At 41.2% G+C, this 144179-nt stretch overlaps 1 protein-coding gene across 1 annotated transcript; it reads right to left on the reverse strand.

Annotated features, from left to right (window-relative positions):
* Positions 1–24656: 24656 nt before the first annotated feature.
* On the reverse strand, positions 24657–107776 carry FSHR (follicle stimulating hormone receptor). The gene is given in 11 exon segments (XM_054630022.2): positions 24657–28686; positions 34423–34608; positions 39415–39489; positions 39599–39667; positions 43073–43150; positions 45297–45368; positions 53335–53409; positions 53800–53874; positions 77802–77873; positions 107509–107692; positions 107695–107776. Coding segments are annotated over 11 exon segments (2196 nt in total). The 3' UTR covers positions 24657–27458.
* Positions 107777–144179: the final 36403 nt, after the last annotated feature.

Genomic DNA, 144179 nt, shown 5'->3' on the forward strand with positions numbered 1-144179 from the left:
AAATGCCAGCCTGGGGGTCCTCAGCCCTGGAGAGACAAGAGGGGCAGGGGTGAGGGCTGCAGAAGTGCTGGTGGGGCGCAGATCTGCACTCCAGCACTGCTTGGGCTTTGGAAGTTTGCTGTGGCAGAAGTGGGAGCAGAGGAGCCAACAGAGCTTACTGCAAACTGTCTGAGGTTCATCAGCTGCTGTGGGAATTGGGGGCCAATTTGTTTTTCCTCTGCTTGCAGGCCAGCACTGGGCTTTCAGAGGAAAGGTGTTGGTTCAGGGAATTTGGAAATAGCTGGTTAACCTGGTTTGCTGATTGCTTTTCAATTGCAGCTGACATTTCTAACGTGATATTGCAGGTTTAGTTTCAACATTTCCTCTTCTATAAGGGATCAGATAAGAACAGACAGAATTACTCATTGCATTAGGGAAGGATTTACATATATGACTGTAAATTCCTGACTGGTAAATATCAGCCACTTTTGCATGGTGATAATTTCTACAAGCTTGGAGTGATATACTGCTGATGTATGAAAAAAACTCTTAAAAATAGTCAGCCTAATATCCAACACAGATTTCTGAAGTAAACATAAAAGCATAGTAACTTTCCTGAGATTGATGAAATTGTATTGGAGTTAAACATTTCCTCACCATCACCATATTTTCCCTATAAAGGAGTGTACAGGGAAGCACAACCCTTACAGTTTAAAAGAAGCAACTTTTCTGTGACAAGATGAGGGTAATTTTGCAAGTTATAGTTTTAAATAGGAAGAATTCATTCATTCATCTTAAAGCCTAGCTTTAGCCTTCTATAAAACATAAATATTAATTGATTTGAATAAAAGACAAATCAGAAGATTTTATCCTTAAAACCCAGTTAGGTTTATGTATGTATTCAGTAACATGCATCTAAAATAACAATTCTTACATAAAATACCCATAATGATTAAAATAACAATTCCAAACCTTGCTGCCTTAGTCTAAAAACTGGTAGTTTTTAGTGATACAGAAAAACAGAAGCGCTGATGATCCATACCTTATTAAGGATACTCAAATTTTAACATATGCATTCAAAATTTACAACTTTATATCAACTGGAACTCTGCTGTATACCTGCATCAAGTAAAAAAAAAATCTCTGCAGAAAACAATATCAAGTCCAAATGAGAAAGGTGAGCACTTCCCACCTAATCACAGAAACAGGAGAAAATGCACCTCTCACAGCAGGACTGGTAAAAGGATGTAATCAGCTAAGCAGGGCAGGAGTCACATGTACAGGTTTTAAAAAACCCCATTTCTGGTCAAAGTGATGAGCCATTGAGTGGCCAGACCTCTCCTTGGGGCATTGCAGCATTCTGAGCCTGCAAAGCAGGTATATGGCTCTGGGTGCACGTCTGTGTGAGAGGCAGAAATTGAACTGGAGGTGTGAAGAGGTGGGAAAATTCATAGCATGCCTGGATGCTCTCACTCAGGGGTTTTAAGTGGCTGTAGATCTCTGTGCTTTATGCCTCAGAGAATTAAATTATAGTGAATTAAAGACTCTGCTGCACAAACTCCAGTGATTCATGGGGGAAAGATTTAAGTGATTATCAGGCTGTTCCCTCCTCTGGCTGGAGACTTCTTCCAGCAGGGTCATAACTTGGCCTGCCTTCATCCTCTCTGCAGTGAGTGCTGCAGTTATCACTCTGTCTTATTAATTGCTTACACAATCAATTGCAGTTTGGATTAACTCTCGAGGCAGTGAACTGTGGCACCAGGAATTAGAACTTCCCCATCACCTGCACTTGTGCTTCAGTGCTGGGGATAAACAGAGAGGACAGGCGGGTGGAAAAGGCCGTGTCCTCTGTCATGCCAGCTAAATCTTAGCAGAGCCAGTGTCTTAGGACCCTGAAGCACCTCAGCATCTTCCTGCAGACTGAATGTGCTTTGAATTATGTGCATTGTCTCCTGCCTGCAGTAGGTTTGCTTTGACCTTCCTGAGTGTGTGTGTGTGTGTGTGTAAACAGGATCCTAAAAGGGAGGCTCTGCCCTACCAGGCAAACAGGAGAGGGAGGACAGCCGAGTGTCCCTGCCACCTGTCACCCCAGGAATAGTCAGGTGGGAATGAATAGGCAGTTTTGCTATTTCCCTTTTCATGTTGTCTGGTTTTCTTACAGAAGCTGTGAGCCCAAGCCTGTTGCCACAGGCAGGGATGCAGAGTGACAAAAGATCTGTATTACCCACTTCAAGGAAAAATATGCCAGTGTGTGGTAGGTGTAGAAGGAGCTGAGCCCCATGGGGTGTACGTTTGGGAGTGTTAGAGCACCTTGTATTGAAGGAAAGGAAATAAAAAGGAGTGAGGGCATGAAAAGACTCATACCTGACCTGGAGGAGCTCCCCTGCAGTGGCAGGAGAAGGGGATGCTGTGGCTGTGGTCTCTTTTTGTGCCTGCTGAGGTTTCCCATGGAGGGATCTGCCCTGGCTGTGGCAGGAGACAGGACAGCTCTCTGCCTCTTCTGCAGGTCAGGAACAGAAATTCCACACACTGGAGAGCCCAAAGCAACCATCAAGGCCACAAGACTGGCCTGAGTTAATTTTTACTTGAATTTTAAGTGAATCCAAACCAACCCCTTCCCATTTTATGCAATATTTTGCTGTGGTGGAGAATCGAATTTACCCTTGGGAAATTGATCTGGTGATTAAATACAAATATTGTTTAAAAATGGCACAATGGATTTTTAGCACCATTTTTTTGTAGCCTCGGGTTCTGGCCATTTGGTATTTGATGCATTTGACTGCTAGATAGGAAGTTTTAGAACCTACCCAATAACCCCTCAGGCCTGATGGGATAAATAGCTGGAGCTCCTGGAGTTGGTTCTTTGTAAGTATACTTTCAAATCCCCCAATAATTGTCAGGAAATTTCTCGGAATCTCTTCCAACTTTTCAGAGTCTTTTTGAGTGACAGATGCTGCATTTTCATCACAGATGGGTAAGTCTCATATGCAGAGAAAATCTAAGCTCACTGCTTCCATCAGTACTCTTTAATCAGGCACCTAATGACTGCATTTGTCCAGGGCCACTGTGTTGTACTAAGAATTCACAGTGAACTGATTATCTGCAAGTCTGTCCTGCTGAAGATAATGTTTGCTTGCTGTAGAGAGCCAGGGGAATGTTTATCCCGCTGCTGCCTTAAAACACCAACACTTTTTCTAGGTGGCTTTGCTAAAACTTGCAAGATGCCTCAGTCAGTGAGCCAGGCTCTCTAGCCCAGCCAATATTCTGCACTGACTTGTCCATGTTTCACCATGTGAATGTGAGGAGGCCTTTGCAAGGGTGCTGTGTGCCACACTTGGTCTGTGGACACGGGAGAGAATTTAAATAGGTTCAAAAGCACCGAGGGAGCAGAGGGAGGCACAACACAGCAAGCAGCCCCACTCTCACTCCATTTCCCATAATGGCTTTGTTATCAGGACTACATGGACTTGTCAAATTTCCTCTCCCCTGCAGAAAAAGAGAGAGAAAAGCTGACAACAGTACATCCCTGAGGGCTGCACACCCGGAGCTAATCTCTGCAGCTCATCCCAAGGCTGTGAAGAGCCGCCTGAGGAACACCAGTTTGTGAAGGCAGCATAGCCAGCATGCAGTTTATTTATAACAGCAGGGAGACCAGGAGGAACAGTGCTTGGGGGAGGGTAGAGCTCTCCATGTGGGTTTCATATAATGCAGAATGAATATTTAGTCCTTCAGGCCCCTCTTGATGCTGTGAGTTTGCATCATTATAAGGTGGCTTGCCCATAACCTGCAGATATTAGAGGAGAAGCAGGTTGTATCCTGGTGGTCATAATGCCTACCATCCCAGGGAAATGATGTGATTAATGAGGCTGGAGGCACTTCTCATGTGCTACTGCAGTGAATTGCACAAATAGTCGTCAGCAGAAGCCACACTGTTAATAATTTCAGTGTAATAGGTCCATGTCACTGTGCTATATGGGCATCCAGAAGATTTCTGCAGTGAATGCACTTGGGAGGAGGAGGGGACAGCTGGGCTTAAGCATCATGAAATGAATATTAGAAACACGAAGATACAGGAGGAAGTATATTTAAGAAGGGGTTTGGGCATGATTGTCTACACCATTGTGTTTAAGTGCCTTCTAAGTGAGGCAGGGAGAGTTTCATCCCTGGGTGTGTTGGCACTGCCACCAGAGGGGTGGCAGGGGAGTGGCAGGGAGATGTGTGCCTTGGTCTGAGACAGCTGTCCATCTTCTGGGGAGCTGCCTGACCAAAGTGACCCCAAAGATTTTTCTGTCTACCCAAATGAGAGAGAATTAAGGACCACTAACACAGCACGTTTGCTTCCACTGTGTTACTTAAGGTTACAGCAATGTGGAGAACCAGAGCACTGAGGCATTTAAAGAAAAGCAGATCTGTAGCAGCCTTCCTACCAACACAAGAAGCTTGGGCAATAAATAAGAGGAATTACACATTGAAAGAAATTGGATGCCCTCAGGGGTACTGAGAGCTGGTTGGAAGCCCAAAATACCTGGAGTGCCCAAATACTGGGCATGACCTCTGTAGAAACATTAAATTGTGCAGAGAGGTGTGTGTGTTTTGGGTGCTTGTGATAGGCTGGAAGCAGCTCTCTCTATCAAAAGGGCCATTTGTACCCCAGAGTGACCCATTTCTGAAAGGCTAAGAGTTCTTGCATGCAGGATAGGTACAGAGTGGCTGGGAGGTCACCAAGAGGACACCATCCCCTTATAACCCAATGGACTTCAGCAGAGGGAATAAGCAAAGGAGGCCAAAATTTGAAGCACATGTACATTCTTCCTTTCACACCATAACCTTAGAGTTCCTAAATATGATAGGTAGTTTTCTAAGCACAAAAAACCCCAAATGTATTTTAAATATCATTAAGAAAACCCCAGTGGCATTTGCTGATCCTGACTGGAAGGCAGACATATCCAGCAATTTCCTCTCTGCTTTAAAAAGAGATAATTCTCAAAAGACAAAATCATAATGAGAAAAATTGAAACACCAGAGTACACACAGTAATAGAAAACTCTTCAGGAAATGTTTATTAAATTTCAAGCCCCTGCAATTCAGCAGTGGGGGAAAACCAGGCCACAACCTCCTGCTGATGAGAAGGAGGGGCAGTGATTGTAAGTGAAACCAAATAGGTGTATGCACATCCATACACATTCCCAGTAGGAAATTGGAATGTGGAGCTCTTAAATTTAACATTAAATTCAGAATATTGATGAAAGAGGCTAAAGACAGTGCTGAACAGCCTGAGGAACAGATGAAACCTTAGCATTGGTACATGGAGAGTCATAGAGAAGGATGATAAAATTATCTTGATACTAAAAAACTGAAATCTTTGTTATGAGGGTGCTGTTGGAACCACGGGTAGCTTAAAGATGGAGGAGGTAAAGCAGATTTTTCAGGCAGTGATAAAATCTTTTATTATACCTGCTATCAGCATGGTCAAAACTACTTGATAGTCCAACAAAGATATTGCTTCTCCTCAAAGCTTTGCCTCAGGACTGTTCAATAATTGTTTGTTCTTTGCCCAGAGAGAAGGGAAACGATGGTTTCATGTAAAGAACATGTGTGGTAACACTTTCTCTTCTGTTCTTAATTAAGGAGGATGTTAAACAGCACCTACTGAAGTGAAACATTTGAAAATCTCAGGATTTACAGTGCTTGTATCCAGAAGCATTGGAAGTGTTGCCTGAGGAGATTTATGAACTGCTTGTGCTGATTTCTGGCAAGTCTTGGAGCAAGAGGGCTGAGGGATGCCAGAGCTAATATTATGTCACAATTTAAAAGGGTAAATCGAATGACCCAGCAAATTACAGACTAATTAATCTAGCAACTCTCTGAAGGAGACTTCATGTGAAAATAGAAGAGGATCCATAAGTAATGAAAGAAAAATAATAGCTGAAGTATTGCTTTAGGTTTATGAAATATCAATTTACTCATCTTAATGATGTCAACACAGTACATTTTGATTTCTGGAAAGCAGCAGGAACTTGCCATATTGATGGAAACAGTAGTCTGGAGATATCTTGGTAGGCCTTTTTTTAAAAAAGAGAGGTAAAAGTTGTTTTTATTACTAGGGTATGTCTCATTTAACCAAGGCTAAGAGGCAAGCTGTTTACTGCATAAATCCTACCCTAGGTAGAGGAGAAGCTGCTGGTAAAAGGCAGCTCTGTAATGCAGCAGAAGAAAAGAAGAAGGACAGGGGTGGGAGCAGTATTACCCAGGATGGACAGAAATATGTTAAAGCAGGCTTTTCTTTCTTTTCTCATCCATCTTATGCTGGGGTCACTCATGCTTCTACTCATGCTTAGTTACCTTGCCAGGGGAGTCAGCCCAAGCTGTAAGTTTGCTGCAGGTGGGGCTGGGTGAGGTTGTCTGTGCCAAGCAGGTACCACTGTCAGCAGTGCCTTCCTGGCCTTCAGAAATGAGGAATATCTCACTGGTTTAAAGGAGCAGGGGTATCAGTCTGAGGAGGTGAGTAAGCTCAGCTGGCAAAAAGCTGGGAATCTGCTGTCAGGCTTGGGTTTAAGGGCAGTTAATTGCTGTGGAGGGTTGGGTTTTTGGGCAAAGCATTCATTGGTAGTGCTGCTTACACTGACAGAATCACACCATATTTTTTCTCCTGCAGAATTTGAATGATTCTGTACAGATGTAACTTTGCCATTATGGGAAGCTGGTTCTTTGTTTTGAACACAAGTGCTCAGCTCTGAGATCTCCAGCCACCTTTACAATCTTCATCCCTGCAATAAAAGTCTCTGGATGGCAAAAACTTCAGAATACCCATCTGACTTTTATGAAATCAAACTCTTAGGCAAAACTCATCAAAAAAACCAACCAACCAAAAAAAAAAACCAGTTGGAAAAGAATGATTTTATTTTGAAGTACTTTGCATTTTGCTATGTATTAAAGTATATTTTGCTCTAATCTATTCCTATATTTGTGAGCAGGATCTAAAAAGAGATAATCTCATGCAAAGAGCACAGTGACCTGATACATTTACCATTACCATATACTTGTAGAAGCCAAGTGAAACAAGAGTGTTTTCAGTTCCATGTAAATAAATATGTGTTTTAATAACAGCCAATGTTGGTTCATAAAGGGAAGCACACTAGGAGAGTTCTTTAGGAGAAGATTACACCCTCGATGCAAAATCCTTTCCTAGAAAGTGATTGAAAAGAAATATGAACTTACAAAATATCATCTCCAACACAGAGCAGTCTTGGCTCCATTTGTTTTCTGACTCCCTTAGGAAAGTGGAAAGGCATTATTAAGGCATATCAATCAATTTTGGTAGCACCTTTACTGCCTAATATTATCATTGTGTACATACTGATAATTTCTCCACATAGTGTTTCCATAGCACATTTTACCCATCCCTACTTCCTCCTTGCAACAGTTACCACAAAAAAGTGCATACTTTGAATAATGCACTGCACAAAGCACTCCCTGGTACTTTGGCAATATCCACCACTGGCAAAATCCATGAGAAATGTAAAGAAGAGATGGTCCCTTCCCTCTACTACCACAACCCTTTAGCATCAGACATGGTCTGTGCTCCTCACTGCCTTCTCCTTCGGATTGTACCTTCCAGGAGAAATGTGTCACACAGTGGTGCTCCCAGAATAAATTATTGGTGTAGATAGGAATTTAAAAACCTGCACTGGGTCACAGACCTGCTCTCAGAGCCCGTGTTTGGCCAGAGTTCAGCCCTGTTTTGGATCTCCACTCACTGCAGACACAAGGTCGTGGTCAAAACTCTCAGTAGTGGTCTCAGCATCCCTTTGGCTCTTACACTTATTGCTTGCTTAGCCTGCAACAAAATAAACTGAAGAAATGTGGTGAAAGACCAAAACCTCCAGATGCAGTGTGTCACAGGACACCTGGGGCCATTTCCAGAGTCCCAGGATTTCCAAGGGTGAAGTTTTAGCTGGAGAAAAATCCCAGACTGCCCTGAAAAGGGGCCCATACCAAGCAACAGAAAAAGATGGAAAGCAAAGAAACTGAAAACAGTCAGCCAGGAAACAATGATTGTTGCAAAGTGATGTGTAGAAAAACAAGTTTGATTCCAAACCAGATTATGAGTTTAACCCTGAACTAATGGGGGAAAAATGGTAGATGGCCACCTGAAGGAGTTTAATATCACTGAGCACACACTGCACTGCCTCCTGTGGACAAGCTCTTGTGCTCCAGAAGAAGGTGGAAAAAGACCAGCCCTTCAGAATCCACGTTGTGTGTCTTGTATAAAGAGAAAGCAAAAGAAGGAAGAAAAAAGCAAAAGAAAAAGGAAGAAAAAAAAGAAAAGGAAGAAAAAGGAAGAAAAAAGCAAAAGAAATTCCCACACCCCTGTGCTGCTACTCTGAGAGATTTGAGGCATGTGTAAGTGCAGAATAAATAGGGTGTGAAGCACTATTAACAAGTGAGATCTGATCCACTCCCTACTCTGCAGATATTGAGAATTTGGAAGTTTTAGGATTGATACAGCAATCCTGTGTCTTAGTCCCTTCTTTATAATCCCATTAATATATCATTCTCATTTTAAAACAGTGGGAGGTCCCAGTTCCCACTATCTTCTATGTAAGCTATTTCAGTTTCATTTTTTTATTAATCAGAACCATTTTTTTGATTTCCAGTCTGAACTTGCCCTTGATTCACTCATGGCTATTTGATTTTGTATCAGTTTTTATTATTATTTTATTGCTATGTGCTTTCAAACCCATTTAAGATAATTATGATGATGGTGATATTACCAAGAAAACTGTGTTTGAAAAACAGAACTGGGACAGGCTACCTCTTCTGGCAGTGAGCAGTAACTGTTGACTGACTGAGACTGTGACTACTCCTGAAACTTACATGTTTTGGCTAGTACCATTGAAACACTCAAACCATTTCACAATAGACCTCTTGCAAGTTAGAAGTGAGAAAATTATATAAGTGAGTCCAGAATTAGCATTTCAGAGAGACCTGGGCTCTCTTAGGACACACAACGCAGTATCTGCATTAGCATCTTCAAGCAGAATTGAAGTGTGTTTTGAAATTAATTTCCTGTCCATTTCTCCCCACTCTACTTTTGGTTCCCACTGGGGAGTGGTTTTGGACCACGTGGCCTTTTCAGAGCATGCACCTGCTGCACTCTGCTTGTGAATGTGGGTCCAGCTTTATGGGCCCAGAGTAGAAATAAACACTCAGCAAGGACTGTCCATGTGGGTGCTTTGAACCCAGCACAAATATCCTGGACCTCCTCAGATTTTTCTCCCCACAGCTCCACTCCTCCTGGGCTGTGCTGCTTGATCAATTTTAGATGTCCTGCCTGACCACAGCAAGGTGATTTCAGGATCTGTGCCTCATGTTTGCCATCTGTAAGGCAGGACTAACTTGTGGCTTTTCTTGAGACCATTACAATTATTGATGACTTGTGCTGGGTGCTTACAACAGGGATCACAGCAATTTTTATGACCTTTCCTCTTTGTGGTACCAGGAATTTCTCATTGCTGTTAATTAGCAACCAACTGAAAAAAGGGAAAAAAGAGAAAAATCATGGACAATTGATTTACTGAAAAAACCCACGGTTTTTGAAGAATTGCTTTTAATTTATTATTTATTTTTGAAACAAAAGATTTTTTTCAATGCTTTACATTACTTTTTAAAATTTCCACAAAACATGGTGTTTTCCATTTAAACTTAACACAAATTTTGCTTAACCTATAAGGCCTGATTATATAACAGAAAACTATATCCAACAGAAAGCTATATCCAAAACATTTGAGTTTTAGGTCAAATATGAATTTTTACCTCTTCCAGAATGTATGTGTTTCCTAGAGTGTTCCTGTGGCATTTTTCAGGTAAATGTGAATATTTTGATCTGACCTGAAACAAATTTCTTATAAATTTTCAGATAAAACACAAAACTGAGAAAAAAAAATACAAACTCACAATTTCCTAAGTTACCCGACAAAACCCTGAAACCCAGCAAAATAAACTGAGAGTGAGATTATTTCTGAAAGAAAAATCCTCGTGTAACCTCAATACTCAGCACAAGCCTCCTGTGGTTAAACTACATCACTGGAGTGCAGCTTTGAATCCTAGAACAGTTTTTGGTGCACTAATACATCATTAATGTGTCTGCCTTTGCCTCTGAGCTGGCAGAGCATCTCTGCAGAACGTCTCTGCTGGAGATGAGGAGATGTGCTCCCTCTGGGAAGAGGGGTTTGCAGCTTCGTGCAGCTCAGGCTGCAGGGAGTGTCTGTCTTCAGGGGGCAGCCACCATAAACAACTGGGGCTCCTATGCAGATGTGCTGAATATATTCACACATTTAAAGCATTCTCTTTACACTGAGTCAGGCTCTGCTAACAGTAACAAACCCTTTTAGCACAATTTGACAACAGCTCGGATAGTTTTCTTCCTTTTTTTTCCCCTTTCTTTTTCTCTCTCTCCCTCTCTCCCTGTGTCATGAAGCAAAGACAAATATGTCTGAATTTCTTTCTTCTTATGGTTGCAGCTTGAAATATTTAAACTCAGTAACTCTCTTCTACCCAGCAGTGAGAGAGATTTTCCATCATACCCAAAAGTCATGTGATACTCAACTGGTTTCTGGTTCTAGCTCCAGCAGGGCTTTCTTGGAGATCTCTTAGTGACTGCAAATCTTCAGCAAAAATTGCAAGTGGAATAATTTAGCTGCCTCCAGAGCAGCACAAATTTCTTGTGTCAGAATCTCCATTGATTTGTTTCATGATCATTAATAAAATCCACATGGCAAGTGTTCTGGGCCTTCATTCTTCAGAGCTCACATACAGGAGCTGATAGAATAGACTCCATGCCAGTCCCTGTTAGATATTTGTTATATGTGATATTTGTACCAGACCATTTCTTTCCTTGTGTTTTTCATACCCCCAATGAGCTGAATGTGGAAGGCTGCCCAGGTCTGTAAACCACAATTCTCCAACCTGCCTATAGGAATGGACACACTGATTAATTGCAGGGAGACAATTAATTAATACAAGATTTCGATGCCGTAGAGCATCTGTTCCAATAAAGACAGGCCAGTCACTTCAAGTTCTAGAAGAAAAACAATAATGCTATATGTAGCAATATTTCTAAAAAAATCTATTTCTGCCTATGACCCTCCAATCAAGTAGATAAAAAAGAAGAAAGAATTTTTTTAAAAAAATCAGTCTGGTTTTGTTTAGCCAGGGGGAACAGTGCTGGGTGGATCTGGAGGGCTCTCGCTGCGATTCTGCTTTGTGTCTGCATTTGTTATTTCTGTCCTCATCCTTGAGGCAGCAAAACAGCCAAGGAGCCTTGAGCTAGCCCTAAGAAGAATATAGTCTTCCAGCTATCTGAAAAGCACTCTGTGCATTCCTGATGAGAACTGGATGGTTCAGCCTGGGTTTACACCTTGATTTACACCAGGCAACGAGTTGCTCAGTTTTGTCCCTTCCTGGGTTTAAGGTTAACCCTGCACTCTGATGGTGTTGTTAGGGTGGCACTCTGTATGTTCATAGGGTAAATCATATTTATGTGATGTGAGGCAGAATGTCCTTTGTCTTCAAGCTTTCAGTACCCTCACAAGATCAGTGACAGGAAGCAAATATTGAGGAACCCCAGAATATGCTGAGTTGGAATGGACCCATCAGGATCATCCAGTCCAGCTCCTGGCCCTGCACAGGACACCCCAAGAGTCACTCCAAGTATCTGAGACCATTGTCCAAATGCTTCTTGAGCTCTGTCAGGCTTGGTGCTGTGACCACTGCCCTGGGGAGCCGTTCCAGTGCCCAGCCACCCTCTGGGATATAAAACCACATATGTTCTGAGCATATGAATAAAGCACACTTTTTGTTGCAGATATTCCTTTACTGATTACTTTAATAGTTACTAATTAATACAATTCAGGCAATCCCATTGGAACGAGTCTGGAGTCTGCACGCAGTGAGAAAGGCAGCAAACCAGGAATTCTATTTCATGTTCTGATTTTCCTGCTACACAAAACCCCAAGTACATTCCTCAGCAGACATGGATGCTCACTAACACTGCTTCTAAGAAGAAATAAATATTTTCCAGGGCAGAGCCTCTGTCCATGGTGCTGGAGACCAGATGTACAACTTCAATGGGAGCAACCATCCCACAGAGAGCCCTTGTTCCTCAGACACTGACTTCTTCCTTCTGTGGTCAGTTTTGCTGTTGTTGGCAACCTGGCATTATGTTTTCCTTGGAGCCTAGTGGTTGATTGTTGTGGGTCTGGTGTGTTGGGTGGTAAAACAACATTCCCTGGGCACCTTTCCCTTTTGGGTGTCAAAAAGCATTGAAGGGTTGTTCAGTTTGCTTGCAGTTTTTTTTCTTTCAGATCGTATTATTACATTGAATCGAGCAGTGTTGTGGGTGTTTGGGGTTCATGATGAGCAGAATGCTTGCATACATTCCCTCCCCAGGATTTCACACAAACATGACAACCTTTCCAGCAATAGCTCCAGGAACATGGTGGTGTTTTAAGATTCATTTTGTGGGAGTTTTGCTGCTGCTGTTTTAATTTTCAGGCTTTTATCAATTTTTTCAAATAAATCGTCTCTTGCATCGTTATAATTAATAAATAGTGTGAACATGTTAGGCCAATATAAGACACTTATATTCTTGCTATTTTATCAATAGATTATGGTAGTACAGGTAGCAATGCAGAAAAATCAAAATAAGTTTTCTTATTAAAGAAGATTTAACACCAGTTTCTAAGTGTAAGCACCAAAGAGTATCTGATATCATTAAGCAAACTAAGGGAGATCACCAGCCCTGCAGCCCATTTAAGCTGCCTATATTCAAAATTTATAACCTGGGCATCAACTCTAGTCCAAGGACATGTGGAAAATACTTATTTCCACATTGTTCACAAGGAAACTCAGAGGTTCTTCTTCCTCCTGAGCATGTGGAGTGTTTTGTAGGAGTTACTGGGACCTCAGAGAGCTGACCTCTATACAGGAGTTGTAATCTCAGTATAGCAGAACTGACTCACAGAGCACCTTGTCTTTTTATTGATACAATTAATCTTTTGTCCCATAAGTGGAAAAACCCAAAAATGCATAAAAAAGGTCCTTGAAAGCACAGTGTAAGTCTTTGCCAGTGCAGAGAGAGAAATCCTGAAGTGAATCTGCATCTCTTACAGGGCTGGAAATAATCTGTTTCTCTGGATTTTCTTCTGGGTGCAATATTTATTTGAGACAGAGGAGAGACAGCAACAAAATGACATATTTTCAGCAGTACATGACCAAAGATGCATCAGGATGAAATCTGCCTTTTTGCTGTGAGCGAATCTCTTGTGTCAGGCTCCTGTAAGGAGCTTGCTTCACACGTGCAGCACTGTCTGCAGCTCCTCCCCTGGTATTAAATGCATCCTGTCAGCTTCAACAGTAGGGGCAGTGGAATTAAAATTTGGGGGCCTTCTACACAGCACAGGAGAAACTACAGCCATGGTGCCAATGGTCTGACTCAGCCCTGTTACAGCTCTTTATTTTTCCTGTGCATATTCCAGTTGACATGCAGAAGGCAGCAAAGGGCTGAGCACTTGCAGAATGGTTGCAGAGGGGTTAAATTCTCATCACCTGCCTGTGCTGAATTCCCTCCAGGGATGGGTTTGCAGGGTTGGCCATGGGTCAAACCCAGCCATGTGAGCATCCCCTGAAGTTTCCTCTACCCTCCCATGCCAAAACTGAATGTGCACTTCAGGGACCCTCACAGTCCTTTGCTTTCCTCAGACCCCCAGGAGATGCTGGGTGCCTCCCTGCTTTTCCATAGATGGGACCACAAAAATTTCCTTGCACATCCCATCCTAACTCCAAACAGTTGTCTCCCACAGGTGGGAAGCAGAGGAATAATGAGGGCAAGGTCACAAGCCAGGATGGAAGAATCCAGCCTCTCCCTTCCCTACCTGTGAGCATCCTTGCACTTTAATCATACATTTTAATCATGCATTTTGAGGTAAACTTTGTGCTGTTGTCCTTAAGGGAGGACTGTTTCTCGGTATAGGCATGATGTAATGCTCCTTTTTTCACTTCAGAAAGAAAACAGCCATTGCAGTCTGTGCCTCAGTGCTGTCTGTGCAGTGAAATAGCTCCCTGTGCAGCTGTGTGTGGGAGCACACCACAGTGTCAGCCTCAGACAAACTCATTTCCCAGGCACAGCAGCACCGAGCAGGAACCCCCCTGGCACAGGGCTGACCTGGATGGGGGGAGCAGGAGGAGACAGTGGCATGCCAGAGGCTGCTCTGCCTGCAGTTTGCCATCTGGGCAATGGTGGGTCCAGGCAAATCTTCCCTGCCAGGCATCCTGTGAATGAGGCAGAGTGAGCACTGTGGGATTGGCTGCCTGAGATGGACCTGTCCCACGTGGCTCGTTCACCTCACCTCTGGCTCCACAGCTCTCTCCTGAGCCAGAAGCTGCAGCAGGAGGCAGCTGCTGTGCCCTCCAGTCTGTGCCCTCTGTGGGAGAGTTCAGACATTTCCCAGGGATGAAAGCCTGTCCTTTCCACCACCTTGCAAGCCTGAGGTCCATGAGGCATGGAATGAAAACGTCACTGTCTCTGTGGGCAATGGGAAACATTCCCCTCGATGTTCAGCAGCTTGGAACACTCCCCAGAGGCCAGGACAAGGGTAAGCTACCCCAGCAGGTTGGATGTGCCCTTTGGAGTGCTGCTCACCCATCTCTTTGGGATGAAGTGCCTGCTCTGTTTGTGCCTGGATTGCCCCAGGAGCCCGATGTTGCCACGGGCCATGCCCATCATTTCTATGCCAGCTTTCCTGGCTGCAAGCTCTTCTGTATTCCCATAGGCAAAACGTCTGATTTTTGTGCTGTTCAAAAGTTTGCAGTTACTCAGAAACTTCTGTCAGCTCCTGCTGCTCAGCCTTGGTTTTCATGTCCTTCTCTGAGCCTGAGCCTTGGGCATAAAAGCCTATTGTATTGCCACAAAGCAAGCCCAGAATTTATTAATATTTTTACAGTTCCACTAGCACAAAGTGACTGCTGTGAAAGTCCATCATGATAAACTCCTCTGGGATGTGATGGCCTGAAACTGATCAAAGACATGCAGGAAGCAGAGCAGTGAGTGAGCATTTCCAGCTTCTGCACGTGTGCCAGGAATGCTGGAGTCCCTGAGGACTGAAACAGAGGAGAAAAAGAGGTGCTCAGCATGTCCTGATGGCAGCCAGCACATGGGCATTACTACGAAAAAGGTGGTGGAATGTTTTGTTTAAATGCCTCACCTAAAAGCCTTGCAAGGTCAGAAGTTCTCTGGTATAATGAGCACATTTTCCTGGGGTATGAAAGCATAGGATTTGCTAATCCACAACTTTTTTACTGATTGAACTGGTTAGTAAACAAAAAAGCCCTCTCTGCAACTCTGTGGAACCTTACTTTCTAAGATGGAAAAATAAATCAGAGGTGAAAATCCATCTTTGACCCAAGCAGCTGTACAAGTCACTACATTTTACTTTGCAACAATCTCAAAAGTGTCAGGACCTTAAGTCTCTGCAGAAAAGTTTATGCCATTTGTCCAAACTGGCTCAGAGGTCAATGGAAGCTTGACTGAATATAGGGTGTGTGTTGCTATGTGAAGACTGTTGGTCTCTAACCTCAAAGCAAGAAGCCAGACCTGCTTTTTCTTTTGGTACCATGTGCACATTCTCATTAAGCTACACTAAAATGTCACATCCTTCTTCCAGATAAAATAGAAAAAGCTCTGGGAGGCACAATTTTGGTCTAAGAGAAGTTTGGAGGAAGAGAGCAGCAGCTGCTTCTGCTTCAGTCATGGGAAGAGAAAGGGTTAAATGAGCAGTCCTGAAAAATTTGGTGAGGCTGAGGCATGAAAAAGGAGAAGGAGATACTCCCTGCTCCTGGAAAGCCTGAGGTCCATTCCTGGGGATGCACAGGTGGAGTCTGGATGGACAAACAGCTACTGAGCAGCAGGGTAGCTAATGCCATCCCATTCATATGGATACTGGAGAAATCCAGGGCAGATGCTTTCTACTTGAAGAGGAAAAGGAAGTTTCTGAATTATGAATATGGATGGCTGAGACCGGGCATTCTATGCAACTGTGAGTTAATCCCATTAAGGGAATGGATAAGCAACCATGGCAAAACTTTCCAGGTACAGAAATAGCAGGTGGTCACAAAGCCCCAGGGTGCTCTCAGAGAGATGAGGAGCACTGCACAAGCTTGGCCTGTCCTCTGGCCCCACCTCACCCTTTGCCAGGTGCCCATCTGTGGATGCTGTTCCCTTGCTCTCTGCCCACAGGGCTTAGCAGGCAGAAAGCAAATGTGCTAAGAGATAGGAATGTGAAGAGGGGAACATTTTGTGTTCACAGCAATTTCCCAGCAACTGGCATTTCTGCTTTCTGGAGCAGCTTCTCAATCCTAGGAGCTTGGCTGGGCCACCTGTGGAGTGTGGGGTTTATACATCCACTCAGCCTGATTTTGTGGCTGGAGGCTGCTTAGCAGTGCTTTTTTTATCAGGCTGTGCTTTTAAAGCACAGCAGCTTTCTTTACTATTCCTCTTATTAGCTGGAAAATGCCAGCCAATGTCCTGTAAATAATGTGACAGTGTTTTCATAACTGCTAGCATCTCTGCCTCCCCATCATAATGTACATAAACCAAGTCCTTCTGAAGGGTTCAGTCTTTGGTTTCAAAAGTCTAACCCAAATCAGGACAGAGCCTTTGGGCTAGGCCAAGGTTTCTTCTTCTTCTTCTTCTGCTCCTCCTCCTTCTTCTTCTTCTTCTTCTTCTTCTTCTTCTTCTTCTTCTTCTTCTTCTTCTTCTTCTTCTTCTTCTTCTTCTTCTCCTTCTTCTCCTTCTTCTTCTCCTTCTTCTCCTTCTTCTTCTTCTTCTCCTTCTTCTTCTTCTTCTTCTTCTTCTTCTTCTTCTTCTTCTTCTTCTTCTTCTTCTTCTTCTCCTCCTCCTCCTCCTCCTCCTCCTCCTCCTCCTCCTCCTCCTCCTCCTCCTCCTTCTCCTTCTCCTTCTCAGCCCCTCAGAAGAAATTGTCCCAGCCATCAGTCTCCTGATCAAGCCCAGGCTTTCTGCCTTGAGCCTCTCCAGTCTCCCCTCTCCTGTATGCTTGGGGAGCACAGAATATTCCTGCCAGAAGTGAAACATCCAGGCTGGTTCAAAGAAATGTAACAGGCAGGGAAAGGGCAGAAACAGAAAGCACTTGAGCAAAAAAGAGGGAAAGAGGACATGTATGCCTTGGGAGGTGGTGGAGGAGAGCACAGAAGGGAATTACAGAAATGGGCTGCAACTTGGTGAGCAGTGAAGGAGACAAGAAGAGCAGAAATGATAGCAGAGCTGCAAGTGCCTCCTGCTCCTTGTGGCCAGACTGACTGTGTGCTTTCTCCTGCTCTGCACAAGTGCATGCTTTAGCTTTCAAAATGCTGTGCACAAAGGATATGTACACCTGGGGGGAAACTCTCCCCCCACCCAAAGCCAGGGCCCTTGAGTAGCTGTGGAGCTCAGCTTGCTCTCATGGACCCTGCACATCGTGCCCTTGAGTAGTTAATGGTGTTCAAGCACTGCCTTATTTTGGTGTCCTGGTTCTTAGCAAGGAACAAGGAGCAGGAAAAGTGCCCTAGCAAAGCACAACATGCTCATTTCCTCATTTCCTGAGCTCCACTCCTGCTCTCTTGCTCATCATACACACCTGTATAAAAAAATTCTCCCTAGGACAAGGGACCTGTGTGAAGCAGAGGGGAGGGCAGGGACTCTCCAGCCTGCTGCCTGCTCTCCTCCACGCAGCCCCCACTGTCTGTTTGACTTTAATGCCCACACAGCAGGTGAGGGCATTAAATATGTGCTCACTTATTTCACATGCCTTTCTCTGCCAGTTGCTCTGCTGCAGAGCATGAACAAAAGCAATTCTGCAAAAGCACCGAGGTCTCGCTCTCATTTTGCAGCACCTACCGCTCTGTCTGGGGAGAGCACGCCTTGCATATCCATTGCTGGGTTTGCCAGGCTGCACAGAGCTCTGGTGACCTCTGAGGGGTGAACTAGAGGCTTGAATCAGTCTCCAGACCCTGCTGTGATTGCTGATATTTGATGTCATTGGCCAGGGAGCAGAGAGGGATGGGGTCCTGGACTGCCTGTCCTGTGCAGGAATGAGGCAGGGAGAGAGTTTACTCTGCCACTAGTGGAGACATCCCTGCCCTGAGCAGACATGGGAGGGCTGCAGGAGTGGCTTAGTGCAGACAGGCTTTCTGGCACTGGGAAGGGCTTGATTAGGAAAAGATTTCTTTCGAGAAAACTGTAAGGAAATATAGAGATAAAACCTAGAGTGATGAGGCAGTGAGATGATTGCATGTAGTGATGGTGAAAGTGGTGCTTGGTGATGAAACATGAAGGTATTTTTTGTGTAAGCATGTAAATTTGGCTGTAATTCAACAGAGGAGTTCATTTGGCTTGTTTCTAAGTAAGAGCAGATACAAATCCATGTCAGAAGCAATGACAAGCCCACAAGATAGATTTGCTGGGGGTTTCATGATCTTCCAGCCCTTCAACCACCCTCTTGCAGAGGGAAAGGTGTTGGCTTGAGAAGGGTGACAGCTGAGACACTCAAATCAAACATTCCTTCCCTTTGCTTTCTTCCCTGTGTTTTTTTAAATTTTTAAATTTTTTTTAAATTTTTTTAAAAATTTTATTTATACAGCTTGAACAGATAGGAGCTCAGGTGTCCCTGTAGCCTGTCTACCACCTTTCTGTGATTTTCAGCTCAAAAAAGGCTGCCCTGATCCCAGGCAATAGGCAGGAGTCACCTGTCTTTTGGGGAAGGATTTTACCACGCATTTTACTTTAAAAGATTGTGTTTTAAATAGCTCTGGTGCTATTGTGTGATGCAGAGCCCTGGAGCCCGAGGTGCACATAAACAAATGTGTGTTAGGAGGGGCTGGGGGTGACAGGGCAGCCAAGGGACATTTGTCATGGGTGAAAGACAAGCCTTCCCTCCTCAACATGCAATTTGCTGCAGTGCAGAGGGCCAGCACAAAACTTACACATCATGTCAGCCCCACTTTAAAAGGTCATTTTTTGTGGAAATAGTCCTCGTGCTGGTTCTCTGAACAGGGATGGATATTGGTCTCTGTGCAGAGCACTGCTTGCTCTAGGAGGCCCAGCTTAAAAAATTAAACATTGCTTTTTTTTTTTTTATGAGCCACCTCAGTGCAAATCTTTTCACTCCCCTAGTAAGAATTATTTTTATAGGTTTATTTTAAGTAAGAGAAATTTCATTCTCCTTGTCATCCTCTTCCCTCCTTCCCCAACACTTTTCCCTCAGAGTTTGCCAACATTAAAAAGAAGTATAAAACCTTTGACAGCCTCACTAAGAGTCTCTCCTCAGACAGCCACGTTCATGGAAGATTTTCCTTCAATACCACCTGGTTTCTGGTTACAGCCTTAAGAAAATCATTCTACTGCTGAAATGTGGCAAAAGCTCCTGTTAAGTGCACCTTGTATTCCTAGACTCCATCCATCCATCCATCCATCCATCCATCCATCCATCCATCCATCCATCCATCCATCCATCCATCCATCCACCCACCCACCTATCCATCCACCCATCCATCCATCCATCCATCCATCCATCCATCCATCCATCCATCCATCCATCCATCCATCCATCCTTTTCCCTCCTTCCCTCTCTCCCTCCTTCCCTCCCTCCTTTATTTGCTGTGCTCCTCACCCTAGTAGCAGTGAGTGCTTCTCCAGACTTGCCTTTCAAAAGCATTTTCATCCTTTTGGTCTTTTGGGAGGGGAACAAAACCACGAGGGTAAGAAGGGCACTGCTGGAGACCTGCCTTTGTGTCAGCAAGTATTAATTAAAACAGTGCAGATCATCATCTTGTCTAGTGTAAAACCCTTCCTTTAAACATTTTCCCAAGACTAAAGGGATGCTAAAAACCCCAAGCCTTCAAAGTTCAGAGTTCTCCCCATGAATGTCCATGAATCCTGGACAACTGAGGTCCCTCAGGAGCTCTCAGCCTACCTTGTCTACATGGAAGTGTTAAGTGGAGCTTTGCAGAGCTGAGGGAAGTGTGGAGATTGCATTATGCAAACAGCCTCAGCTCCTCGCTCGCAGCCTCGGGCACTGCCATCTGTGCCTGCTTGGCAAGGGGAAGCCAGACACAGCTCTGGTGGTGCTTCTCACCTTTTGAACAAAGTGACAAAGGGTCTTTAATTATGAAAGAAGGGACCAGAAGCCACTTGGGCTGCAACTCACAGGGGGACTCTTCACAGAAAGGAAATGTATTTGCTGATTAATTATTCTGAGAGAGGAAGCGAACCAAAGGATTCCTGGATGGTTATTTTCCAGAAATTAGGTCAGACCTAATTAGGTGCATAATTAATTGTCTGATTGCCTAACTAGTTAACTCTTAGAGACCTTTATTGACTCCTGGTGACAAATGCATGCATGCATGTTTTACAGGAGAGGTCCCACTGTGCTTTACACACTGCAGCTCCAGCACGGTGAGTTCTGGGACACAACACTGGTGCTGCTGTGTGATACATGGAGGTTTATCTACAGCAACAAGGGGGGAGGCAAAATTGTAATTACATATGTTTACATGTGAAATTTGGCTGCCCTTCTAGTGTCCTTTGAGGTGTTTGAGCAAGGGTGAGGCTGTTCTGAGCACAGGTCACCAATTTCCTCCTCAGCTTCTCATGACTACACAGCTCGCCCTCCTCAGGGACGAAGGCAGGTCTCTTGTGGTGAACATCAAAGCAGGACTAGCACCTACAGCTTGGACATTCAAAGTGGGAGGTCTCTTGTGAGGATCTGAGAATGATGACACTTGTCTGGTTTACACAAGTGCAGAAAGGATGGTGAAACTGAGACCAAAAGCACCACTGAGATCATGTCTGCATAATGGTGTTCTGTAGGACAGACACTGAAGCTGAGTGCTAGTTATGATGGTATTAGGTGTGTGGAAAAAATATTCTGAGTGTTCCCATGAAGGAAAAAACCACCTTGATGGGAGAAAATAGAGAACTGATGCCTTGAAGGCTTTTTCAGTCACTAATGAGTGTTTTGGTGGACTCCAGTGCAATCACACGTAAAGATGCCACCATCCACAGAATGAAGGAAAACTGGTACTAAAAGTGGTGGTTGTGGGCAGCAGTGGTGAAGGAAGGAAGGAAGGAAGGAAGGAAGGAAGGAAGGAAGGAAGGAAGGAAGGAAGGAAGGAAGGAAGGAAGGAAGGAAGGAAGGAAGGAAGGAAGGAAGGAAGGAAGGAAGGGACAAACATTCCAAAAGAAATGTAATGTTGGGTAGCAGGAGAAGTTGCTGGGGAAAAAAAACACCCCAAACCTTGATTAGATTGATGTGGTTGAAAACAGTACCATGGATATGCCACCTCTAGAAAAAAGCCTAGTTCAATCCAACTTTTTTGCCCATTCCAGGCTATTAACTCTGCAGAGAAACAGTCTTTCAGGACAGGTACAGCACTGAGCAAAATCACTGTTTCTGGTGCCATTGCTGAACTTGGTATTTGGCACAGCCTCCTGACAGACAGATCCCATGGTTATACTCAGAGACCCCTTGGATCAGTGAATCCTCTCTGACTGCAGGCCTTGGTGGTAGGAATGAAAAAATAGAACGGCTTTGGGCTTTTCTTTGATGTGGGTTTTGGTAGTTCTTGGAGCATTTGGGGGTCATTTAAAAACTGCTCTAATGTGGGTGTGCTTTTCTAGCTTTTGGTGTCCCCATTTTATCCAGACTATGTTTTCTCCCTCATCCTTCTGCAGCCTCCCCAGGGCACTTAGGATTGCCTCATGCCACCATGACATCTGTGAGACAAGACAAAAATGCAGCTGGCAATGTGGGAGAAGAAAATTGTGAATCATCTACGTAAAAATTAGGGTTTTTTCCCCCCCCAGCAAAGTCTAGGGAATATGTAGAGTCAGAGAGAGGGATCTGTTCATATCACCCTGATTTTTGGCAATTGTCTGGCTCAAACAACAACAATTTCAAAGCAGAATGTCTCAAGCTCGGCAAAGGGCCAGTTATCCTCATAACAGTCACTCAAATAACCAAAAAGGAGAGACAGAGAACCTGGAGGGCAGCATAAAATGATTTGTGCACCCAGAACAGAGAGCTACGAGCAGAGTTCTGGTCTTTCAGCTGCTGATTTCTGAAGAAATGTTTCTAAGGGATGTGGATTCTGTTCCTTACATGACTGCAGGTAAAAGCAGAGCACTTCCAAGCACAGACAGCACAAACCATCATTGTGGAAAGGGACAAGATGGGGTAAAGCTGAGGCAATGAAGAGGCAGGAGTATAGCTGTCCAAGGGGTATGTGCCTGTCCACACAGCACAGCCAAGAAAAGAACAAAATGTGAGCATTTAAAGCTAATCAGAGCTAATCAGGCATTTGTAGCTCACAATAAATACACAGAATTGCAGTGCAAAGGTGACTGGTGCAGTGTGGTGCCTGGATGGCCCCTAAAGGAGCTGCTATCTCTTTTTCCAGAGACAGCACATACTCTCTCATATCAATATTTCGCTTTTAAACCCCACTGACTTTAACTTTACCTTTAAATTTTATCTCTCCATAGGATTTTTCCATGCAAATTTCTATTGCTTTCTTCCTGGGAACTATACTTCAGCTAAACTGCCCCTTTAATGCAGAATTTTAGCACTGGATATTCAAATGACTCAACAGAAATGTCCATATTGCTCAATTCTGCCCTGCAATCTTCCACCCACTCACAAATACAGCACGTTCCCATCTGTGCACTGCTCTCATTGTGAACTTGTTGATTTTTCCTGTTCTTTTCTGGTGGAGATATGACTTGGTGCAGGTGTTCAGGCTGGGGTAACAAAGACCCAGGTAACACTTGGCAAACTCTGCATGAGGCAGAAAACAGAAAATACAACATTTTAATTACAGCAAGGTTAAACAAAGCATATATCTGATGAGTTGGGCCTGGAAACATATTTTTGTCTCACCAGCATAATTTCTCTCAGAAAATCAACGCTTTACAAAAGATTTTCAATGGACTTGGAGAAGTGGAGGGAAAAGGGCTCCTCTGCAGTTTCTTAATGTTTGAAATCCATTCCTGAGTACTTTTATCCCTAATTAAAGGTCACCTACTGGTTTGTGAACAACTGTTAATGAAGAGTTTAATTATCCAGATGACAGCTATAAAATCCTACTCCTGTACTTGAATATTTTAAAGCAACAACGCCCAGACTTTCAAATATGTGCTTGTAGCCAAGCACTCAGACAAAAGCTCTCAGGGAAGAAGAGTGTGTATGTGCAATTCCCATTTGCATACACCATGGGAGATTGCATATGCCCACATTAAAGATGCAAATCTGTGAGGAGGTTTGTATGTGCTTGCTTGACCATTTGAACCAGACCTACCTTTATTTTCTGTTCTTTCATTCAGGGAGGGGAGGGATGGTTAAATTATTCCTTGAGGATAAATCATTTCGCATTATTAACTCTTCTTAACAACAAGGCTGCATAAATTAAATGTAAGATTATCTGCTGTGTCCTCAGTGGAATGATTAGGAGGGAATCTACAGGAAAGAAATGTGGTCAAATGATTTGAAGACTTGCTAAATGGGATGCAAATCTCATCTTGAATTCTTAACAAGCTCAAACACAGACCTGCCTTCTAATGAGCAAACTCTGCTTGGCATATCTGTGTAACCCCCAGAGCAAAGCTGTAAAGAAAATGGATCATGGTTCATTTTCTCTACCAAGTCAGGATTTTGTTTTTATTGGCACTTTTGACCAGGTGCTCCTGATGCTCCTATTACCTTTACCCATGGTGGTAATTTTTGTGATGCTGCTTTTAGTCTGCCAAGCTGAAGTGGCCCCATTTCTCATTTCCCATCACAACACCTGATGAATGTTTATTGGGGAGGTCAGGTTTGGGTTCTCCACAAGGTACATGCCTGAAGGGATGATAGTTCTATCAAAAATATCAAGAAGTTGCTTTTTGTGTCCTCACTGCCAGCACAGTCTCTTTTTTGTCACTCTGGTGATGGCACCATAAGGGCAAACAGAATCATAACTCTTTAACTCAGCCTTTTTGGGGGCTTGGTGAAGACTAAAATGCAATGAATTGCCACAATGAATGTCAATTCTACCCATAATAGACAAATTATCAGTTTTTTCCTGTGAATCAGAGCTAGGCTTTGATTCAGTTTCCTCATTACCTTTGGTCTGTCTCTCCTACTCACATGAGCATATGTGAGCACACAGACACACTCTTATTTGTTTGAGCAAAATACTAAACAAAAGAGAATTACAAGCTCTGGCTCTAAAAATGAGGGGGAAAAATTAGAATGCATCACATAAGAAGAGCTGTTCATATGAATTAAAGAGAAAAAACACGCCTGTCTGAGTTCTGTCAATGGTTCATATCTTATTTCCTAAGAAATATGGGTTAATACAAGAGATTTGTTAAGACAAAGACAGGTCAGACCTCCTGTATTATTTGCTGAAGAGGTTTCAAGCACACCTTTCTGTGCTTTGTTAACTCTCCAGGAGGGTTTTCTCTGCAGAGTCTCTCATCTGTAGGTCACAGTGACCTGACTGTGGGGGCTGCACTGCACAAATGGAACTCTCCAGATAAGCAGCAACATTTATTGCATACTTTGTCAACATATCTCTGGCCACACACTTGTTCTCAAGGCACTCTGTTTTGATATTGGTTTTATTAAAATAGATTTCGGAAAGGGAAATGTAAAATAGCTTAGAGATTGCAACATAAACATGTTCAAGAGCTGAGGAAACCCACACCAAACACCAACAGGCTTTTTTTGTACATTACAAGCATGGACAAAATGTATCCTGAGGTATTTTTTTTTCTTCACATAAAAAAATGATACAAAAAGACCAATATCTCACACAGGGAAAGACACAGCGTCCTTCACAATCTGGAAGATTTTTAAAATTAAAATCAAAAGAATAGCTAAAGCCAAGGAGATCTACGGACTGCAAGAGGGAGAATTTTGTCTTGGTGACTGCACAGTCAATCTCTCAGCTTTGGAGCTGCCACCAGAGCTCCTGAGCAGCCTGTGTGGGCAGGATGACATGTTCTACATGGGGCATGGTGTCCAACTTTGCAGGCTTTACCTGCTCCTCAAGAATCAGCTCATGTGTCCTCTGGAGGAAAGCCCATGGGCTAGGTGGCTCAATCTCAGGCCACAGTCTGACTCTGGGTACAAGACACAACCCTGCAAGGTTTCTTTTCAGGGATGTTAATTAGAAAAAACATATTTAACTGTGTTCTGATTTTGCAAATGTCCAGGCAATGGGTTTGCATGAAGTAGATGGTCTGTATCAAGCTCATGTGCCTGATGTATCTGTGAGAGGATTTACTAGACTGGCTTCTAGACTACTGTGCCTGCATTTTCCTGAGCTGCCAGGTCTCATTCCTGGTAAATGGACAGAGCTCAGCCAAAAAAACGTGTGACACGGCATGCTGCAAGAATTTTGCATATTTATCATCAAAAGTGGGGTAGTATTTGCCAAAGAACATCCCTCATTTTTAGGAAAATAATAGATTCAGGACCCTTTAAAAATAGAACTACATTATTTGTCATTTTGGAACATCATCATTCAGTCACTTCCATCAGGATGGGTTTTAATGGCTGCACACCAGCACACAGTATATGTCATAAAGCATTTGTGAAAAAAAAAATGATTCCTCTGAGTAGTCAGATGATCTTCCCAGAGATGAAGTGTCTTTTCCACTTTTCTCTTTCATTCTTCCTTTTCCTGGATCTTGGAGGTAGTGTTACTTGTGTTGAGTAATGAAATTTCCCCTGCCAAAACACACTGTCTTTGATCTCCCCTGTTTTATGCACTAGGGAGCTGATAGTTCCTTCCCTGCCTAGGACTGAATGAATAATCACCTCCTGTTGTTATTCACATAAGATTCAGATGCTGAAATGTGAAACTGATGACAGGGGAAATTATGGATAGAAGCATCAAGATTTGCTACTGAAATTTTATGAGCTGTAGGTAGGAAACATTTAAAGCACATCACATTTAACCATGGAGACTCCAAGCTTTTATAATTTCATGGGGCAGAACTGTGAGTTGTTTGTGAGATGGGAATGAAGCCCAGACTGCTCTCCTGGTGTTTTCTTTATGCCCACATATCCACACACAGACACATAATCAGCATGAGAAAACCCTAGCCATCCATGAATTTTTGTTGTAATTTGGAATGATGAACCATGCAAAAATTAGATATTCAAATAATGTAAAAAGTCTGTACGTTCATTGAGGTGTTAGTAAAAACCCCTGTAAAATCAGAAAATCTTGATTAATTTTTTTTTCTTTCTTCTTTTTAACTTTCTTTCTTTGTGGGGTTGTTATTTCAACATATGCAGCTTGTGATTTATTTCAGGTCTTCCAATCTGGACCAGCATGTAATAATGTGTGCACGAAGGATTTCCTTTTAGAAGGGAAGGAGAAATCCGAAAAGGAGTATATAAAAAATTAGGATTTCACATGAACTTTTGTGCAGGGATTTAAAAGCCACATCTAGTGCCATTGTTCTCTGTGCAGCCTAGGCAGTATAATACACAAATGCTGTTGTATGGCAAACCTGACTCACATGTCTTGGTGGAGCAGCTCATCGGCCCATGCTGGCATATCCAAGGCTTCCAGACACACAAATGAATTCAACTTTGTGAAAACAACTTTAAAGAACACCCTTTTGATTATGAGGATTTTCTCTTGCCGTCATTCTTGCTCTTTCTTACCTTGAAAACAAACCCTAAACCAAACCTACTCTTTAATACAAGCTCAGACGAAACAGGTTTCTCTGAGCCTGCCAGTCTAAACCAACACAAACACCACTCAAAGTGACACTTCTGTGCAGGGTAAGACAGGTCCACACAGTGTGGAACTGCAAAGATCCAGCATAGCTGGAGATGCCTCCTGCCTCCCTGCTGTGCTCAACAGAAATGGAAACATCATGAGATATTCTCATTCCTAGCAAGCCTGTGCTGGAGGAGGGCTTAAATTGGCCTTCTGTCTCCTGTAACCCCAGGAGATGTGATTAATGAAAAAAGCTAATTATCTGTATTGCTATAACACAATTCACAGGAAAAGAAATTAGTTCTACTTTTTTTTTTTTTAAACTGTATATAACCACCACTTAATTCTCAATAAGCAACTAACACCTGCCTAGAATGAAGGGAATCTCTGCCTGCATGCTGGGAGATACCAGTTTATGATCTCATTTATTTCTTAAGACATTTCTACATGAACACTTCGGCACTTTGTTCTTCAAGAACTGATGAAGATGATATCTCTGATGGTTGTTCATTGAACAAAAAAATAGGGAATTGGAAAGAATTTTCTTTTCATAAAAAACAAGCTTGCATGTTATGCTGAAGTCATTATTCAAATTCACATACTTGCAAGTGATTAGCACACTGCCTCAGACACAAATTTATGCAAGCATTTCAGTTCAAGTGGTTCAGGGGAACCAAAGAATATATAGTGCCATCACCGTTTTTTGATGCAGGGGGGCAATGGCCATTTCTTGTGTGGAAAGTATGAGCAGACGAGGAGATCTCTGTTCTGTAAATCTGGGCTTGCATTTCACAGCAACCAAACTTGCTCAGGAGAATGAAGAAATCCCTGCGGAAAGTCTTGGTGAAAATGGCGTAGAGGAAGGGGTTTGCGCAGGAGTTGATGGGGTAAAACAAAACCAGCAGGATCTTGGAGTTGGTCACTGTGATGAGAGGAACCTTGAGCGAGGCGGATATGGCAAAGAAGGATATTGGTGCCATGCAGAGGAAGTCGGTGAAGATGAGTATGGCCATGCGCTTGGCGATCTTGGTGTCGCTGTTGGAGGAGACAACGTTGGGGTTGCGCACGGTGAAGTAGATGCAGGTGTAGCAGACGCAGATGACCACGAACGCCAGCACGTTCAGCACCAGGAGAAACATAACGTAAGCCTGGGCAAAGGGTGTCTCTATATCCATGGGCAGGCAGATGCTGACCTTCATGTAGCTGCTGACCCCAAATATGGGAAGGAGCGCTACTGTGAAGGCAAACACCCAGCCAAAAACCATGATGGTCACGGCGTGGCGCAGGCGCAGCTTGCGGTCCAGCTGCATGGCGTAGGTGATGGTGTGCCAGCGCTCCAGGGTGATCACCGTCAGCGTGTACACCGACAGCTCGCTGGCAAACACCGTGAAAAACCCTGCAGCGTTGCATCCTGCCCCGGTCTGCCAGTCTATGGCATAGTTGTAGTACTGGCTTTTGGTCTGGATGTCTACAGAGGCAATAAACAGCAGGTAGATCCCTATGCAGAGGTCTGCAAAGGCAAGGTTGCACATCAGAAAGCGAGGGACGGTGAGTTTGTATTGACTGCTTATTAAAATAATGAGGACAACAGTGTTCCCAGTAATGGCTAAAATGTTGATGAACCATATCAGGACTCTCAGAATGTTGTATCCCATGATATCTTCACATGGGTTGAAAGCATCAGGTTTAGGAGAGCAGGCTACATTAACTACTTCATTGCATAAACCGTAGTCAAATTCATTCTCTGCTGGGTCAAATCCTATGCCATAGTTGGAAAAATAATCTTCAGCTGCAGACCTTCTCTGTAGTTTTTTGCCAGGCTTCTCCTCAAAGTCTTGCTTCACCTGAGATATGCTACATATCGGATGTAATTCGGTCCTGAAATTGTAAAAAGAGTAGAGTTGGAAGATAAGAAACACAGTATGAGGTAAAAAACAAACACAAAATCCTCCAGTTTCCATTAACAGCACAGTTTTTCTGGTTAGCTGATTATATAGATTACCCTGGAGCCTGAAATTAATAGTGCGGCTGGTCCCTATTTATAAAATACTACAAGAACATGTAAATGACTTGGAAACATCATAAACTGCACGGGGAAGGAAAACCTAATGTTTGCCTAACGCTCAGGATGCAGTTATCCACCTGGATAACACACTCTGTAAGAAGCCTTCCTCATCTGAAATGAATTTCTCACCTAAGCTGTCACTGACAAGCATGGGGGGGCAATGCATGACAATGAACACCAGTGTGAGACTGAGCTTTGAGGAAGGACTCAAGTCAGCTGGGAATTCTCAAATTCCCTCTTTTATAAAGGTTTCGACCACCACCATCTTGTAACTCTGCCAGGGCACATAACTCCATTTTGTGCTGTTCCTTTTTAGTATCTCATATCGTATTAGTGATTAGCCAGTAACACAAGTAAATAGCAGAAATAAATTCATGCAGGATTCCAGATAATCTCTAGATGACAGATGCCAACAGAAACACAAAGCACAGGAGACCATTTATCTTAAAAACTGTTTTTTAAAATAAGTGGATTAGAAATCAAGTGAAGTGAAGCAAAATCAAACCAAATCAAACCAAACCAAACCAAACCAAAACAAACCAAACTGAACATTTTAATGGAAACAGTAGTTGCATTTGTTTCTGTCAGAAAGCATTTTTAAAACATTTTAAGATTTTAAAGTAGCACAAGTAAATACTAGCATTTTTGATAGTTTTGTGTTTGGCTTTATTTTGTAGAGTATTAGCTCTGTGCCCTTCTCCATGCATAGACCTACAGAAGAAACAAATATTTTGGCTGATGATAGAAAGATGATCAGCTCCAACAAGATCATAAATATCAAGAAATATCAAATATAAACATATAATGAATGGTGAGTTTTTACAACAGCTCTTTGGCTGCCTTAGAATTTGGTTGTCCCATGAACTTGCATCCACAGTTTTGGATGCAGACCTAATCTGAGTTATGGAATAAAATACTTGACATTTTGTTGTAAAAACAACCCAGTTCAGCTCTGCCTACATTCAGCTACAAGCCAGACTGCAGTTTAGGTGTGTAATTTCTAGGACAGGATCCCAGCTTATCTTCCACGCTGACTCTGAGTACAGTTGAGAGAAGAACTCTCTAGGCAAGTAAAGTTGAAATTTTTAACAACTGGTAGCAGCTTAAAAGGGAGAATTCTTCTTTGTAACCTAATTTTATCTTTTGACTTTCTGCACTCACTACATCTTCTGAAAATTGAGTTTAAAGGGTCTGCAAGAAAGGAAAACTAATGAAGGTCCAGCACCAGAAGGTGAGGGACATTTCCTATGAGATTCTGAACATCCTCTACTATTATCAATATTTTTTATCTTGCCTGTCAACTGAGTGAGAAAACTGATTTTCTGTGAGGTCAAATATTCACTAGGAAGGTCACAGTAGCAATAACAAGGCATTACATTTTGCTCTCCTGTGTTCTACTCGCATAAGGATGAGTGAAGGGTCCAGAGTATTGATCAATATATCAACAGTTCTCTGGCTGAAAGGGAATAAAGGCTTCCAAGGAGCAATAACAGAGAAAAAGTCCCTCATTTTTTAGTGCAACAGGCACTTGGGGGCACTGAAAGCTACAGCAGTTGGTGGTTTTTTGAAAATGAACCGAGGGAAATGTTTGTAGCCAATCATTTCTCAGCATGAGGCAAAAATAAACTTTTTCTAAAATTTTGGAGGTACTGCCTGGACTTAAATAAATACCCAGGCAAGAGGGATTTGTAAGGACAATTAAATATTTATGATGATTACAATTCATTAATTCTTGCCTTATTTTTACAGCCAGTAAAATAAAAGCAGGGTCCCAAGGAATAAGGTTTTTGCTCCAGGGAAGGGCAATGGGGAGTGTCCTGCTGGTTCTCTGTATTGGGGACAGGTAGGATGAAACTCCCAAGGGAAGGAAGAGCCATCCTCTGATACTGACTCTTTGTCATATCTTTGCTCTCTCTTTCTCACCCTTTGGGCTGTGCAGTGCACTCAGAGCAACAAGTTAAAACATTACTTTCCAAGGGATGTGTGGGTCCTTGCTTCTTATTGCAACCATGGGTGTCATCACACAGTTAATTCATTCCCTCTCTTTGTAAAATTTCCTTACTGTTCAATATTATTTTGCTCAAGTAAACTAGAAAAATAAACTGCAGAAAGGGCAACTTAGAGAACAAAACTGAAATTGGCAGAGTGCTCTGGCAAAAATAAACAAAAATTACTACCTTTGTACAAGTTGTTATTTAAGTTGTTATTTTATGCACCTTATCTGGATCTGCTGGCAGCAGGATGTTGTGTGCTGAGAAACATGCTCAGCAGAATAAATAGTCTTGACCTGTGTTCTGTAATAAGTCCTATCTCAAGCCAATCATCCTCACCAAAAAGTGCCATTAAGTGAGTTGTGAGCAACTGATAGTATGTTCTTGTGAGATGAGGCCCAAACACCATTCCTGATGCTGCCACATTTTTTGAAAAAGTAGGATTTCAAGTGACAGCTCCTCCAAAGAATAACGATCAAGTGTAAGGACAGAGTCATATCAATGCCATTCTTTTGGGCAGAAGGTGATCTTTATGTCAAAGAAAGCCAAAATCTTGCTGAAGTTCCTAATGGCCTATGTCAAGTTGAGGGTTTTAACATCCGGCCTCTGCCCTATCCATACTTCAAGGATATTATTTTCCAGTCACAGAAAAACGTGAGGGGAGTTCAACATATTGTACTAGACTTGTCTTAAGAATGCAGCTTACCTTTTCTCAGGCCAGCACCACATTATTCAAACTACAGGTCAATATTTAGCATGTAACCCTTATTAGAATGACAAAAAAAAAAAAAATCAAAACTGTCTTATATTTTAATTGTATTTCTTAGTCTGACAGAAATGTGCTTGATGTGACATCCTCCAAAACTTAGAAAGCACTCTTGCTGTAACAGGTTTAAACTTTCCATTATCACAACAGCACCTGTTTGTTGCTGCAGACAGTTTTTGGAGAGGTGATTGAGCATGATCCACTATGGTAACTTATTTTATCTAGGGATTTGAGTGCTGCAGAAGTCTCAAAAAGGGGAAATCAAACATGAACGGGCAGCCAGAAAGGGGCCGCACATCCCTGACTTAATTCCTTCCCAGAGTTCTCATGTGAACACCAGCTGCTGCTGTGATCCTTAGAAATGCACTTTTTGTACTCCCTGGACTGCCTGGAAGTATTTAGTGAGCCAAATGGCCACAAGGAATGACCCTCTCCTGTGAAGGTGCATGGCAAGCCAGGTATCACCAGGGCTCGCACCACCACATGCAATGCCTGCTGCTCTGAGCCAAGCACAGCTCTCACCAAAGGAATATTACACATTGTGTGATCAAGCACTATGCAAACTATTAATAACTTCTAAACAGCCTGAGCAGCCTTCAGTGCACACGCAGCTTGTGCCAGCTGTCATGAAAACTGCTTTGAAATGAAAGAGGGTGTAGCTACTGTATGTGTGACTAATCTCTGCTGAAGTGTATGGTAATACTTTCAGTCTTCAAACCAAACACATGCATCCACTTTCTCTCTTTAATCTGGAGAGAGGATCTCAGTTTCACACCAAGTTCAGTACAAGAGACATAGCTGTGTGAAAGAAATGAAAATTTTTAATTGTGTTAAAAAGAAGCACACAGGAAGAGTTCTTCTAAGTAATAGGCTCTCATAATTTTGCATTTATGCCTAATGTTTGGTAGAAAATACAAATGGTAACTGTTAAAGGCATGGATAAATATGCTCAATTTGGTTCTGCTGACACAGGAGGTGGAGTTGTGGCCAGACTTGCTCCAGAAGCAGCCCCACCATGGCATGGTGTTCCAGCCCAGCCTCGAACATCCACACTGGGGCTATGTGAGCTCTTCACAGGTTTCTTGGCATTTCTTTGCAGAATTACACTAACCCAGGCTGTGGAAAGGGCTGTGTTGTGCTCTCCTTGCCTTCTTGCTAGCCAGGGAAAGGCTTCCAAAAGCAGGGCTGTATTAAGGGGGAAGTGAGTGCTGTGGACTTCAGTTATAAGGCATTGAAGTTTTCCAAAGCCCAGATGAGAGGACTAGATACTGAGACCTTACCACAGGGTCAGGACTATTTCCTCCTGTAGCTTCCCTTCAATAGCAACTCTTTGTTTTTGAAAAGTCCAGTTGCCTAATTTAAGGGGTGGATTCTGGGATTTGGGTCCTGATTAGGCTCAAGCAGCCCAGAAGCCAAATACCTTTGAAAATATGAATCAGAGTGATATCAGTGTTCCTTTGCACATCCAGAACTAAACATGTTTTCATTGGATAATAACACTTTGCCACCAGTTCTGGAAGGACTGGACCCATTTCTGCTTAGAAACCACCAGCCACCGTGTCTGCATAAGACTGCACAAGTGTGTGAAAACGTCGCCTGCTGATCTAGTTCTGTTCTAGTGAAAACTTAGCATTTGGGATCAAAAATGGGTGATGGATTCTGTCAAATACTTCTGTCATCACTATAGTTTCCACCATCACACTTGTGCTCTTAACACAGTTTTATAAACACATGTAGATTATATTTATTAGCTATCAGCAAACTCCGTTGTCTTCCCTTGTTTGGAGACAATACAATGCTAAAAGTAAAAAAAGGGGCTATTAAAGTGTATTAAAATAGAAGCCACTAACAGTTTATGCTTTCTCTGCATGGTTTTACTTTTCTTTGAAGTTTTATGCCACTTCTGAAAATGATGTCTTGAATTGTAACCGTGGTTCATAATTTTCTTTCTCTCGTGGCAAAGTCCAAGCCTTTCAGGACATCTAGTGAAGGAAGAATTTCAAACAATACCAAGGGGTTTTGTAGGTACCAGTTCCTCATGTTTTCCAGTGGCACAGATTCAGGAGGTTCATTAACTACTAAACGTGAACATTTCAAGACTGCATGACTGAGAGGAAAATACTCAATGAGAATCCCTGTTACCTGAAGCTTCACAGAAACTTGGTAATAGAAAATTAAAAACAGCATGGAAAATTGCCTTTGGAGTCTAAAAAGGCACCTTAGCCTCCCACCATGCTCTGTTGATTTGTGTGAAATGGATCTGCTCAGAAAACACGTCCCAAATTGCTGTGAATGTGAACTCAACAGATAATGTATCTGTGATGCTTGGCTGGGCAGTGCTCCAACATCAATGAGGCTTTCAGAAAGAAGAGTTTGGGATCACTCAGTGGTCCTGTTGCCCTCCTGGACTGATGAACAAGTGTTGAACAGCTTCTCTACTAATACAGCCTTCCCTCCAGTTACCTTCTGAAAGAGTTGTCAAATGTTTCCTGGTTAATGTCTTCAGTGTGGCTCCAGGCTGGTTCCAGTGAAAGATGGATTTATGACAGGTGAGGGCAGAGTTGTGTCTGGGGAAAGTGCTGATGACGTAAAAATTTAATAATTTCCTGCAATGGAGAGGCAGTGCACTGTGTAGCATGCATAAACCTACATGTACTGTGTATTCATTTATTTCCATCCATTTACTTACCTGCACTGAAGAGACCTTTTCTATCCACATTTTGAGGAATTTTATTTAATTCACTATCAACTGCTGAAAAGCACCAGAAAGAAAAACAAATTAAATCACTTACTTTTGTCTTTTCCAGTTTGTAAATGCACAGCAATGGCTAGGATAGGTGAAGTTTGCCTCAATCAAAGATCTAAATTTGCTTAAGTCAGGAAGCTTTTTTAAATTGTATGTAGACCTTGCTCTTAGCTTCTTAATGAGTTCTAATCCATGACTTGGCAGGAAACTGATTTTCGTGCTGGAAATATCCCTTTAAGAAAACATATGAAAATCTTGGTAAAAAGCAAATTTACTTCTGCTAAACAATGGATATGTGTTTTAGACTGTCCTACTCATTCTGTGAGTAGTGACTGGAAACAGATCAGCTGGAAATCTACACTGAAAAGATGATCCAGTGCTAAATTAGGTGTTCCTCCAGCAAACTGAGGTAATATCCATTGCAAACAACAATCAAGTGGTGTTAGTCTGTGAGAACAAAAGAAAAAAAATACCATAATGTTCTGGATAAAAATTAGCAGGCACATAAACTATTACTGCAATATGATGCTGGGTTTAGTAAATACTGCAATATGATGCTGGGTTTAGTAAATACCCAGAAATTGCAGCAATCATCCCATAATACTGTTAAAGGACAAAAAACATGGCTGATGAAATCACAATAGAAGTTTGCTATATGAACATCACATCATGGGAAGGCTGCTGTGGAAAAGGCAATAAACACAAAGAGAGAAGCTCACATGTGAATACAGGTTGGGGATATCAGATTTTGTACTCATTAGGAAGAAAAACATTAAAGAGAGACAGGGGTGGCATTGTTCAGCCTGTTAGGAACAAAAAAATCCCAACAAAACCTTCTTGGAGGTTTAGAGACTGAAGCAAAGGAAGGGGCACGACTGCAGGAGGTTGGGAGAGGTGTTTATGTGAAGGCAATTACTGTGGGGCAGGCTATCAGAGGCAGTGATAGAATCAGCAGCCATGAATGAACTAAAGAGAGCATTAAAAGGGCTTTTAAAAGGAAACATGTTCTGCATACACTTAATCTTGACTTGTGCCATGCAAGTGAAGGAAGGGAAGAAGGACCAAGGGTGCTCCATCTCCAGGCTAAGAGAAAATCCATCCCCATGGCTCCAGACTGTAGCAGCTGGGGCAAAACATCTCTGCATTTCCCTTACTGGGACACAAACCATGTCCCTCAGATCATGAGAGCCTGAGATCAACTCCTTCCTCTGAAGAGCAAAGGTAAAAGTGAATTGCACAAAATCATTCTTCCTCCTTTAAGCCCTGTGCTCTCACAGCCTGAGACTGATCCAGGATGCAGTGTTTGCTGAGGCTGCTCTGCTCTTTATTCTCCAAGAAAAGAATTCTCCCTAATCAAGGAATTGGACTGACAATATTTCCAGTTTTCTCCATGTCCCCTCAAAGGTACAGTTTCCAGTTCATCTTTGACAGTGTGATGTCCGGACATTTTATTTGATCTCTCACCCAACATGCACAAATTGTTTTTATTATCACGTTAATACAGGAGAGTTGTGCCATTTGAGGGGGAGAGCAGGTTTTAGCAGCATGTAATAAAGTTTAGATGGTTGCTATGTACCACACACACATTTGCACCTCTGTTCTCTGGTCGAGAAAGAAAAATTAGTACCAGGAAAGAGCTCTGCTTGAGCACCAGCCAAGCCTAAGAATTTCATAGGCAGATGATGAAGCAGTTTATAAAATTGGTTAAGATGATCTTTGTGCCCATCTTGTGCCCACAGTTGAGCCTTCACATCCAGGCTCTGAAGGAATGTGTCACCTTCAATAGCTGGACAATGGGCTGTGGCAGAGAGGAGCAAACACAAACCCCACTCCACTGCCCCAGCTGGGGCCGTGGCTTCTACAGAAGACAGACTGGTGTATTCCAAAGTGCTGTGAACTTCTGCAGGGCAGGCTGAGAGAAGCCACACTTCTCACAGAAGAGGTCCTGAGGTCCTGGGCCTGTTTCTACAGGAGCTAAACCTGGCAGCCGATGAGAAATTTTGGGCCATCGATTTCTACCTTGGATGCTTGAAGAGGCAATTAGGCTGCAATGAGCAGCCTCAATCTTCACTCGTGCTGACTGCTGCCCTCAGTGCTCTGCCTAATGAAAACTGTCACCAGAGTGTGTGCTCATGAGTCAAAAACTAAACAGCAGGTTTCTGCTTAAATCCACAGACAGCATCTCTCATGGCATCATTAAGAGAATGTGTAACTTAGTTCTGAACAAGAGCACAGAAAAAAAAATGTTTCCTTTGGCTTATTAGCTAAAAAGCATTACTGCATCCAAATTGATTTTACACTGTGTGGAAATAAATATGAATAGGGACAGCACTTAAAAATACCTAAAAGTTTTCTGAATCTTTCATCATCTCTAAATAGTCTGAAAGATATTCAATAGTTTTCCCACAAAAACTTGTTACTTCTTATTTAAGAAACTTTTCTTTTTATGCTCATTATCACACATAAACAGATGTGAATTAGGGAAAGTGCTTTGCATACCCCTGTGGGGTTTTTTCAGTATGTCTGTGAGGGACAGCTATGGATACACCACTGAAAAGCCCCAAAAAGCAAACACAGACATTGTGCAGGTGGTTTAGTAAATTACTCCACTGAGTTGCCACACACACCTCAGCACAGAGGTTCTTTGGGATGCTGTTCTCTAGTTAGAGGCTTGATAAATTAAATAAGCCTGATGAACAAGATTATAAAGTGGCAGTAGGAAATCAAACCAGAAGGCATCAGCAATTGAATACGTGTTCTTGTGTTATTGTTGCTTGGCTGTGAGTCATCAGCCTTGACAGCAGCTGGTGCAGGAACAGCAAAATGAATCTACCTTCTCCTCCAATCACCTCCCTTTCCCTCTGGGAGTCTCTGTTGGATTAGCAGAAGTACTGACCAGCTAATGAGGTCTGAAAGACACCTACAGAAATGGTGAAAATAGCTCCTGGAGCAGAAATCAGAGCAGGATAGGCAGACTGGGGAGAACAATTTTCTTTGTGCTTGTATCTAAACTGATCTCTGCTGCACTTCAGGGGCTCAGCTGAGGAGCTGGGGATCTACTGGAGCTCTCCTGCAGCCTCCACATGTGGGATTACCAATGAAGAAAAATTGCAAGGGTGGGATGGGCCACAGCCATGCCTCACTCTGCACTGAGCCAGGACACAGCCAGAGAACTAAGGACACCAGCAAAGGCTGGTGCAAGCCACGACAGCTCTGAGAGGAGCTGCAGACAATTAAATGAAATAGTGCAGCTGAAAATTGAAGCTATGAAACTTCAAGTTGGAAACAGAGTGTATATCTGTATGGAAGGAATATGTATAGTTGTGGGGTTTATTAGCTATTTGATTTCCTGGCCTACTATCAATGCTGAAATCCTTTAACTCAAAATTTGATGTCTTTCCCAAAGAGAGATTCTAATTCAGCCAAGAGCTGTAAGTCTGAGAGAGGAATTAATTTGTGAAGCTCTGTAGCCTGCACAAGGCCTGTGATTGGTGCTGTCTATTTGTGTTTGTGTTTCTTTCACATTACTTTAATATGATGAATTATAAAATAGAAGTTGGCATTAATTGACTCCTTAACTCTGGTTCGGGAAGATCAAGAGTTAAACCACCTTGATATTCATTCTATTAGAACACTGCAGTCTGCAACATGGATTTGATTGCAGCAACAGCAAAAATATGATTTGTCCCAGAAAAGATATGATTATGGGTCAATCATTTCCACAAGTGAAAGCACATCCCTGGTGATGGATGAGTAAGAAGGCTCTTCTCTCATGATCTCAGCCAGGATAAAAAGGTAATTTCCCATCCATGGTATTGGTAATGGAACAGAAAACTTTTTACACAAATAACTCAGTGTTAGAAATTGAACTATCAAATGAATTTCAACTACAGGCAAATCAATTTGATAAACCTCCAGAATATGATTGTATCAAGTATAGCCTGCAAAGAAAATGCACTTACTTTTTGCTACAGGAAACAATGATTTCCCAAAGAAACACCTAAGATATTACTGATTCAAAGATGCTCCAGTGACAGCCTTTTCCAATAAAAGAAGATGCTTTGAAGAAACAATGGAAGTGGAGCAGAGTGCAGTAAGCCCAGCTCTTTATATCACAGGTGCACTGACCATCACACAGTGGAAAATGAGGCCTTCAGATGAGCTCTGGACTCGACTGAAGGTTAATCAGACATTTTTTGTCCATCCTTTTCAGATGTGCAACCACTCTAGCATCTGTGCAAAATCTTCCAACAGCTCCAATGACCCCTCTCACTTGTTCAGGGTGACTTTTAGCCCTTTCTGGACAACGAGGGTGGATGCAAAGAGAGAGAGGTTCCAATGAATCAGTGAGATGAAAAAAGAACCTCACATCTCTCTTGCAGCCCTTACGTGTGGTGGGTTGTGCTCAGAAACACAGGCAGCTGTGCAAGCTCATATATTTTTGGAGCCTATGGCAAACTGTGGCTTGAGGTAATGGTGGATGAGATCCATGAGCATCCTACTGCTGAATTTCTACTGCTGAGTTCTCAAATCCCAGCTCATCACCCACCAAGAACATCCTGCTGTAACTGTGTGGGATGTATCTCATACCTATCCCAATTCCCATCCCTGTGGGATGGGAATTTTGCTTCAGAATCAAGCTGCACAGATGCAGGGGAAGATCTTCAGTGGCAAGTAATTCAGATTTCAGCACTAAGAACCACTCACCTGGTCTTGATTTTGCTCAAACAGAAAACCAAAAGCCTTTTCTTTAGCAGAAAAAACAAAGCAGAATGACTCCTCTCTTGATCCAGTTTATGAACCTGGATCTAAATCTCTCACCTTCAATACTCTCAAAAACTTGAGAACAAAGTGAAAATAAAAGTTCTAGACTGATATTTCAGTTATGGCTTCCTTTTTTAAAAATTCAGAGCTAGACCTCTGGTCTTGGCCTCCAAGGTTTGCAAGATGTTGAAATCCAGACTGGCATTCATATGTTCTTCTCTGACCTTTTCTAAGGAGTCAGTAATGAGAAAAATGTTATCCAACTGCTACTTACAAAACAACAGGTCCATTGGCTCCCTGGAAGACCTCATTTGGTAATTTTTCTAGGTTGTGATTATCACTTAGATTTCTGAAAAACACAATATTTTATGCTGAAACAATCTGAGACTTAAAAAAAAAAAGTCTTGCAGAAGTTACTATCTTCATTTTTCAGAATTGCAAACAACAGAAATAGTTACAGCTCATCCAGATATGTTCCATTAAATGCATGATCCTCAATGTCCTGAATTCCATTTTTATTGAGCCATCTGCAACAGAGAAAAGGAAAAGAGAGTTGTGTTCTTATTTATGCTTCATGACTAAAATGTATGCAAATCAAAACAGGGAATCTCAAACAAAATCACTAAATGGACATTGAAATGGTGAAATTTTTACAAATCCTAGCCTGTTAGACTCCAGTAGTGGAGGCAGGCTTTGGAGGGGGCAGACATGAGTAGGGTGGATGTCTGCTACCATGAGAGATGGCAGCTGGAGTAAGTTCCAGAGTAGAGTCAGAGCTGGTGAAGATGCTGGTGCTGCTCATGGCTCCACTGGGAAGGCAGCAGAGGAGCCAGGGAGACCAGAATCTTTCCTGTCGGTGCTGTCAGTGCCACTCAGCTTGACTCTTAGCAAGATGCTTTTGAAATGCTGGGCCACAGCCTCACCTTTGCCAGTTATTAGGGAAAAAAGCCTGCTGTGTGCCATGGGCTGACATCCACAGCCAGGCAGGTGGAGGAGGGGGGCTGATGCTCACTGAGCCAGGCAGGAGGGCACAGGGGGCAGCCAAACTGCCCAGGAAGCAGGTGATTCCTCCTACACTGCTGCCTTGACAGATTACACTCCCTGTCTGCCCAGCCCTACCTCCCCAGGCTCCTTTCCCCAGGAGGAGGCCACAGGTAGTGAACCTGGCAATTGAAGCTCCTGGGGCTCTCTGCCAAGTTTTTACTCTGGTGCATTAGCTAATTAATGTTTAACGACCTTCCTTCTGTCCCTTCGCGGTGCTAAAAATTTACATTGAGGTCAGTTCTATTTATCATCTTTACGGTGCAATCTTTCAGCTCGCCTCAAACGTCACTCTGCAGCTCACGCCCTCTCCAACAGGCAGTGACAGGGCTGATTGATGGCAGAAATGGCCTGATTTAATTAAACTGTCAGCCAACCTGGACTCTTTTCTAATTCACTTTGAAAGCTGAGCATACAAGTGACCCACTTATCTGAGGTCTGAGGTGGTGAGCTAAGGTCAGCACGGAAATCAGTCATGGGTCTGGCTGAAAGGATTGCTCTTTTGACCATGACAGGCAGATGCACATAGCTCTGTGTCTATCATGTCTGTCAGGCTGGATCAGGAGAGCTGTCACCGTCCCCTTCACTTGCCAGCACCATTAGACATGAGTGAGCAGGCACGGAGGAGAGACAGGTCCCTGCTTAGAGCATTTGAAACATTTATTATATTACATTGATCTTATAAATTTGTAGCTGCCAGGCTGATAGATATGTTTTTAATCACACTATTAGCACTTGCTGCATTCTCTCACTGAACATGATGTTAATGCAGTGAGATACTAAGGTTGTAAAACAGTCACTGTAACCACACAGTGTGGACTATATACTCCTGTCACCTGGCTAATAGCATCTGAGTAGTAAAAAGAGCAAAAAAAATTACCCAAATCCTGAGACCTCATTATAGTACACATAGATGAATTCCTATTGAGGCATATTCTCCTCTCACTTCAACCAGCATCCTTACTGACTCCACTAACTCTTACATTAGCAAGGTGACAATGGAGACAGAGATCAGAGCCCGGACATGGGAACTTTTCCTTATCATTTCATGGCTAGAGCAGATTTTTAAAACTCCAAAATTCACCCAGTGCAAGAGGTCACTGTCCCTGAGGTACCATTTGCACCCTATTTCAGGACTGGAAAGATCTATCTTAGAGCCTAAGTTGCATGCAGACCTGGAAGCAAGGTGGATTTCTTCCACAAATTTCTAGCACTTCATTACCAAATGTCTCCTCAGCTTCCACCTGTGCTGATCCCATGCATAGCATAAGATTAAATCCAACTTACTGGTGGAAATATGCTTGGAGCCTTCCATAGCTAAGCCTATTAAAATGGTTTCTTCCTAGAATGTGGGGGTTCAGTGGGTCCTGGATGATTCAATCATCTTGATATGCCTGCTTGCACTAAATGATGTTGCTGTGACTGCTGAGTTGCTGGGACTTCAGTTTTGTATAGAAAAATGGCATATTTGTGCCTAAAATGAACTAAGTTCCCCACAGCACAAGGAAAGCCTAATCAGGGACTCTCAAAGGGTGCATGCAGGGCCTCTGTCTCAAATTGGTCTGGGGAGAACTAAAGTTAGGACATTGTCTGATCAGGGTGCTGGAGGCCAGGTCTGCTCACACAGCTCTTGCTACTCCTGCACACACTGGTGAGTGTGGGACAATCACAGAATCACAGAAAATTTGGGCTGGAAGGGACCTTAAAGATCACCCAGTTCCAAATCCCCTGCCATGGACAGCAACACCTTGCCTAGGTCAGCCTGCACAAAGCTCTGTCCAGCCTGGCCTTTTGCACTTCCAGCGATGGGGCATCCACATCTTCTCTGGGCAACCTGGTAAAGAATTTCTTCCTGATATAAGCAATGAAACATTTTGGGGACAAAGGGGAAACCAAAATTCAAGCTGCTCAAGTGGCACAGAGAGATCAAAACACAGCAAAACTCCGGGATATTTATCTTACCCTCCAGTGGTATCATGAAAACAAACATAGAATTTGTTGTGCAGTGCTTTGGAAATATATACTCGAAAAAAGTCTGTGTGTATATATGTGTGTGTGTGTGTGTTTAGAACTTCAGAAAAGTATAGAGAGCTTGTGCATAACTGATAGGGAAAAGGGAGAGATAAAGCCAAGTGACTTCTCTTGGTTATTGATGGTCTGACCTTGCTCCCCCAGAATCGACGCGAGCTCAGTCAATTCAAACCTCGCTTTTCTCTCTCAGTGGGCCAGGTAAACCACATGGTGGGAATTTTTCCCAGTCTGGCCACTGGCTAAGTGAAAGGAAGGCAGCTTGTTAGCAAGCAAACAGTATGTTTTGATATACAGAGAGAAAGGATCAAAGAAGCCAGCTAGTTCATTAAAATACATGACTGCTGAAATCAAATGTAGGGCCAGCAAACCACGCAGCTCCAAACTGCATTGAGAACACACTTGTACCAATGCATTAACATTGTGTACAAAGAAACCACATTTCCACAACATCTTCATACATTCTGCCCAAGTAATAAATGTCTTTGAATGATGTGTCTGACTGTAAATATTTATGAGTTGTGCTATCCTTTTGAACACAATTTGTATCGCAGGGAACTGTAGCTGTAGGTGTTTAACCTTGGCATTGGTAATTACTAAATTCACTCTCTGATGTGCTTCTAAAATAAAGAGCAGGAATAGAACACAACAAAAAAAAAAAAAACAAAACCAAACCCAAAAGCATTCATTTGTTTCATGGCAGGGAAACAGAATACAGAGATCTCAGGGGCAAGGAGAGATGTAAAATCTCAAATTGAATTTGGAAGTGTATGAAAAAGTGCCCAACTCCTGCTATCCTTGACCCTGTTCTGGAAAAGAAATGAGCTAACAAGGAGAATAATGAATTTGCTATGTCTACTCACAGAATCACACTTTCAGAACTCAGGCCCATGAATGAATTTCTTTCAATTGTACGTATATTGATATTGTCTTGAATATCTCTGAAAAATAAAATACAATAGAAACTACACCTTTTTCTACTTCTACAAGCCTTTCAATACAATATGCTGCTTCAAACACAGTATTTTCCCCTTATGTTCAATCTGAGGAAGTACTGCAGACAGAGGGTAATAACCAAACTTTCCAAGACATTTTTCTCCCGCAGAGCACAAACCTTCCTGATAAAAAAGGCTGGAGCAAAACATTTCCAACACCCCCATACTTTCCTCCCAAATAGGCTGAAGACATTAAAATGCATATAAGCTCAGGTCTATAACCCTGAGGTGGATGAAATAGCTCCTCCAGCAAACACACTCCCCAGAAAATGCAATTGGAGGGGCTGCAAGGCCACTCCTTCTCCCAGCCTCTCAACCAGCAGGAGGAAAGCCATTAGCCTTTCTGGCCTGATTCAGCAGGGCACCTACCAGCCCATGAATCATTCCCCAGCTGATGTCAACAGGGGTGCTTATAAGCTTTGTATGTGCTTAAGAACTTAAATGCAGGACCCCTGTCAGTACAATTTGTTGAATGGACAAATAAGAATTTCTGTCTTTCCTCAGTTGTGACTGATACAAAAAAAAAAAAAAGGAACCTTCTGTTGCTGGCTCAATATAGGCCTCAAAGAAGTTAAATAATGTTACTCATAATTTAGACTGGGGATATTGCTGTTTCCATGCTGTTTCTGTTGGAAAGCACGGAACAAAATTAATTATCTGCAAAGCTTGAAATTAAGTGCGGTTCCAAAATTATCTCATGCTGACAGCTCCATGCAGCCACAACTCTGCACAGAGTGACACTTACACAGAGGCTTCATTCAGCAAACTGAGGGCAGCAGGGGCAGGAATAGGGAGGGAACACAGCATCCATGCAAGTGAACTGTATCCCTCTACTAAAGCTCTGCCCTTTATAAATTTCAAGATCTGTCTTTGGGACTTAAATGTCGGCACAGCTGAAGCCAAAGGGAATTCTCTTATTGACCTCAAAGGGTCCAAGGTTTGAACTGAGGTCTAGTTTGGGACTCAATCAGTATCAAGGTCTATTTATTCTTACAGGGAAGTAAGGAGTTGCACCTAAAAAATTCAAAGCTCTCATTAAGACTGATGATAAACACAAAGATGAACAGGTGAAAGTCCCTGTTGTGCCATAGCTGTTGCATTTCCTTGATGGTTTCGAGGAGCAATGAACTGAAGTTCTCAGAATTAAGAACTTCAAATGTATTCCTGAAATGGATTTCTTATCTTATATGTCTGTACACAATAGTCAGTTATCCCCTCTATGTTTTACATGCATTTTGATTGATATTAATGGCTATTACTAAGATAGCCATTAATAATTGCAGGATTAATGTTTCTGAAATCTTCTCATCAAACATCTGAAGATGCAGAAATTTGTATGTGAATTAACAATAAATCTTGTCCAAAAGAATGTTTTCAGTTACACTAGGAACTTACTGAGAAATGTATGTCAAAATATTTTTCAGTGAAAAAGAAACCAAGTTTTTTTGATATGCATTTTTTCTGCAGAAGAAATGCTTTAGGAAATTAACAGCCTGTTTTCACACAAAATTTTGCACAATTTTTTTTTCCTCATTGGCATTGGAGTTTTCCATTGTAAAAAATTTTTATTTTCTGGACAGTTTTACTGATGGAGGAAAATGTAAAAGGGTATGGTAGATCCCCTGAGTTTGGGTTTTGGTGTGGTTTGCTGCTGCTGTTGTTATTTTTCTTTTCTTTGTGATGTGGCCACTTCTGATGGAACTCAGCTCTGACATCAGTGACTCTTCCCATGCAGGTCAGAAAATTTTCACCAGGTGACAACAAATTTCCACTGCCACCATCCTGGTTTGGATTTCAACTCTGAAAGAGGAGTCAAAGGCTGTTATCTGTCCCCTGGGCCACCCAGGCATGTGCTCACACGCAGTTAAAGGAAGAGTGGCCTGTAAAGTGCAAGTTCCAATGCTTTGTAGAAGGGAGACCTGGGGAGAACTGAGACCTTCTGATCATCAATGCCTGCAAAATCACAATCAACACTCCACTAGCAGAGCCAATAAATGAACACATGGCGAATCATGTCTTGAAAGGTTTTGCTGGAGCAGAAGAACACTCAAAGGCAGCTTTCAAAAGGTGAAAAGCAAACGTTCAAACTTACAGTAAAACTTTCTGGAAAGAGTGAACCTTGTGGACAGCAGGTAAAAACCGAAGGCCGGTGTTTGATATTAACCTAAGGGGAAGAGAAGATGAAGATTATTCAGTCTGCCCCTGGAAAGAAGGCAGCAATTAATGAAGAAGAAAGAATATTGGACTTAAAATGGTTGTCACAAAAGGCAGAGTTTAGCCACAAAAGTGGGGTTTCCCAGTAGGAAACTTGACATTGTAATTTCAAAAGGTTTTTGTCCAAAGTACAAGCTGAATTCTGCCGATAGAGGTAAAGGCAGAAACCCTACTTTGGATGATAACACAGTCCCTCCTGATGATCTCAGTAAATTGTCCATATTAATTTCCCAACATATTCTAAGAAATCAACTGCACTGACACGTTATAATTATTTTCATGGTAGATGTTTAAAGGCAAAAGTATCAACCCACCATAATTTTAACCTTCTACTATAATAGAGGACACATTAATTCCAGGGGAAATTAATTGATGAAATTAGGAGAGAATCAGGACATTTTACTCCCCAGCACCTTTGATAGTGAGGAACCAAAACCATGGGAACATTTCAGCAGTTTGTGCAGCTGTAAATGGACCCAAGCCTCTGTCCTTAGACACCTTCACCCTCCCTCTGCCCTGACCATCACTGGTCTCTGCACTGTGGCTCCTGTCCATGAAACACCACCCCAGAACTGCTGGTTCTGAAGGACAACCCTGTGCTCACAGCCAGTGAGGCCACAGGCATCCAGAGAGATGGACCACATCTAATTTAGTCAAAATTTGTTATCCAGAGCAGTGGCAAGGTCGGGCAGGAAAAATGTGATGTTGCCATGCAGCAGGAGATGACTGGTGGCTGCTGATGGCTGGGAGGAGGGCTCAGTGCTGGAGGGAGGAGTTGGACTGGACTGACCTCTGAACATCTGGGAGCTTTTCCCAGACACCAAAAAGTCTCATGATTACCCCGCCAAACAAAGAGAAAATATGGATTCTTGAAAGTTTGATTATATCTTAGTGTTTTCAATATATGAGATGGTAAAGAATGTAACCTTTCACTGAGAATATTGGTTTCTTAAAGAACACAGGATATGTAAGTTTTTTTTTTTTTTTTTATCCTGGCACTTAGAACAACATTCTTTTATTATTAGATTGGATTTTTTTCCTTTTATTTATTTTTTTTAAACAGAATCATTCCTGAGTAGCTGAATTGTGATCAAAGGACCGGTTGAGACTGGAAAAAGGTAACATTGTTCATATGATGTTTTTTTATTAAGCTATATCATTTCAGGAGAGTTGCAGTCTTTCAGGTTTCATAATTTGAACTGAAACTGAACACCTCCATGTGACAATCAAATCCTACATTTGGGAACTTTGGGTGACACATAAGTCCATAAAAAAGTCATTCACTGCTCTGAGCTCCCTGAGATGGTATCTGGGTATCCTCAGATGCTGAAAAGCCAACTTTGATCTGTCTCATCTTGTAACAGAAAGCAATAATAGTTCACATGCAGGGAAAAATTAAAGTAGTATTAGTGAATATTCAAGAAGTCAATTTGGGAAAGTTGCTGAAATGTCAAGACTGTTTCATCTCAGGATTCAGAGTGGTCTGACATTGCATTAACTTATAAATAACAGCTGTCATGTGTGACCAAGAAAGCTCCACAAAAATGCCTGTGAAAAACTATTACATATAGTTAAATAGAAAGCATGATTAATGAAACAGGTGGATTATACAAGGCCCTTGTTACTTAAAACATTTCTGCACTTACACTTCATAAAAGGACTTTGCCAAAAAAAAATTAGAAGCAATAGGAGAAGAACCTGTAACTCCCCCTTACAATATTTTAAAATACACTCTCTAAATTACTGGAGATATATAGGGTTTTGGTGGAAAGCTGCCTTTAATTTTAAATGAGTCATATGCTAAAAATTGGTGCAATCCTATTTTAAAAGCCCCTTTTAAACACAAATGATGGCATACATTTCCCTTAGCAGGAAAATGAAGGAGGAGACTGCTGCCAAGCAGTGTGTGGCTACTGCAGGGCAGAGAAGACATAAGAAGCTTTACTTTCTGCAGTCCTTTCCCAAGAAAATCCCAGTCCTCATGGTGCAGCAATGAAAGGTGACAGGGCTCCAGCATCTGCTATTCAAACCCTGCTCCCAAGGGCAACTTAATCCCAGCATATCAAAATTCCACATTGGCTATCAGGGCTTTCACCATACATGGAAGAAAAACCATCCCCAATGCCTTGGGTTAGTTCTGATCTTTCCAGTGATTCCAAAGTGTTCAGGGCTCAATTTTCACCGGTGTCAACTGAGCAGCATGAGATGAAGAGGAAAGCATCTTTGACAAATCATTACATATTGAAGTAAATCTACAGGTGGTACAAGGCACTGATCGCACAGAGGCACAGAATGGTGATGAGGAGCAGGAGAGGATGTTCTTTTAATTAAAAGCAGAAAAAAGAACTGAAAAAAATATTTAGCTAGACTTCAGCCTAGATCTTCCCTCTCTTTTTATTCCACCAGCAAATCTCCAGAGGCCTTAAAGTAGATAATCTTTTTAGAATGTAGATAATCCAATTTACTGAATATCTTTCCTGCAGGACAGCTTTGTCAATATATTTACCGTACAATGTATACATCCTTAGTAACCTCACTTTAAACAAGTGTCCTCTTTAATCTGTGTTATAACTGAGTCCCCCCTTGCCATGCATAAACAGCTTGCTGAGAATATTTTTATTTTTTTTACAGACTGCTGATGGCTGCTTTCCAAGGTATTAATTGTCTTTCTGAAAAGGCTTACTAGAGTCAGCACTTAAGAAAACAGAGCACCACAATCAGCAGAGAAAAAAAAAATATTTCAGAAACTAATTCCTGGAAGATTCTGGCTGCTTATCTCCAGATATAGCAATTTGTCTGTTTCTTTTTTTTTTTTTGTGCCAAATTGTAGGAGCTATTCTGACAAATCTGGGAACACAGTTCACCTCATCAATTTATTGTGGGTATTTGCTAAATTGCAATCTCAAGGTAGGTAGAGATAAACACAACTTCACTCAGGAAGCATTATCTTTGGGTCCCTTAGTCACACTGGTCCCTTGATGGTGCCTGTGAGCCTGGTTGCAGCAGGACATTCCTCTGATTCAGGTATCCCAGGCTTCTTAAATCTGCAGCCCTCACTCCTGGGGAAAGGTCTGTAACTGTGAGGCCAAAGGAAGGAGTGGAGCATCACTTCTTTTGATTGAAGAGTCAACTCCAAGAAAAGGGTCAGGAGTTCTGTGGGGTTTGCTGCACATGCAGCAAATGCAGATTTGACTCTAGGAAGCATCAGATGGGCACAAGTTGCTGAAAGACTTTGGAGCTGGGCTCTGCTCCTTCTGCAGGCAAAACCTACAATTTTGGGACCTACATTTTCCCTCCCCTCCAAGAATTCAGCTGTATGCCCTCAAAAATAACCTGAAAGGACTGTTGCATTCAAATCTTTGTATTGTAAGCTGAGATTGCTTCATACAGGACATGGACACCCCTCAAAAATTAACTAAAGGACATAGATCACAACTGAGAACTAATTTTGGAAAGAAAATGAGTTTGAAAAGCCATCAGTACATTATTAAGGAGACTATGCCACAGGTCTCCCTGATGAGAGCCAGATAAATAATCTTGTACCCATGAAAAGGTCAGTAAGTTACCATTTTGCAGCAGTCTGTCTCTCTGGCATATACCCAAGAAAACCAATTAGCAGTTCTCTTCACTGCTTCTAAAAGACTGGTGAGAAAGTTAAGGTTGCCTGTTTCTAGAAGGTTTAGGCTGTTCAGCTTTGTGTTTTTTCAGCATTTTCCTCTCCTTTGTGTTTTTGCCATACTGGTAATGATGATGCAGGAGACAAAGGGAGTGCCAAAGGGGCTGGGAGGAAATGTATTTGTCTCCAAGTTGACAGAGATAAAAGCATATTAATATTCAACAGCTGGTGGCCATAATGAGCCCATGAAACCGATGAGGGGACTGACAAGGCAAGCTAGAGCTTCTTGCCTGCCCATAAACATGACCCAGTGGCTTTGCAACTATTTTTGTAGAAACACAGAGAAAGCCTTGCAAACAATGTGTTGCAAAGGTCATTAAACTAATGGGCTGTACCTGGGCTCAGTTTTGGACATTGAGACTGATTTTTTTTTCTGTGTTTTCTGAACTAAAAGCACCAGTAAATATAATTTTTTTCTGAAAGTTTTTCTGCATTGTGTTTTAAGAGTTCTGCTACAGCCCCAGAACTGTGTAAGGAATCAGAGCATGTGTCTTGTACCCTGCCAGGCTGTCCCCATAGCTGGGAGCTTCAGAAGAACCACAATGATCCAAGGATGGGCAGGTACCCAAGTCCCTTGTGCTTTGAGATGCTTGTTGCAGCTTGGTCTCTCTGTACTTCCTTACACAGTCAGACAGAATCACCTAATCTGTTATGTGACAAGATATTGACAAAACCATGTGCTATTCCTTCCTAACTTACAGCAATTAATGTGAAAATTAGGCAGTGATGTACAGGTTTTACAAGTTTCCAGGTTTTACAAGTTTCCAGGTTTTACAAGTTTCCTTTCATGGCCTTAAAATTTTTATCATTTCTGCAATAGCTGCTCCACACAGATGCTTTACCCTTTTATGAATTATTTTAAACTATAGTCCCACATGTTTACAACCTTTTGCTTGTGTATTGTATAAAAACCCTGAACAACCACCAAAAAACAGAACAGAAAATCCATCAATCTATTAACTCCTCAACACCTTACCTTATATTTTCAGTACTGCCTCTTCCTTGCATGTCACAGGCAGGTGAATATGAGGACTGGGTTACCTTTATCAGATGGTGTTTTACAGCCTTCCATCAAGGTTTCTGCGTTCTCATTAAATTAACCATCCTACCCTTTCAAACAGCAAAGCTCTCTGCCTATTCAGTTTCCAAAAGGGCAAGCACCAGTCAGTGAAGCCAGGGGATGGAGAAAATGGCATCTTTCCTCCAGAAATGCAGGGGAGAACACAAAGAGAGGTGATCTGAGCATGTTGATTTGATCATGATGTTACTCAGCATCACACCCAGCTCGCTGGATGCAGAAAGTCCCCAGCAAGAACTTTGTGTCCTGCTCCCAGTCCCTGTGCTGGGAAATGCTGTAGCTCCACTGAAGCCAACAATATTGCACAGATTTATACCCCCAGCACATCTTCCTCAACCCTTGCTATTAGAACAAACCCCACATTCATCTCTTCAGAAGCTCCCAGCTGTGGAACCTGCCCCTTTTGTACTCTCTATAATCATGCAAGGCTGGGGGGTTTTACCTCCTAAAATGAAGGCACAGAGGGGATGCAGCATGAATCCATTAGTGAAGTAAGCACCAAAGATGGATTTTATGAACATAAATCACAGAAAAGCTTTGGCACAAGGATGAACATGAATTAAGGGGCTGTGAATAAACTAGAGGAAGTCTCCTAGTTACCAAATCATTAAGTTTCTAGAAATGCCTCTCCTGGAGAATGGGCGAAAGCAGGGAACAGTGAAGAGCATCAGGAATTTCAATAAAGCACCTAATTAATGGGATATATGAAGTAGATCTGGGAAGAAATAGGATAAAGCAGCTGGAGAGTCTCTTCTAGCCCTCCATGCTCACAGGAGAAAAAACCTTGAAAAAACTTCAAAATGCAGTTTCCTCTGCATTTAGCAAGTAAAACTAGCTGAAGAGGATAGGTGAAGGGTCAGGTAGACAAGATATCCTCTGTATTTTCAACCTGTTGCTTCTATAGGTCATAGGATTGGAATCTTTGAATGTTTGAGTAAACATGCATGAGAGCGTGGAATGACAAGTGTTTACAAGTGTTCAACATCCACTAGTGCCAACAGAAAAACTTTCACTATTTCAGATATTTAAAGTGTGAATTTACCTTCACCTATGATTTCTGTGTCCCATATTTAAATGCTCACTGTGTGTTCTTTAGTATGTTCACATTTCTGCTTTGATTTCATGTGAGATAAAGGTACTCTCATTCTTTCCACCCATCTGTACATCTGACAACTGGACTCCCCACAGCACCTTGCTCTGGGGATTTCACATGGGATAAACAAATGCTGTGGTTATGTTCTTAGGTGGCCAGAGCTACCCAAAGACAGCAGTCACTGCTGAATGACTCAGGCTTGAAATGGGACATGACATCTCCCCATGACAATGCAAACTTAGAGCTTTATTTCCCCACTGTCAAGAGAAAATCTGTGTTTCAGTTATGCAAACACAAAATTTAAAGTTTACCAAGGTGCCTGATGAATTTGATAAAGTGGGAATCAGTCAAAATATTGGGAAGAGCAAAAATCCTACTCCAAATCTAGACACATATTCCAGTTCAATGAGCATTTAAACTGTAATGGCTTCTGTAGTGCTAAATACACCTTATCTCCTAAAGTCCAAGTCTTAAATCTCAAATCTTAAAGTAAAAATTCAAAGCAATGCCCCTTGGCATTTTTGAGCCCAGAACCTGTCAGATACTAGTGATTTTCAGAGACTTTAAACACTCCTTGGCTTACTGGGAGCTATGCTTATCAAACCACTGACCTGATTTCACACTCTCTTTATAAAATCTCTAACCAAATCTCTAAATGTTTCCTTTTATGTACTGAAATGTGCAAACCATGACCAGGCTTCTTGCATGAGTAAGGAAAACAAGGCTTCTTGCATGAATAAGGTTTCTTGTGTCAGTCAGGAAAATCAGATGGGGTTTATGTGTTCAGGTTGGTGGACATACAAAAGTTAAGTTGGTATCCTGCTGGGTGAAGAAACTGGTATCCTGCTCACCAAAGGGCACCATTTGAGCTGTATAAGCTGCCACCATTAAAATCAACTAGTTTTAAATGGAGTTCACTGGACTTCATTGGGGTTCTAGAGCAGAGGAAAGATCATCTGTCACATTAAAACCATGTGCTAAAAGCAGTGAAAATATATTTGAGTAACCAGCTTCCTGTGATAGTGGAGCCCTGGAAAATGTTAAAAATAGTCTTTGAAAATATTAGGCTTTGTGTTTTCTCAGACACAGTATGATAAAAGATATAATTGTTAGATGTGCTGATTGTTTAGTAATTAAAGATAATTATTATATAACCATAAGAAGAATCATGAGAAACTATGTTGGAAATTTAAAGGGGGCTATGTTTAGCTGAAATCTGTATACAATAGAACAATATAAGTTTGATAATTAACACGAAAGTTATATAATGATAGAGTATAAAACACGTTCACCTTGAAAGTATGGTTGGAATCAGATTTGGGTGGAAACTACCCCGATTCCCAGAGCTCTTGAATAAAAAGCACCACATAAAATTGCTGATGTGATTATGTGGTTTTGAACGCTAACACCTGTAAGGATGCATTCAGTTACCACTGAATTTTGATGGCAACTCCACAGAAGCAGATGTGGCAACCACAGCAGTGCAAATCACATTCCCGATGAGGCTGGCTGAGGAAATAAAGCTGTACATACAGCTTTATTTTGTATACATTATTTTGTATCTGTATACAGCTATATGTTTGTATTTTGGGGATCTAATAATCTCACATCAGGCACTTATGAAGACCATGGCTGTAACACCACCTTTGCCAAAGAAAAAATAATCTGAATATTTAACATCATGTATGAGACATATAATGGAAGGCAGCACCATAGCAAAGACAGATGAGAGATTATATTTTTGTCTCTAAGCTCCCAGGAGGAATTTCAACCTAAATTTGTTTTTATTGATGTAAGAAAGCTCCAGCTCCTCTTCTCATCACTCATTTTCAACCTCTTGCTTAGAAAGGCTTGAGGAACTTGTGTGTGGGACTCCTCTGTGGAAGCTTTATCTTCAGCTTTTCTGAGGAATGTGCAGGCATGAAAATGTGTCTTGATAATGTGCAGCTGGTAGTGAGGAGAGGGAATCATCCTGTCTTATCACCCAAAGTGCTCAGCACCAGCTGGACAAACACACAGGTGCGTAATTCAAAGTGACTCTAGGAGTTGTAAAGAGCAAAAGATCTTACAAATATCTGAGGCTTGGAAGGTGTTGGAAGGCATCTTTATCGATGTACACGAGGTTGTTGGCTTTCTCAATTCTTCTGTAAAGAGGAAATGAAACATCAGAGAAAAATATATCAATAAATTGATCTTAAAATTGTGTTTGTCCCATGATGCAGTGGAACAATACGCTGAGGTTTTCTTTTTGGCAGCAGCAGATCTGGATGATTTCAGGGAGCAGCCTACCATGGACAGGCAGATCCCACCACTTTTTGATCCTGGCAGTGATCAGAGGATAAATTTTTGCCTGAGCAGGTAAAGAAAGGGGCAGCTAGATAAGAAGATGGAAAAGACAAAGGGAGATTTCAAATGCTCCTATAATGCTACAAATTCTTCAGTGCTTACCTGAACTAAACTGCAAAACCTTTGATACTTGCCTATAATGAATCTTTATAATTGTCTCCTTTGCATTTAGATTGCTCATTACTTACATTTCATGTAGTTTGGGAAGGTTGGAAAACACATTTGCTTCTATGACCTCCAAGGCATCATTCTGTGAGATCTCTCTGAAAAATAATTTAGAAGTCAAGATATTTCAAGTCATGGTGAAGCAGAAAATGGAGAAGTGAAAAATTCACAAGGAACTGCTTCTCAGATTACTGATGAGTTTTAAAAACAAGGTGGATATCAGATAAGAAAACAGAAATTCTGATGAGTACAAGGGGCAAGCAACAACAACAGTCAGGAACAGAGATCTGAGGCTGGAGTTTGTATCTGCAGCATCAGCCCTGCATGTCCTGCTGTCACCATTCCCTGTGCATTAGAAGTCAGGGTCTATCCATCATGGGCTACTGGCCTTCTGACATCACTAATTACAGAGAGAAATTTAATGAAACCTTTTAACTCAGTGAAGAAAAGAGGAGGTGAAGGTGACTGAGAACAAAGACAACTAAAAAGTTTCCAAGAAATATTACACAACTTCAGCAACAGGACACTGCTGTCTTGACTCAATGGGAAGAACAGAGATTAAAATTAAGCCACCAGCAGATGTGCCCTTGTTAGCAGCAGCTGGAGACCACAGAAGTGAAGAAGTCTTCCACACCTTGGAGCAAACCTCATTTGACATGGTCTGTACAGTTAATGCTCCCTTACAGCCAGAGAACTGCAGAATACAAATGGCCAGTTTTACTGCTATCACCACAACAGAATGCATTTCCTGCTAGTCCAGAACACATCTTTCTTTGCTTCCTTAATCTGTGGGCTCATGCTCTGCTGTAATTTAGAGCTCAGGATTTCCCCTGGTGAATCAAGTGGGCATTACTGCAGTGTCCCCAGTCCCAGTCACATCACTTATCCTGGCACTGACCAGGAAGGTCGAGGTAAAGACAGCCATGCCAAAAGATTCCTCACTGCCATTTTTTTGGAAATGGTGCCAAAATGTTATTTTCTCAGGCTGAGGTCAGCTTTAGGAAGTAAAATTTGTAATACAGTTGTAATTCAGTGATATTGTCATGGTCTATTGCATTTTAATCATAAGGTAACTGCACACATCTTTGCAATGAAACCTTGGATAAATAGATTGGAAACGGGATGACACTTGTTCCTGGGTATCTTGTTCTTCTGAAATTATGATGGTTGCAAATAGATTCAAATAGGCCTGAGGTAAAACAAGAGATTGTAATGTCAGGTGCACAGCCAAAAAATAATCAGAAAAATTAATCAGAGGAATATAAATGTATTCCACTCTCTTCTAAGTAACAGCTGAACCATACCTGACAGATTACCTGCCCATTTAAGAAACACAGAATTCTTGCAAAAGAAGACATGTTTTTCACCTGACCTCTTCAGTTTTAAAAAATGCCTTGGTGGTTTAATATTTTTTAGTTTAATAAGAAGTTCTCCCTTCTGTTTCCTCAAGTTGTTTGTTTTGTTTTTTTTTTTTTTTAATGGAAGAAATCCAACCCTGCTCTGCTCCAGGAGCTCTAAACTGGCTGGAGAATAAGAAAATAAAAGTACATGAGGATTGACAATAGGTGCTTGGCAGGGTGCATGGAGGACTGGGTTTGTTTAGCAGTGCTGAGCCACCAGCTCATATGTGAGTGTGTTCCTCTTTATTACTTCATTTTCAGCAGCAACAAAATGTTTCAAAATTACTTAATTTTCAGCAGCAACAAAATCCCTGGAAACAAGGATTCCTTCATGCCATGTGAGATACACAGCCATTGCAAGGGATACTTCAAAGAGTTTTTATCATCTTCCTGTTTGCTTTAAAAATAATTACAAGATATAAGTAGAAATATCCAGAAGAATAGAATAGAATAGAATAGAATAGAATAGAATAGAACAGAATAGAATAGAATAGAAGCAAACATTCCCTATGAGGTATTTATATGACAATATAAAATTCTCTTGCCTAACTACAGTCTCAAAGATTTAACAAGGTGGGAGGTGTCTCACACTTTTAAGGTTTGGTTTGGTTTTCATCATGCTCTTTTTGGGTGGTCAGGTGTATATTTGCCATTCCACGCAATCTAAAAATCACTTTTCTAGAAAAAAGAAAATCTTCAGAAAAAAACATCACGTTTAATATCAAAAAATACATTTAGCCAGCAGATACTTCATGCCACTAAGAAGTTCAGGGAAAAAAAGTTGCAGATGTGTTGGCCTTACACAGGGAAAAAAGGATTATTAAGATACCATAATACAGTTGTGACCTCACCCAGCAGATAGTGCTGCTGAGGGTAATAATTTTTTATGATCCAATCTGCTATCTAACTTTGGAACAACTTGGATGACACAGCTTTTTTAATGGATTGCTTGAAAACGAATGGTTCTGCATCAGAAGAGTGTTTTGGCTTCCTGTGAGTGTGGTAGGTTATTGGCTTTGTTTTGATTCAAGAAATGGAAGATACAGATCTGATTATGCTGGGGCACCAGCAGGCCATGGCACTCTGGAAGGCTTGGAGAATTCATGGTGGAGAAAGGAATGAAGAGAGGGAGGAAGATAGGAATCTCTAAACTGTTTTTGCAAGATGAGGTTTTTAAAATAGTAGGTTTTTTAGAGATTGTGTTTTAAACAGAATTAAATAACACCTGTGTGAGGGGGCTGTCAGAGATGTGGGAAATGACTTGGCCTTCATTTTAACATTCCCATTCACAGGTACACAGGCAACAGCCTTGGTTTTTTTAAACAGGTAATGAAAACATGGACATATATAAATATGTCCATTTACAATGAAATTTTTTTTTCTTCCAGCTGCAGCAAACCTCTTTTTCAGCTAATGAGGTTATGAGCATCTCAGGACCAGTAAAAGGAACAGAAGGGAAACCTGACAGTGGCAGAAGGCAGTGACCCTCCTGGTGCTGGGCTGCCTCCTCTGTGTTCAGGGGATTGCAGTGGTGAGGGAAAAGACCCTCTGTCCCTTGCAATGAACTGTACCCTCTGCTATACTCTCTCCAGAAAATCCTGGTGGTGATGACCTTGATCTTCATTGTTCTTTGAAGATGAATCTCAGTTTTGGGCTGCACGGAAATTTGATAGGGCTGGCGTTCAGATAAGAAGGATAAATAAAGTAAAACCATTCTGTTGAGGAGATCAGGCACACACTGTGGACAATAGGCAGCACTAATCTGGGGTTTGGTTGCATAATTTGTGTGATCTATTTATTCATACCTAGCAAAAAGTGCACACCTGCCCCTGGAAATCCCAAACAACACTGTCTAGGATACAGGCATCCATGACATTAAAAGTGCAAACCACTGCTGCTCACATCAAACAACCACCTCAGCAGACTCAGATCCTCTGCAGAGGAGAGCAAATAACACCTGAGGCAGCAGCTACAAAGAGAAAAAAAGGGATTGCTGGCAAGTGTTTGTGCAAGTGTTTTGTCTTGCAGTATAAATACACACAAACAGATGATTGCTCATAATGCAAATCTGATTATATGTCATCAAGAGAGAAGATAGGGCTGTTATTACGTTGTTTGTTTGGAATGAATGACACTATTAGTGCTACTGGTAGCTCTGGCAGGAAACCCAGCCAGCAATCCCAGCATCACTTCTGAAACAGACAAGCCTTGGAATAGATGGTGTGCAAAAAAATCAGGGGCAATTTCTTAAAAAAAACCCCAAATATCCAAACCACCCACTGGTTGCAAAGTGCTTAGGCATCTGCCTGAGCTTAGTTTTCACTGCATGCAGAGTTGAAATCACCAGTGATCCTTGAAAGCATAAATTGTTCACTCAAATACAGTCTAAAAGATGAAAAAGCATTCAATAAATGCATTTTCCAAAGGCACAAAGGACAACAGTTTTTATTTTTCTGCAAAGAGAATGTAAGACTCTTGGACTCTTTGAATGTAAGACTCTTAAGATGTGACATCACAGGATTAAGGGACCTCCTCTAATTTGCCACTAAAGCAGCAAACTGGAATCACTATTAGCCATTCCCCAGCAACTGAGTGCAGTGTATAGTTTCCACATGTGACAGTCAGAGCTGTGTTAGAGGAGAGAGAGATGGAAAATCATTTAATCTGCCTGCAAAGCTGCCCTTAGGCAAGGCCGGGGGTACAACTTTGTGACATCTGTGGCAGAGCCCAGTGTGATCCAGAGGAAGGATTTCTCTTCAAACCAGCTGCACCCAGAGTGCAACCTGTAAAAATCAAGATACATCAAAATGGCCTTTTAAACAATTCTGTTAGCAAAGGATTTAGGGTTCATGGCAGTTTCTCTGTAGTCCACTGAAGGAAAAGTATCTTAGGCTAACCAAAGTCTTACAGAAAAAACAAGACTGTATTAAACTCACAAACTTGGGGCCAAGTGGTCTAATGTTTCAAAATAACAAAAGAATAATAGACTGGAAGTTTAAGTCTTTTATCATAGGAATTCCTTTTAGGATCAGAGTGGAGCATGCAGGCATAGGGTAGAAGGTAATTTCTTCTCCTGCTTGGAAATATGACTGTTTTAAAAAATTGTGTGCTTATATATATGCCTGTGTACAGATAACAGAGATCAGTGAGTGGTAAGTCATGTCAAAAGAAGAGCAGATCACACAAGAGGCAGAAGGGCAGCTTGGACCAGCATTAGCCCCTCACACAACACTCAGGCATGTGATTTTGAGCATGAAGACCTTGTAGCTCCTGTAGCAGGAATGGCAGAGAGAAACTGCTGCCCACCTGGTGAGTTTGGCTGTCTGATGGCCACAGTAAATGTGGGATTTATGGATTTCTGCATTTCTTCTCCTTGTGGTGGAATAGCAGGGGGGACTGCCCTGTCTGTCAAGGCTTTTCTGGTCCTTGCTTGGTGTGTGCACCTTGCACACAGATATGGCACATGGTGTGAAGAAGGGATTTCACCCCTCTGCAGGCACACAGGACCTGGTGGTGACTCCATCCCTGTAAACTCCTACAGCCTTCCTTAAATTCCCTTCCAGAGCAGGTAGGTACACAGGCTGTACACTTGATCTGTTCACCTTGTATTTCCTGTGATACATTATAATTGGGTATTTATTGGCTATTCTCCTTCACCTTTGATGCAGTTTTTCTGTGGCATAGCTGTCCTGTGGATTCCCAGGAATGCTTTTCTTTCACTTTGAAATCAGCAGTGATACTGGAGGTTCAAGGTACTGATTCCCAGAGCAGGAGGCCTCACTGTGCTCTCTGTACTGCTACAAATCAACAGCATTGTGTTCATTTAAGGGAAAGGAGAAGGGAAAAAAGGCCAGCAATGCTTATTTCCTCCCCTTTCTATAAATATAAATGCTCTTTAGAGCAATTTTCCAGGTCAGTTTTACTCAGTGCTTTGACTGATGCCACAATTTATGTCAAGCTTCACAAGTAAATGTGGTGCTGCCCAGGCAATCCTGCCCAGCATTCACTGGGTGAGCCCCCATGGGACCTGCCTGAGACGTGTCTGAACTGAAAAATTAAACACCTGGCTACCTCTGTCTCCTCTGTCTCTCTGTCATGGATGGAGTGACTCTTATTTCTTCAGACTGATCAGAAACAAGCCAGTCTAAAATCTACTTTTGAAAACTTGCCTCTGAAGTGACAGCAAAATGCTACTACATTGATTTAAACAGGTTACAAAAGAAAAGCCATTTTTCTTAAAAATATTAGAGACTTTTGACCTTTAAAAAATAGATAGTTGACACTTTCTCCTGTCACTTTTCCTTGTGAACATGAAAAACTTGTCTCCCTGCCATGATTTATTGAACACCAGGGAGTTACAGGGTAATATCTCTTAGCAGATATTGATGTTTCAGAAATGAAATCAAGGACTGACTCTTCTCATCATCTCTTTACTTTGCTGAAGATACACACATGTTGTATTGGCCTTACTAAATAAGTGGAAAACCCATTTAACCAACTGGACACTAATGGCAACTCCACATTTGGAGTCAGATAGTGCATCAGTCTTTGAGGGAGATTACCAGGAGGTGCCAATGCTGTGCCTTCCTGTCTTCTCCAAAGGGCAGGAAACCATGTTCTCAAAGAAATCCCTGCAGACTTGGGAAAAAAAAAATAAAAATGCAAATTTCTGCACGGCAGACAGAAGCAAATGGGATTTTATTTCTATCTGTGCTTTAGCACCATGCCAGCAATCCAGATGAAAGTCTGTGGAGAGTTTGGTTGCATCAAATTAATTGTCCATGTAAAGGTTTTAAATTGGTCTCTCTAATCTGGAAAAGCACACGATTAGTCTGCAGAATTGGGACTGATAACAACCAGATCCAACAGACGAAGCTACATCATTACAAGAATTGATTTTATAATCAGTACAGTTTGGGGGGACAGATATCTCCTCATACTCCAGCACTAAGGGAGTGTATTACACTCCTTTCAGTTTATTGCCAGCAATGCTGAAAATGCATGAAATTTTGTAGGGTCAAACAAGAAAAAGGGTCTTTGGAGGAAATGACAACTTTGCACAGAAATCTGGCTCCACACGGGCAGCCCAGAGAGATGGGGCACAGAACTCGGTGCTCTCCAGCCCCTGGGACAGACATATCTGCTGCCCCCCACTTCAGGAATTACTAAATTTTGTCTTTGGCTATGAAAGCTTGCAGGGAAGACAGAAAAATGTGTGTAAAACAGAAACACCCACTCAGTCAATGGCACTTTTTCCCCTCAGGCATGATGGGCTCCAGAGAACATTGAGACCATGCTGGCAGACAAAGATGGGTGTTCAGCACAGGAAGGGACCTTCTCTTTCAGAGATGCTGATATTCCTAAGTTGTAACTCCTGCCATGGAAATGGGAAAGCAGCATTTATTGCCACTTATCTTTTATTACTCCTCTCTTGGCTGTAGTAGCCAGCTAATGATGAATAGTTTATTAAGATGACCTGGGGAGATGAAGAAATTGCATTGGAGAAAATCATTCAGGAGAGCAGCTGAACGAGGAAGTGCAGCAAATAATTTCTGGGAAAAAATCAATAGGCACACTGTCTTGGGCTGGGAGAACATGTGGCTTCCAGAACCCAAAGTCTAGTGGCAGCCTTTCCAAACAGATCCTCCTGGAACAGATGCTCCCAGATACTTCAGCAGACAGTTTTGAAATGCTTTAAGGAAGACACATTCATGAGAGGCCTCTGGAGGACAGTTCATTACTAATTCAAATACATTACAGAAACAGGACTATCCAGAATAACAAGTGCCTCAGATAGGCACAATTAAACATTTTAGCTAAGATATGAAATTCTAAAAAAAAATAGTTCTTGCTCCTCAATTTTTGCTTTAAAAATCCTCCCAGAACACTGAGTATTATTCATCAGAGCAAATCATACAGTACATACACACACACACAGAGTACATTTCATTTCAGTTAAAATAAATCTCCATGACTTGACCCATCATAAGAAAAATATTAGCATTGCCTAATCTTAATGCCAATTATAAATATAGACATCATTGAACAGCTGCCAGCACCATGCACCACATCTTTCAAATGTTCTCCTGAAAGGATTTAGGTTTCTGTTATTCAATGTTAAGAGTTCTCCCTGTGAAATATTCTTTTCCAGCACAGAGATTTCCTTGTCTCCTCATTGTAGTTGCATTCATTCTTCCCTTCCACAAAAGCAACTTACTGTCCTTATGTTTTGTGTCTAACTGAACCCTACAAACTCTTATCCTTGAGCTTTGGCACCAGTCTCAGCTAAGATGGTACTGCATAAATGTTTGTATGATTACATATAGCCTAACCAAGGAAAAGGATATTCTTTTATGCTTCCAAAGTTAAATCCAAACCTCTGCCTTGCAACAGGCTGCCAGAGAAAAAACACACACCACCAAGAAGCTACCAAATCAAAAGCTTTTCAAAACAAGTGTGCAACAAGACTCATTTATTTAATTATGATATCATCATGAGCAGAAAAAATTACTGCTAACCCCAAATCTGCAGGTTCTGTATTGGAGGATGCAGAGATGACATGGAAACATGGGAATTGCACACAGTCCCTACCCCTTTTGCCAAGTGACAGCAAAGAGGAGCCTGAATCAAGATACCCAGAGTCTTAATTTACAAATAACTAAACAGCTGTCCACTATGAAACCTTGGAAAAGCCTATGCTTCCACCTGAGTTACAAACCTTATCAGCAAACTCTGCAAGGCTGCACTCAGATAAGAAACTCTTAACAGGGGGAAAGGGAAGATGTCATAAAGCTTGGGCCAAAATTCACTATAATAATAATAATATGTTTCTGTGGTTTTGTGCGTATACACACAATACTCCAATAAAAGCAATAAAAATAATAAATCCATGGGCACAGGATGGTTCTTACTCGCTGAAAGCAGGCAGCAGCTGCCTTTCTGCACACCTCACCCCATTTCCAAGGAGGCTGTTCTGTACCCTGCTCTGGAGAAGCACTAAACATACAAAGGCTTTCTGCTCTTGTGGGGCTTTCACAAGGAAATCCTCAGGCTGGATCCAGCCCTTTGATGGGAGCCCTCAGGAAGAACCATTCCATAGGGATGAGGCAAGACCCAGGGGCAATTTTCAGCCACTTGGGAACAACCTGTTCCTCCTGTGTCAGAGTACTTTGATCTGCCTGGGAACCACTCTCCTCCCCTCTGTCCTGGGACATAGAAGGAAGTTTGACCTGCAGATGATGCAAAAAAGCCTTATTGGAATTAGCTCTTCCTTCCTCATCAAGGAAAAAGAGGAATCTTCCTCCCTAGCCACAGCACTAAAGAAGGAGACTGAAAAACAAATGTGGTTTGAATTAAAAAAAAAAAATAAAATCATGTTTTCCTTAGAAGTTGCTGTATCTATTCCTTTGCTGAACAGTATTGCATATACTTATGATATTTTTTTTTTGTCTGACTTCCTGTACTGATGTAAATAAAATGGAACTTACAGTGTTTTCACAGCACTCAAGCCTGGCAAAACCTTTTTGTATTTCCACTAAAACCCTCTGAGAAAACACTGCTGATAAGGGGGAAAAACAATTCCCAAAGAGATCCCAAACCACAAAAATCACCATTTGGAAAAGTCATGATGATGAAACACACTTAAAAAATAAATAAATTAAATTAAAGCCATCATTTCTGATAAATATCATTGCTTAAGTTGAGACTGAAGAAGATTTCAGACTCAGCAGCAGAAGGAATGAAAATGCATTGATTTTAATAGTGGATATGTATTTACATTAGCATTCTACATTTTAGAGGAGTGCATATTTTCCTGCAATTATGAATAAGTGTTTTCTCTAGAAAGCACACAGCTCAATACACAGAACACAGAAGTACACAAACTTAAAGGCAATCCTGTGACAGCAAATTAGCTCAGATTTAAAGGAATGTTAAATACTGAATTAAAACTAAAAGAAAAATGATGCACTGTTTCTTTTTCCACCAGATGGGAAAAAACCATGCATTTTTGAATTATTTTAGTGGCAAACTGAAGAAACAGATATAACATAATATTATGGAACATGATCAGAGTTCTCTCTAAAAGATACTTATCTTGAAGTTACTGAAATGTGGACCAGATGCCTGGACAGAAAGGCATTTTTCTTACATGCAGAAAGATCCAGCAAACAGAAAGCAGCCAGCAGCACCAGCACACACCACGCTCTTCTACACAAAATTAATAGGGTGGCATTTTACTCTTTCCACCAGTTCCAAGATGGGTCTTCAGTATGGCTCTGGCAAAGAGATTCTCCAAGTGAATCCCCTGTGCTCCACTTTGGTGAGGACAGATTATGCAGCAGCTCAAGTACATGGGGTTTTAATTTTTGTCTTTGCTCTGAAATAGTGCAATTGGTACTTCAAAATGGCAGGGTCAGGACAGTGGCACCTATTTAACTTCAGGACCACACAAAGCCCCACATCAGATGTTTTGGATTCAGTTGGTCCTAATGAATTCAAACATACTTGTGTATTTTGATTTTATTTTGTATGTGTTTTCTTGTGTGTGTGTGTTTGTTTGTTGTTGTTGTCTTTTTCCAACTGGCAGGCAGTTCCAATAAATTTTATAACTTATTTTCAGTTAAATGAATGAACCTCTTTGAGCATGCAAGTCCCAAGAAGCCACACAGAGAATATTTATCGATTGGACCTGTTAAAAGAGATTAATGCTACAAAACAACTCCACTTCTGCTCACTTTTTTATCTGTGTGCTGCTAAAGTCAATTTGAGGACATTCATCCACTGAAGACTGAGAGGGGCAGAGAAACTCCCCTGGAGTTCAGGGTATGACCTGAGCTCAGGACACGACTCTCTCCCATCTAGACCTGCAACTCTCCTAAATCCATTTTTCCTCATCATTCAAAGAGTCCAGAAGGGTGGCACCAGGAAGCAAGCTTTCATATCCTCCTCCTTAAAAAAGGACAGATGGAGACCTGTTAGGAGAGCTCAGATGTGTCAGGGACATGATTACTTAGGAAGGTGCCAAAGGAGAAGAAGGAAGGCCCCCTCTAAACAGGGAGAAACACACTTGGTTTTCTTTTAGGTCACATTTAGTTAAAAGCGAGGTAAAAAGACTTTATTGATGTGGATGGCAAAAATCTTCCATTTATCCACAGATGAGGCACAGCACGGCCAAAGCAATCAAGCCTTCCCACAGTGCCCCACAAAGGAGCCTGGACACCCACTGAGACCCCATTTCAAAGTCTGGCCAAGAGAGGCTGCTGCTGCTGACAGCCAGCTGTGGCAGCCTGAGCTTGCAATGAATCACCATCTCCTGAGGGCACAGGCTGAGCTCACCCTCTCCTGGTATGCCAGCCATCAGCCTACCCAAGTGAAAATAAAACATTCATCACACACATGCAGACTGGATATGAACAAATGACCCAGAAATCTGGGGGGTTCCAAGTCCTATTACCCTCTGCCTGAGCCATTCTCCTGTCACACCAAACTTGTTGTGACATATTTTGTGTGGGCTGCCTGGTTGGGGGTGGAGAACAACCCAAAGCCTACTTTGTCATTTAGTCCTGAAATTATGTATAACTCATTCAACATACAAATAAAAGGAAAAAAAAACCAACCAAACAAAAACTACCACGAAAGAGGAAAATGTGGTAGCAAGGGAAAAACTTCCTTGTAGCGTATTAGGTCTTCATTTGAATTCTAGCATACATCTGAATGAATTATAATTTTTAATTTGTTTAACTATGCTGATAGTCACCATGCACTGGTTGTTTTAGCAGTATTTTCTCTTTATATGTGTGACTCAAGAATTGCCATAGCAACTTGCTTGCTAATTAGCCCTCAGTTACTAACAATCAATATGATTAGACAAGGTCAGCGCTGGAGTAAGAGCTGGAGTAAACTCTACAGGTTTAAAAAACGGCTACTGAGAGTGAATAACAGCAACAAGAGGAAGAGAGGGCTCCTGGATAGTGTTCCTCAAAGAATGGTGGTCTTCCCGAAAGAACAATTATTGCTCTGCCTTTACTCAGTCTCCTGTGAACCAAAGCAGTCGTGGCAAATGAGAGCTTTGCCCCTTGAGTGCAGAGAGCTTTCAGCCTGCCAACAGATTCACAAAATATGGGGAATAGAAGCATCCCTGTGTGTGCAGATGAAAAGATACCTTACTGTCACATAGCTGGGACAGATGCTGACAGCACACCACCAAAATCAAGAACAGTAATGTCCTAGATTTTTATCAATATGAAATCAATCACCCTGTGTGGGAAAGGTGCCTGAAACCTGGAGACTGTCTAGTTCACAGGAAGGTGCTGCCTGGGAATTAAGCCTGTACAGTGCTTAGCTGAGGTCCCATTAGGAGGCCCTCTGTCTGGAGACCTGAGTGATTGCCCCTGCTGACACGATTCCCCCCTCATTTTTACAGCCTGTTTCAGTCGTTAACATGTTATCTGTTACCCTGAAAGCACAGTGCCTGGCAGCACAGTGGGATGGAAATATAATGTGCTGCTCAGAGCTACTCTGGGTCCTGGGAATACAAAACAGGATCCTTGATATTGACAGATGAAGGCTTGTGAAAAACCACTTTACTTGTTAGTGTGTTTAGGTCTGCTACCAAGAAACACAGGCAAAACCAAGCTTATTTTTAAATAAACAGTTTGTGTTGTCAATTATGCCTGGGCACATGGCTGTCACAGATGAACTGAAATCCATTTTCTTTCCTCTGTAGAAATTCATTGCCTCCTGGCTCTGTCCTCTGTTGCTCCCTGGAGTTTACTCCTCTGCTTCAAATGTGCCTTCAGCCTCAGCTCGTGGCACTGGGTCCCCCAACAGAGGGTCAGGATCAGGGAATGGAGGAGCCAGGATGGTGAAAATGTAATGACAAAACAGTCTGGACAGTGCCGTGCGAGGACACTTCAAGTCATGAGTTTTGAGGCAATGTGTCTTGACCTTCCTCTGCACAGGATGTCTCAAAGAAGGATGAGAGGGCTTTAAGCTCAAAAAAGGCAGCTTTTATTAGAATATCAACTAGGATAATTAACTTCAAAGCAGAAAAACCTTACAGGATATTGGAAGAGAACTGGGAAGATTTTATATCCTCCCTAGCCTGACATCCAACGCCTTTGGAGGTTTGGAGTTCACAGAATCATAGAATAGTACAGGTTGGAAGGGACTTTTCAAGGTCATCCAGTCCACCTTCCCAGAGGGACATCCACTACACCAGGCTGCTCAGAGACCAGAACAACCTGACCTTAAATGTTGCCAGGGATGGCTCATCCACCACCTCCCTGGGCAGCACATTCCAGTGGCTCAGCACACAAACAGGAAAAAGCTTCTGCCTTATATGCAATCTAAATCCACCCTCTTTTAGTTTAAAACCACTACTCCTTGTCCTGTTGGGACAGGCCCTGCTGAAATGTTTGCCCCCCTCTTTTGTGCAGTCCATCTCTAAACACTGAAGGGCCAAGTTCCTCGATGGCTTGGGGCAGCAAGCTCTGCTCAGACCTCCTGTAAATCCTGTCCACCACCCCTGGGGCTGCTCCCTGCTCTCCAGGGCAGACCTTGAGTGACACATTTCCATCTCTGGTCTCTAACTCTCCCACCACTTGCAGCCCCTTTATCCCACAAAGGAAATACCCCACAGCCCTTCCTCCAGGGAGCCCTGCTGCTGCCAGCTCTCCTAGAGAGCCTCATCTCGTTGGAAACAGAAATAATAAATAAGCACGTTCTTTTCACTGCGTCGTGCTCACCCCTTCTCACAGCACAGATGGGAAAAGCATAAATCTTAAAAATCCAGCACAAGAAGCCTTAAAAATGTGGGGAATCAAGATGAAAAACACATCACTGTAAAAAGCTCATTCCAAATAAAAGATAAGATTGACAAAGGGATTAGACATGTCTAATGAGCACCTTCACTTCATAATTACACTAGGAAGGATAAACACTTCCAGATAAAGATGTAAATCTTTGTGCTCTTGAGCAGAAAAGCAAGACAGAAACAAACAATGCTTCCAAATTACAAAAACTGTTTTAATTCTGCCCCCACATGAAATTCTGCATTATTCCTGCTTTTAGTGAAGAAACTGCCAAGCACAAGACAAAGTGGAGAGACCATTCCTGGCTGACAAACTCCCTATTTATTACATGAATTTGTTCTGCTCAGAGGATGAAGCACCCTATGAGGTGGACAAAATATATTCTCCATGTGGATGAACAATCCTACAGTTGTTCTGAAATGTTCTCTTGAATGTCCTCCTTCAGAAAGTGACATCAGCAGCTCTCACAAACAAGGTTCTGTCCCTGTCCCCAGCTCCCAGCCTTCTGCTGACTACTCTGGAAAACTTACAGACAGCAAGAGCTCTCCAGCTTTCTGCATTTCTCTCACAACCATTTGTAATTTCCATCTGTGGTGTTGGCTCCCCAAGCATTCAAAATATTTTCTGGCTTAGTATCTGTCTACCATTCTAAATCCTAGCAATTTAAATGTTTCCCAGACTAGTCTCTATGTATGTACAAGCACACATTCATGTATTTAAGTATATATATTCTGCCATGTGGTGAGTAGTTTAGTTACAAAAGGTACCCCACTCTTATTTATTTTTAAAGAATCACATACATATATGGGAGTCTTCATCCAAACCAGGCTCCTGCTCTACATATCAAAACAAATATTCACAGTATTTTGTGTGCAAATTGTTCTTGGCTTGGTCACAAAACAAACAATGGGCAAAATGAATCTCTGGTTTTACACCTGGGATGAATTAGGACCAGCAGAGCCTTTGATAGAAAAATCAAAATGCAGCTCACTAATAATGATAAAATGCCCAGTTGCCTCTCCACTGAGCAAAGGAGCCATCGAACTAATGATTAAATCCACATCAATCATTTGGCATAATAAAAATAAAGGCTGTGCAATATAATGTTGTCAGAGAATCAACATCTCCTGCTTAGAAAATAAATGTCTTGACTTCATCTCAACATTTGTTTTCCATAAATGCTGAGGTTTATATCAGCATTTGTAAAGCAATGGGAAACACTCCTTCATTGCAACATGTCAATTCCACTAGCATTATTCCTAAAATAAATGAGAAAGCTGGATTAAATTAATATAGGAAGATCCTCCTGAAATGGAATTGCCATTTCCAATCTGGTGCCAGACTGCTTCTTTCTACAAACAATATTTAGTAGTGGCAACAATAAAAATTGAGGCAAATCCCATTTAGAGCAAATTTGGCACAATTTCAAGGAGGTCACACCTTTTGCATTCACTCATTGGTACAGTTACAGTACACTCAACAAGATTAACAGAAAAAAATCCTATAAAAACCTTTTTTAATAGCTAGAAAATACCTATTTTTTCTTTTTTTTTTCCCTGAAAAACCTTAATTTTGCATTTACAGTTCTGTTTACAAGTCAGTACATTTTAATTCTGAATTCTATCAAGAAATTTGGGAGTTAATATGAAACTAACACACAAAGGAGAACATTTTTTGAAAATCATTTAGGGATATTAGAATGAATATATTGATTTTATCATGAAAAAGATAATTATTTAATTCAGGACAATATTCTAACACATCATATGAGAAAAAACATATATTTTGCCATGTATGAGTGATGAATTATATTTCAAAATGTAAAATGTAAATAGAACTGGCAATTTTGAGTTCTTGGTTCTGTGGTATATGCAAATAAATTTAATAAATGTACCACTCTGCCACCTTAAGAATTATTTTAAGTTAATTAGTAAATATGTATTTTTATATTTACAAAGTCACTTAGATGGTCATTTATTCTACCTTGAAATCACACAAATCTCATAATAAAATACAAATTGAAACTTTTCTTTCCAAATAGAGGGAATCTTCTGGAGGAAAGAGATGAAAACTGAAGAAGTGACAGATTTTGGGGAAAAATTTTTGATTTTGCCAGCATCCATCCTTCCCTCTTGGAACAAAAAACCCACCCAAAAGCACCTGAGATGGATGCCCAAAAGCTGGCCAGAAAGTAGACATAGCAGCCTCCTCGGCATGCTCTGCCCATGCCCCCGGGAGAAAAGAAGAAAGAGGATGGCATTAATTCTGCACCACAGGATGGCCATCAGTCCTGAGGCTCCTTGCTAGGTCTGCCAGTCACAATAATCAGCTTTATGCCTCAAATGCAAGGACCTGGACTGGGGCTGCCTTGCAAACAGGGGGAAGGAATTGTCTCCATGTGATGCTGAACCTACCGCTTGTCTGGCACAGCTGAAATGGTGGCAGGGGAAGCCCAGAAAACTGTCCAAGAGCAGGGCAAGCCAACTGAGAAATAATCTTACTAATTGAGAAAATTATATTGATAATTCACAACATTTTCAATTGCAGAGGTGGTGTTTGTTTGGTTGGTTTTTTGGGTTGGATTTTTTTTTTCTTCCACCGGAGTGAGACTTTCTTTAAGAACTGCGCCTTTCACCCTCAAATCTCATTTTGGATGAATGAGGCTACTTGAGATCCTACATTTATATATGTAAAAAGGCTATCTTAATTTAGCACACAGTTTTATCTATTTTATTAGGATGGAGGAAGGCAGAAGAGCACTGGATCAAAGTTTCCTCCTGAAACAGAGTGGGAACTCACACAAGCATTTGCCCACGTTTCATGTTTTATGAATTCAGGTAATCTGAACAGTATGTCACTGGGGAAAGGCATTAAAGCATTTAGCATACATTCAGACAAGTTGGTTCCTCTTTTTTTTTTTCTCTCTCTCTCTGTCTAGACAGCTGTAAAACAGGGACCTGAGATGATGTGCAAGATGATGCTCCCATTAAATACTTCAGTCCTTAATGCTGGCTTCACACCAGTGCAGTTAACAAATAAAGATTCTGCTAACAGTTCATTACCACAAAGCTCATTCTTGCTCAACAAAAGCAAGTAATGACAAAATGTATTTTCTTTTTAAATTTATTTTATCAAAGAAAGCAAGCATCAAGATAGTAAACCACATAGAAAGATTTATGGAATACTTCTTTCTTGTGCTCTGATGTGTTTCAATTAAAATATGCAAATATTAGTGTGTTTTTCTGTGAGTTTTTGAATAGAAAATTTAGAAAATGTTGATATGAACACTATTAATTGATTTTACATTTCCTAGCTTCTTCTTCTAAGGGTTTTCACTTTATTTGTAATTTTGTTCCATCCAAGCATTAGAAAAATCCTGAGATCAGATTATCTTTCCCTGAAATGTAGCAAAACTGTAATTAAATCTCTGCTCTTTGACATCGGCAGCGAGTAACTGACATGGATAATAAATTTCTCCTTCAGTTTTTTTAGTTGTGCAAGGGATGACAACAGTAACTGCAAGTGGAAGATCTCTTCCACAGTTAAGCTTTGGCAGGGAAAAGCAGAATACCAAGTGATGATGCAGCAAAAGGTTTATAGATTGTAATAAAGCCACCCAGCCTTCCTTCACTGCCTGTTGTGTTTAGAACACAAGGCATAGCTTCTCCTGGCATGAAATAAGCTGAATTTAGAACACCAGGCTTCCTATATTTTCACCCCAAACACAAAAGTTTGCTATCCAGGGGTGATGTTTCCAAAGGCTGGAGCAATGGAGGGTGGTCTGAAGCAATGGCACAGCCTGGGGAAGGAGAATTACCCCAGAAGCTCACGGAGAGACAGAGGCACAGGCACTGCTCTGCCTGGCTCCTCCACCACCACCATGGGAACAGGAGCCCTGGGAGAAGCTCCTGTGGCTGCTCACCTTCCACATGCCATTTGTGGGAACCCAGCTCAAAGGGCAGAGGGGGCAAAAGAAGGCTGACACAGCCTGAACTGCACGTCTGCCTGAGGACAAGTTTTCTCATGTGATTCTGCTGGATCCATCTTGGAATGGACCAGAGGCCTGAAGTGCCACCAACCCCTCCTCTGAGGAAAAGCCCTGTTCCAGCCCACTGATCACTATCAGACAAAGACTGTCACCTGTGGTAGGGACATCTGGGACTTGCAAGTCCAGCTGCAGGAGCCAGGAGGCCTCCTGTGATTGCTCCCTGCCCGACCACCAGCTTGCTGACTCGTCCAGGGCTGCAGGGAAAGCCCCACATCACAGCAACGGCCCCATTCAAACATTTATTCTTTGGGATAACTGCCTGAATTTTAAATTTCTTTGCCTATGTTGGTTACTTGCCTTAGTGGTTTTGAACAGTAGTCCTCTGTTCCCTGAGAGAAAATGCATGGACTAATTTAAATGCATTAAGCAGCGTACTTATTTTCACGGCCTGCCCTCAAGATGCTGGAAGTTACACAGAAGTTCCTATAATGTAAATTAGAATTTAATATCCATAGAGCTGCACCTTGAGAGTATACCCTGGAGTATTTGCTACCAAAGGATGACTTTTACCTTATTCAGTAGGTATTTTGGTACACAGAATGGTCTGTGTACCACTTTCACCTTAGGGATGTAAATAAGTACTTTTATAAGCATGCACTACTTAACTTATATATCACAGCAGATCCTAAAATCCATATTTTTCCACTTGCAAAAAAAAATAAAAAGCAGGTTAATCCCAATGATGCAACAAAAGGTAGAAAGCAACTCCTGCCTAGATAAAATTTCCAAATGCTTTGGCTACACTTAATCATAACCATTTTCTCATTTTGAGAAATGAACTTATTTAAGCCTGGCCTTTTGCTTATCAAATGAGGCAGCACACAATAAAAGAAAAACTGGAGAAGCTGTGAAATGCTGAACAGCTTTCTTGGTAGCAGAAGACACAGCCTGCTCGTCCTTAGGTGATCCTGTGATTTCTGCCTTCCCCCCTTCCCTCCCACATCCTTGGGCTCTACGCTGAAAAGTGTCACAGAGTCACCTGCAGGAGCTTAATGAGGCTGATTTTAGGAGCACATGGGATGGGTTAGCCCCTTGCTAGCCCAGGCAGCCTGATTGCTACTGCTGAAGAAGGTCTGGATGGTGAATGCATCAATTTGCCAGGTTGTTATAACTTGCTAGAGAAAGTGAAGTCTCCGTGTTCTGCCAAATTTTCTAGGTGAGACTCACAACCAAGACAAGAATTCTGGTCCTTCCCCAGCCACCGAAAGAGAGACACCCCTTGATTCAAAATTCTCTCTTCTGGTCTCCATTACCCACAAGTAACTCCTCTGAGTTTAGACAAAACATAAAAGGTGATCTCAGTGTGATCACTCAGTGTGATCCAGCTGAGTCAAAGGAAGTGGGACTTGCCTTTTAGCCTAGAGGGGCAAACAGGAGAGGTTTTATCATCATCCATTAGGTTGGTTGTTGTTTGTGAAATAAGCTGGTGCTTGTGTGTCTAGGTCACAGAGCAGCAGCATTTGTCCTTAGGAACTATCAATGGAGGCACAGTCTAAACAAAGAGAACACCAGAAAATCTTGAATGCTAAGTAATTTAGTAAATTAGTAATTTACTAATCTTAGTAATTTACTAAGTAATTTAGTAAATACATAATTCAGGGCTAGTTTTCTCTACCAATTCATGAAGAAGCAGTAGATAGCTGCTGTTTTCCATGGACAGAAAACTTTCCTTTCCAGGAGTGTCAGCTCTGGTGGCTTCCCTCCACCCTAGAAGCTTTAGCTTTCCATGATCTCCAGAGCTGATTATGGATTTAGCTCATCAAGCTCTGTTGTCCATACCATGGTTCATGCTCTTAAAATGTGTCTTTGCCAGCATCTCCTATAAAAATGCTTCCCTCCAATTACTCCAAAATAAAAACAGGGCTGATAATGGTGCTTTTTTCCCCTCTGTGACATCTTCTAGTTCCAGAAGTACTTCATCCTCACAACTGAGTTTCCTTAGGCTGCACATAGGTTGGGTTTGAGAGCAAATGATGAACCAAAGCATTATGTTTTAGCTTAAACCCTTCAAAAAAGAACAAATAACTGATGATGAATTTTCAAGGGGATTGTGCCTCAGGGTACAGACATGAAGCCTCTTTTGCTTGCACAGGGTAACACAATCAGATCAAGCTTCCTATATATATAATGCCCAAATCAAGCCTTGTTAGATCAAGATTCACAAATCTACTTTGCCACCTCATAGTAACAGCAGGAAACTCAGAAACAGAAAAAGAGAGACTTAGTGTTGCTTCTGACTGCCTCTACTCCAAATTAAGCTCTTTCTGTGCAGGTTGAGGATGACACAGCTGCTGCTGAGCATGTCAGATTGATTTTTCCAGGTGTGTGCCTGCATGAGACTGCTTTTTAATTTAGTAACTGGAGGGTTAATTAGTTCTGGGAGTGTAAATAAGTTGGTTAAGCAGAAGTCCAGAAGAACTGCCACGTTCCAATTGTCTAAGACCTAGGAGTAGACTAAACATGTAGCAAAAATAACCAGTCTGCTTTCCTGAACACCTATTTGCTAAATTGACATGAAGCCAGAGTTGTGCAGAAGTTGGAGAGCTGCTGGCAACAAGATGGCAAGGCTGTTCCTCAAACCTGTGGGATTCTGAAAGGGTTTTCTGTAGGAAAATTCAAGTTGCATGTTTAGTAAGAGAAGCCTCTGATATTTAGAGCCTGTAAGTTTATTTCATAACTTCAAACATTTTATTTAAGAAGCAAAGATCCTTCTCCCAGAACATACTTCAGGAAAGTTGTTGCACCATATGACAGTCTGCAGAATGGTCATTTCATGTTTTGTCAGCAACTGAAGGAATTTAGATGGTTGAGAAAATAATGACAAACTAGAAAATGGTTCAAATGGGCTCTCACTCTTAAAAGAATAAAAAAAGGAAAAAGTATTCCAATGACAATATTGCCAAATTAAAAAAATCAGGTGAAACCCAAAAGATTTTGTCTTGGTTACCAAAACTGGAGCTCCATCAGAGAGGTCAGATCAACACCTCCATGCCCACATTTCCAAGTCACACTAGTTTTTCCTTTATGAATCATGGTCATTAGTATCCATTCTGGAAAGTCCTTGACAGTCCAAAGAGAAAAAAATTGAGAACTTGCCTGGATACTCTGACTGAAAAGTATTTGACATTTTCTGGAAAAATACATATATTTAAGTTCTCAGCAGTTTAAATGTTTGGGAAGATACTAAAATGCATAGTGAAAGCAGGAAAATATAAAGGAATTATTTTTCTTTGAAAAACAGAAAATTCAAAAGCCTTCATTCACTTTGAAGGGAAATATAAGAGATTTAGTATTCTTAGGGAGGACTCATCTCTGATTTAGCCTAGAATCACAGAACCATTAAGGTTGGAAAAGACAGATATTTCACAGGATATTCTGACTTGGAAGGGTCCCTCAAGGATCACTGAGACCTCTAAAATCATCAAGTCCAACCTTTGACCAAACACCACCATGTCAAGTAAACCTGTGATGTCCAGTCATTTCTTGAACACCTTCAGGGGTGGTGACTCTACCACTTCCATGGGCAGCCTATTCCAATGCCTTAAAACCCTTTCTGGAAATTCTGACATTCTCCCTGGTCCAAACTTGACGTCCCCTGGCAAAGCTTGAGGACATTCCCTCTTGTTCTATTTGCCTGGGAGAAGAGGCCAAGCCCCACCTGGCTACAGCCTCCTTTCAGGAGATGTTCTGAGGATAACCAGTCTTTCTGTTAAAGGTTGAGGCAAAGAAAGAATTAAGAAATCAAGAAAGCATAAACACCTCAGTGTTTTCCTCATCCTTAGTGCCAATGTTTCCCCCTGGGTCCACTAAAGGAGTGAGATTTTCCTTGGCCCTACTTTTGCCGTTAATATATTTATAAACCCCCTTTTATTTCCTTTCACAGCAGTGGCCAGATTGAATTCTAACTGAGCTTTTGCCTCTCTAATTTTCTCTCTACATGACCTAATGACATCCTTGTATTCTTCCTGAGTTGCCTGACCTTTCCAAACGTCATAAACTATTTTTTCCCTGGGTTGCTGCGAAAGCTCTGTGTTGATCTTCTTACCCAACAGCTCATCTTTCAGCACATAAAGACACTACTTCTGTGCCTTTAAGATCTCCTCCTTGAAGCCTTCCTGAACTTCTTATTCAGGACTCTTTCCCAAAGGACTCTCTGAACCAGTGTCCTAAGCAGGCCAAAGTCTACTATGCCCTGTGGGAACCCAGGACATCCCTCTGGCTGTCCTGAGCAGCCAAGACCCCTGCCAGGGGGCTCAGAAGCCCTGGCATGGAGCCCAAAATGCCTGTGGTTTTGATTATGACCCATGGAGCAAATTACCAACCTTAGATGAAGATCTGCAAGCCACAACAGTTTAGGTAGAATAATAGTGAAGTTATCACAGGGTGAAAAAGTAGATTTTGGGTTTTCTGGAATGGGGATTCAGCAGGGCAAGATGGAGGGAACTGGGCATGTCCAGCCTTTCTCCTTCTTCTTCTTGGCCTCCATCTTCTGCTGGGATGTTGGCACTTTTGGATTGGTTTAGAGTAGAAGCTCACTGTCTAACATAGGTGATAGGTACTGGAAAGTAATTGTAAACATTGTACACATTGTAGTTTTTAGTATAAAGACATAACACAGCCCCTGGGGCAGGCAGAATCCCTCGGGCTGTCTTGCTGAGCAGACCTTGGCAGGTCAGGAGGAAGAATTTTATAGATGAGATACAATAAACAACCTTGAGACCGAGAAATGAAGAGCCCTGACTCCTTCTTCAAGTGTTGGGCTGGGAAAAGAGACCTTGGAACTCTTCTAGGGGTCACTCTGACCAGCTAGAGGCCCCGACAATGCCCAAGATGGCCTCTGACCATCACATTTCCAACTTGCAATCAACTGCTTCATTCCCTAGGGATGGTTCCAAAGACCACCATTTCTCTCCAAATTCAGGGCTTTAACACCCATCCTGTTCTCAGAAACACACTTAGGAATGATGTATTAGTGATTAAAATCACGAATGCAGCTATGCTGGACTGAAGAAAATGCTGTTTTTCTTCAGTAACACGTTCAGGAAATATTGTCACTCTTCATTTTTAGCCTACTCAGTTCTAGGGGAGCACACACATACACTACATTGAAGTGTCTCATTTGTATACATCAGGCCATCCACATTTTACCATATGGAGGTATCACATTATTAATAGCTGTTTTCCTTAAATAGGCTACAGTTTGCTTAATCTTTCTTTCTGTGCATGATCTTGCAAGAGTAAAAAGGCTTTCATACAAAGGCTGTGTTTTTATATGCAAATCTATTATTTGATTACCCACTTTTTTTGTCCCTACGTTATCATGAATATTTTTGATGAATGTTTTATGGGTTAGGTTTAGGATTTGTGAGCTATTTCAAATTTTATCTGTTTGCTATATCATCTGCAAATACCACAGTTTTGTTGATGTTGATTGGCCTCATTTACATATTTATCACACTTTTATTTTCAAGGAAATTTTGCTATAAACTTACTGTCCCCATTTCTCCTCCATGTACTACTAGTAGATGGATGTATTTTCAAATTGAGTCCATTTCCATATATAATTTTTTGGTTAACAATAAATCACCACTTAGAAACATCCCATTCAATGCCTTTATACACATCTGACATATGGTTTCTGAGTAATTAAAGATAACAGAAGCAGCTCACAATGCACTTTGCAGCCCACTTCACAGTCCAAAGTGCTCAATGATTTTCCATAAGGACAAGGCTAAAACGAACCCTCACCACCTTCTTGCTAAATCCCTTATTCATGCAAGAGTACAAGGGAGAAGGGTAGGAATGATGCAGAGAAATGTCCTTTGGAGTTCTGCCATTGCACACACAGCACTGAAAAAGGTACTGCATTTTAAGTATATTTCCTCACTCCCACTCAGACTGCTCCTGGGTGAACAGCCTGTTTGTGATCCCCTCCTGTCAGGGTGCAAGTGCTGTTCTGTTTCTAAGCAAAATGGGACTTGCCCATATATGAGATATTTCAGAAATATCGTACATGAGGCAGAATAGTTCAGGTTGGACAGTGAGGGTTATAATTTTTGGTGTTAGCACCAGCTAAGCCATAGGTTTCCTGTTGTTAAAGAGAAGTAGGAAACATGTCACACAGGGTTTTCCCTTCTGGTGGTGGAGCTGCAATGCCTCCACAATAGCATACTAATGAATGTAAGATACATCTGTTCATCAAAGGTGCTCATAATTGTACCTCCAGGCTGATCACTAAAATTCACAGAAATGAGCTGCTTACACTCTTTGTGTACTAAGATTTTTGGATCTATCACCTGTAAGAAAATTCTCTCATGCATCCTGCCAGCTGCCTCTGAGCATGCACAAAACAATCCTATTTAGTTAATTCATTAGTGAAAAGAGAATTAGCTGACCTATTATTAACAGGAGCTCTTTCCTCCCTAATCTTTCCAACTGCTTCATTCCAAAACTCACAAAATATTCAGTTTCCTGTGATCTTCTGCTATGGCACTGTATTTATTAACTGCAATGACACTCCATGCTCAACCAGCCCATTGACTGAAGACTGCCCGGTTGCTGATATGAAAATGTATTTATGACAACATTGTTCTGGAAGGTGTCAATAAAAAAAGCATTCCATTTTTTTACTTTAGACAGAAAGATAAAACTATATGAAGCTCAGTGATAGGAACTTGCTAACAGGCTGTAAAAGGAGTTGCAATCAGAAAGTGCTGCTTGGAGTAAAATAGTTGTTTCCTAGTAAATATTAACACAATACATACATTTTCTCTAGGTCAACAAGTCCTGTGAAAGCTCCTTTGGGAATGACTCTCATCTTGGTGAGGACAAATCTCCTGAAAATAGAGAAAACAGGGTGGTTACTTACTATTCATGACACAGGACTGTGAAGTAGCCTTGCCAGCACAGGAGAAGCCTTTCTCACAGGCACAAGGATGGTCTCATGGCTGAAGGCTTTGGCATCTAAATACAGCTGTGACATCCAAAATTACAGCACAGCACTGGGGTTCCTCAGGGGAAAAAGCATCATTAGTAGTTGCCATTTCCCTTTTTGCTACACAAAGAAATCCAGACTTGCAGCTTCTCTGTTTGCTCAGAGGGAACAGCATCTTTCTCATCTCAACTGCTCTTCTGAGTGATGCTCAAGCACAGGATGAAGCAGCCCTGTGGAGCCAGACTGGGATGAGGTGCTTACTCAAGGCTGTAAAGTGCTCCATCCATGCTCATTCAGGAAAATTCCTTGATCTGCTTGCTGCACAGATAATTTGAGGAGTCAGCTACTGTCTCACATCATTGCAGCTTTAATAACTTTATGGCTTCTCACAGTCTCTCTTCTAATTAGTTCATAATATGCCACAAAATTGGGACTTTGGAATACTTGATCACACATGCACCAGGACAACATTTTTATCATTTTTAAAAGTCACAGAATATGCTTTATGAAGAAAACCCATTTGAAATATTTGAAGTGTAAGGATTTTTGTTAACCTAGAGTTATCTCCTCTATTCTCAATTAACAAAAAGGACTAGAAAAATTCTGATAGAACTCAGCAAATGATATATAGGGTTTCTACTACTCAGAGAAATAAGGTGTCATCTGCATGATTGTTTTCTTTCACATGTATAATCATTGATAAGAAGCTAGCACAAACAAATGCATATATTAACCTGAGCTGCTGTTCACAAGCCATCAGATAATATTGGTTGCATTGAGAGACAGTTGTTGAAAAGTTTTTTTTCCTTTATTTTAAAAAAACACCCACCCAAGCTACACACATGAACATGTTACATACCTACATCACCCCTGGGATTTAGTTTCATAGTCTATTTTTCTGTGGAAGTGGTGATGAATTTTTTTCTGCATTACTATGGAATTATTTTATTTAGTGAGCATATCTGTCAGACCACCCCTAATTTTCATCATCTCAGAACTGGCTTTGCATGGCTGTTTGGGATCACCTTTCAGCTCATATGCTGTCTCATTGTAAGGTCTGCAGGAGGACAGAAATGAGAACTCAGCCTGCTATTACCTGCTGTTCAGTCCTGCAATTTTTAACACAATGCCTGAAAACTAGAGACTTACTTTACCATTCACATAAAGTATTCATGCAATCCTCATCTATGTTTTACTTCAGATAATTAGCTGAGAATTTTACTGCGAGATTATCATGTTTTAATCAAAATTTTAGGGGAGAAAACCTATTGTTCTCTCAGAGTACCTACGTGACAAGTTCACATTTTTTAATTGTAGGTCTTTAATAGAATCTACCCCCTTATGAGTTAATATTTACTTAAGCAGAAAAAGTCAATGCATACCTCACCTAGTTCCAGAGATGTCATAGTGATTACACCAGGAGTGAACTTGGTCCCACACTTTTTAAACATTGAAATTTATGGTATTCTCAGTTGTGAAAGATGATGAAGTCAATTTGGTATTTCATTATTCTTGTACTATCGTTAATGTAAATCAGAAAGAGCTTCAACACACTGTCACACAAGAATTACAGTATTGAGATCATTATGCAAATGTTAGAAGGATAAAAGAGCTTCCAGAAAAGGCCTAACCTGGATTAGGCAATTTGTAAAACCTGACTGAAAATGGGGCTGGTGTAATGCATGCAAAGCTGTGGCTGTGCTTTCAGAGTGGATGGGTACAATGGATCCTTGCAGAACACCCAGCAGGCTTAGTGCTACAAAGCTGAACCATCAGGAAACCCTTTAACTTTGATCTGCTTTGAAATCTCTCTCAAACTCTGCTTTGTCAAAATGCACGCCTAATTTCCAAGCCCTAAAAAAAGGGCTTTGTCTGAAAAGCCACCAATCATTTTTTTATGGCAATGTGCTAAAATGAATCCTCTCTCTGCAGTCACAGGTCATCAGGACGTTTGCAATTTTTAATTAAACACTGTGCTATGCTGTGCTTCACCACAACAAGAAGTTATAGTCTGATACAGAAACTAATGAAAAGGAGGGAGCCTCATTCATGGATGGGGTTACTGATATGAGAAAAGCCTCATCTGCATAAAACTAAAAATCAGACCTTGAGTTTCTTTGTTGAGGATCCTGATATCCTGTGTTAATAAGGTGCCAGAATTCAGGATCCACGTGTCTAATGCCCTGAAGCAGTTAAAACAGAATTGAAGTTTAATAGCTGGAATCTCATATTCCACTTAAAAAAAAAAATTAAGGTTAATTGTTTTTAAACTTCTCTGTGTGAGCTATAGAAAGTCAGACTTAAAGGCATAACTAACAGTGAAAATTAGAATCAGCTACTCATTGAATTATCAACTGTATAATGAATAGAATCTATTATAACTAGCCAAATCCTTTAGTGTCAATAAATCTCACCAATTAGTCTCCAAGAATCAATCTGTACTTAACATGAGATACTGGCTGTTCAGTACCAATTCTTTCTGAGCTACATGGAGAAAATAAATGGAAAGCATTTCCTAGGTTTTGTTTCTGGCACTATTTTAGGGTCAAATAAATGAATACAGCCCACCTTTGCTCAGGCATGTTTCATGTCAAGAGAAGCAAGTAAAGAAAGGCTTCCTTTAAAAAAATGTGTACTTGAGACAGAAATGCAGTGTTTGGTCCTAAAAATTTATGTTGGCACTTAGTTACCAGCAAGGAAATCATTGAAAGGCCTAAACATTCAGTGACTGGTGTGGAATTGAAAACCCAGAGCCAGGTGCCCAACGCAAGGCATGAGAAAGTCCCAGTGAGAAACTCCAGTGTTGGAACCACCAAAAACTTAACAAATGACACAGCAGGAAGCATGGAAATGGAAATAAGCCCCAGATGGTCACATGGTTATCCTGCATTGTGTGAAGGCAATATTCATAGCTGGAAATATAAAAATGGCAATATTAGTTACTGTTATTAACTAGGTAAAAGGATAGATTTCAGTCTGGCCCATTGCTTCAATGATATCCAGGAGAGGTTTCTAAATCCTGACTTAAATATCTGTTGAAAGTGATTCTTGAGAAAAACTCCTCAAGAGTCCCTCACAGGTAGGAACTGAAGCTATCTGCTCCAGTTTTACAATCACACTCGTACTTTCTATATTTCTCTGGACTGAACATACAAAATTCCCACAGCTTTTTTTCCATTTCTCATTTTTAATTGTTTTACATATCTCTATTGTATCAATTTCATTTGTCCCATGAATGGGTTTGAGTAAACTCCTCTATTATAAAGCTACTAAAAAAAATGTTGCAACTTAAAGCTAGACCTGTCAAGATGAGGACAGAACTATCTCCTATAGATTTGTTTATTTATATAGGACATTTTAACCTGATGTTTAAAACAGTAGCATCTTGGTTGATATGAAGCCACTGACACAGATGACTTGCACTTTATACCACTATGAAGAACAAACAATAGAAATGCATCTTGTTTCTGTATGGCTGTGTCCAGCACCACAGAAATATCACAGTGACCAATTAATCTCAAAGCCTGTAGAGGACATAATGCAAAGAACAGAAATTAGCAGGTACTGCTAAAATGTTCTGGAATAACCCTCTAACATTTCCAGTTATGAAGAGATTTATTGATCTTTTCTTAAAATAGAGTCTTCTTCAGCTGAAGTAGTTCAGACAGGAGGAGCATAAGACACAAAGAAAAAAAAAATCTTCAGAAAAATTAATGTTCTCTCATGGAGCCCCACATGATTCCAGTGATAGAAAGGAGATTGACCTCTTAATGAAAGGATGGAGGACTGGATATCATTATTCAAATACCTGATGCTCAAGGTACGGGTGATTAAAAGGCTTGTAAAATCAGAAGATTAAAAAAGTGGACCTATACAGGTAATTTCTGCTAATTGTCCCTGAAAAAAAAGTGCAAAGGAAACCTGTGGAGTGAAGCCAATGTAGCTACACTGTGTTTGTGAGGTTAGCCATTTGTGTTCAGAATGGTGCATTTTACACATTCATCAAAAGAATTCTCAGACCCTGGTCCCACAAGTTTTTCTTGAGCAATTGCTAAGGTGCTCTTTGGCACAAATTTTCCACCAGAACTTGCTCCCACATTGTTTTTGTGTCCCCTCCTCCCAGCTCCCTTCCTTGTCCCTGCCACTGGCAATAACCTTGCACAACAAAGAACTGCACTGATTATCAGAAATTAGACTGGTTTAAAAAAAATAAAACAATTTCTGCATCATAAAGCCTGGCTGAATTTAGGTCTTTCAAAACACTCGTTAAAACACATTTCTTAGATCTACTTAAGTCACACACAGTTAATCAGAAAAGTGTGTGCATTGTAGAATTATCTTCTCTGCCTCATGTAAATTGCAAATTCTTGACATTAAAATGAACTATATCAAGCAGATACTATAAACTTTATAACTTAAAGACCAAAGAAAAATAAAAGAAAAAGCCAAAAAGATTCAGTGACCATAATGCTAAATCACCAACTTTGGTTCCAAAGAATTAAATGTGATAGGATTTTGAAGAACATTTTTACTTTAATCTCTGAGCTAATAGACTGATGCTATCACCTTCTAATCCTCTGCAGCAATGTGCATTTTGTCAAACAAAGATTTATAGTGAAATTTAATTTACTCTCTGTAATTCTTTTTGGTTATTTCTTTGTTGTTTCTTTGTTTTTTCTTCTTGCTTTGGAGGTTCCTGCACAAGCAACAGAAGAATTTTTGCTTTACATCAGGGGAAGGCAAAATGATTCTATGACCTATTTAACGTGCTCTTGATTAAATGCACAAATCAACAAGATCCTGCATCCTGGTGGGGTGGGGCTTTTTTCTGTTTTTGCTTGATTAGTCAATACAACAGTGAAGGACTATTTTGCTTTTCATGTTGTATAATAGGAGACAAATAGATACTGCAGACCACATCCCAGATGGTGTAAATCAATTGATCTGTGCCACTTTGGCCCTAAACTTCTGTCCTAATTCTCACCAGAATGAATAATGAGATTCCTTAGAGCGGAATGTGATTTAATTTAAATTTATGAAGAACATTTGTAAGCCTCCAGCTCACTGAAATGGGTTCACACTGTCATCTGACTTCAGTGTGACTGGGGGGGCCTGGTTCTAGTGAACATCTCACAGGGAAGGGGCATATGTAGATATATATGAACATTGAAGTATTTCTCCTACTCAGCTGCCTAGGTGGAAAATCTCTGGTATCTATTAAGTAGCCTGTAGGTGCTTTCAGACAAAGCTATGTTTTCCCTTTCTTAACAGCAGGCAGAGAGAATTACAAAAGTCATAAATTGGATGCTAAACATCAGGCTTCAAACCCCATCAAGCTAAATGCAAAAAGCTTGGGTTTATTTGCCTTTTAGTTTTAAAGTCTTTAGAGTGCATTCATATCATGCTGCTAAGCTATTTCCAACACTCATGAGGCTTTAATTTAAGAATGGGAAAAGATTTGTATTAGTCACCTCAATTCCATGGGATTCTGAAGTAGGGACTTTGTAAAGCTGAGTAAAGCAGGATCGTGAGGAATGGCACAGGTAGTGACAAAAAACATCTCTCACCATCCTGCTGGCTCATCTTTTCAGAGAGATATGGCATTATCTTAAGAGAAACCCAAAGCCAAGCAGAATATTTCTCTAATAATGACTCTTCGTGTAACTACAGATTCATTTCAAAGAGTGGACCCTGATAGCTCAGGCACACTTGAATAATGGAGGAAGAGCTTTGCAATTCATTTGTTCAACTGAGACATGATCTATGGATTTGAGTGTCTGAGAGGCCCTACTTCATACACATGTAAATGGATTTATGAGAGAAAGAGCATAATCCCTTGCTAACATGCACAATCTGGATTGAAGCATCTGATCACTGCATCCACCTAATGTGCTTAAGTCAGCGCCTCATCCCTTTTGAATGCTTGAGGAAGAAGTTATCTAGACAGTGCAGCTGGTTTATTCCTCTTGTGGGATAATAAAAGCTGGTAAAGGTGAGTATTCCAAGGAAAATCTAGGCAGTGCACATTTTATGAAGAAGACAGAAAACGTAGGGTTAATCTGGGAGGGAACGTGTCCTCCTTTCAGGAAGGCTACTTGGCAATCTCTCCAGGTCTGGGAGAGATGTAAAGGGCATCTATGAAAAATAAAATATTTTGGTTTGTGAGCAATTAAATAAAGTATTGTACAGAGAAAGTAAATACAATTAGAACTGTGTTGATAAAATTATTAGTGATGTCCATCTGCTTTGCAGGTCTGAGTCTAAAAGGAATAAGTGCAGCAGCTGATGAAAAATCACTTCTTAATCTTTATCAGGCCTCCCATAAAAATCAATTTCCTTTTCTTCTTGGAATTAGATTAAAAGGATAATCAACAGTACTGATTGCATTCCTATTCTAAATTTAGTTAACACTTACCCAGTGTAATAATGCCCCCCAGCCACAAAAAGCTGCAGGGAAGCATTTCAAGATCACACCCCCAATGCCCTTTTCACTTGCAGAGTGCCCACAACACCATAGCATGGATAACAACAGGTCTGTTTTCTCAGCAGAGCTGTGATGCTGCTCCCACAGGCACACAGCAAATTTGCTGTGGGATTTGTTTTTCCCCGAGGACCTTGCTTAGGTCAGCTAATTAATTGCCCACAGTGCCAGTAGGCAGCTAACAGCTGATAAGGAGAGATAAGGAAGCAGAAAACTGTTGAGAAAAAAAACCAAACAAAAAAGCACAAAAAACCCAACAAAACAACCAAGCATCTAAAAGACTGTAAAAGTGGTCAAGCAACGGGCCTGTAAAGCTTACTCTCCCTCCTCCCTGGGTTAGTTTTCCAAAGCCAAGGCATGTTTAGTCTCAGCACTGATAGCCTTTTCATTTCTGGACAAAGCACACACTGTCCTCAGTAGCGCTGCCTCATCCCCCAGGGCACAGCAGATAGCTTCCTTCTGAGGTCACACGTGCAGCCAGTTAAAAATAAAGCTCCAAGATGCTTTTAAATAGCTCTGCTCGAATAAGGTGGGAGGAATCTGGATATGGAGGAACAGGAAAAAAAAAAAGGGGAGATGGCAAAACTCCTAATCAGAAAAAGGAATGCAACACCAAGACTTTTACTCATTGATGGTCTACACCTATCGTAGTTATTTCAGTGTATTTAGCTTGTGTTGATTTACACTGAGGCAAAGCTGGAGATGCACAAGAGTTGTGATTATTCAGACCAGCTGCCTGTGTGTGTTAACTGACTTTGTAAAGTCCCTGACAATCAACTCTATTGAAGATTTAGGTGCAAGTAGCAGTAGCTACACAATGACATCAGGTAAAGCAGGCAAAGCAACGTTGTCTAGGCAGGAAGGATCTCCTCCCTGCTTTAAGCTTCCCCAGAGCTGTAGCAAAGCAAAGTTGGAGCTCTGGATTCCTCTACAGTATATACACTTAGAGAGAAGAAGGGTTTGCTGCTGAGCACAAATTGCAACAAACAAGTCCTCTTTAGGCCTCTGAGCAGAATCACAGTTATCATGTTTGCATCTGGGAAGAGTTTAACTGCTTGGAATGAGTTACCACAAAAAAGACCAGCAGTAAGCTTGAAAGCACAGCTAAAATTGCTTCTATTAATGTCAAAGGCATGCTGTGAAAAGTGTTCTGTGCAAGACAAATAACACCAGTGAATGAAGTTATCCTGTCTTGGTTACAGAGAGCCAGGAAATAGAGATTGCTTTATTTTTACAAATAGCTGTACTTTTATTAGTTTTGATTATCCTGTAAGACACTATGTTACTTTTAGAAGAGCACATCCTTGTTCCTCACAGCTTACTTACAGGGGGCCTTTGAGAAATGTACAGCATGTGATGAATGTACAGCTTCCTTAAAACCTGACCTTGATATCTGCAACCATCTTTATGGTGAGGAGGAGCCATGAAAAATTCATTCACTCCGAGCAACATTCTTCGTGATACATCTATTTATGTTAATAGCTCTAAATTAATATCTCTGCATATTTTCCCAACAAAAGGAACATTGTACAAGTACTGGGTATTTTGCTCTTGCAAAAAGAATGTTTCACTTTGTGTTCTTTCCCATGGGCAGCTTGTCAAGGCAAATACAGTTCTGGAAAGTGTCCACAGTCCAATCAGATGGGAAGCTTTTTAGGTATTGTCTTCACAACTTTCTTCCCCTCTTTTGATTCAGTCCAAGAATAGCCATCCTACTCACACACAGCCAGTCACTTAGACTCTTCCTGTCCCAAGAATGAGTCAAAAAAGATCTTACTTCACAGCAGGGAGAGAACTGGGGTTTGTTCATCATCTGAGGTCATACCTGAAAGGTGACAAATGTTCTTTGTGTGTAGAGTTTCTGCCTCTAAAACTTTGGGACTTGCTATGTTGGCAGGGTCACCATACATGATGTTATTTTTGTGGACTGAGACAAATCCTCCAGGGACAAAATCCCTTCAGTGTCGGAACTCAGCACATCCCTCTGGATGTCCAGAGTTGCTGAGGACACCGCCGGGGGGCTCGGAGACCCTGGCACGCAGCCCAAAACACCTGGGGATTTGATTTTGACCCCTGGAGCAAGTTGCCAGCTTTGTATGAGGATCTGAAAGTCACAGAGGTTTGAATAGTATAAGAATAATAATTTTATCACAGGGTGAAAATGTAGATTTTAGGATTTTTGGTATGGAGGTTATGGGGACAAAGATGGAGGAACTTGGGTGTGTCTAGCCTTCCTTCTTCTTCTTCTTCTTGGTCTCCATTTTCTGCTGTGATGTTGGCACTTTGGGATTAGAAGTGCACTGTCTAACACAGGTGATAGGTATTGGGAATTAAGTGTAAATATGTTATACGTAGTTTGTAGTATAAAATGACAACACTGGCTCAGGGGTGGTCAGAGTGCCCAGCAGATCTCAGCTGGGCAGAAAGAAAATTTTATAGATAAGAATTAATAAACAACTTCAAGATGGAAAAGTGAAGGGTCCAGACTCATTCTTCAACAGCACGGGCCGAAACAGAGACACCCTACGCATCTCGGGGCTGCAATTATCAACAGCAACCCGAGACTTCAGCTCTGAGTTGGGTGCCTTAGGAAAGGTAAAAGAGAAAAGGAAGCTTTTCTGCAGAACTTCTTGCTGAACCATCATTGGATAGGAAAAACACCAAATTAATTATTTGTACCTGTGTCACTTTATCTTGATAAATTCATTAGAAACAACTAGAGTGCTTTTATCTCCTTTCCCATCCATATCTTCATAGGCACTATACCTGTGCTGCTTCATGGGACACAGCTGAATATATCCCAGAACATTAATGAAACAAATATCCCAGAATATTAATGAAATAAAAAGAAAGACACTCACTGTTACATTCCCTACTTAGCACACAGTCTAAGAAGTAACAGGGTCCCCACCAAATATTTGGATTAATTTGGATACATGCAAAGGCTTGTTTGAAGTTGTAATGAGATATCAGATACTCCCAGTGCCAGAGCAGTCAGAAACCATTTAAGAAACAGCACTGAGACACTGTACTCCTCTTTCCTATCTGAATATAAGCTTTGAAAAAGTAAATATTCTCTCTGCTATCTACTACGTGCTGTATTTTCCAAAGAGCAGTGTGAGTGTCAAACACAACTAACTCAACTGGAATTCTTGGGAAAACAGCTTCTCTGGAAGGAGGGGTCCCAGAGGCAAACAGCACCTACTCTGCTGTCCCACGGCACCAGACTTGTGCTGACACAGCTATCCTGAAATGCAGAAATATACTGGGCCTGTGCCCCATGCTCCTGCTTCTGCAGCACCATGGCAAGGGGAGAGTTTACTTCTTTTTAACTACCAAAGCACACATTTAAATTTTAAATGCTTAAGTTTTGAAATAACACTAAAAGTGACAAAGCGGAAAAAATCCTCAACTTTGGTCACTCCAGCACCATGCAAAAAAAGGAAATCTCCTCTGGTCATGCCTTCCTCTAATCTGAATCTCTGCTGCATCTTTCAGGGGCTGGCTCTTGGAATTGCTGCTGCATGTGAAAGGGGGTGAGCCACAAAGCACACTGAGAATGGGAGTAGCCAGGACATTAAAGTGAGCAATGGGTTCCTGTAATTGTAAAAGAGCTCACAGTCCTCTCAATGTAATGCACTTTGCACATTTTATTCAAGTCCTGTAAAAATTCCTGTTCACTGCCATTGCTCACCACACACTCCCATATCACTGGTCCTCTTCCCAGTCACAGAACTCCCATGTCAAGAACCTTTCTCAGCTCATCTCATGGAGATTGCTGAGGGAAACAATCACTGGGATATCAACTGCAGGTGCCTGGACTCTTCCAATATTGTCCTGCACTCTCCTGAGAGTGTCTCTTCTGCCTCACAGTCCTTCTCTGTTATTGAGGTCCCTTCCCCATAGACATCATCAATTTGATAGGGAATGAAAAAGCAAGGAATTCTCCTTACTTCTCCTTGTACAAAACAAAATGAATAATTACATTTTCCTATTATTTTAGCAGGAATTACCTTGCCACTGCAAAAAGCTGAATTTATCTATCTACCTTCCATTAGCCATGGATTTATTTTTCCATATTAAGATGATGCTCCTGACTAAATATAGCATGGCAGCTAGTGTGCCACTATCCCTAAAAATACTAACTGTACTATTTCCTTTAAGACTGACAGGCCTCTTCTCAGTAATACACAGGACAAAGCCTGCACTGTTGTCAAGCATGGATCTTTATTGTATTTGAAGGTGAGCAGTATTGTTTCAGAAAGAGGCCACCTTGACCACACTGGCAACTGAAATGCTAGGTTGTGTTCAGAATAAAGATGTGTTTCCTGCTTTCCCCTTCAGACTGCTTCTCAAACATGAACCCTCCATAGAGCACTTGAAAATAATAAACATACATGGTCCTCCTAAAAAGGGTGATAGAAGAGTGAAATAGAGAAACTTGACCTGCTCATGGCACAGCTGCAGATTATGGAAGACCTCTAAGAAAGAGTTTAGCAGTTATGCCTGGGAAAATATATATTCTTTGCAACATCTAACCTCAGTGGATGAGACTTCTGCCCCCTTCCTACACACCCTTCCATCATATTTCTTGATTTGACTGTGACATCAGCTCTCTAAATGACTCTGATAGGCATCTCCTTGCATAAAACAGGGTAAAAAAAGGCATGTGGATGTGGCACTTGCTGATAGGGTTTAATGCTTTCAGCACCTCATTCAGACTCCTATTTAATTGCACAGAACTGGCTCCACGAGACACAACCAAAAATAAATGTGACAAGAACAGTTCAGCATACCCTAATAATGGAAATATTAAAAGAATGTTTCAGCTCTCCACAAATTCTTTTCCTAGGTAATTTTGATAATCTTTGTAAAATCAGGCCAATTGAACTGCCAGTTCAAAGTCTCAAGTTGCCCCTTACTCTTCTCCCAGGCCCTCTTTGGGAGGTGGACTAGAAAGCAAATTGAGGCTCATAATAGTCTAAATGCTTAAGGGTTTTGTGTCACTTGTTTGCTGCACTCTTTTTCTAAAACTTTCCTCTCCTTTCTCTGTAAAACAGAAGGTGCACTTCTCTGTTAAAACAGAGAGTGCAGTTCTGATCCCTTCCATCTCAAAAAGTGTATTTGATTATTGGGAAAGGTAAAGAGGAGGGCACTAATGCTGATCAAAGACATGATACGACTTTTGTAAGAGGAATAACCCATTTACTTTTTGGCATGGAAAGCTTAGAGGTCCACAGAAGTCCTGGAGAGGGTGGGCAAGGACTGATGCTTCAACACAAATTCCAGGCAACCCCCTGGGATGAAATTATTTGGAGGCTGGAGGAGTACTGTGTTAAAGTATCTTGAATGCTTCTCTTATTCTTAAGCTACCCTTAGCAGTTCCCAAGACTCCCTGTAGTGCATAGGATGCTTGATTCACATACAGCCACAGCTGGTATTGCAGGGAGAGAGCAGGCAAAGAAGGGGGACCCTTCCTACAGAAGGAAAAACTTACCATGATCTGCCTTTGCTGGGCTGTAACCCTGCCTGGAGACCCTGGACAGGGAAGTGGAAACTGGGAGTAGCATGGCCCCAGCTGGAGCTGATGGGTCAAATTTGAGTTGCTGACCCCTTGCAGAAGATGCTCTCTGGGCTATACAACATCTGTGAAGGTCTGGGGCAAGATCATGTTGTAAACAAGCTGTGGGGAGTTTCTTTCTTACTGCATCTGAACAGCTGTGGTTTTGCTTAAATATTGGTTATAGCAAGTATCCCGTCAATAATCTACCTGTGGCTCCCAAGTCAAAACAAAGATAACTTCCTAATGCACTACATAAGGCATTTCTGACCTACAGAGATATATTCAGCAACACTGACTCCATCTTGCTGTGTCCATATTGATTCTGAAGTAAAGCCCAGTGTTTTCAAAGCCAGACCAAGGCTTCAGAGGATATTACTCTATATTACCTTGTGCCTGTTTCCTTCATGACAATATCAAGGCTTATGTTTTGCCTGATTGATTCCAGCTGATAATTCTGACATGCTGCAAAAGAAATAGCAGACTTTAGACTGTGAGGATGACCAAGCAGACCTTGGCATGAATTAGGAACTGAATATGAGGGTTTTTTTTTTACTGTGGAAAGAATACATTACAGCAGCAAACACTGAAAGATGCAGTAGGCACAATATGCAGTCCCTGCACAAGCTGGACACTCAGAGAGCTTTGAACCAGCCAAATAATTTGGAGGTTAAAGATTTAAATAATTGTGTTAAAACTGGGGGAAAAAAGGCCCAATTGCATCACTAACAAAATGCCCCTACAGTAAATAAAATGCCACAAAGTCACTAAATGCTGATCTTTGCCCAGAAACTCAAAGCCAACTTAGTGCTGAAAAGTGTCTGTCTCCTTAAGATTCCTCTTTTAATATGTTTGGAATAATAAGGGCTTCATTCTGTTTATCTAAGTCTGAATAAAGGTATTTATTTTTAGAGAACTATCAACCAGCCCTTAGACAAACCTGTGCTTCCCAGGAAGTACAGGGAAAAGATTCCCTTTGCTGGCCCTTAGTTTAGGAACATGGGGACTCCCATGAACTTCAAGATGGCAAGATTGAGTGCTTTTAAGCAAGTAATTTTTTTTTTTTTTTTTTAGCATAAAGGTAGTGCTTTGATTTAAGACCACAGAGAACAATACACAGTAGGCCACCTTCTGAACAAAAACCTGTGTGAAAAAGAGTCAGGTAAACTTTGCTAAATTCAGTCCATATATCAGAAAAAGGAATCTAAGTGTCCCTGCTTGCACTAGAGGTGTGACACAAAATGCCTTTTTTCTCAGAGAGAAACAGAGAACCAAAAAAAAAAAAAAAAAAAAAAGGAAAAAGAAAAAGAAAAAAAGAAACAGAACAGAACTCTGCTTGAAAACAAAGTGAAAATAAATCAGCAGTGAATGGATTAGCTTCAGATCAGACTGCCTGGAGCAGCCTGATCTGGAACAGCAGAGCACTCAGGGCTTGTGTTTTTTAAATTAGTTTTAATAAATAGAATCAATAGCTCAGATTATGAAGAAGAACAAAAGCACAGATCAAATCGATCAAGGCTGTAGCTTATCATTATAAGCCAAGGGGTGTCTTCTCTTGTCTGAATGTGATAAGATGGCAAAAGAATCCACTTGCAGCTTTTCAGTATCTCTCCCAGAACAGCTGTACACAGAGCTGGATACTGAAAATACTCCAGGTTATCCAAACATAAGCACAGACTCCCTTTCCTTTTCCCCAGAAGGAAAAAAAAAAAACAACCAAAATAATAAATAAAACCCAAAAATATTTTTTTTTCCCTGAAGATAAATGTAGGAATTTACAGGGAGGACAGAACTAAATAGTTAAGCAAGCACCAAGTATCCTGCATTATATATGGGATTTAATGCTCAGGTGAAGAGATTCTTGGTCAGATCACTGGAAAAGTCTATTTCCATGGAGTAGGTTAGGAAAGGGTGCTGGAGATCACCACAGAAGTTGTCTCTAACCCCAGTGCTCAGCCAAGGGTTATCCAACGGAGGGGAACAAGGGAGGTGAATTAACTTCAATCAGGATTTGGGCAATGGGAGGGGATAGGTGCACACAGGCACCTTGTTTTCCCCTTTATCCTTTGTTGTTTGTTTTGTTGGATTCTTTTTTCCAAAGGGACTTTGCTCCTGGGAAGCTGCAGTGTCTTATTAGACAGGGAGAACCTGGTCACTGAGGAGCACTCCCCTTTGATCACAGGGGTTTTATCCTGAGCACCTGCTCTGAGGAATAAATGCCACACAGAAAATTAAAGCACTTAAACAACCCCAGCCCCCTTTTCTTCCCCTCCAATGAAACTTCTTGTTTAATTTAAGCAAAGTACAAACCAGCAGTCCTGAATTTATTTTATCAAATATAGTAAAACTGAAGAGGTTTTTGGCACACTATGGGATAACGCCCTGGATGTGTGAGAACAATGCAAGGTGCTGATAACCTCTGCTGACTCCCATTCATCCTCAGGTTGAAAAGCTGGCATCAGTTATGTGGGATTTGTGCTCATGAATAGCACATAAGAGTCTTTTTCATTGTTGTGGTTGAATTATAGATAAACAGCAGAAGAGGAATAGTAATCTTGTAATAATAGAATTTATGACAGATGTACTACTGAAAGTCATTCACATGCTCCAGTGGTGAGCGTGGTTCAAAGCCTATCTGGAATAGACTTCCATCTTGCTAATAAATATTCAGAGACTTTATAGTGTTCAAGGACGTAATATTGAACATCTGACAGAAAATTCAGTGTAAATCCATGAACATTTTTTATTACATTTCGATCGGAAGTAGATTCTTTAATGTTTATAGTGCCTTTGCCAGATGACACAGAACTTTCCTGGGCAAAGTACCCAGTGGTTAACTTCAAGCCCATCAAAATAAACAAAATACAAATTATGATTCAAGCATAGTGTAATTTATTTTCTATTCAGTGAGGAAGAATTGATTTTCCCAGCAGAGTCACTTACACTGTAATGATTATTGCACATAAGACAACTTAAGAAAATGATGGAAAAACAAATTAGATGGCCTGCAGATCATTGGCTTATCTTGACTGCTCACCTTGAAGAGAGAGTTGGGGAAACATAAGATATAGTACTGGATGTCAGGGTGCTTGAAACCCCTGCTCTCCTTCCATCTCCTTGATGTCTCATATTAAAATTAAAAAAAAACAAAGCCAAACCAACATTTCTGGCAGGGATGAAACAGCACATTTTTCCAGTCTGAGGGCATCTGCTAAATTAAAAACAATGATAACTTGCTGTGACAGAAGGTAATTAAAGGGTATAAGTTTTATAAGAAGTTGGCTATTTCTAATGATCTCATTTTATTCTAAACATCCACTCGTGAGTCACATGAGAAAAACATTGCCACAAGTCCTTGGCTTCTGTTAGCTGACACTTCAGTGCTGATGACCAAGTGCTAAAGCAATGCAGTAAAAGACTGGGCCCAATATTATGACACAATCCTAGGGAAATCAATAGGAATTCTTCCACTGATTTTTCCATATGTACTGGACAGACTATTTATTGCATGCAGAAACCTGAATAATGGGAACAGAGGTTAACCAATCAGTGGTGCAGTGATAATCTCTTCATGCTGAGATGGAATTGTCCCAATCAGAGTTTCTAACAAAAAAATGAGTTGGCCTCACATTCTTCTCTGGCGACATCCACAATCAGCCAACGTTCTGTACATTAAGTGCTGCACATCTTATCTAGCTGATAGAATTTGCTGCAAGAGGCTTGGTTAACCATGTTTGGCTTAGCTTAAGGGCAAGAAAAAATGACAGTCAGCATCAACCACTGAACCTGAAACGTCCCTGTGAAGTTTCACACTCACCCTTTGAGAACCATTATGTGTTCCCTCAGATTTATTTCAAAGGTCTGCAACATTACTCTACTCTAATTGCAGCTTCCTTGCAGAATCTCCTATCTTTTCCCTCTGTTTTACATGGCAAAAAGTCTTTTAAGTTTCAAAGACAAGTTGGCCTTGGAAAAAAATGTGAGAATGCATGGATTTTGTAGCTGATTACTTTGTCAAGAAAATGTGCTGCTAATTTATACCCTTTGACCTGTTGGGTTAGATTCAGTGCTTGTTATTTCACCCCTTTTGATTATTCACCTCAATAGCCAACTATTTCTTTTTTTTTTTTTTTTAGTGTGACATTCATATCTATTCTTGCAAATGGATTGCTCAAAGAGTAGGTATGATCACAGCCATTCTGTCTCACTTTCTCAGATTAAGAAATGCTTCTGGCAATGAGAAAATGAACATTTGCTCTGAGTTTGACAGTTGTAAAGGATGTTTATTTCCCAGGGCTTTGTTTACAAGGCTGCATTGTTTAAAAGAAAATTCTCTGCTGCTTTTGGACTCCCTCTCCATTGCCCTTCTCTGGAGTCTCTCCAGCCCCTCAATGTCTCTGTGTAGTGAGGGGCCCAGAGCTGGACACAGCACTTCAGGTGTGGCCTCACCAGTGCCAAGTACAGGGGGACAATCCCTGCCCTGGTCCTGCTGGCCACGCCATTCCTGAGACAGGCCAGGATGCCATTGGCCTTCCTGTCCACCTGGGCACACCTGGCTCCTGTTCAGTGCTGCCAACCAGCACCCCCAGGTCCTTTTCTGCGGGGCAGTTTTCAGCCACTCTGTCCCCACTCTTTAGGACTTCATGGGGTTGTTGTGGTCCAAGAGGAGGACCAGAACCTGGTCTTGCTTAACCTCACACCGTTGGTCTCAGGCCATCTATCCTGCCTGTACAGATCCCTCTGTAGAGCTTCCTGCCCTCCAGCAGATCAACACTCCCACCCAGCTTGGTGTTGTCTGTGATCGAGGGTGCTCTTGATACCCTCATCCAGATCATTAATAAAGATATTGAACAGGACTGGCCCCAGTACTGAGCCCTGGGGGACACCACTGGGCACCTTGTTTACCACCACTCCCTGGGTCCAGCCTGCTCTTACCCAGCCAAGAGTGCACCCATCCAAGCTGTGGGCTGCCAGCTTTTCTGGAAGAATGCTGTGGGAGACAGCATTAAAGTCCAGGCAGACTATATCCACAGGCTTTCCCTCATCCCCCATGGGTCATAACAACCAAGCTGGGGCAGACAGGACATGCCTTTCCTAAAGCCCTGCTGACTGGGCCTGGTTCCTTAGTTCTCCTGCATGTGCTCACACTGTGAGCACTTGTGATCACACTCAAGGTGATCTCTCCCATAACCTTCCCTGGCACCAAGATCAGGCTGACAGGCCTGTAGTCTCCTGGATGCTCCTTCCAGCTCTTCCTGTGGATGGATGTGACATTGTCCAACCTCCAGTAGTCTGGGATTTCCCTGGTTAAGCAGGACTGATGGTAAATGAGGGAGAGTGGCTTGGTGAGCCCTTCCACCAGCTCCCTTGGTGCCTTTGAGTGAATCACATCTGGTGCCATGGTCTTGTGAGTTTTCAGGTGGCCCAGCATATCACTAATTACTTCCTCCTAGATTACAGGGGGTCTATTTTCTCTCACCTTGGTCTACCAGCTCAGGGGGCTGGTTACCCTGAGGAAAACTGGTCTTACTGTCAAGGAGGCAAAAAAGCCTCTTCTACATCCTATATAGGAAGCATTGAAAATATAGAAAGCCACAGCCAAAATATTTTCTGCCTATGCTTATGCTTTTTGATTTTCCTATCTCCTTCACTCAAGGATAATGTTCCAAGGCACACAGATGTTTTAGGTGATTATCCTTTATCTGGCAGAAGTAGCCTCATAGTGAGTATTGCTATTTCAGCATGGAGATAGCAGGGAATGATTAGTGATTGGTTTGACACTGTTTTCTTTCTGGGCAATATTTTCCATCACCTCTTCTTCAATAAGATCAGCAAGGGCAAAGACAATTCAGATGACCATGCAAGCTAGGCATAGCTTGGAAAGCATGCTCCTAGGCAGGCTGGCAGTGGAAACATGGGCAGAAGCTTCTATTAGGCAGATGCTGAAATACAGATACTGAGGTTGGAAAAAGACCTTCCACTAGGGAGGAGCTCAAAGCCATGGAAACTCCTACACTGATGTTATACTTGATGTTGAAGGTGAACTTTAGACCTCCACATAGTCTGGGTGTACCTTTTTCCTTCTTTGGGCCATTTTTAGAAAAGCGGTTGGCATCTTATTGAAGCTCAAGGTTTCTGGGACTTTTGGGCTTCTAGGATTGAGAGCCATCCTGAATCATCTGAGTTCAGAGTAACAAAACCCTGAGTGTTGCTATGCAACACAGGCTGGAGCCCAAAGCTGTTCATAAAAGCAGGATACCAGCATGTGGTGTTTTACAGAAATCTATAAACTCCTTTACACAATGGACATTGTAGAGATGTACTCTAGCTGGCTGGCAAGCCAGCCTAATAAAAATAGCAGTCTGCCACCCCACCAGATCAGAGGTTAACAAGCTTTCTGTGGAATGCAGAAAATCTTCAAGGAGACGCAAGCAGGAACTCCTGAGGCGCCCCTTGCCTCATTGCCTGTTTCAGCTGATAACCACCTCAGCCTGGAGGACACTCGAGAGATGAATCCACACCTAGAACCAAGGCCGGCTCTTGGCAGCCTGACACCCAGGGTGAAAAAAAGGCAAAGCTTTCAAAGCCTTGAACAAAGACCCAGTTTCCCTGATTCCCAGTGTCGCCAGAGCGTCTCTTCCAGACAGCGTCCACGCCTCTCAACAGACAAACAAAATGGCAAAGCCTGAGCTGGTGCTGGATCACAGCCCTGAGGCTACACACTGTTCCCTCCAGACCAGGACATCAGTACATGCAAGGGAATGGGAATCAATCCACTCCTCAGTGGGAACTTCATGGAAACTGCTGGCTCCTTGTCCAGCCTGTACAGTGCTCTGTTGGGCTCAGGATGGACATGCTCCAATTTTTAAAGTGCTCAAAAACTAACATGATTTCTGGGGTGTGGGCCCATATTCATATAACCAACATGATTTCTGGGGTGTAGGCCCACATTCATATAACAAACAAACAATATTCCTTGACTTCCTTCATTTCTCTATGTTATGCTGTGTTATGCTGACATAACACAGCATAACATGTAGAGAAATGAAGGAAGCCAAATAAATATTGTTTGTTTGTTATATGAATACTGTAAACATATACTAAAAAATTCCTGTGGATGCAACATTCATGCATTTATGAAGATCTTTAGCTAAGGAGAAATATACAGAGAGCAATTAAACTCATAAAAGGGTGAGAACCTTCCAATTAGTGCTCCATAGGCAGCCCTACTGACCATAACGGAGCCAACCGTTAGCCATAATTGAAATACTCACAAAATCTCCACCTCAGCTCTCTTTAAATTACTGGCTGTAACACTGCTGTGAAATGCTGCTCTTCTAATACAGTGACAGAAACAGACACAAGAAAATACAGAAAGGAAGAAAGTGGAAAAGGTGATGAGGCAGATGTACCAAGTGAATAAAGATGCCTTTGAGGGAAAAAGCCTTGAAACTTTACACCTCACTTTATATTAAAAAATAGTAGAGTTATAACTTTCTCTGCTGAGAAATAGTTATTAGAAAGAAATACAAATATGCAAGAGGTAATTTCTTTTTGTTTGCTATTTGGAAAAGGGAAACATTGCTATAGGAGAACAGTCTGGTGAATAAGGTGAGGCTAAGCCACTGGGTTAAACCCTGTACTCTTGGGAAATTGCTCGTCTCTTGCAACCCAAAGCTTTGCTGTTACTGTAAAGGATAAAATTGTGTTTACACACTTACCAGGAATGTTGTGAAATCTGTTAAGATAGAAAACTTTGTGAGCCCTAAGGCAGTTTTACCAATTCCACATGGCCCATTAAAACAATTAAAATCTCCCCTAATAATTTAAAACAAATGCAAACTTTTAAAAAATTATTTCATTTGTGTGTTCAATGCCCATTTTATTTTTCCCCACAGTGGTTTCCTGCCTACTGCAATAGCACAAAGTCCTGAATCTGCAAATCAGTGAAGACAGGTACTTTTGCACCTGCGATTTGTCCCACCGGGAAGCAGCGGAGCAGCCTGGGCAAGCAATTAGGATGTGTATGAATGCCTGTGGAATCAGACCCTGGATTTTCTTGTAGGGTATTCCCTCACAGGGGCCACTAATGCTGATTTCAAAGGACTGGAGAATGAGGTCTGGGCTTCATCTGCCATGGCAACAATATACTGCAGATAGGAAATTGCAGCTCGTGGGATTCGGATGCAGCGAGTATTTCCCCAAACCAGTAATTCCACCTAGAAAGTTGTTCTGCCAAGGCAGCTCTTGGTCTGCTGTTATTTCCTAGCACAGCCTGTGCTGCTTTTATGACTCCTTACTTGCCAAAAACGAAAAGCAAAAATTTCCACAGCAGCGTTGTTGGCCAAAGAAAACTTTGGGGACAAGAGAAGTTTTTTAGCATCAAGCCACTGTCTTTCCATGGGTTTATAGCCCCTCTACTTATACCTTCCCTGCTCAGAAATTTATGTGTGTCTACAAATATTCTTGCTGGGAGACTGGACTCCAAGGAAAGACTCTTCAGAATTGATTGCTTCCCAGTGGTTGTCAAGAAGCAAAAAATGGATTTGGCTGTTGGCGTTCTTTTTTTTAAAGCTGTGGAGAGACTGGAGATGCCAGAGGAAGCAGCACAGGTGGTGCTTCCACTGCTGGAGACAGATGTGCTTTCTTACCTCAGTGAATGTCTGTGGCTGTCACAGGTATGAATGTTTCCCACAGAATAGGATTCCCTTTTACAAAGGGTCTGGCCCTCAAAAATGCCTATTGGGCTACTAAAGGCAGTAGCCTAATGTGGTTATACCATGTGATGGTGAAAAAAAGAAATCAAAGCTTACCCTGAAGGTAAGCCCTGAAATCCAAACCTCTCAAAGCCAAGTATAGGCAGGGCTGTTACACCAGAGATTATTTCTAAGCACAAGACATAGCACAGAATATAAAACCATTAAAAGGCTCCCAAAGGTGTGTCCAAAAGGAAACCATTGTAATTCTTACCCTGCCTTTGTGACATCCTTTTCAGTGAAGAAAACCAATCTCAAATAACCACATATCACTTCTTCCCGTCCCATGCTCCTGGTTTTGGGAAAAAGGGACAGGCAGAGGGTCCCTCCTACCATTACTACTCTCATCTCAGCCTGGGCCATTTTAGGAGTTACAGCTATAGATCCACGCTGGTGTTTTCCAATCTCATCCTCTTTGCCCAGGGCCAAGCTGACGTAGGAAGAAGTTAAACACAGACACCCTGTGCACATACTCAGGTGTGTGGACACACTTCTTGAGGTAGGATTTGCTTTTGGGGTAAGAGGGAGGGAAGATGTCTTTATAAGTATACCATGGTATCCCAAAATTTTGGAACATAAATATAGGACACCAGAAAAATCTCCTGAGAAAACAAGCACCTCTTTCCTTTCCAATCTTCACACAGTCCATCAAGTCCTTCATTGCATGCTACTATTTCAAATTTAAAAAAATAGAATCTTCTGATCTTCATTTGAAAGTATATTCCCCCCTCGCTCCACTATCAAACAAAAGATGAATGAAACACTGAAAACTTGGAATGTTTCCCCACTGCATGTTTATGCACAGAGTGTTTTTGGAAAATCACTGAAGATTCACAGATTCCTGACTAATAAATATTTACAAATAAATTCCAATTAATTGGCTGTATTTGGGCAAGGATTCATATCAGAAAGTACATCCTCATGTGTGTGGATATGGGGAAACTTTGTCCCAATAGGACCATTCTCAGAATCATGCTCCATAGGCATTCACAAACCAGAATTTCCAGGCAAATATGTTAAAATGCTGACCAGTAATATCATTCTTGAATGATAAGAGAGTGAGCAGAGCTGAAAGCTTCAGCCTGCAGCTCACCTAGTGGGTATATGCTTAAAATTGAGGCTGTCCTATCTATAGGAAGATCTGAGTATGTTACTTTTAAGGATACAGCATTATTTAGTTAGTCCAGGCAAAGAGGGAGGCTCAGCAAGCTCAATATACTTATGAGAAGCAAGGATTTGTTCAGCTGAGTTGGGTTGGAGGCTGTTTTCATTTCACTGAGACACATATCTCCCTCTGCATATAATAACAGTCTGTAAGTTCTCCTCCAGCTACCCAGGAGCAAATGATTGTAGGTGGCTTGATAAGGTAATGGGAGATAAAAAGCATCCCTACCTTCCAGGCTGAGCTCCTGAAAGACCTAAGGATAGTTGGAGGAAAACATTGAGCAAAAGTAAACAAACCACAAGCTTTTCTGACCTTAGACCCTCAAGATCAAAGAAATTACACCTGAGTAAAAGGCAGAAATCAGGCTCCTTATTATAGTGTACGTGAGACAATTACAAGAAATAATTTTCTATACTCTTACATGAAATCCATGCTTGGTCTGACCTATAATTTGAAATAAGCTTCATTTTAATGACTTAAATTTCACTGCTAATAAGAGCAGCCCAATCAAACCACAGGCAAAGTGTGTGAAATAATTTACAAATTTTGTCTGAAAAGGTCAAGGTCTTAAACAAAGAAAAGTGGCTTTTTCTACCAGAGTGCTTGCCCCTCACTGTGTAACACTAATAGACTGCTATGAAAAATAATACCTGCCTTTTGTGCCTAAACTATCTTGTTTACTGGACACACACACACACACACACACACACACACACACAGAGACAAACATGCTCATTCCCAATCAGCTGCTGCCAAAACGAACAGCACATGGCTGAGAGACCTCCCCACTGCCAGATGGTGAAAATGAATGGAGTTCTTTCCACTGAAGTTAATGAAGCTATGACAATTTAAATTAACTGTGAGCCTACCCCAATTATCTGTTAACTTGCCTGCACAAGGACTTGGGAAAGTTAACAGAACTAACTAAACTAAACTGCCAGCAGGAGAGGAGACAGTGAGGCATGTTGAACTCTGCATGGGTTTCTTTGGCTCCTCAGCTGCATGTCTCACAGGTTTGCTTATTTTTTGTTGGTAGATAACTCTGCTTGCCTCTGCAGGACCCCCTCCTGCACACACACTGCTGGCAGTTAGAGCAGATCTCCCTTTGGGATGTATATTTTTACTTATAATCTCTCCTCTGGGCAACTCTTTTCCTATTTTTGTGGAATTTCTCATCCACTCTCTCCTGCCACCCTTGTTAAACTCTCACACAAGCAGTGTTTCCAGTGACATGTCAGCCTGATGAGAGCCCCTCAGCATCTGCAAAGAAAACCCTGGAGGTGCACAGCAGACTGGCTCTGGCTGGCTTATCAGGTGACACATTTTATGTGTGACACTCTTCCAGAGGAATGTGATTTGCAGCTTTTAAAGGCACTGTCCCACTGGGGATCTCTTCTACAGAAATCATCTCAGAAATTTATCTGGGATTATCAAGTATTTGAGAAGCTTTTTTTAATTTTTATTTTTTATTTTTTTTTAATTTAAGTGGCATGGCCTGGGATATTGAGGAAGATAATAAGATTTACTCTTCAAAACTGCAATGCTGATATGAATCTGCTAAGTGTCTGATCTAGAAAATTATTAACTCAAATTCCCAAGATGCTATGTATAAACCTGACTGAGGAGTTGAAAGCACAACTGCATGGACAAATACAAGGATAACACAAGAACTGGCCCTGCTTGGTAGCTCTTACAGTACAGCAGCTGGGTCAGAGCATCAGTGGCACCCACACATAGCCCTGTCTGCATCCCTCTCTTCATAAATACCCTCAGCTCCCCATGTGAGGGATGGGAAGGCAGCTCATTGAAGCTGAGACTGAGCCACATAAGCACTTTAATGTCACTCAAACTTGTGAAAGCATTTCCCTAGAGCCCTGAGTATGCTCTGCTCTCCCAGCTAGCAGCAGTCATCTTTGAGTGATACTCAATAGGATTCCCTGTGCCAAAGTGTCCCTGCATGGGATGAGAGATGGAGTTAATACATCGCAGTATTAGACACGAGAAGGCAACAAAGTCTGAAATACAGTGTTTTACTTCTGCAGAGTGAAAACTGATGAGTTGTGAGAAACTGTCGTAAGGGGAGTAAATGAAGCCAGGAAATCATCCATACTGTTGAAGTGTTTAGCCTAACACACCATTCAGAGCAAAGGAAATTAACTGCTGCATGACACCAGTGAATTCATGACTCCTCAAATCTGCTCTAGTGATTCATGTTCTTGTTGGAGAAGCAAAAGACAGACTTCCATCCTACTTTGCAGAGTCCCCTAGGCTAACCAGCTTCCCCATTTTTGCCACATTTTAGTTTAAAACTACTAATTTCAGATCTTAGTAGGGCTTTTTTTTTTTCCTGCTGTGCCTCAACACTAACTTCAGTATTTACCAGATCCCATCTCATGAATAACATTACTGTCAAACTCTCCTGGGTTTTTAACTATATTAATGACTTGAATGGGGAGGCACACAAGATGAAGACACCATATTTGAGACAAGAAAATGCAACCCTCACAAATGACTACTTTAATCTTCCAAATACTTTAGAAAAACATTTATTATTATCTCATTCACTAGGCACGTTTTGATTCTTTGTAGGAAGTGAACCAGAACATATCTAAAATGTCTAACAGAGAGGCTTTATTTCAGCTCATCAGCCCAGGAGCCCATTTTGCCTGGTTTCAGATGTGTGGGGATGTGACACAGGCTGGTTTATGTCTGTGTGTGTGCATGTGTATAACAGAGGCTGCTGGAAAAAACAGAATTTATGCACTGAGAGAATCTCTCTGTAGCTGACCCCAGTGAAGGGCATCAGCTTGGTACCCTCCCAATGCTGCATGCAAACAAAATCAAGTCTTGGCTTTCACTGTTTCGCTGCCAAAAGCTCAGTGGTTTAGCAAGTCATTAAATTTTAAGCGAATGCACTTTCATTTCAAAGATATATTTTACACATACATACATGTGTGTGTGCATATATATATGTATATGTATAGATAATTATACAGCTTCAGACTTGGCCATCCCTCTCTCATACATGCATCAAGCTGCAGACCCTATAAGTAAGGTGGGAGCCATGTGCAAAAATTTATTTATAGCATCAGGAGTAAGCCAGCAGAGTACTGCCCTGCAAAGCAGTTTCCATTGTGTGCAGTACAACTCCTTGTGTTCAAAGCTCCTGGAGGTTTAGAAATGGAATGTTTGTGTAAATATATGTATCTTTGGTCCTGCTGAGTTTATTATCCTTTTGTGAAAATTTCCTCTGTTTCTTTCTCTTCCTCTCTTATGATCTGCCCATTTCTTTTTATCCTCCCAATTAAAATGTTAAATAAGAATCCAGCCTAAGGATTGGACCACTGCACTGATATATAGACAGCAATCTTACAGCAATTCTGTTGTTTTCTGTTTCAAAGTAGGAACTGATCATAAATTCAGGAAGAGCAGAATGTAACTCTAACAGATGCAAAGCTGGTTTGAATTAAAAACGAAAATAATTAAAAAGGCTTTAGTCAGCATGTAATACCTTCTCAATATGGTCTGCTGTGAAAACATTCTCATCTCATTCCTGAAAAAATGTGGGTTTATTGATTGACTGTAAGATTAACCACCACAACACAGAGAGTTCAAAGCTTCATGGGTCTTAATTTTGTGAGTTTACTTTATCCTCTCACACCTTGCCTTTCTTAGGTTAAGGTCAGTCCATCAGTATAAACAGCCAAGCAAGAAGTGTAGCTGTTTGCAGGTTTCAGTGTAATTTCAACTCCAAGTGTGAAGGAATAAAGAAACATCCTAATTGCAGCTGTCAATAACAGTGTTGCAGCTACAATTCACATAATTTGCAGCTTCTGTCGCTGGGAAGCACATCTGACTCACTCAGTACACAACACAGGACTTGCTATTTCTAGGCAGCTGATGTTTTAGTGCTCAGACATCTACTCAGCCTTGACTTGATAGTCTAAAGTAAATATCCTTGAGCAATTGTAAAAAAAAACACCTATGCAGAGAGCAAGTAAAAAACCCTGCTGTTTATAGTTTGCAGATGCTTGGGAGAAAACACTCTATATAACATAGCTCTAAACTGCTCTGACAATGGCTAAACTGCCTCCTAGAATCATGGAGTCATTATGGCTGCAAAAGAACTCCCAGATAATTGAGTCCAACCGTGAAGCCAGCACCGCCTTGTTCACCACTCAACCGTGTCCCCAAGTGCCACAGCCACAGTGATTCCACCACTTCCCTGGGCAGCCCATTCCAATGCCTGATGACCCTTTCAGGGAAGAAATTTTTCCTCATATTGAACCTAATAAGCCCTTGGCATAGCTTGAGACCATTTCCTGTTTTCCTGTTACTTGGTGTTATCCAAATGTTTCTACTTAGTTTGTTAAATCTTAAGAAGGGTCCCTTCTGAGAATGTTATTTTTGTTTGCATTACAAAGTAAGACCTCTTATGAATAAATGAAATCCTACTGAATACTGATGATGGATTACAAAACTTGACACTGGATTTTAAGGCTGGAATAGATCTTGAAGCAGCAAACTGCCTGCAATTGCTACTGAGTCATTCACTCCTCTCTTCCCTAGAGGCAAATAATTGTTAATACTTGACACAGGTGAGCCTACATTTCCCATCTGAACTGCTGGTCTCTGGTTTCTAATGTAATGTAAGTCCAAAACTGTAAGTCAGAGCCATCTCTCAGGCATTTTGGTATGTATAAAAAAATTGCAAAAATTCTTCTATCCAGGCAAAGATTATAAAGCAAAGCAGCTAATAACCACAGGCTCCCCTGGAAACACTCAGAACATGCCAGCTGCAGAATGCTTGGAAATCTGCAAAAAGCAATGGACAAACCAAGCTTTAATTATCCTATCATGAGATTTTGGCCTGTAAGTGAAAAAGTAGAAGTGGCAGAAATTAGAGTGATGGAAGCATGTGGATTCTGATGCCTGCCCTGTTTCCATGAGGTAAGCACAAAATGAAATCACCCTGAGAGGCTACCAGCCTTCCCTCTGCAGCACCCTTGCTACAGCAGATGTTAATCCAGGCAGGAACAAACCCCTGTCTCATGCACCACACTGCAGAGCTCGAGTTTCCCTTGGAGCCCAAGCTCTCTCTGTTGGGAAGCCAGCCACAAAGAAATCCCTCACAGCAGCACGTGCTCAGGACCAACTCTCAAACACTAAAAAATAATAACATTTAAAAGCAATTCAGCAATGGCAAGGAGATAATTGTTAGGGAGGGCGCTATTTTTACCTTTATCATGAGTTTTCCTACCAAGTGTCTGAGCTGGCTGCCACATGCCAGTGTCCCAGCTTCAGACACAGCTGTAGTGAAATAGAAACACACAGCAAAGGGAGAAGTGCTTGAGGCTGATCAGGCTCCTGTTCTCACTCTAAAGCATTCACCAGCATGCTGTTCAACATTTTAAAGGCACGAGGGAAGGACTCTAAGATAACTTAGGAAAGCTATCAAGATCACATAAGGGAAGGTGAAGAGCTGTATGTGTACTGAACCCCTCTCCTTTATATTAAATAAACTAGGCTGCATCCAGACTCCCAGAATGAGCTCTTAGGTGAAAAAAGTACCTTGTAGGATCTGTATGTAGCAAGAAGTCTCTGCTTGTGTCCTGTACAGGGTTCTTAGACACCATGGTCTTCTGTGCTTAAGTTGGTACACTAATCAAAAAAACTCTTTTCACCCATTAAGACTAAGAAAACATAAAGCAAGATTTTCCTGCTACCAGGAGTGTACCTGCAGTGTCATCTGGAGCAGTAAAACCTATTTTAGTCACCTGAATCACCCCACTGGGCACTCAGTGGAGAGATGCAGAGGAAAGCACTTTTCTAAGAGTTCCCCTTTGCTCCTGAAGGAAAAATCTAAGATTTATTTGACACTTGATAGCTCTTCAGCTAATGTATCTGCCTTTGGTAATGCTAAGGTTTGGTATATTCAAAGCTACTCTAGGCAGTTTTCAAATTTTTAAGGCATGCTGAAATCGGTCCCAGGGTTATACTAATGGAATGGGACCTGAATTACTTCCTGAGAAACCAAAAGCTGGTTTATTTTGAGAAAGTGAGAAGAGAGTCAAGTTGAGAGATTCTAAGTCCAGTATTTGCACAGCACTGGCAGAAGAAAGGATTTGTTTGCTGTTTTCTGTCACACTAATGTTGTATTCTGCCTGTTTCAGAGAATAGCACTCGTGCTAAGAACACACAAATTAGCATCCTCAACAAACTCTCGAGAAGTTAACAAGGAGAAAACAAATCCCATTTTACTAACAGGTGCTTTTCAGCGATACTCTACTTCTTTGCAGAAATAATTAAAAATGCTTTTGCTTAATCCCTAGAAGGCAGACCTTAACTGTGTAATCTAAAGAAACAATCAAAGCAAAATTAAACAAAATTAGCTGTACATGCCTGGAGCAGGGTGCACTCAAGATTTAGATGACCTAAATCACAGATGGATTAGTTTTTCCTCTAGTTGTGAGAATGATTTAAACTTTTACTGACCTTTCGTGGTTAATTCAGACATTTCTCTCAAGTTTTCACTGCAGTCTGCTTAGTCAGTGAGCATAAAACAAAACTTCTACCCTAAGAAAACTGTGGCATAATAACCATGAATATACTGTGGTGTGTGAAACTGGGATGGGGTATATTTTTTTACTAGTGACACATCATTCTTCATTGTATCCTCCCTTCAAACTTGCCACGCCACTTATTAACCAAAGGCTTTATCCAGGATTACTCCTTTTGGTTTTGCTTTAGGTTGTAACAATGCCAGATGTCTGTGGGGGTGTTGGCAAAGGGTGATATTTGCCTTCAAACTATTAAAATGAAAACAATCACTTGCAGTTAGATATTTGCCATTGCGCAAGCTCCTTTGCCTGCCTGTGCTACTGACCCAGAAAAAAGCTGCCACACGTTATTTTTTTATTGCTCACGTTACTTTTATGAAAAATAATGAAAATCTTTAAGATAGAAAAAAACCCTCCTCTATCTTCACATTGTTCACTCTCTCCAACCACAGCCACGCCGCTCCTCTGGTGGAGGAGGATCCCTCTCTGAATGTTTATCAGAGTCCTTTCTGCAATGCCTTTGAGATTTCAAAGGGAAAACATTAAGTTGCTTCTTGGCAAACAAGCACAAACCTTTGGAAAGCTCCTGCAGTACAAACAAACACTCATCATCGACTTGTTTGGGGCAGACAAGTTGCTCTGCACGTTCCGACAACGCTAAAAGCAAAGCTGTAAAGAAAGCTTAGACTTTATGCTTCAAATTACTGTCACAGCACCGAGGATGCTTGTTTCAAATTTAGCCTGCACTTCATATTATAACGTACAAAATCCTTTCTTAACAGAGACCTTACAATGAGCACGATCAGAGAAATGGAGAGGAGTTTCAAGGTGTAATTGAGTGAGCATCAGAGGAACGGCTGTGTTCTGCAAGCAGCCGGCTTGGAGTCTCCCAAGTGACTCCCTGCAAACCTGACCTTTGGCTGGCCAAGCAGCAGCTCCTTTGGAGAGCCAGCCACAAGGCTGCTGCTCCCAACCACGAGGCTGCTGCTCCCAACCGCTCCCTCTCCCTACTTACAGCTCGGTGGTGTTGGCAGGGATGTCCCGGGGAACCTGGACCACCTGGCTCTCCTGGCAGATGAAGACCCTGCCCAGGCAGCAGCAGGAGTGGTGCTGGCATCCCAGGCAGCCTGCCAGGAGCAGCAGCAGCAGCAGGCAGGAGAGGGCTGGAGACATCTCTGCCCTCACATCCGTGCCCGTCCCTTTATTGGGAAGGGAAGGACGTAGAGACCTCCCAGGCCAGCTCCCTGGGTGGAAGATCCGCCCCAAAAGCTGGGACAAACCATGTGGCTCTTAGGGGATGACTTCTCAGCAAGTTTCACTTTGTGACCCCACATTCCTTATGGCGTTGGAGTGGGGACAGAGATGGGAAACGCTGATTTTTCATGGCGTGAGTATTTTGTATTTCAAGTGGTGTTGAAATCAGGAGGCCCAGCTGTACTAACCAGGGCTCTTTTAACATGCTGGGGAAAGGTTCTTCCTTCTCAGCTACACTATTTTTCATGTCTTGCTTGGTGAGACCAAGGGACAACAAAGCATTTTTACTTTCTACAGCCCAGACCCTTTTTGTCCCCGAAGGAGAAGCACTCTATTTATAGCACTATTTATGCTCCCATTCATAGATCCAAGGACCCCTGCTTTTGTATTTCTCCTAGGCAAAAGTAAGGTGGTAGTATTTTATATAGTCTACTTCATGGAGTAAGAGCTCTACAGACCTGAAGTCAGAGCTAAATAATGCCTTTTTTCTCACAGCTGTGATTATTTTTCATGCAGTTGCTGATTCATCTCCTTTTTCCCTTTGGCACCTTTATTGGAATCCAAACAGAAGAAAACTCCACAATCCAAATTGTCCCTGTGGACTGGTAAACTAATTTCATCATCTAGAACAGAAATCCTAGAAATATTGCCAGATGACTATCTGTGGCACAACAGGAGGAAAACAGCCTCAAGAATATCATCAGAAGGCTTGGATGTTGAATCTTGTCTTTGAGTCCATATTTTTTTTTTTTTAATTTTTTTGACTGAGCTAAATTATCTCACTACAAATATTAATCCTTGAGGAAGGGGCCCTGTGAACTCTTTGCTGTCACTGAGTCAAGCTGCACCAGGCCATTGCCTGGAACCAGAACTTCTCTACAAGGCACCTGAAATGAGCATTTTGACATAAAGGGTTCTTTTTTGTGGTAGTTTTGTTTTTGTTTGCTTTTTTGAGTGTTTTGTTTGTTTGTTTTTCTTTTAAACTGTAAATAAATGTTTCAGACACACAGAGCTTATAAATCATGTGCATTTTAAATAAGTGAGGGAGCTATGGGTGATTCTGTTGAACCTGACTCACATTTAATCCTTCCCATTGCTTGGAAGGATTTCTTAATCTTGTTAAAAGCTGCTGTTAGCTTGTTTGTCATAGTTTTTTAAATGGCTGGGTTTTTTTTTCTTTTCTTTCATAATAAAAAAGCATTAACAAACATAATGAGACAAAAGACAGCATGTTTTCTCTGAACTGTGTGACCAAAAGTTTCCATCATTCTCATTTTTAAAACAAGCTTCATAATATAGATGTTTCTTAAGGGAACTAATTAATATTTTTTAAAATAATTACAATAATTCTTAAACTTAAGACTTACCCCAGTTGCACCAAATATTTGTTATTTCCCCCCCAGTCACTTAAGCCTACTCAAGATGAGAATTTAGATTCACATAGAAAAAAAAGTAAAAAAAAATCATGACAATCTTTTTCTAACAATGGTAGGCTTATAACGAGTTGCAAGAGTATTCTTTTAGTTGTCTGTGTAAAACAGAGTCCATTTTTCTAAGTTTCATGAGAAAGACTGTGACTGCCAGGAAAAAAAGAATTTCTAAAATCTTACTGACCGACTTTTTCCTTATCTCTCTGTCTTCCCTTTCCTTTGAAAGATCTTAAACCTACAAGGTCTTCTGAAATAAGTAAAACCTTCAGTCACCTTCATCCTCAATGGGATGAAAACTGCAGAATTGCACCCTATGATCAAACAAATTCCTATTTAGTTAAATTTCTGCTGTGGCCCACTGAAAGTTGGAATAATGACACACTTCAGGATTTAAACAAATGCCAGGAAGACAAATCATTTGAGGCTTTTGGGGTTTTGTATTTTCAATACAAAGTCCTTAACTCCTGCAGTCATAGACTAAAAGCAGGCTGAAAAAATCCCCAAAATACGAAATGTGAAGTTTCAGGCATATAAAAGGTACAAGAGTATTTGGATAAAAAGGAATTTAAGCTGTATCTCTTCATACTGAAATACATCAGTATAAATGGTCATGGTATACTGATGAAATGGATAGTAATATTTATGACATGGTTGAAAAAGTGGTAAGATTCTCTGAATGTCAAAACAATTTTCACTGATATGAAGACATCATAATTTGCTTAACTTTGGGATTCATATATCAAACCATGAAAGTTGTTTCAAATGATAGCAATAATTCTTCTATATGCAAAAGTCAGGAGATCAAAAAATATCACAATGATTACAAGGGATTTTTCCAATTAATTAGTGGAAACCAAAACTATAATAAGTATGTTTGATTTTAACACAGCTAGTAAAATACAGATATTTTAAAACATCAGGTCAGGCTCAGTAGAAAATCATGAACATAATGAACAAATATTGGAGGGAGGTTGTCTCTTTTCCATTTTTATCTGGTGAGACCATTTTATCAGTACAGTACACACTGCTCCACTTTCACTTATATCAGTTAAGAACGAGATGACAATTATTAAATAATATAAACCCCTTATCCAGACTGCAAGCTTCTCTTGTAATACTGCAGAGATAAGATTTTGATGGAAATATGCAAGTATCATTACATTCAATAAAATCAGGCTAGTATGCTAAACAGAACTGACATTTCATTCATATTGGAACAAGCACTAAATCAGGACCATACCAAAACTCCCTGAGGATACATGAACACTCAGAAGGATCTCTGAGTTGTTTTAAAGATACCATCCAAACTCTTAAAGAATAGATTCTGGTGTCTCTTAATGTTTTGAGCTGGGAAACTCTGTCCTATTTCTGCACATGAATGTCAAATGACACACGGCCACATCAGCACAGTCCCCTGCCACTGATGAACCAGCTGGTGAACCTCTCACTCCCAGGTCAGGAGCACAGTTATCTCCTCTTGGGAAGAAAATTCTTATAAAAGAGGGGGGAAAAAACACTTCCTGGTATCTTTCTGTGGAATTTGCACTCCCAAGTCGTTCCTGAGGGCCGGAACGACTTGGGAGTGCAAATTGGAGCACTCCAATTGGAGCACTCCAATTGGAGCATTCCAATTTGGAGCACTCCAATTTGCACTCCCAGGTTGGAGCTATGGCCATGCCTGAAAACCCACAGGACCTGTTGCAGGGGACCACCATCAGAGCATCAGTGCTAGGAGCAAGCATGCACTGTCATTGAGATTCATGCTGTTGAATGTGTAAATGCAGAGATGATGGTGCTTTCAGATATTTATGAGAGCCTTATCTTTGCATCCATTTGCAGAAGAACTATGCTCCAGCTGGCAAATTGGTCTTGAGAGTGTAAACTGTTTTCCTGAGTAAGAAAACAGAAATTTCCCCAAATTGAAGCACTGTAGCAACAGAGATGCAATTAAGTGAATTATGACAGATATTCAATGAAGATGTTACAGATTATGAAATTAGATGATGTCTGAGACAAGCAGTTAATTCAAGGTTATGTGCTCAACAGGGGATCTTGTTTTAAGATGGTAGTTAGGGAGTTTGGTTGATAGGACTCGCCTCTAAAATCAGCACTGGCCTCTAAAATTAGCTCTGGTTGAATTTTGCAAACACTGAGCCAGAGGAACCAAGGGGATCTGCAGACTCCATCCTCTGACCAAGCAGCAGTGCCTGTCCTGGGCCATGCTGTCACCTGGATGGAAGAGGTTACAGTGGGAAATAAAATGAGCCACCCCACCTCTCTCTCTCTCTCTCTCTTGCCCTCAATAAACTTGCTTCAAAGAAAGCTCTGAGCCCTTTCACTGCAGTGTGCAGTGTACAGTGGCCAGGTCAGCACCTAAATCCAGCTGTTGGATGTGTGGGAGCAGCTCCTTTCCTTAAGGCAGGAAGGTCACCAGGTGCTGGAGTGCATCAACTTACAGGCAAGCAAGTTCACAGCAGCATCTGCTTGTGTTTCTCTCCTCTGAAACACAGCATGGCAGCTAATTAAGTAAATACTGTTTCTACTGATGTTTCCCAGCCTCAGAACTCTGTTTAATTACTGAATGCCTCTTTATCAGTGGCTTTGCTTAACAATAAGCATTCTCTAAAAATGTGTAGGCAAATCAATCACCTGCATGAACAGATGACATAAAAAACACATCCAAACGAGGTTTATCCTTTCAGAGTGGCTATTTCTTTCTCTTTTGAGGGTTTCCAGCACAGAGCTTCTCCCTGTGGCTTTACAAGCTGCAATAGCCTCTATTGTCCTGACTGCCATGCTATGAGAAGAAAAAGGTGTTTTCTATCCAGAAAAGCTGGCAATGTGAGCTGGAGCAGATCCTAAAAGGAAATTAGAGGAAATTACTAAAAAGGTCTTTGACACATCACTGATTTACCTTTTGTGAATGACCAACATGGGTCTTAAAACAGCAGATCATTTAGGCAAAGAGATCATTGACCTGATAAAAATATAATGTTTCAGGTGCTTTCCAGAAATAGCTGTTCTGAACAGAATATTTTTAGCTTCGCCTTTTTCTGCAAATAGGGATTATTTTAAAATACGTTTGAATGGACAGATTTTATGTGTGCCCTCGGTGCCGAGAACATAAAACGATCGAGTAGCCTAATAAAAGCAGTATTATTGCTCTCTCAGTTCCTTTAGCCATCTGCTCGCACGAAACCTCAACTCCAAAGCGGAGTGGGGCTGAGACGGTAAATCAGCCACCAGAGGGAGTGCATTGACTCGGGAATAGAACACACACGTATGAGGCAAAGGATCAGAAATTGCACGGAATTATGCTCCTGACGGTTTCCTGCGGCTGTCTGACTCTTGACCTCACAACTTGGCTGTGATGAGTCGCTCCCTTGCTAAACTGCACCCCTGCAGAAGCCAGAGCTGCACATCGCATGGAGCCGTGTCCGATGCAGCAGCAAGCAGCTGCACTGTGCTCTTACCTTCCTCCTGCTTGAAGATGAATTAGGATCTTGTGTAAACAGTCCTACCTAGCTATTCAGCTCAGGAAGGACATTGCCCAGCATGGAGGGTCTCAGAAACTTCTAATTTTTCTGCTGACACTTCTCAGTGAGCTTGTGCTATGGGCTAGGGGAGTTTTGACTTTATTTCCCTCTGCCCCAATACTTTTATGGCTTTGATGGCTAACAAGCTCCCACTCAGCCCTTTATCTGTGTGATTTTTCTGAGGCAATCTGAGGATATAAGCACCTCATGTGTTTTCATAGCACAGGAGACATATGCAAGAGGCAAGAGTGAAGTTAGAGACTAATCTTTGTCACTCCATCTAGTGCTGCTCCTCGGGTTCAGGTCTGTTCATCCCCAGCCGATAATAAAAGACGCAGCCCATCTGCTGGGTTTCTCTCACATGTCTGCAGAAGCACAGTTATAGAAGTGCTTTTTCTTTGCACTGTCCATGAGTGGGTTTGACTAGACCAAAATAATGCACAAGAGACACCAAAGCCTGCCTAGAATCACACTTTGCACCGTATTTTCTCCTCTGATGCCTTCCCCAGCCAGCAAAAGGTACCTGAAGGTCAGGGATGTGAGGAAAGAGAAACCTTGCCTGACTGTGGAGTCAAGGAGCCTGCCCACGGGCATCAGTAACCATGCACTGCTCACGTCAGCACCAGAGGAAACCCTTGGAATCCAACAGGGACAGACAAATGTGACCGTGTTCACAGGGGTCTCAGGTTGAGGGAAGAGATGAGGATCTGACTCCATGTTTCAGAAGGCTTGATTTATTATTTTATGATATATATTGCATTAAAACTATACTAAAAGAAGAGAAGAAAGGATTTCATCAGAAGGCTGGCTAAGAATAGAATATGAAGGAACGATAACAAAGGTTTGTGGCTCGGACAGAGAGTCCGAGCCAGCTGGGCTGTGATTGGCCATTAATTACAAACATCCAACATGGGCCAATCACAGATCCACCTGTTGCATTCCACAGCAGCAGATAATCAATGTTTACATTTTGTTCCTGAGGCCTCTCAGCTTCTCAGAAGGAAAAATCCTAAGGAAAGGGTTTTTCCTGAAAAGATGTCTGTGACAGACAAACACAAAGCCCCAAAGGTGTGGAGGACAAACTCCCTGCAGCAATGCAGGCTGGGCACTGCCTGTTCAGAGAGAACTGCTGGTAAATTGAGAGATGTGGTTATTCCCCTTTACTCAGGACTTTTGGACCACATGGACAGCACTGCATCCATTCTGGGATGCCCAGACATCATTTAACTGAGGGAGGGCAGGGAAGAACCAAGACAGTCAGGGCAGGAGCGCTTGCTCTGTGAGCTGAAGCTGTGAGAACAGGGTTTGTTCAGCCCAGGGAAGGAGTGGCCAGTGGGCACCTAAAAGTAGCCCCGAGTGCCTATGAAGGCATGGCCTGTGGACACACAAAAACAGTCCCCAGTGCCTGCAGGATGGTGACCAACAAGTGGACCCAGGCTCATTGCAGAAGTGAAGGGTGGGAGAGCAAAAAGTAACCCACTTGGGTTGAAATAAGGGGCATTCAGAGTGGATACAAGGAGATAATTTTCACCTTGAGGACACTGAAGCAGGGGCATAAGCTACTAGAGAGGTCATATTCTCTCCTTCCACAGAAGCATAAAAAACCAGACTGAATAAGTCCCTGAGCAGCCCAGTTTGACCTCACATTGAGCAACACGTGGGACCTCCCCACGTCCCTCTTTCACCTGAATCCTTTTGTGATTCTCCTTATGGCTCAGGGAGGAAAAAAAAATCTCCCTAGGATGTTTAAAATAGAGACTGACTCTTCATGTTTTTCCTCAAACCTACACTGCCACTTGCTTCTGAGCATGGTTACAATATACTACTGAGCTATAAGTCTTTAATCCCTAAAGAAGGGAGAGCTGTTTGTCAGCATGAACAAAATAGGCTGGCAATGCTTTCTGTCCAGCATTTCAAAGTTCACAAACCTGCCATTCAGGACAGTTTAGTGACAAACCTGAAGTTCTTGCTCATTAGAATTCAAGAGGCTATTAATTCTTTCAAGTATGACATAAAATGAATTAAAGAAACTTTAATGATGCCTCCACCACATGCCATAATTATCATCTCATATTAAAGAAAGTGAGCTGCCTGGCAGAGCATACATGAAAAGTTTGAAAGATTGAAGTATAGAGATATCTGTAGAGAGAAAATTTGTTTAATTCCACTCATACTTAAAATTGGCCCATAGACAGTGCTAACAGCCTGTTGTTTGGCCATTTGAAAACCAAATTTTCTTAAATTCACTCAGGTTGTGTGAGCATTTCCAGCATTAAAATACATTAAAGAGATCTGAAATGGAAATATCTTTACAATATACCTATCTTCTATTTTTTTATGACCTCATACAGCCTAAGAGAAACCATTTCTGCATGAGAAAAGGAAGAACTCAGCTGTGATTGATACATGAAAGACACTAAATATCCTTCCGGGAAATTAATTTCATTCTGACACTTAATAAAAAAAAAAAGAGAGAGGCAAGAGTGAAAAATTAACATTTTTTAAGGCCTCTAAAGAAGATGCAGATGACTAACTAATCCCTATGGCAGATTGAAGAAGAAGGAGAAAAGAAAAAAGAAGCATTGTGCAATTAGAGTAGATTATTAATATTGATAGAAGGAGGTTAAAAAAGTGGCTCAATTACTTTGCAGGAATAGTGTTTTGTGTACTTTTACCTTCCTGACAGGTAGGCTAAATAAGCTGCCTGAGGTGACAATTAGGAGCCAAAGAGTCACTGAATCTTCTTTTAGCACTGTACAGTGAGAATGAATATTGCACATTTGTTTTAAAGCATCCTTGAAGGTCATCCAAGGCTTTTCCTACTTTTGCTGGAGCTTTTACAGCAAAGAAGGAAAAAAAAAATTACTTCATTCAGTGGCTGATGTGGAACAAAATTAAAACCTAAATATTCCACTCTCTGGCAGCCATTTTCCTCTTCCACTTTTCCCTGAGCTTCCTGCTGCTGAGCAGTTCTGTTTTCCACAAAAAGATCCACTGGAATTAATAGGATTACTTATGGAACAAGGTTCTGCCAAACATGGCTAAAAAATTCAGGATCTTCCCCTTAGCATATAAAATAATGAAAAATGACACATGCACTTAAAAGCAAGCAAATGAGCATTGAAAGGAAAGATGGGCATGTCTAAGTCTTTACACAGCTGTAGCTCTGGAAAAAATGAAAAAGAACAGCTCCAAGTTGCTTCAGAAAGCTCAAATTAGTGCTGTAAGACTGCCCAGTGATATATTCATCCTTGGAATAGTTGTCCTTTGACACTTTTTCTGTCAGGAAGCAGGTTATTGCATGGAAGGTGACAAAGAGGAGCCTGTGATCCTTGATCTGCTGCAATTGCTCTCGATGCAGAGGGAGCAGGTAAGGCCCAGCTCTCTGCAAGAGGAGAAGAATAAGGTCCTGACATTGCTCTCAAGGCACAGAATGGAGTGGCAGGTAGGCTAATGAGATTCTGCAGGTGATGAAAAAGAAGCTTGTCTGTATCTCTGAGGTGCTTTATAGCCCTCATTACCATGTTATCAAAGTGCTCCCAGCTCTAATGCCCATTTCTGTCCCCATTTCTGTAGCAAAGAAAGACCTCCAGCATCATTTTACAGATGATGTCAGGGAAACTAATGGCACATTTACTGTCTGGTGCTGGGGAGATCCCCTGGGGTGCAGCCAGAGACCCCAGAGAGGTGCAGATTCGTGCACAACAAGTATAACCCCACTGAGAGGTGCCCAGGCTGGGAAGCTGGGCTTTGGGCTCCTGAGCTGCAAACACACACATGGGACTTCTGACCTGCCCCTGGCCCACCTGCAGTCACTTTTGGCATCTGCACTCTGCTCCTCTGCACATCCAGCTGTGACCTGGCAATGCAGAAGCATCCCTGCTGCCTGCAGGGGTTCACTGGCATCCACCCTGGGAAGGTGAGGAAGGACAGAGAAGCACTGGGGGGTTCCTCCTCACATCCCAGCCAAGATCTCAAATTTCCCTAGTCTGAAACCCCATCCCACCTGACATTTCCACAGGATTTACTTGCTCTTCAAAGGATTCAGACAAACTTTACAAGCCGCACTTGAAGTCCTAACAGATGTAGAGCTACCCAAATTGAAATCTGGCCAGTGTAGAAGACTCTGACCTGTGTAGGAAAAGCAAGTGCTAACAGATTTGTGTTAGCCTGCCCACCCTGACAGATTGCATGTCTTTCACTCAGAAGGGCTCCTGTGGCTGCTACCACCCTTGTGACAATGCTGGGATGTCATTCACTGATGGGTTAGAAAAGAAAATTTTTAGATATTTAAAAGACATTTAAATCTCTTGAATTCTGTAAGCTAAAAGCAGAAAAAAAGGACATACTCCACCACATATTTCATTTTTCTTACCTCAATATATTTATTTTTTCTTTTTTCACTTGTGAAAAAAGAAAAATTATTATTTTTTTCTTTTTTCACTCATGTGACATGGTTTAGCCTGCTATAATTTATCAACAATTGACACGTCCTGTTTTATGAGATGAAAAAAACAAATACTTTTGGGACTAAGCTGACCACAGTTTAGGCATAACAACCTGAAACCAAACTGCAAGACTGTTTTACTTTTCATGGCCACCTTCCTTTGGTGTTTTTAAGATGGACCACAAAGGTGAAACACAATCTTTTAAACCCTGTCAAATGAAGACCAGACCTTGACTAATTTTTGCTTGCCCAGATGAACTTCAAAGTGCTTGGAGACACAAAAGCTCTCAGAGGTGAGGTTTTTGTACTGTCTCTTAGAAAGTGATATGATTATATTTTACAAGTCTGTTCTGCATGTGCTCCAAGCTGAACAGAAATCTCATTAGGGCTCATTAGCTCATGCTCAGTGCTAACCAGTGTTTCTCCTGATGTAACTCCTGACTGGCCTGGCTTGTGGGTAAAGTGATGTGGCCTTTCCTAGCAGAGTAACATGTGGAGGCTGCATTGCCAGCCTTGGGGACATCAGTGTTGTTTGTCCAAATACAAAGCAAGAGAATATTGTTGTACACCCTCCCAAAACACAGCAGCTGTGGGAAGTGGAAAGAAGGCACTTGGCCTCATATGCATGCCCTCTGTGGAATGCAGGAGGGCTGGAAATTCCCTTACAGATTCCCAGCTGAATTATCTGCTGAGCCTGGGCTTGCAGTGCTGCCTGTCCTTGGGGAGCCAGTTGTGCTGGCTTGCTGCTGTACAGGAGCAAAGGAGCTGCTATGCCCTCCAGATGTGGGGCTACTCTTGGGGACCCTTTAACTGCCCATCCCTTCCATGTGTGGCACTGTAAGTGTATCAATGTTGGGGAAGATTCACTTCCAAACTTTATTGACATTCACCAAACTTTCAAGGTTTTCTATGTTTGTCCTTTCTCCCACAGCCCCCAAAAACATTTCAGCGTCATCATGGAAAACCCACGAAGCAAGGCTGATTCCAGTGGTGGATCCATTGAGTAAATGTGGACATGGTATTTATACTCACTGAAAATTAGTGAGGCAATACAAAAAAATGAAAAAGTGCCAGCAGGATAGAGGTCACATTACAGAATCTGAAGGGATGCTAGTGAGAAGGAGGCAGGCCATACTGTCCTTGACTTCAGTGCAGCTATGCCAGAGCACCACTGCTGAAGCTTTGGACTGCAGCAACCTGGATAAACAGCTTGCCTCTGTATCAGAGCAGCAGCAGAGAGACATCAAGAAGGCGATAAATCTCAGAGAATGGTGGCAGGGATGTGCTGCTGGGCCCAAATATAATCAGCTTTTATGGAGAGCTTTCCATCGCTTGCTCTTAAGGCCTAATTGCAAGACATTATCTGGCCAAACAGAGTATGAAGTAGCAGGTAATAATGATTGCCTGCAGGAACCTCAGGTAGTGCAGCACACAAGATGAGGAGCTATTCTTACCTCACTTATTACCCAGGAGCTGATTCAAGGAGTAGTTACAGTTGTGCCATTAAGCCACTGGTCACCCTCATACATCTCAATTCAAATTCATTATAGGAGTGATTTTACCAAATGCTAGCAGTGACACTGAACTGTGGGAAGAGGATTGAATTTTGAATGAGGAATAAAATGACTTACAAAGACTCTCTTTGGAGAAAAAAAAAAAAATATTTAGCCTCTGCAAGTTATGCAAGCTTGTCATCCTGGCATTAACAGTATGCACACTTATGCATACAGGAAAAAAGAATGAGTAACAGTCAAGGTACACAAGTCAAACCACTACAAAGGTCTACAAAGCTTTTGGGGAAACAGAAACCCAGACCAAATATGCCCTTCAGATAGGATATTTGTCCAAATCTAAAGCTACATCGGTGACAGAACACCAGAAAGTCATCCAGTTTCTGGGCAGAAAGCTTGCCAGCAGCAGCAGCAGCAGCAGGAGAAAGTTCCCAAGGCTGATCATGGCCAGTATTCACACTTTCACATCCCACCACAAACCCTGGTTTTCATCACTGACAGACCACAGCTGTTGGAGGGAGCATTCTCTGATGTGTGTAGGAGAAGGTGACATTTCTGCCATGAATGAAGGTGACAGCACCAAAGTTAAGCATCTGTAAATAGCTCCTATTTCATCTCTTTCCTCCTTTGTCTTCAACTGATCTGTCAGTGTCATGTGGCACATTTCTGACAGCAGCAGAAGAGTAAATAGTATTTGATCCTACTTAGTTTTCTGATGCTGTGATGAGATTAGAGCTCCAGATTCATTACAGAAAAATCAAACATTTCTCAGATACTAAACTCTGAATCCACCCCATTCTGCAAAAAGCTTGAAACAATAGATCCCACAGTCCCAGCTGTACTTGATTTCTCAGCTCAACCCTAATGCTGAAGCCAGATGCCACCTACAAAGGGAACTGACTATGGCACTGCATGGGGCAGGAGCAGGCTGGAAGCAGAGAAAAGTCCAGCATTCAAATTTTTCTTCCATTAATTTTTAAGTGCATCTTCCCAGGAAGAGGGTGGGGAAAGGACTGAAGAGGAGGATTAGCTCCAGAAACATCATTAGAGCAGGAAGAGGGGCACATGACCATGCTGAACCACATCCAGGGAGTGGTGAGGGTGTCCCTTGGGAAGCTGCTGGCAGTGGCTGCTCTGTGCTGAGAGGAATCAGAGAGCCAGTGAGGGCAGATAATACAATTACACTGGTTAACTTCAGCTCCACATGACCAGCAACCTTTGCAAGAACCAATGGCAGTCACCCAGGGGGTGTGAGAGAACTCAGATCAAGCAGTTGAGTTATTAATGGCAATTTGCAAGCAGACCAACCACTTAAAATATCCTCCAATCTAAAGAATAGGTGCAGTATCAATCCTTAGGATAAAGTTCCAGGGAGATCTGAGGAATCACAGGCCTGTAATCATGACAACGCTGGGCAAATTAGCAGAAACTGTAATAAAGGATGCATCTACAGAGCATGGAAATCTGCCAGAGCTGAGAGAAACTGCTAAGGGAAATCCTGCCTTGCAGATCCTTGCAGAAAAGGGAGATTGTGTTATTTGATATTTGTATTTCCAAAAGGTTTTTTGACAAAATTCTCCACCAAAGTCAAATAGCTAAAGGAGAAAAGGAAGAGTTCTGACTGGGTTTTTTTTAAAAAAATAGCCAGGGTCAAAATGAAGAGGCTGAAAAAAGGAGATGATCCGAAAGAATTTGGTACAAGTCTGCAAAATAAGGGTTGGCATGGGAGTAAAGGATTGGAATCAAATTTTTTACTATCTCTTTCATTCCAAGAGCTATGGGTTATCACATGAAACCAGGAGAGCTGGTTTTGAGCACAGCAGAGAGCAGATCTGTGAAATTCCTTGTTATTGTAGGAGCAAGAGTGGACACTGATTCAAGGAAAAATTGCATGATTACCTGAAAAAGAGATGATTTAGGGTTTTAAATAACAAGCCACAAGAGACTTAGGAAATCACCAGCAAGATATGAAGTTGAGGGCTGAGAGAATATGAGGGGAAGGTATTACATAAGTTTTCCTGCTTTAGGTGTCCATTTATGAGCAATTCTGGAGACAGAATAGCAAATCCTTGGTTTGAATATTGTCACCTGCATTAAGACTCCACAACAGCCAGTCCTGACTTAAAGAGAATCTACTTTGATAATAGAAATACTTTATGTATTAATCTCCAAAGTTTTCTCTTCAACATCCTTGCTGTTTTGCATGGAAGTTATAACAGTTAAATATTCTGGAACTGACAATTCTGGGAATGGGAGACACTTTCTAGTAGTGAGCTCTTGAGTCACAGATCTCTACTGCCTCCAGATTCATGTGAGGACAGTGGTACTTTACTAACAGTTGAAATCATTGCTTGCCAAGTAGACGTCTAATTTTATGAATTAGAAATGTTTTATACATACCAAAATCTCAACTCATGCTTAAACTTGGAGAATATTCCTGGGTTAGGGACTCCCACTGGCAAGGGAACAGCTTGCCCTGTTCTGAAGAGATGCAGCAAAGTATTCCTTTTTTGCTTTTCTGTTAAACTCATCTAATTCTGGGCACCTATAGCCACCAAACCTCTGGTCTTTTGTTGCATGGAGTGAATGAAGGAGAAAAGATGTTTCTCTAATCATTGACTTCAAGTTTGCTTGCAGAAGAAGGAACAAAGAGCACCTGAGCTAGGAAGTAGAACAACTGCAGCCTTGCCTTAAGCAGCATTACTAGCAAATTATCACAACTACAGAAATCAGATCAAAATTCAGCTCTGAAACACCTAATTATATGTGTTCCCTACCCTAGTCGCTCTCACAGAAGCACTGGACATGGCATGATCTTTTGATGGTTTCTTTCTTCAAAGTGGTAGAGAAATTATTTTGCAAATTGTTTTTGCTTTGGAGGCTTTAAAAAAAATTCACTGTTCAGTGAAATATTGAGATAAAACACAAAGAAAGATGCTTTTTCTTTTTTTTGGTCCTAAAAGCTATATGTGATCATGAAAAAGAGTTGTTTTTAGGAATTGCAGAGTTCTCTGAAAGAAAAAGCCTTAGCAAGGAAAATGCTGTGTGGCAAATGCCTTGATTTGGAATTTCTGATATATTTTAATTTAATGTTCTTTATCATTTGATAATGATTCCATGAATCTTTGTGGATTTCCAAAGTAATGCATTGATAGCAGCCTGTGTAGAAAGAATTTGTGAACTACTACATTTCTCCCCAGACCTCAGCACTTGCCCGAGTCCTGCAATGTACCCAACAACCATGACATTTGCTGTGCTTAAATAGGGACCAAGAAGCATTCTAGACTATGGGTTTTTGTGCATTAATATTTACCTTAGGTGTTGGATATGGTTTGCTTAACCTAATTTTTAGTTAGTCCTTTGAGTCTATGAGACATTTTGTCACTAAATGATGATGGTCTTTTGCACATGTGGCACTCCTTGCCCTTGTGTGTCTATCAAACTGCATTAGCAGAATACTATCTGCCCACAGCCTCTGGGAAACTCTGTGAGAAAAAGTTTGCAGATAAAATACTTTCCTTCCCAAGGATGCTTCAACTTTTCTAGAAGACTCCCTTGACTTGGATATATCAAGCTCTTAGTAACAAGGTTTTTGTGTTCTCTGAAACCAAGGTGCTCAATACTTTTCTATCAATCCTATTTATTTTGATGTTTCTCTATTAAAAAAAGACCTAAAAAAAACCAAACCACCAAACCAACACCAAAAACCCATAAACTCCCAAACCATAATTGAATTTCTAATAAAATCTGTCCTTTACATTCTCATTTTTTTTTCTGATTTCTCACTACCATGGATACTGAAAGCCCTGGCCAGCTGCAATTCCCATCTCCCAGAGGCTGCAGGATCTAACTCAGGAGGTACCACACTGATGCATGCACAGCCCTTGGATTTTTCACCTCTCCATCTTCTGCTTGTGGAAATCAGGGAGCTAAGCAGCACACAAAGGATCAGAGCTGCATGCTGTCAGCTCCATTTTCAGGGATTTTGCTCCCTAGCTTTGCATACTCAACATTTTTATTCCTACGTGGTGCCCCTCCTGAGCTGCCTTAGAATTCTGTCAGCTTATGCACTTGGTCTGAACATGAATTGAAACACAGTCTCACAGAATCACATAACAAGGGACTGTGATCAAAAAAAAAAATCACATTTGACAGAGAGAGGCAGCAAGAAAAGGAAGGGTGGTGACAAAGAGTTAATGCTCAGACTCCTCAAAACAATTGCATCATCGGGGTTAGCAGTTTCTAGTGATTTTGGTGATTCTATTTAGCACTGAAAATGCTGTTTGCTGCTTGGCATTTCAGTGCTTACATAATTTATAGTCTATTATTTGATAATGTATTGAAGCAGGCTGTTGTCTTTGGCACCATCAAAGGTGTCTGCTAATTCCCTGCTTGACCTTCTCTGCATGCGTGTAAAATGGAAAAGAAGCGGTGCGGGGCACACTGCGGCACTTCCAAGAACAGCTCGGTGTTCAGACAGCTCGATTTGGCTGAACCTCACCACCAAACTACAGCTTTATTTGTCTCAGCTTGGAAAAAGCAGCAAAGAGGTAGAAAAGGAGTGTTTTAAAAGATTGGTGCATTCTGTTCTGTCTGGCTTCTCCAGACAAGCATCATTTTGTACCCAAGGCAGTGAAAGTGTCCTGACATTAGGGTGAATGAAACTGGGCACAGTGTGCTTCTACCTAACCTCATGCCCATGTAGCCAAAGGTGTCCTCTCCTGAGTGCCTTCTTCTCACCCCTGAGAAGAGAAGGAGATATGCTCATAGCCAGCATACACAGGGAGAGAAAGATTCTGCTTGGACATAGGAACGTTTATGGAGGTATTTCAGCTTTTGTACACAAACAGTTTGCGTCCAGTTTCCCAAAAGGTTTAAAATGCTGGATAAAAGGGATCTATAGGAGTCCTCAAAGTGCTGGGACAACCAGACAGGAATGTCAGTCCTGGAGAACACTTTGCCTCATGCATTCCCTGTCATGGGAAGGACAGAAGGTGCTGCTGGAATGTCACAAATGGAAGAGAGCTCCTAGGCTGCCCTCTGACAGGGGCTCCCCAGCAGTGCCCTGCTGCCCAGCAGACCCTGCAGTGACCAGCTGGGGGATAATTTCCCTGTGCCACAAAGTCCCAGCTCCTCAAACAAGAAGCAATGATTTTTAGGCACCAGCAACCACCCATTGACTTCAAGTTTGGACTGCAAAGCCAGGGACTTGATGTGGAGATATAAAAAAAAAAAAAAAAAAATTAATACCTATGTTACTCTGCTGGTGCAGGCTCACAGAAGAGAGCACATGGAAGTTCACGTGAAGTGGCAGAGCTGTCCCCTGTCCCTCACAGGCTTCACCCTAACAGCCCACACTACACCTGCTGCTCTCCAGCTGTCCTAAATCAAAAGCACATTCCAATATTTCTTTTCCTTTTTGATTTCCACTCTGTATCTAATATTGGAGAAAAAATAAGTAGAACAATGTACTGGGAGAGGCAAGGAAAATTTAAACAACTTTTTAGTGCCAAAATCATTGAAAGGGTTGATTAATCAGAGATGCCTGGTAGGGGCACAAGATGGAGAAGGCTTCATTGTGGCAGGGTTTTCTTGATGCTCTTTCCCCCAAGCATGACTTGTCTTCTCCTCTGTGAGCCACTCTTATGTTATGGGGAAACAGTTGTGAGCCACAAATACGTGTTAACTGCAATTGATCAAGGACAAAATGAATAATTTACTTTCTGAAGAAGTGATCATCTATATTGCTACAGACTTTTTAGGAAAGAACTTTTTCCCTGATGTTACAGCCATCCTGTTTCAGCTGCGTTTACACGTGGCAAGAGTGCTGCTTTGTTTCTAAGCTGGCACATCCCAGCAGAATTGCCCACCTTATTTTTTTTGTTTCAGTGTTTCTGATCTTAAAGAACATGAATTATTCACAAAGAATTCCATACATCTTCAAAACATTTCTGCTAAATAAAACTGCATGCTTACTTCCCCCCACCCTTGATTATCCACAGTGAGGAATAATGATTTGGATTGTTGAAGATGATGAATCCCTGGCAGCTCTCTACATATGGCTACACCCACCCTCTTGTCTTTGTCAGACCTGCTGCCAGTTTGTGCTACTTTGGCACAAAAATTTAGAATTTTATAGGTTGCTATATTACATCAATTTCTGTGATAGCAGTACCAAAAGTTTTTTTAATAGTCAAAATAAAAAAGAAAAACAACCTAGTGTAAAGGGTTGAATAAGATCTGAGAATTCTCCAGGAAAGCAAAGATGAAAACAGCTAAACACAAACAACTTCACTGAACACAATATGTATAAGAATAATCAGAAGGTCAACAACTCTGCTATTTTTCTTGATCCTCTTTTAAGCTTCTCTTTTAAACTCTACAACTACAATTAAAAAAAATGCTCATGCAATGTAACTAAATTCACCATTTACTTAAGGAAACCAAACAAACTAAACAGATTTTAAAACCCTTTTCCTGTTAGAAAGGTGGAGTTTTTCCAGTGGGTGGAAAAAAGGAGGAATTTTTTCCAGAACAGGAAAATGATACACACACAACTCCAGATGCCTGCCTGTCTGGCATGGGCTGTTGGATGCACTGTGAGCTGCCTTTTCTAGAAAGAGCAAGCATGCTGCTTGCAAAAGTACTAAACACTCATGGAAATCAGAGCTTAAACGACTGCCTGTGCCCCAGAGATATCCTCCCTGCTCAGACCTGAAGAGCAAAAAAGGAGAAAGGCTGAGGGAAGAGCCGTGACATCCACCTATTTATTGTGGGAGGAGCCTGAGCTGCATTTGCAGCACCCCTGAAATCAGCTGCTAAATAAAGAGCCACTCAGACTGGCCAGCATGAAACCCTCTTGTTTTGTGAGCCAAGGTGTGGTGTGTGAAATGTGGGGAAGGCAGGCCAGGGAGATGCTCAGGAAGGCAGGGAAGGTGATTAGCATAGAGTGACTGAGATCTTTGGCCAGGCTGAATTTCTAACAAAGGGAATCTGGCACTAACACAAGTGCAGGGAAAGCAAAGTCTGTATACAGATCTAGTGATAGATGCTAAAAGATAAAGAACTGAAAGCCAGGAGGGAGATGTGTGTTAGCCATCACATAGGGAATAAAAAAGAAAATTAAGATAAAAATCATTGCTAAGAACAATAACAGAAACACCAGACATCTGATAGAAATGCTGCATAAGTATTGTGATCCCCCACAAAAACTAAGCCAGAAGAGACCTATCATGTACTTCCACAAAAATAAGTAGCAAGAATTTTAAGCTTTCTTATTTACCTGTAATTTTCAAGGTGAGTCCCTACCAACCTAGGATCCCAGCCACAGGAGAGTTTGCTGAGTGCTTTTTCTCCAGAGAGGCACATCCAAATATTACCACCCCCTTTGGACCCTTCAAGTGATTAGAAAAAACAGCAAAATCACAGTTTGGGGGCAAAAAAACCCCCAAAAACACACAATAAAAAAACCCCAAAAAACCAACAACAAAACTTCACACACACACACAAAGAAAGAGGTTTAAGTTAAAGAAAGCTGTGAGGCATGAGAAGGGGAGAGGTGCAAGGAGAATGTGAAATAGAGCCATCTGTAATCCCCAGAGCTGCAGCTATTCCAGGAAGAAAGGAGTGAGCAGAGCGTGCACAGCCCAAGGATGCAGAGGGCTTTAGTTCACAGGATGATGTCTGCAGTGCAATTCCAGGAAAAGCAAGGAGTGTGTGCACAGCCAAAGCCAGGCACCTGTCACTCAGCTGCCAGATTTGCAGCTGTACTATTAAATGAATGTTTTGATTCCAGCTGGGCTCTGGTGCCAGATGTAATACTGGTAAAACAACACTGATAAGCAGCAATCTTAGGCTGGGCAAGTGTGACCTACTGCAGGTGATGGAAAATAAGTCTTCTGAGGCCAGCTGGCAGCAGCAGGCTGTGGTTAAAAGCTGCACAAAATGAAATCTGATCTTGTTTAGGGTTTACACTTGTCTACAGAAGTATTGTATGAAGCAAGCAGATTTCTGCAGAGGTGTCAATGACTGGGGACACCAGGCAGAGCTCAGGCCTGGCCCAAATAGCTGCTCAAAACAAAGGCAAAAGGAAAACTACAAAGGGACTGGTCTCTATGAGGCAGGTATGGACTTTGGGCAGCAGTAGAGGCTTCAGAATCCTAGTGCTCCTTAGCTAAAAATTTGAGTGAATGTCACCAGTGGCAAGAGAACATGGAAGAGCTTAAACTTGGGTAGAAGAACTACTTAGAAAGGATGTGAACAGTCCAGAGGACCAAAAAGAAAAGAGAAAAGACTCTGCCATAGGACAAGGCAGTTTTCCTACCAACTTGCTGTGCAGAAGTTCCTGCTGCCATCACAGGATTGAGAGACACCAGGATGTGAAGATATGCCAAAAAAGGCTGTGGCCACAGTGCAGGAACTAGTAATGGTCACATCAGCAACTAAGAAAAGGCAGGCAAAACCTGGCTCCAGATTTACAAAGATTAGCATGATGAAAAAAAAAAAGGTGTAGCAGAGTCAGGAGGGTGGTACAACTGCTCACTGTAGAAGTTCCCTGGAGATGCCAGGAGAGGCATCAGAGACATTCCCAGGCTGACTTATTACAGCTGTGGCACCTTTACAAACAGATTTCTTAACAAACAGCCTGTTTAGTTTTATGTGCCTAGGGACCATGATAGCATTAGGGGCCATAATAGTAACAGGACCAATATTTAGTGCAGGAGTGCTCACTGCTGGCACTGCACATCCATCTTGCACAAAGGCAGCATCATTTTGCAGTGTATCTTACACTGGTCCTAAATCCCTTTTATTATGGAAGAGGATGTAATCTTAGTAGTATTCCAAAGATTTAAAAAGTTTTTTTATTGTATTTATTGACAATATATAATAAAGTTTCTTCCAGCATTCATTGGCTTTTTGGCTGCCTCACTTAAGCCTTATAACTGCAGGATTTTGTTCTTTTTTTTTTCTATTTTTCATTTTTTTTTAATTCAGATTTCTCTCTTTGTTGATTAAGAACCACAGGAACTGCATACCTGAGAAACAAACAAACCACAGGCCTTTCACAGAATGATTAACTAAGGGAACAATTCATTAAATTTCAAATGCATGTGAGACCTAGTATGGAGTCATAGAAGGAGGATGGTGAAAATACTTCAATGATAGATTAAAGAGACTACAGAACTTAAAAGCAATGATAAAGACAGGATGTGTAACTATAATCTCATAAGACCAAGCATAAATAATGCTACCAGTTTGCTACAGCAGCTTTGCAATTTCTGAAAATTGCAATCCTGAAATCATCTTTGCAATCCTGAAATAGGATTTGTAGGATTCAAACCATTCTGGTGTCACTGTTGGAATAGTTCATAAACTCTCAGGGGCCTTTCAAGACAGCTGGATAAGTACCTTCAATCTGAATATTCATGAGCTTGCTTTGAGGGTATGTGTTTGAATGAAAAACCACTTTACTTTGGCTTTACATCACATTTTATGTTTGTGTGGTACAGATTGGTTTTAACCAGTTTACCAAATCTCAGACTCCTGCATTAAGCCATGACATCAGCACAATGAAGCAGGGCTGCCTTCCTTTTGTGTGGCAGGAGGGACACCAGAGGAGCATGTGAAGCTGGCAGGCTTGCTGAAATCTGCTTCACTCTGCACTGACTCTGGACTCCCTCTCATGGAGTGACCTGCCATTCTCATTGCCATGCAGCAACTTGTTCCTGGGGGTTGCAGCAGAAACGTCTTTAAAATTCAGTTCCCACCCTTGCTCAACACAGCAACCCTCTGTCACTGAGCTTTAAGACAACGAGGAATTCAAATATTTATGGCACAACAAAATGAAACAAATACATGTGAGAAAGAATTAAATTCTAGTGCCTGTGGAGGTGTTCTGCATGGAGACCTATGGACTTCTGGTTCATGAGAACTAAGGATGCCTCTGACAAAGCCATTTAATCCCATACTCTTCCTTGGAGCTCAATGTGTCTTTTTAAGCATCAAAGCAAAGGATGTAATAAATAATCCCCATTATCCATCAAAAAAAGAAAGAACATCAAACTCCTTGACTTTCCTCAACCACTATGCTTCTTTTCTGCCATGAATGCACTTAATTCCTTATCTGAAATTTCAATTATTACACAAAAGCAGGTCAGGTGGAGTGAAGGGATTACAATTAATGTCACTTTGTGCTAATTCTGTAATAATTCATAATTATTACAGAAAAACAAGAAAAGAAACAAAACCCTAAAGGTTTTAATCCTCAAACACACTTGCTGGATAGCTGGGCCACATCTGTATTGCATTTGCCAGCCCTCAAGCCTGGCATGTCAGAATCTGGACACAAATAATGTTCCTAATCAAGCCTGACTGTCCTTGAGTGTGTCTGCAAATATTTTTCAGATAATCTGGAAGAAAATATATTATTAAAGGACCCATGCTTGATCTGTGACCTATTTGCTTTGACTGTTGGCTGCTTCCTGCTGTGGGAGTGGCGTGGCAGGATGGCCACCAGGAAAAGGAAAACATATCCTGTGTGAATTGAGACAGATAATGTGGCTCCCTGTATAAATAAACATTTGGCATGAGAGCCCCTGTGTTTTATAACATTTGTAAATCTTTCTACTGGACAAGGCTGTGCAGGGAATGATGTAATGACACAAATACCGTGACTTGTGCTGATTATTTAGGCACCACTGGAAAATCAGATAGAAGGAAAAAATCCTAACAAATAACAAATATTTTTGTTTTCTGATAGTGTAAAAATAGAGAATTTACTGATGGAGTTCTTTATATTGATAAAACCTTCTACCAATCACTACCTTTTTCAGACAAGGGGAACCAAATCCCTTCCTGGACCCAACAAAATGGTTGTCAGTCTGTCCATTTCATCAATTTGTGGGTACAGAAGAAAGTTTTCTGTACCCACAGGTTGTAAGGGGAGCCTCGTGTGCAGCCACACTGGTAACAGCTGCTCACAGGTACCACATTCCTGACCCAAGACAGGCTCCAGGCTCTACTAAAAAGCTGTCACACAGGTTCTCCTCCTGCCAAAATGACCAGCCAGAAGCAAGGATGGCTCAGCAGGACAACGTGTCTGTGCCACAGCAACACTAACTTACTGATGAGTTTAAATTCCCAGCGTCAAGAAAAGCCAAGAGGCTGAAGAAATGAAAGTGAGATTTCCAAGTCACATTGCCCAAGCACCCCATGTACCCAGAATCAGCCAGGAGCATCTTACCCAGGTACAGCTGGACCTGCTGGAGGATGTTTTTCAGAGAGCTCACTCACCATTTTCTCTGAAGCTCTCCTCCTTCCCCCTCCTGCCTCTAAAGTAAATGATGTCTGGCTGCCAGAAGCAGCACAAATAACGAGAACATAATTTACTTCACAGGGACTATGGGTCACCAATTGGCTACAGCTGTGAGAAAGGTAAATGTGCTCTTAAACTCCATTACCAGAGATATTCCAATACAGATCTAATAGAAAAGCTATTCTGCAAGACATTCTGCAAGGTAGGTTGTATATAAACAGATAGTTGCTTAACCCTGTATTTCCAGATGATCATTAAATTGCTTTGAATCTTGCCAATATTCTAGGAAATGTTTGCAATTTACCAATTCAGAATTCAAATACAAATATAGCCTCATTGGGTGCCAGATTTCCAGTCCTGAATACATTCTTCTTGTGGGAGAAATGAATAAATAGACACTATTGGCAAATGGTGAGCCTTACAAGGTAATAAAGTGAACACTTTAGTCAAAACAGCAAACTTAATGATGAAATGGAAGTTTCACTTCTTTTTCCCATCAAGTCATGGAAGGAATGCTTTTGAAAGATGTTTACATCATTCTACCCCAGCCCCTACCAGAATTAAAAAACAAAAAAATCAGGTTTTGAACATCCTATGCTGACCTAACAAAGTAGAAAAGAGAATGAGGGGGCGGTGGTGTTTTCTGTTTTGCCTTTTTTTTTTTTAATTTTTAAAATATATTATTATAGGACTATAGTATGGCAATCTGGAGGCTTCAATGGGAAGGTATGAAAAAACCCTGGCCAATTTAAAGAACCTCTCATTCTCTCCCCAGAAAATCATCTCTACCATGCAGTTACTTGCTGCAAGTTATTAGACAAGAGTGAAATAAAATTGCCTTCTTATCAGAATGTAATCATTGCTTAGGTCTCAGTGACAAGATGTGAACCAGCAGTGTGCTGTGTGTATTCCAGGCCAGGTGTAAAAGAGAAAGAAAAAGCACTGGGAGAGTTGTAAAAATTGGATGTACTTGCTCTCCTCCTCCTCTCCCCTCTCTGCCCTTATCCTGGTGTTTGTCCCAGTCCATGGAGGTGCTCATTCTCTGGGGATGCTTCAGTGGCCAGGGTCCCTGCTGGCCCAAGCCCTGAGGCTGCCAGCAGCAGACACTGCTGCTCTGATGGTGACAGTGGCCCATGGAGAGATAAAATGTGACCAAAAAGCTAATACCAGCTAAATTTCAGATGTTGTTCACTGCCTTTTTTTTTTAGTCCCCAATCACTCTGCTGATGGTGGTTGCATTATTTTTCTTTCATCCTCCCATTTTAGGACAAACCTTTAAATTGTACTTGCCCTAATGAGCCAAATCTGCCTGGTATCTTCTGTGCCACAAGCAGCAATACTGAATGCTGCACTGCAGGGATCACAAGGGTTTGTTAGAGCTTTCAAGCTGAATAACAGGATCTGTGTGTTCTCAGTGTTAAATTTTTCATTTCTTGCAGCCATGAGCAAGACCAGAAGGACTTTGGGAAGGAAACTTCAGGGTCAGCTTTCAATATTTGATGCTTTTAACAAGCTAGGACACCTTCAGGAATTCTGCATCAGCTTTGAAAGGAAACAGACACAAATGTTAAACTTGCTATACAAATGTTTATAGAGATGGCAAAGATATGCTGCAGAGCCAGTTTCACCAAGAAATATCGATTGTGTTGAGGCTTATGTGCTTAACTATTTCATTGCATGGATTTTATAGGTGACATTTGAGAAAGGTTAATGCATTCATCTTATTTTGAGCTAAGGGGGACCACAGACCATCATATAATAGGCTATCCTCATATATATACCGAGTAAAAGTAGTTTTATAGAAAAATTTAAAACTATATCAAATGTTAATACCTAAGTAAGAATACACATTTTACATCACTATTTTTTGTTGGAGTCCAGTTAATCTCAAGGTGATGATAACAGGAATATTGAAGTGTGATCTCTTGAAAGTTTAAAACAAATGTAGGAAAGCAAATTTCATAACAACTGGCCTCTTTGCCTCATTGAAACAACACTTTGGGGTATATGTTCTCAGACAGAGCCAGTACACAGTGCTGAATGTTTTCCAAAGGTACAGTAAGTACCACCATTTTACAAGAATCTCATAATTTAGCTATTGATGGTACAAAACACTATGATTTCACTTAAAAAAAAAAAAAACAACCAAAAAACATTACACAACTCCTCAGACAGAGTTAGCACCCTATAAAGAATCATCAGATGAATGTTATTTTCAAAGCTCATCTACTGTGCATCACACATTTTCTTGTTGCCCTTTGCAATTTTAACAAGGTACAGAACAGCACATCCTGAAAATTGCCCACTAGATCCTCTCATTCCCCACGGGCAGACTGTTTAATAAATTGTCTACACCAGCAGAAATACCACCTAGCCTAGTCAAACTTAGGAGCTGGCCAGGCTGACTCAGGTTAAAATGAAATTCCATCTTAACTTTCCTCCAGAGCTGAGGAAACTTGGGCTGTCAGTCTCTGGTGAGGACTCTGAAGCACTGTGCTCATCTCAGTGTTTCTGGGGTGAAATTTGAGCTTGAATTTGAGCTACCTTGCCACTAACAGAAGCCACTGGCATCATGTTTCAGGTAAAGCTGGCATGAGGGAACACCAGCAGGTTTTGGTTTGAGTTTAGTCAAGAAAAGAGAGGGTCTGTGGAGGGCCTGCTCCCTTCCTCTCCTTTCAACTGCTCCATGATGCCCAGGTGATCCTCTGACAGCTGGGAAGGAATCTCAGTCTCCAGGCCATGCTCCCAGCCCTGTTCTGACCATTCTGAAGGTGAGCTGATAAACTAAGATCAAATATGAAAGTATGAACCAGCCAAAACAGGCCCCGAAAACACAAATTTCTAGATGAAAGCACAACTAGTGATTAAAGGCATTGGCTCTGTTTTGCAAGGCAAGGCTTCAGTGTCAAGAAGTTCCTGGAAAAGGCCGTGAGGTTGAACACATAGATATGTGTAGAGTTTGGAGGGTGGGATATCATCAGCTAAATTAATCACTGTTAGAGGAGAAAATGCAGTTCTCACCCATGGTAGCACAGATAATCTCTTGCATTTAATAGAAGCTTTGAAAATACGTGAGTTTTCAAAAAAAAAATCCCTGCATCCCTCCTTTTACAAACTTTAACTGTTTGCACAGACCTCACAGGCAGACAATTCAACACAGGACAGAGTCTGTGTTACTGCCTCTCTTCTGAGCAACTGCTGAGGTTTTGCAGAGCCAAATTGATAATTGTTATCTCAAATGACCTCTTAATAACTCTTACACAGCACATAGCCCACAAGGTTCTGAAAGTTGCCGTTTCAGATGCATTTACTACACATATTACTTTTGGAATAAGGATCAACTTGTGTCTCCTGCAAAGTCACTGCAAGTCTCCATTATAGCTCACTTTCATCAAAAATGGAGCATTTCTTGACACGTTCTCATGTCTGCTACATAACTCATATTGACTACTTGCATTTTTTATATTGTAATCTAAATATGACATAAAAAATAATTTACAGTCAAACATTTCATTTTTACCTTCCCATAGTGACATTCAGCTTTCCTAGTTCTAACTGCCCATATGTCCACTGAGACCAATCATTCTCTACTGACAGATCCATTTTTAGACAGAAATGAGAAAAATCTTTCATATGCCTTGCAACATAGCCACATGGAAAAGTTTCATCTCGATGCTCTTTCTGTCTACAGCAGGCAAGTGCTCAAGGAAACAGATCCCATGTTAAATCACCACCAGAAACCAAAACTGAATCTTCTCTGTGTACAAGTGTGGAAAATACCTGCTCTTGATGGACAGAAAACCTCTTACAATGCAAGTATGACACAAACAAGCAGGTAGAGACTCAGGGCACATGGTGGGACAGCTAGAAAAGACAATCCACTGAATCCAGAGCCATCTTGTTTTCCATCTCTGCCTTCTTATGACCCTCCTGGGTAACAGGTAACCTGCATTATGTTAAAAAGTTATGCTCTGTGAATTCCTCAGAGTATTTTTAGAGTCTGGGGGAGTGCGTGCACATAGGTGGGGAAGAGGAAGGAACCCAGAGAAAAAAATTATTTTTCATTTTCTTTAGCCAAAAAGAATAAATAAAGATTTTGACATTGTCAATCTTGAGATAAGCATCAATCAAGTATCTGGGAAGTGTCTTGCTTTTCACAATTTCTGGTGAGTGTAGGATTGATTTCTAGGGTTTGGTACTTCTCTGCATGCCCAAAATTTGTTCACACATCCCCTCACGAACATATCTATGACAAGAGAGACAAATGGGTAGATACAGATGTATACTTCTAGGATAAAATCCAGTGCTCCCAAATCTGTTTGTCTGTGTGCCAGGACTGGCATTTAGCACAGCCCCAGTGACAGCAGAACAGGGAGGAGATGGTGCCTGTTGGCTGAATTGGCTTTCAGCAGTCCTCATCCACTGCCTATTCATGAGCAGCACAGGAGCCTCAGCCCAGGTCTGGCTGATCAAATGATTAAGTTCACTTTTAGTTTAACCTGCGAGCCAGATTATAGACTTTATTAGCCTAGAGGTGATCCCAGAAAAGGTGAAAAAAGAGAAATGTGATCATTATCCTTGAAGTCTTGCAAAAAATGCCATTCTTAGAGAAACTGATTTAGAAGAAGAAACTTCTTCAGACAAAGTGAAAAGGAATATAAAAATTCTGCCTTTATACCTGAGAATGAATCTGGCTCTGCAAGACAAGTGATGTATCACAGCAGCAGATGCAGCAGAAAACAAAACCAAGGGTAAAACACGATTGGACAAAACAAGATCTCAAGAACTGTATGTATTAGTTGCTGGTGGATGCTGAATCCTGCCATATCACTGAATGTTTAAGAATAAGTCTGTATACACACTCTGTAATTGAATGTCAAGAAAAATGAAAATATATTGTTTTATTGCTACTGTTCATTGATTTATCGAAGTGATTTATTGTCATTGGACATGAGGACCAACAAATCATTTTGCTGACACCATCAGCTGCCTTAACTAGGTTGTCAGTTCACGACATTAAAGGTAATGGATGGTGATTATTTTACTGTAATGGGTTTAATCAGTGCTTTGGATGACTTAGCAGTCGTGTCATAGTATAGCCAAGTCATCATTCATCAAGGCAGCGTTTTGTTTACCAACATCATCTATAATTCATCTGATTGTTGACAATCATCAACAAATACCTCTCAGGCTAAGTTTTATCAGAAATGAAAATCTGCACAGCTGCAGCATACTAACTAACACCAGTTTGCAACCAGAGGAGAAACAGGGGAAGGTGCTTGCTCCTCCCTGAGCAGAGGAGCTGTCAGCCTGAAGAGGCACTGCCAGCCAAGGCTGCATTCCCCTGGGCTGTGTTTCAGCCCTGCACGAGGATTTACAGCTTTCTGAAGCACACTGGGCTCGTTCTGTTGTATGAGAATGCTCCGAGTTGAATTCTTCATTACGCAGAAATTTGGGCTTATTTTAGGAAAAGAGAAGTGCAACCAACCTGCTCTGTATTCCCTACAGAGAAAAAGGGCAAGCATAACCTGTTTTTCTCTCCCTGAATGGGATTGAATCATATGCTTATTTGTGCTATGATTGAGTTACTTGAGGAGAACTCCAGATCCATAAAAACTCCTGTTAACTTTATGGAAAAGGGTTCAGTTGTCAAAACATTATCCTCTTAAGACAGGCCTTCAGATCATTACTTGTGTTATGTCTTTTATGGATAAGGGTCAACATGCAAATTGCTAAAAAAGTTTCATATTGAGCTGACAGGGTAACAGTTTAATTACCCACAAAGTTAGATTACTAATACAAATTGCTGGAAAATTTATAGAGCTCCAGTAGTTTCCCCACTAGCTTTTAGTGCAACCTTTTCTGTGACATTTGCATCACAGATCTCAACATTTATATTCTACTTATCTACTGGTGCATGGACAGAGAGCTACTTTAGATGTAGCAGAAGCAGAGTATCAAAGTTCTGCCTTTCAGACGTGAGAAAGACCCTGGCTGAGCAAAAGACAAGTGGCAGCTGTTCCAGATATCTTAGTGAAAAAGGAAATAATTTCAAAGTTATGTAAAAATATTTTACATTTCAAAAACATATTTGATTATTGTGTATAAATATGTAAAAGACCAGCAGAAATGGAGTTTAAAGAAAAGATATTTGAAAAGAATGTCTAAAGTAAAAATAATCTTCTTTTTCTTATTTCATACTCAAGGTTTGCCCTACAGATCTTAAAAACTATGAGAAATGAATGCATTTTCTGAATAGGTGGATCAGATGTTGAGAGTGCAAGTAGGATAAGGAAAAAAAGTTACCTTCAAGGCCAACAGCAAACACAAACCAGTGCTCCAGTCCAAAGACTAGACTAGAGCTGTCTGATGCACCAAAAAAAAAAATGCCTAAAACACTACAGAAATTATTAAATTATACCCTGTTTGTCCTTGAGAAAATGAATAACCAGATGTAGAAGCACCCATACCCACTTTGTCATCAAAATTGTGAAGAGATACAGTGAAATACACATAGTATTAGGAATAAGTTATCCTGCAAATTAGTAATATCCTGGCAGTATCCTAGACTGGGATATCCATGGATTAGAGGTGGTCTGCTGTGGGGAAGTTACTTTTATTGGAGTCCAAAGGAGATTAAATAAGACATGGGATATTTCTTCCAATCCTAATAGTCTTTCACATGCAGAAGTGAAGCTGAAGTGAATAGGAAGAACTGATAAAGAATGACATATAGCCAACAAATGTCATTACTATAACATGGAAAGATACCAATGCTGGTGCAAGACTGCAAGACTACAGAAATCAGAGTCAGCTAGTAAGGATTGTTTAATCATTTTAAAAACAACTGATAAGTGTCAAACAGAAAGTACAAGACAAAAGCTTTTAAAAGCTTTAAAAGCTTTTTTTCCTAAAAAGCTTTAGAAAACTCCAAATTTAAAGTCCCTAAATATTGAGGGAGAATATTTTCACAGAACATGATCTTAAAAACTGAAATACTACATTTATTAGCATTCAGGCAGTGATATATTATTTCTTTATCAGAAACTCCTAATTCAGTCAGACATTGCATTCTTAAAATTTTGCAGTGTTATTACCTAAAAACCTTATTCAATATTCAAGATTTTTGAACTAGATGTCTTCTTGAAAAGACTTTTTCACCGAGTTGAGTTTGCATGAATAACGTGCAGGATGTTCCTTTATGAGCTTAGCAACTCCTGTGTCTTCTAAATTTGAGGCAAATTTAGCTATGTGGATATAGTACCTGTATTTAGGATATGAAACTGAAGCTTAAATGCTCAGAGGTCAAGGTTTGCTGACACAGCAGGCAGCAGGGTGCCTCATCACAAAGATGTCATGACACTCAACAGAATATTCTATATAAAAAGCAGTTGCTAGATCTTTCAGGAGAGGAAGCAAACCTTAAACACATGCAAAGAGAGTATCTAAGTCAGAGAAGCTCAATATGTGGTCTATCCTTAAATATTTTCTTGATGAAACCTGGTTAGGAAGGAGGCTTTTTTTTTTTTTTAGTTTCTCTTTGGTTTGGGGTTGGTTTTCACATGAACTGGGTGAAAACTCAAATCTGGTTGCTGCCAGGAAAACCTTTTTCTATAGAAACATTCCCTTACTTCCACCACCTGTCATTGCCCTTGGGTTCTCTGACCAAGAATTAATAATCTCCCCTTCTCAAAACTGAGGAACAAGAGATCTGTATAGTCAGAGAGTGTGCACCTACAGCTTTCTCCCTTGGTATTTCTGAGGTGGTGAGCCAGCATGCAGAGCTCCTTTTTTCTTTGCAAGGTGTTTTACTGATGCCAGTAGCAGCACTGGGCATATTAACAACAGAAGAAATAAGGCACATTAATAACAAGTGGCTTCCTGGAGCTGCTTTCATGACCCTGATTTCAGAGCATGCTCAGATATTTGGTAGAAACCATGCACACAAAGTGAACTTTGAGTACAGTGTCTGGGTTTGGAGTTAGTGTCCCTCTAAGGTGACATGTCTCTGGCAACCAGGGTGGCAAGAGGTGCTGTTGTAGGAAATGCTTGAGTAATGCCTGCACTGCAGGCAGGAGAGAAGGCAGCACAGCACAGCTGCTGAGCTTTAATCTCCACATCTCCAGCAGTGCCAGCACTGAAGATCCAGCAGCAGTGACTTCAGCCAGCAGCACACTAGCAACAGACTGAAGCCCACGCTGCTGTGTCTTCATTTATCCTCATGTTTCATCAAGTCTGCAGAGGGTGGTGGGGGGATGTGAAATCCCTCGGCACAGGATTGATTTGAGTGTCTTGCAGAGATAATTCACACGTCAATACTGTTAACCATTTCATTTTTTCTTATGAAGGGAGGGAAGGACGATAACAAATCACATTGGAATTTAGTTTCGAGCTTCCAGCAAGCTCAACAAATCAAGAAGTGGAGGCTATGCTCAGCTGAAGAAAATGGTAAAGGGCATGTTAGGGAGTCAAATCTGAAAATCATAGTATGGACAGGCAAAAGAGATGTCAAGGATCAATTTACAAAAAGCAGAGATTTTCTTCCAAAACGATGTATCAATAGAAGCGTGTCTGCCGAAGAGTTTCTAGAAGCAGCAATTAGTCAAAAGGCTTGTGCTTTATTAGAGGAGTGAAATCAATGCAGTCAGTGGCTGTTAGGAAATAATTGAGAGATGATATATAGCTTCTCTACAGGAGAAAAGCCAGAGCAACTGCCTCAAACCAAAAAGTAAACCAGCAAGGTTTTAGATCAGAAAAGAGTAAGTTAGTAGTATTTTAGTGAGAGTCCTGAAAGAAAATATACATGGACATACTCCTAGCTTAAACAGGCTACATACACACAAAATCCTGAGTAATCCCCTAACAGATCAGTGGAAAACTAGACCAGCAAATCTCACTTCTTACACTAAATGAACTAATAAAAATTGTAAAGAAATAAGCAGCACACAGACAAAAAAATGCAAGACAGCAAGGCCAGGACACAAAGCCACATCTCACAAGGGTATTCAGGCTCTCTTTTGAAAGACATGATAAATGGGGATGAGGCCATTTCGATTGATCTTCTATACTTGGATTTCCAATGAGGTTTTGACAAGTTTTCTCATGAAAGGATTTAAAAAAAATTAAACTCTATGGAACTACAAGGAAGGCCCTTTCCAGAATCAATGACTTATTAAAAGGCAGGATATAAAGAATGAAAATAAATAGTAATTTTCATAATGTAGGGAAATTAAACTGTGAGCCCATATGAATTGTCCTCAACCAATGCATTTAAAGCTCAGGAAAGGAATAAATAGTGAGGTGACAGAATTTCTTTATGATTCAAAATTATTCAGGGCACTAAAAATGAAAACTGATTGCAAGAAGCAGCAGAATGATCTCACAATGCTGAATGATGGGTCAATCAATCAATGTCAGGTGAAATTTAAAGAATAACATTTGAGGAAAAATAGTCTAAATATATATATAAATGTACTCTAAATTACCTCCCAGCCTTCAGGAAAGATCTTGGAGTCATTAGTGATAATTCTTTGAAAATGTTAGTTCATGGATCAGGAGCAGTGAAGAAGGAAAACAGAACAGCAAGATTCATTAATGAAGGATGAAAAACAAGAGCAAAAACATCGTTATGCCACTTTATAAACCCATGGTGTTCCCACAGCTTGAATTCTGCCTGTCTTTCTAGGCACCCCACCTCTAAAAGGATGGAGCAGCAGAAGAAAACAGATAAAGACAATCAAACAGTCCCAGAAAAAAAAAATACAGAATCCATACAAAGAAGGATCACACAGAGTAAGGTTTTTTAAACTTGGAAAGCAACAACCAAGGAAAGGTAGGAGGGATTTATGTAAAAATAAGGAATATCATTGCAAAGGAGTTTAGAGAACAAGTTATTCATTATGCCCCAGTTTGATTTGATGCTTCCTAATTTAAACATTATCAGGCAGCAGATTAAATCTAGGAAAAGAGAGCAGATTTCTCTTTTTGACCACAATCTATAACTAAAATGTCAAAATTAATTGCCAAGGACACTGGGGGAACCAGCATCTAAAAAGGTAAGCCACTTATCCATATAAACAATGGATAAATTAATGAAAGGAATGACCTGAGAGAGCCTGGAAGGTGTGATTAAAAGAGCAAGCTTCATCTGTAGCCTGTCATGGCATCATGAACTCATTTGCTACTTCTGCAGTGAACCCAGATCTCTTTGCTCTCACTGAGATCTTGCCTTTCCCAGTTGACAAATTCTGACTTTTCTATTTAAAACATGATTTCAAAATACAGAAAGCATAGGGGTTGAAATGGTAGCTGGAACCCTTAAATGTAGCTAAAATAATGATTCAGGCTTGATGAGAGAAAGATGCCAAAGTGATGCATGCCCCAAAGATTCTTTTGATCTTGCTGTATTTACCTGAATCTGCACTAGATCTATCTATATATATGTATAGATATATGGATAAGATATAGATATATAGATATATAGATATACATATAAAGAGGCAAGATAATTTTTTTTGCATCCTTTTGTGACTCCTACACATGATACCAATCTTAACCCTGTTGAGCAAGTATGCCTGAAAATTGAACCAGAAATTTGACTCTGCCCCTCTGATCAATATAGATAACCTTGCACTCTACTTGGCTGCATTAGTGTGAGAAGTACAGCAAAACCTCAAAAATGTCCATTAGAGTGCAACATATCCTGATGCACATAGAGGGACAGAGACCCTCAAGTCTTCCCAGTCCCTTTGGAAACTGTACTGGACTTCAGAATATTGGTTCAGTGGCCAACTTGAGAGAAGAGAATGATTCTATTTTCACTTCCAAGTGAATTTCATGCTTTCAAGTTCACTCAAACAGAATGAGGGCAAAATGAGCTAAAAAAAAAAAAAAAAAGCAAAGAGTGCCTATGAATCAGCTGAAGGAAGCTCCAGCTCCATCCTCCATGGAAATTGCTCTTTTTTTCCTCATTTTCCTGAATTTGGTGGCAGTGGCTGCACTGAGTTTGTAAGCAGATCTGCCTGGCTTAATAATAATACACTGGGAAAAAGAAACACATTCTTTCTCTGGTTTTTATTGCCTGCAAAATGCCATGAGAGTTTCAAATTCAAGCAATCAATGTGAAGGAGAATAGACCATAAAAGCAAAGATTATTGCCTCAGAAATAGCTCTACTTTCCCTATCTCTCAATAACGAGGCAAGAACTTTATGGAAGATTTGACAGTGTCTGGTGCATGGAATAAAGGAGAAAGAAACACATACATGATTTGATACCAGGGAAAAAAAATATAGGATTTTACACAGCTTGCAAGAGAGAGCTGGAAAGAGCAGCCTCTTAAGAGTCTTTGCAAATAATGCTCTCGAGTTAAAATCTGATCTCAACGCTTCTATTCTGCACTGAGAAAATGAAATGCAAGCACCCAAGAAAAGTGCAAAAAGTCAAATGTATTCCTGCAGAAAAGCAGTGTGCAAATTGCATGCAAATGAGTTGTCATTTTCTAAGAGCACATCTCCTCCCATTAGAAAAGGAAAACTTAACAGAAAAGCATGCTGTTCACATGCTGTTTGTAAGCTATTAAGGTAGACTGAAAGTGATGCTCTGCAAACTCTATTTTAATCTGTTTCTTGCTGATGAAATACACTCAAAGACCTACTTTTAAAACATACACAAAGTTAATTTATTCTTCAGTATGAAGCCGAGAGAGATTCTGGGGTGTCTTTGATCATGAAGACATACCTTGCTATGAAATATATGCCAGGTGCTTAGATGCAGAGGGACTGGGTTTTTTGGTCAAACTCTGTCACTAGAATATATTTTCTTTACCTTGAACATTTTAAAACATCAGTTATCAAATTCCTTCAGAAATTATTTCAACTGTATTGGTGCTGGTTCAGATATTTTTCTTTTTACTTTCCCATTATTATGCATATGCCAAAATTACATCAAACTCAGCTAGGCTACTGATATGAATTTCTTATCTTATCTACTCTGGAAATGCTTAAATAGCAGGTATTTAAAATCTCAAACATGTAGCACAAATAGAGACAGCTTAACATAGAAAACCTCTACCTTCATTTCCCCAGACCAAAATTACTGAATCTTCACTAACAGCTAAAGCTACAGTGTCCTTAAGGATATTAAAACAAAGCTTGAAAGAAAGACAATTGTTATTGTCACTCTGTTCATGGTGTCCATGCTCAGAGTGGTATGCCATGAAAAGGTGCTGGAAATAGCCATATTTTAAAACTTCTACTTTGTTTTTTCAAAACTGATGTTTTATTTGGGGGAGGGAGGGAAATTTTAGTAATGTTCTTTTTTTTGAAACAGAATGAAAACACTTATTGACATACCAGCATTCACCAGAAAGAGAAACACACACTAAAAACAGCTCTGCCCTGCAATGCAAGACCCTTCAGAGGCTCCCCATGCTCTAAACCAATTTTTGAAGAGATTCCGTGTTTGAACTGATTTAGATCCTGCAGCACTGATGGGTGTGAGGCTCTAATGGCTGGAAAAATCTGGGACATAAAGCGTATGGGCCATCGTTCACCATCTGTGTTACAGGAGTGGCAGGAGGGGAATATTCTGAAAAGCAATAGATCTGTGTGAGCAAACTTGGGCAGTGTGGCAAAAAAGTCATCTGACAGCCAACCTCACCAGAGATTAATTACAGTCCAAATTAGAAACAAATATGGTAAATGTGCAACTCTAATGGCTAAAAATTTCCTCTCTTTTCAAATATGTTTTTCATGTTATATTTTGGGACACAAATATAATATCAGTCTCAAAATACCCTCGTTCCCTTTTTAATATAACATTTATTCTGTTATGTTGATTTTTGTTCATCTCTGAGCTGGAATTTAACAGTAGATTAGATCACTTTAGAGCTTTTGTTACTATGGTAACACTGCACTGCTGTTATATTTCTTCACCTCCAATCTTGATTTTGAGGTGAGTGGCTATATTTATTCCTGTCCTTTACAGGATCTCAGTGTGATGGAAAAGCATTTGGTAGAAGAAAAATGTTAGCATAAGCTCCCACTGTAAGGTGGGGAGTCCAGAGTGGCTAATTTGTGCTGAAGGTCAAGTGTGCAGTGGGTTAAATGCATTCACTTAACTTTTAAAGTCTTTCAGTTCTAAATTAAATTAAATTACAGGTGAGTAAAGTTTGTGCTGGTCACCCTTGAGTTGCCTCACCGAATAGCTTAGGAACAGTATGGCACTAGAGAGGTGTACTGAGAAGAGACCAACTCCAGCTCCTCGGAGAGATGAGACATTTATCCTCCAACACAAAGATGGAGAAAGCCAACCCAGCAGCATCAAACAGATGTTGCTTTAAGCTCCACAAAACCTTCTCCTTCATTGAAGCTGCAGTCCACACTGCAGATATTTCCTGCAGATTAGGACCCCAAGATGTGGAGATTGTCCTTAGCCTCAGAAAGCCCAGCTGTCCCCCCTGCAGCTCAAACTGCCCATGCGCTGCTGCTCTGTGGAAAATTAATTTCCCACCTGTCTGCACTGCACCTGGCTTTATTGGCTTATAAGAGTGGGTCCCTCACATGAACACCAAGCATTCACAAAAACGCACATAGTACTGGAAGCCAGGTCCATTACAAACATCACCTGACACTTCCCACTGGAGAATTTTCTTTCGTGTTGCTTATAATTTTGTTAAAGCAATCTGAAGCTTAAAGATAGGATGCTTATCTATGGAATGTTTAGATGCTTATAATTTTGTTAAAACAATCTGAAGCTCAAAGATAGGATGCTTATCCAGGGAATGTTTAGATCACAGGATGGCTTTGAAGGACCCTAAAAAATCATTTAGTTTCAGCCCCCTGCCACAGGCAGGGATACCTTCCACTAGACCAGGTTGCTCAGAGACTCCTCCAGTCTGGCCAGGAGCACAATCCCCTCACTCTTCCTCTGCAGAAATAAAGAATTCTCAGGTAAACTAGCTTGCAATACAGAGAGCCTCATGAATAAAATTGCCTTTGGGAGGCAGGGCTTTCTCTCAAAAAATTAAGGCAGTGTAAGGCTACTTTCTTATTAAGCTATTACCAATGTTGTGTATAGTCCTTCTAGGCATGCTTATATTTTCAGGGGATATTTTAAGAAAAATGCTTGGGCAATTTTTGATGTAGAAATACAGAAAAAATACAGTTTTCCCATATGGCTTTTGCATGGGACGTG

This window comes from Agelaius phoeniceus, chromosome 3, assembly GCF_051311805.1.
Source record: "Agelaius phoeniceus isolate bAgePho1 chromosome 3, bAgePho1.hap1, whole genome shotgun sequence".
NCBI classification, from domain to species: Eukaryota; Metazoa; Chordata; class Aves; order Passeriformes; family Icteridae; genus Agelaius; species Agelaius phoeniceus.